Source organism: Anser cygnoides, chromosome 16 (assembly GCF_040182565.1).
Source record: "Anser cygnoides isolate HZ-2024a breed goose chromosome 16, Taihu_goose_T2T_genome, whole genome shotgun sequence".
Taxonomy (NCBI): Eukaryota; Metazoa; Chordata; class Aves; order Anseriformes; family Anatidae; genus Anser; species Anser cygnoides.
In genome coordinates, this window is record NC_089888.1 from 2,162,800 (window position 1) to 2,284,695 (window position 121,896).

The following is a 121,896-nucleotide window of genomic DNA, read 5'->3' on the forward strand; positions in this document are numbered from 1 at the left end:
GCCTTCCTTGTGAACATCCACAGGTCCTCTTGTTCAAAAATTAGTAATGGTTTCCATCCAAAGGAAAGAGAAAAAAAGAAAAAAAAAAAGAAAAAAAAAGAAAAAAAGAAAAAAAAAGAAAAAAAAAAGAAAAAAAAGAAAAAAGAAAAAAGAAAAAAAAAGAGCTTATTACTTGCAGCCAGCTGGGCAGAAGACCAATGAGGGGTGCACCCCAGTAACTGCAGAAAGAGTGGATACACATGCTGGATGTGTAAGTATGATTGGAAATATCACTGCGTAGCCATTCTTCAGGAAAAGGCCAGGGCAACAGCAAGTGCTCTCCTTTTTCATCTGCTCGGAATAGAATAGCTCAAGGTGCCAACCCTTATTTCTCAGAAACAATTTAACTTCTTTTTTCTTCGCTGGACATAAATGCGCCTGTTTTCTTTTGTTCTTTAGAAAAAAATGAGGAAACAAACCTTCACTTATTCCCACAGTTCAACTTTGATAAAACTATAGCTTAGAAAACTCTACATATTAATAGTGTGAATCACTTAAGTGAGGTACATTATGTTTTCAATTTCCATGATGCTTTTAGTGTAGGCAACTTATCAAGGACTACCGTTTAATCTGTTGTAGCAATCTTGAACAATAAAGCCAGGTTATTGCACAAAGGGATGTATTCCTTTCACTGGGGAGGTTAATATCACCCATCATTATATTTGACATTTGGGCCTGGCATATTATTTTTCATGCCGGGTCTGAACGCAGCTACCCACTCCTCACAGGAGCAGTGTTTGAAGTGGGTACATTTCAACTAGCTGCACACATCCACAAGTGTCATCCTAACAGCCTCATCACTGTAAATAAGAAAAGACAATTTAATGAACAAAATGGGGAGGGTGAATTCAGGAAATGAAATTTTCTCTAGTGGGTAAGCAAGCAAAGGGAAAAAAAAAAAAATCATTGCTGTGCATGCCTGCAAAAGAAACACCGAGAGGGGAGTGGGTGCCACGCTGCTCGCAGGAGCATCTCCAGAACAGCATGAAGGAGAGCATCCCTGAACTAATGCTACAAAAACGCAGCTGATGTGCCTCCCCCCATTGCCTGCAGGGGTTAATTGCATAGTATGGTTGCCAAAAGGGCTCAGAGGTTGCCCTCGCTGAGAAGCGGGGCCGGGGCCAGCAGCTGATGTCTGACACCGAGCAGCGCTTCACGTCCTTCAAAGCCAATGGGCTCCAGCTGGCTGTCACTGGAGAGCTGCTTGAACCTGAGCCTAAAAGGACTCTTCAGAGCTGAAGATGGGAAAATCCACTTTGAATCTCGGTGCTGGCCTGGTGAAGATACTAATTCTCATTTAGGCAAAGTGTCCTTCATTCAACAGCCAAGGGACCCTGTGTCACGGACGTCAGTGACTCACCCGTGTCTACACGAACAGTTCTCTTTGGCTGTTGAGTCCCTTTTTGAATCCTTCTTGCTCCCTTTTGGCTTTGGCAAGTGCAGACTACTGAAGGCGAAGCTCTAGAGGCTGTTCTTGAGCACAAACAACTCGGGGACCTTGCTGCCACAAGATGTCAGCAAGATATAGAGCTGAGCGAGACCTTAGCAAAACCAGGGCCTTTCTGCTAAAAATATCAGCTCCTTGGTTCTGTCACTGGATTAGCTAACCAGTTGCGATGTGTGGAAGCAGGACCATGATGTAACCTTTGCATATTAAAGAAAAAAACAAACAAACAAAAAAAAACCACACCATAGTCCTATTTCTGGCTTTGTTTGTTCAGCCTTAGAGCCTTAGTTATGTCTTAATGAGCTATGAAAGCAGACCAGTGGACGGAAAAGGAAGAATAGGGCATGAGGAGACAGCAGTTCAGGAGAACGAAAGAGTAAGTGGAATTAAATTACCACCAATTTCTGAGGCACAACAATGTACTAGTGGATTTCATGGGGGATTCAAACAACTAATCTTGAAAAAATTCTCCTCCCCCGAAAGCCATGTCATCAAACACTATTTCCACAGTCCCTTCCTTTGATTTATTTTCAAAGCCAGACAATAATGCTCCCGTAATCTCTTCTGCTTTCATTTTTTATCTGTTCCTAACACTGAGACGACAGTGGAGGAAAGACCCCAAACAGCAACAGCAGCAGCTCTGTCCTTCATCTGGTGCAGTGCAAGCAATTTGAGACCAATGGGACCGGGCAGGACTGAAATATCAGATTGAAGCAGCCAGAGAGAGAACGAATACTTGGCTTCCAGACTCTGAGCACTGCCTGGGTAAGGAGACCAATACACAGGATCAAGGGCAACTGCCTTTTGCCGTCTGGCACAGCCCCGTGCTCCTCGGGGAAAGCACTGGGCAACAGAGGGACTCCTGCCAAGGGAGCTCCCCTTGCCTTGGGCTGATCTGAGCAGAGCTGACCAAAGTACCCCTACAGAAGCAGTTTGGAATGGTTGCAAAACTTGCTGAACTCAACAGGGCTGGGACTTCAGCACGAAATTCTCTTAGCGCTCTAAGGTATATTTTAATACAGTCATGGAGTCATAGAAAATGGGGTAGGGAGAAGGCACCAGGATGATAATCCACTCCTCCATCTACCCGTACCTGACCTCTCACTTCCGACCCTGTTTCCACAAATCTCATAAACTTGTGGACTCCGCTGTTCCCCGAGCAATCAGCTCCATTGCTTTGGTACCTGTCATACCGGGGGAGGTTTCTCCAGCACCCAATCTGAATTTCCCCTCCTGAAGCCTGAAGCTGCCGCTTCTTCCACTCACGGTGTTGGCTTTCATGCAGAAGTCTTAAGCTGGCTCCTGAGGTTTGAAGCTGCTGGATATTTTTGCCACACCAAGCTGCCAGGTGTTGCTGGCATGGCTCAGGGGAGCTCCAGGGGTGAGTTCAGAGCACAGATAACCCTGCCTGACATTTCAGTAGTAGTTGAGTGGATTATGTTTTATTTTATTTTATTTTATTTTATTTTATTTTATTTTATTTTATTTTATTTTATTTTATTTTATTTTATTTATTTTATTTTATATTTTTATTTTTTTTATTATTACTCTATTTTTTTCATAAAACACACCGTTGGGCTACCTGCCAGTTTTCTGTCCATCAGCCCAAATTTCTACATACCCATGCTCCGATTTGACCTGTGACACAGCAGTGCTCCAAAGGAGCTGCCGATGGAGGCGAGCAGCTCCAGCCAGTGCAAGCCCCTTGTGATACGCACCTCCGGGCCCCTGTCTCTCGTCCCCACATACACGTGCATCTGTGTTCTGACCCAACTCTCATGGGGATTGCTGTACTTATTTTTTTTTTAATGACTGCAATTTTGTTAAACATTGCCCCTGAAGAGCTCTGCACTGTTTTTTGGAGCTCTGAATACGAGTGCTCCTTGAATCTTTCCCCTAAGTGTTCCTATTGCTGTCAGGAAGGAATATTAGAAGAGTGTGTCCCTGACTTCCACTGCCTCATTTGGAGCCTGTGATTCATGTTTGATAGCATCCTGCTCCCATTACTGCCAGCTCTGCTTTCCCAGGGTTCACTCTGCAGCCTCGCACACGGCGTGCAGACTAACGAGTTCTTATGTCCCATGGGTTTTTATCCATTATCCCCTCTCTGCCCCCTTTTTTTTTCAGTGACTTGGATCCCCTTGCCCTGCCCCTCGCCACCCTGCTGACCTAGCAGAGCACGTGCTGGCTGGCCAGCAGGACGTTGCCAGCTGGGCATGCAATGGATGAAATTTTTTGTTTCGCTCCATTTGCTTCCCTTGGGCCATTGTTTTCACTGAACTTAAATGTGACACCCTTCCTTCTTTTCCTGTAGCTCTCCTTCCACACGTAACTGGATGATTTTGTAAAATGGTAGTGAAGGGAACATGGGGAGAAGGCAGACCAAGCAGCACATCTGCAGGAGCCTCATCTCCTTTGGAAACCACGATAAAAATCCGGTTGCGAGGATGTTGAAAGCGCAGGGAGAGGATTCATCCGCAACTGATGCCACAAATAGTTCCTATCGGGGGATGCTTGTGAATGTCATTTGATTAGAGCTTGTCAGCATTGTGAGGTGGAACAGCTGGGCTTGTTAATGAAAAAGCCTTTCCTAGCAATATGCAGCTATTTCGCAAGGCAGGATTATTTGAGACAAAATAATGATTTGCGAAAAAAAAATTAAAAGATCTCTCTAACATCGCAACATCCGATTGTGTTATTAGGGAGCGAAATGTCATTTTGAAGGGACTTTTCGGAAGGAAACCAGTTATTTATAGGCGTACTTTGTAAAAAGAGGTCAGAGCAACTGTCTGGACTGAAGAGAAGCTCATTAGTCCTTTCTCCCCCTTCCCTGTGCCGGGGCAAGCAGCTGCTCTCGGGCTGTGCTCAGCAGGGACCTGCAGGGCCCCTGCCCTGGCCGTGGACGAACACTGCCGTCAGTCTCCTTGTTAAGGCCTGTTCCCGCAAGGAGTGAGCCCTCCAGCCTCAGAGGCAAGACTACTTTCCTAATAGGTGCTAAAATCACCGGCTGGATGATGAACGGCTTCATGTCAAACTTACTGGGAGACTCTCAGATGCTCCTGGCTCATTATCGCCGTGAGCCCCTCCTGGCTGCTGCCCTCGGAGCAGGTTTTTTTTTAATTATTATTTTATTTTATTTTATTTTTATTTTCCAAGTGCTTTGGTGAGCTTTGACTCACAGGCCGAGCTCCTGAGCGGCTGCGCTCTGCTTGACTGCGCCTCCCGTATTCTGGGAAATGAGATAAACGCTGGCACAGGATTTGCATTGCTAATTAGCACGCAGTAAATGAGCTGGCATCCCGTGCAACAGGCGCCGATGACACACGCTAAGGACGCTGGCTGGTTTTGCGCGGTGCCTGCTGCAGCAGGGCAGGGATGTGTGGGACCAGTTTTATTGAGCATCTCCCCTGCACGAAGCCTGGTACTGCCCCAGCTGGCGCGGAGAGGGCACGTAATGCAGCAGGACATCAGCAGCAGGACAGCCAGGCCAAAAGGTCTGCTCGCACCACGAGGGAGGAGAGCAGCTCTGACAATTCAATTAACGCAAGGATTAGGAGATAAAAACCTAGCAAGGAAAAGTTTGACAGATGGTTCTTACTAGGTAGGAGAGTAGCACAACGATTTCTTGTTCTTGGAAAATTAACACGAGCCCGTTTAATTGCCCTGGGAGAGCTGAGGGTGAACGTGTGCCTGGGTGCTTGGATCTTCACATCGCCTTTGCTTTATTTTCAGCTGTTCAAACCAGTATCACTTTGAACTGTTTCTTGTACAAACAAGAGGGAAATCAACAATAAGTCCTTCACCATGAAGTAGAGAAACATTATTCTTCTCTCAGGCTTGTTTATAAGTCACCATATATTATGTCTGCAAAAGCAAACACTGGTCCACCTGTGTGATCACTAAATAATATTAAGCTCATATAAAATACAAGGCTTTCTCCATGGACTCAAAGTACTTGCTGAGAAGCCCAAGGATACTGTGAATTAACCGAAGAAGTGAAGGACTGAACTTTTTTTTTTTCTTTCAATGTTTCTTTTTGGAAATCCCCCAGATTGAAGCCCTGTCACTCATTATTCAAGCCATCTGCTTCCCAGAGCTGATAACGAAGGGCAGGCTCTCTAGCTCCAGCCTACAGTTCCACTGGTTAGCATTTGCTGGCTAATCAGAGCTGCTTTGCTTAGGAAAATACGTGTAGCCACATGCAAGGCTGGCCACAATGTGCTTTGCTCTAGCTGCTTTGGTCCAATACCTGCATTTTTGCCCATAAGTGTGTGTGTGTGTTGTTGCATACGTGTGCCGAGCTGCCGGCCAGCTGCAAGCAGCTGTGAAACCTGCACTGCAAACCTTCAGGCACCTTTCCCCGGGGCCTTCCCTTCCCTAACCCTGAAGGTTTAGGTGTTTGCTCCTCTGCCACGTGAGATGTTCCCTGTGCCAGGAAGGCAGGAGGAACAGCGGGGTGAGGTGAGAAAAAGAAACCAAAGATGTTTGTGTGGATGGTTTTGTTTTAAATCCCATCTTACATCTCCTCTTTTCCTCTGAGGCCCCGTACAGTCTGTAAGGAAACGAGGGCAGCTACGTCCCAACATCTTTCTGGGTGATGATGCCTGCAGGCTCAAGCCCCGGGCTGTGCAATGCTCCATCCCCAGCTTTCCCACCCTAAACTGCCTAGGAAATTTGGAGCCCCAAAATCTGCAGAGGGAGGAAGCACAGGGCTCGTTTGGGATTACAGGGTCAGAGGAGCTTTGGAGCAGTGCAACCCTTTAAGGACGCTGAAGCACCGTGCTTCTAGAAGCCAGGAGATATTTCAGTCTCATCACGCTGGTTCAAGAACGTTATTTGTTGGCGATGACAGCTTTGTTTTACACGAGGGAGCATTATTGAATGCATCTGACAAATTCAGGCAGGAGAGCCCTCCGAGGCATTACACCCAGGAAGAAGGGCTGATGGGGCTTTTTTCCTCTTGTGCTGTTCCTAATCCCGCCAAGACCTGGGAAAGACAGACAACAAAACATTGGCTGTCTACAGTGAAGTGACATGATTAGAGGAAGCTGGAAGTGGAACCTCCTCGTGTGTCGATATTTGACTCCAGGTACTGCAGGGGCGGCATCGATCGCGCGGCGTTTCGGCTGTGATGCATCGGCGCTTCAAAGCGCCAGGCTCCCTCCATAGCTCAGGCTCCAAGCAGATGCTGGCAGGTGATTATAAATCCACGCTGAGACGGGAAAAACAATCTTCGGGGACAGCTTCAGAGCTGACGCTGAGAATGTCGCAAACGTTACGAAATAATTCAAAGTCTGTCAAAGTGGGGCTGTGCTCTCAGATCAAGTTAAGGAACACGTGGGCTGAGTTTGTGAGACTCTCTAGTACTTCTTGCGGATCGTGGATTCACAGTTAATCTTTACGTAGCTGCACTTTCCTTTAGTTTTCAGTAAAAAAGAAGAACAACAGACTTTAAGAAACTTGACAAAAACAAGCGTTTCACCATACGTTTAATCTATAGGTGTGGGAGTTCTTGGATGACCACATTGAGTGAATTAGATGGAGCTTTTGATTACCTAACAAAAATGGGCAGAGAGATCTAACGAGGGATTCCCGCAGCAGATCCTGCATCTCTCCTTGCACAGGGAAGGAGCTGGGACGTGGAGGTGGCTGCAGGGACACTGCAGCCTGTTTGTTCCTGCCCTGCTCTATGTCCTCATGGTTTGCTTGTCTTCGTTGGCAGCTTTGTGTCCTCCCAGGCAGGAGGGGGATGCTCCTGCAGGAACGCTGTGCCCACGCGGGATCGCAGGAGACAGAGCCAGTCACGGGTAGAAAGGAGCAGAGCATGTTTGCAGTTTTGGAGAAGTAATTATTCTTTAAAAATAAATGCACGTGTAGGATCTTGGTTCTTGCAGAACCTCAAACCCCTGTTTGCACGATCATAGTCCCAGGATAGTTTTGGATGAGGTTTCTGAACCAGGATGAGTTTGTCACAGGGAAATAGTCCTCAGCAGGGTGAGCTAATTGGCTTAAGCAGCTCAGAGGGGCAAAATATTCCTGGTCCTGGGAAAGAGGAAAAAAAAAATAAAAAAAGAAGCTGCTTTTAACCTACTGTTGCTTTCAGGATCCTCTTCTGAGACATTTACCTTCCAAAAAAAGAAACCGGTTTATCTAAGTTCGTTTTGCAGCTTGTTTTCAGTACGTGAATGTTTTCATGATGGGCAGAGGTAGTTCAGCAACAGTTCATGTCAAACTGTTCTTTTCCTTAGAAAGGAAATAAAGAAGTGAGAAATCCTTGCTAAGGTACAAGCCAACTTCAACTTGTTGTTCTGAGACTTTTGGAAAATATTCTGTCAATTATAATAAACATTTTAAGCAGAATTTTCTCCATTTTTTAAAGTATTTTCAAATTAAGAAAAATTCTTTTTAAAGAACAGCAGCAGTTTTGAATGGGGAGAAAACAGCAGTCAGTGTACTCCCTGCTTCCTATGCTGCCTTCAGTGAGGAGGGGAAGCGATGACGCGCCAGTAACACCTTTCTTCTTGCTACTTGGAAAATTGCATTTTGCCAGACGTGCCACAGTGTGCATTGCATTGCAATGAGGGGGGCAGGCAGCTAGCCAGCTCTGCAGCTGGCTCAATAGCAACACGCAATAAATCTTATAGTAGTAAAGGGATCAACATTTTCCACCTGTGCTTCTTATTTATTTATTTTTGTGTTCATTTTATTAGGGAAACGAATTATTTGATTACATAGTTTTGTAGAGATAGCCTTCTTTGGAGAATTTGAGAATTTTATTAGAAATTTAGGGTTTATTTCTCTTGGTATGATCCCCCCTTCCTGCCATACGTGTACCAGTTCTCCCCGGGGCCTCACCATCAGCTCTTGTCAGGTAGAGGAGCTAGGATATCGTGTGAATATATATATATATTTTTTTCTTACTCCAGTGTAAATCTGGACATATCCTTTAGGAATAATGCCCTTCCTTCATGTACACACATTGCTTCTGCCGTTTCACATGCCTGTTTGCAGCACCACTAACAAGTGCTGAGATTTAGTTGAGGATTAGTTGAGTACTTCAGCCCAAGAGGCTGGAGCACGGCAGCCTTTGCGCTGTCTGTGGCTGGAGTTTTGTTGGTTAGAGCTCATCAGGAACTGCTGTCCTCCTCCTCATTCATTCTCTCTTGCTCATCATGAAAAAGAGCAGTGTGTTCATCTCTAATGTTAATCTGTGGATACAACCCCCCCGCCCGGCTCAGCACAGGGAGCCGCAATCAACGTTGCGGGTAATGAGGACGTCTCGCCAAAAGGAAGAAGTGTCAGCTGCCTGAACTGCCTGACTCGGGCAGGGAGGAGAAACCAAAGGCAGTCATTAAAAGGAAAAGGAACCTCATCTTGGCACCGCTAGCACAGGGATGGCTGATCCACCCCTTGTGTCCAGCTGAGCCTGGGGGCATGCAGAGGGGCTGCTGAGCTGAGGGATTGCAAGGGGTGAGCTATGGCAAACTCGATTCAGATGAGAGAAACCATGGACCCTGCTTCCATGGGTGCTCTGATCCACCTGAAAAGAATCCCTCCTGAGCATACGGCCTCGGTGAGAGCCCCCAGCTGGGTGATGCCAGAGAGCCAGGACCTGGACCAGGGCCTGGCAGCCAGCAGCAGAAGTGGTTCGAAGATGCCAAAAATAGTTTGCAGAAGCTAAAAATAAACGTAGCTTGTATTTTCCGGTTCAGTTCCTCCTTTGTTCGGAAGATGTCAGGAATATGTTAACATCACTTGGGCACCCAGACACAAATACAGCGCTTTGTTATTAATAATAGACTGGCAGACAGACTCGAACAATCCTCAGGTGTCTTTTTACCAACCCCAGACTGCTGGTCTGTACATGATACTGCTAAGCCCTTCAGGTAAAGGAACATAAACGAGTTGGGTTTTAAATTTGAGTTTCTTTCCGTACTCGGCCTGCTGGAAGAACATCACCCCTGGGACTGCTGCTGGGTGAATAGCACCTGGGATCTGCTGCGGCAACAGGGGATGCTGAGGGATGGGGCAGGTCCCTGGGAAGGTGAGGGGCTGCTGCCTGGGTGCTCTGGTCTCACGTAGGGGGGGAAATCGGCTTCTGTGCTCACCGTGACACCAAGTTTATTCCTCCACATGTCCCCTCTTTCCTGTCCTTGCTCAACATGCGCTCGGCAGCCCCACAGGAGCAGCGCAGACCTCGGAGAGGACCCGGACCACCCTGAGCAATGCATCTCCAGCAGAGCCCCTCCGTGCTCCAGCTGTGAGCCCCCCACCTCCCGACCATACCCACCTGCACCAAAAGACATTCCAAGAGGCGTCTTTCTTGGGTGAATCACCCCCCGTCAGCATTGCCTTTTTTAACCGCCTCGGTCCTCCAGCCAGGGACGGCACCCGCCTAATTTTAGCCCCGTGAGTCACAGCACAGCTTCTGAGAGGGAAATATTTATCGTCTTGGAGCGGTGTAAGCGCCTGCTCCACACACTCCGAGCACCGGCGCGTCTGCTTCTGCTCCAGCTTCGTTGGTGGTGTCAGTGTAAACACATGGACAGCTTTGGACTTGTGAGGAAAGGCTTTTAGCAGCACGCATGGCCACGGCCAGCGGCTGCTAATTAAAACGCACAGAAGGACCGGCTGCTAAGGGAGTGCCAAGTGAAACACTTCTGTAGCAGGTTTTCCCCTTTTTCTTTCTAAATACAGAAAAAAATAAGAGGGGGGTTCTTGAACCTCTTCATTTTAAGCTTGCGTTATTTGCTTAAAAGCCTGTCAAAATCAAGGGGAACAAATAATAATTTTTATGTTCAGCTATATGATTTTTCCCTTTAAATTGAAGCATTGTTTTAAATGGTTTCAACCATCAAAGCTTATCTAGCAGAGATTTAAATTCAAAACAAGTTTAAGAAAGATAAAGAACCATTTAGCTTGTTTACATCTCAGTTGTCTTTGTGAGAGTCAGTGTGAATGAAGGGGAGCGATACATTTGGGTATCAGTGGTGGTAGAGAACAGAAGACAAGAATTTGAGACTAAAAATCAACAAGTGTTTGCATAGGTCTGATATTTTGTTTGGTAGGAATCTTCTGTTCAAAATACTCGAGGAGGCCAAGACATTACAAAAATAATGAAAAAGAGGAGTCCTGCACAAACCTAATCTTGTAGGTACCTTCTGCATGAGTAGGCACCTAAAGGTCACAAGCAAGGGTCGCTGTGCCAGAGCGAATGAAAAAGCTCATTTGGGATTTCAATTTGCAACAGTGGCTGGATTTCTTCTCAGTTAGAAGAAAGCATTTTACACAGCAATGAACCTTGCTCTTTCCTCGGGTTTCCAAAATGAGTTCATGAGTCTTCAATAAGGAAAACAGTGTGAGTCACTAACACATAATATTTGCTGATGAGTCTCCATCGTGGACTGAGCGAACAGGGAGGTGATAAGGCTCAGTCTTAGCGCTCCTCCTGCCCGCTGCTTGAGGAGGTGGCAACAAGGACCTTGGAAAAAGCCTCTTAAATCTGATTCGCGACCAACAGGTTGATAAGATCTGCTACAGGGTGTTTTGTGCTGGTTGCTGAAATGCCATTTCCTCGGCCCCAGAGGAGGAATTTGCTCCGTGGGGAGCTGCGTTGTCAACCCAGCAGCATTGCGAGGTTTCTCCCAAAAGCTCCCTGAGGAGGTTTTACAGCTTGTCCCTAGGGATTTCCAACCATAGGGGATGTTCCCCATGTCGTTCTAGCCAGAAGCAGCATGATGCTCATATTTCTATTTGAATTTCCTTGTGGCTGTGTGGTCAAGAAAGTCTTTTGGGAACACACCACAGCTCCTGTCCCCAAACACCCCTGGGTGGGATCTGGGGAGGGAGCTGGGAGCAGCTGCAGAAACCCAGTTATGAGACTCCGCGTTTGTGCAGTTTATTACTAAGTTTATAACCAAGATGCAACATCCACACACATTCAGATGTCGAGATGCACAGGACTGGCTGCAATATTTACAGCGTAAGCAAAATATGCAACAGGACTGGTGTTTATGCAAGTACGCTAACAAAGATAAGCAGAATACAACTCGCAGTGAGCGATATCACCAACATGTGTTTATGCTGCAGTGAAACCCCAGCGAACATCTCCTGCCACTCTAAAGTGAAAGCTTTAAATGGGGCAGAGGAGATTATTCCCTGCAGATGGTTGTGCTTTATCACAAGGAAGCTGAACAGGAGGATGGTGCTCAGCCACAGCAGCCTGCAATGAGCAGAGGAATCTGCAGCACAGAGCTGGGGAAAGAAAATAAGCCTGGTTCAGTTGCAGGTGATTAATGAATTAACACCCCTCGCCCTCCTCCTCCCCAGCCTACAAATAGCAAAGGCCAGGGAAGGAGCAAAGCTGCTTCTGGAAGAGCTGGAGGGGGTGAAGGTAAAGGTAATTATTTAGCAAATTTTTTGGCCAGGCCTTGTTTAAGTGAGTAAAAGCTGGGTTCTGAAGGAATGGAGTTTTTTTTGTTATTATTTTTCTATTTAGAAGTATTTAAGCCATCAGTAAGCTTGCAAAAAGCCTGGGAGAGCAGGGAAGGTGCAGCCTTTTGCTCTTGTATGTGGTGGCAGGGTGTTATTGTGCAATCAGGTAACGTTTTAAAGGGTTACTTGGTGTTAAAAGCCCAGAATCTGTGGGTTGTCTTTTTTGCTGGGTGAAGAAATGCTTTCTGAGCTGCAGCCCTGGACTGGTATAGACAAAGCCATGTGCTTGCATCTCGAGTTGGGTTGGGGAAGTTTACCTCCTCTTGCCTGATCCATCTTCCTACATAAAGAAAGCTCAATGGGGCCCATTCATCCTGGTGGAGAGAAGTGTGAGAGTGCCCCCTTTTCCTTAGGGTTTCTCTGGAATTCAGTGTCTGATCAGCTAACCAAAGTGCCCTTGAAGTGAGCAGGGATTTGCAGGGATTTGGGTCTCCGCGGCCTGTTTGCACAACACTTGTTACAGGGCAGCGTGTTCAAATATGCTCTTGGCCTTGGTTCTGTTGATGCTGGCTAATGCTTGGTATCTTCCCAGGGGTTGTCCAGATGCAAGGGAAGTAAGCTGGAAAAGTTTTTCACACAGAAGTTCATAGAAAATTATTCACTATTTTTTTTTCCTCAGTATAAAAGTCTTTGATTCCTAAACTTTAATTTGATGGATGTGTGCATTGTTCCAGCAGTGAAAATGCTTAATTCTCTTAAATTCTCTCATTTCTCTAAACAATCCTCCTGTGTCTTATGCGTTTTCTAAAAGCCTCCACTTCAGCAGCCTTTCCAAACAGCTCAGTGAATGTGTCAGAACTCCTTACAAGCTGTAAAGCAGGTGATGGAGATTACAAGGACAATTTCACCCATCACTGAAACATGCTTGGTTTGGGGATGGAAAGCAGCATCCCTCTAGCTGTGCACCACCAGGGCACCTCCAGCTGCATGGGATGCAGAGCATTAATACAAATACAATTTGGGGGCTGAGAGAGATGTGAGCAAGGTAGGAGGGGAGGCAAGTAAGTGGACTGGAAGCTGGCTACCAATGCTACATGGAGCCCCTAGGGAAGCAGGACAACCCCATTTACTTGCTATGGAAACCAGCAGCTGGATTTTGGGGATGAGCAGGGCAGCTACACCCGAAAACGCGACACCAGGTGATGTGTGGCCAGCCAGGAAGCCCAGAGATACAGTTCCAAGGCTCCTTGCATTCAGACAGCAGATTTCAGCTCCCTCTGAGCTGAGCAGGGACCTGGAGGACCATCCTGCACAGGAGAAACTAATTAATCCACCAGGCTGAAATCCCTGTTGTAAAACACTTCTCCACCTGGGCATATTTCTTGTAGAGCCTTTGAGCAGCCTAAGGATGATGGAAACTGGGGAGCAAAATGAGGGGGTAGGGAAAAGAACAGTGTTTTCGTGGTAAAACTCAATGCAGATGCTGCATAGGAGTCAAGAGAGATAAAACAAGCAAACATTAGGTGCCATGGGAGGGAAGGGAGAAGTGAGCATTTTTCTAATCCCTGAATTTGACAGCTAGTTTATATGAAATAAGCTCCGAAGGCTCCTGCCTTCCCCAAGGTATTTTCTTTCTAAATAGATCTATAGATACACTAATTAGCCAAAGGAGAAGTACAGGAGTTAATCCCTAATCATGTAAATGTGTTGTTTCAATTAATTAATGCACGTGGCACTTGTGCTCTAGTGATAGGCACCCTAAGGAAAGGCAGACATGAATGAGAATAATCATATTTAACAGTCTGCTCCCATTTATTCCTCCAAACATGAACGATGTCAGACCTTCCCATAATCTTTCTCCATAATTCATTGTTGCTCGGCAGTGCCGGGTTGTAAATTAGCCGGAATCACAGGCTGGAAATGATAGTTTTGCAAAACAACAACAACAAGAAGTGTTTACTTGATGGATTGGCGAAGGGACCCAAACAAGGGAGAAGGGAAGCACTGGATCTGTGTTGGCTCTCACCCCTTGCCTGGGGGTCTGTCTCCCCTTGGATGGGGACCAGCACCATGCGGCTGGGTGCAGGCAGGGGCTGGGTGCCTGCTCTTTGGGCACTGTGCAGGGCGATGGCTTGAGCAAGCAGGGAGACTGGGAAGAGGAAAACAAGTCACCGAAGTGTATTTGCAGCCATTAAAAAACTCTTCCCTTAATAAGGGCATCACTGACCTCCTTAACAGCTGCCCAAACTGTGTTTGCAGCCTCATGCAAGCACAGTAAAAGAAAGATTCAATTTCTCTTTTTTTTTTTTAAACTAAATGCTAGCATTTTAGCTCAGACAGTCGCTGTGAAAGATAATAAACAGGCTCTGTTTACATAAACCTGAGGGGACTGCAATGTCCTTTCCATGCCATTTCTCAGAACTGGAAGCACCAGAGCACAATTAAAAGCTACTTTGTTAAGGAAAAGCACAAGAGGGGCTTGGACCCAAGCAGGAGAGGCTGCTCGTGGTGTGGGGAGAGGTGCGTGGATGAGCCCTGCCCTGTCGAAAGGGGCTCGTGGGCAACTTCTGCATCCTCAGCTCAAGCTGTGTTTCCTATCAGCAAGATAAAAATACCTACAAATGGTACAACGGAGCATCTGTGCAGCAAGTAATTACCTCTTGGACCGGGCTAAGGCTGCTTTTATTAAAAGGCAGTGCGCTGCCAGGTTTGTCTGAGGACTCTTTGGAGGGCTGGGATGTTTGCAGAGATGTTCCTGCATGTTTTCGGAGACCAGCAGCAAACACGCCTTTATTGCTGCCTGTCTCGTTGGCCTTCAGAGCCCTGAGGTGGGGGATGATGCTCAGGACGGAGGATGCACGTGTGGCACCGAGGTACAGGAGCCAAAGCCCTTGAGGTGATGCCTGAGCAGCTGAGGTTTGTGGGCTTTTGAGGTACATTTGGTTTTTGGCTGCTGTACATCTGGCTGCAGCCTTGGCATTGCACTGCTAGAAAGATGATAAATGTATCTGTTAAATACCATTTTTGGGAAACTTTGGAAATACACTGCTGGGGTGTTATCCTGGCTGGGAGCAAGCACACTTGGAGCTCTTTGGCCCTGTGAACCACATCCCTCTATCATAAATCACAATTTGATTTTTGAACCTCTTTTCCCTATCTTTCCCGGGGCACTTGCACTGTGTTTTCCCCCAGGGCCGTCTCCTTCTCTTAAAAAGCAGCTAAACCAATCTCTTCACAAGTCGACCAGGGTTTCTCAGCATTTCTGCGGCTGATGAAGGGGAAGGGTTGGCAAATCGAGACAAGCACCACAGAAAGCTCTGCTGTCCCGCGAGCTCTGCCCGCAGCATCGTGGTGCAAATCCCTGCAGCCCACGTTGGCTCCGCCGCTGTGGCCACCTCGCTGCCGACACTGCAGCGATGCTCGCTGCAATTAGAAGTTGATTTTCTCTATTCAACAGGGAAAAAAAAAAATAATCCGAGTTTATTTTCTTCCCTCTGGTTGCTACGGTAACTATTTTGTCAGGCTGTTGGTTTGGGTGTTTGAATGAGGGAAGGTTTAATTTTGCTTCAGCAAATTAGCCCATTCCTTTGAGTGCGATTTCCTCCAGTGGAAAATTCCTGCTGCAGCTTCCCATCACTTCAGAGAGCATCCGTTCTGAAGATTGCATCTCTCTGGTTTCCACTCGGAGCGTGAAATGTTTCCTTTGTCCCTTTACTTGACGGGCTGCAAAGCATCTTTTTTTTTATTCTGAAGACTTCTCTCCAGGCTTGTACCCTGATGCTTATTTAAAACCACAGTCACTTCTGAAATGAGTCTTAATGATTTAAAAAAAAAAAAAGACAGCACATGCTGAAAGTGAGTGGATTGCATGGAGGCCTGCTCTGAAGTCTGAGGATATCAGTGAAAAATGGTGTCTGCAGGAATTTGCTGCTTCACCCAAACCAAACTTGCCTCTGCTCAGCGTCGGGTGATGGTTAACCTCGCTGGCAGCATAGGACTGCAAAGGGTTTCTAGGTGCAATTACTTTGCTATAGCAGCTCTTACTAAACTGATCAAGAACTATGTCAAAGTAGTAGTTTTCTTTCTTTCCTTATTTTTCATCTTGCTTGTGGGTCCTCTTTTCAGACTCTCCTTGGAATTTAATTGTTCTGAAGCTCAGAAGCAGTGTTAGTCTCCTGCTGAAGTGAGTTCACAGCCGGTTCGTGTCCATTTGTTTAACTGGGCTGTAGTGGGGCAGCCCCACTCCAGAGAGGAAGAAATTGCCTGTTTCTGAACAGCTCAGGAAAGAATCTGAAAGCCCGATGTTTAAAAAGAAAAAAAAATTGATGTGAAAACCCGGCAAAATCCCCCCTTCAGTTCTGGAAGTGTCTATGCTTTATCACAACTATTCTTGCTCACTTAAGTGCTTGCATTTTCTTTCCCAGTTTAAATCTCCCTTAGGTTTTAGACCGGGAAACCTCAGCAAAGACACAAACCCAGCCCTCCTGCCCCTCTCCCCTCTCTCCCCCCGGTTGCAGAGCCCCAGCATCGCTTGGTGCAGCCGATGAGCGGGAGCGCCCTGCCACCTTGTGGGGTGCCACCGCCACGTCCCGGCCTTACTGCTGCGGAGAAATCCTACAGAAAGTTCCAAAAAAAATAAAAAAGAAAAAGTGAGCGAATAGAAATCATTGCTAAAAGTCCTTACACGGCCGCTCTAGGATGATGGGGAATATGCCCGATGCTGAAAAGCTGCAATTTTAGTGCAACTTTTGGGGAGAAATACGTTCTTAATGCCTGCAGTGCTCTTCCTTGATGGTTTTTTAGTATGTGCAGGTCTATGGGGATGTGAGAGGGATCGGTGCTTGATGTCTTGGGGTGCTCACTGTTTTTGGGAGGCAGCTGTTGGTACGGGGGGGTACCTGTGTGCTGGCCTGGGGCTCACGCTGCCCGTGGGCAGGTCTGGCAGCTCTCCGCCTCCCGCTGCTCCTGCTCCAACGGCAGAGGCAAAAATCAGTGAGAGGTCCTGCTGTGAAATGGGACGAGGGTGGCAGCGGGTGCCGCTGCGTCCCAGCGTGATCCTGCCCTGGGAATGCTGAACCCCAACTGGGAGAAGATGGGGGACGTGGTCCTGTGCGTAAATCTGGATGTAAGGGTGGAAAGAGAGGATGGGGAGTCCCACACTTGGGTCTTTCACTGGGGGAAAGGAGAAGGTGGGGAAGGATGCTCACACGAGCAGCAGGTGGCTGCTGGGGGCGGGGGCTGGAAGCCAGGTTTTACCCCCCCTCCTGCAGCATGGCAGGGGCTGCTTTCAACGAGTGAGGTTTTGGTGGTGGGCTCTGCCACCGCGTGGCCCCGGGGCTGCCACCGAGGAGCTCCTGCTGCAGCGCCGCCTGCGAGCACCAATTAGCATTAATGCTCAGATTGCCTTTTTGAGCCTTGAAAAGACGACTAAAGGGGAACGAGCTAGCAGGGCTGCTGAGATCCGCTAATTGGCACTTCCTTCCCTCGCCCATATGCTCGCTTCCAGAGCGACAGCGCTTTGGACACCGATATAATTGAATTGTCAAGCGGCAGGAGCTACGTGGCCGTGCACGGCTCAGCCCTTTGGTCGGTGATTTGCTGCGTTTCCTTGCGCCGGTGTGCTTCTGGCTCCAGGCTGCACAGATGCGGTGGGCTCTCCATCGCTGCTCGCCCCGAGCGTCAGTGCTGTGGTCCTGTGAAGGACAGGTGGATGCCCAGCCACCAGGAGGAGCTGGGACAGGCATGCGTGGCATGCAGTGTTGGTGCAAGGAAGTTTTATTTCGAGGCTGAGGTCACCATTGTGCGTTCTGATCCTGTGCTTAATCACTGGGTCTGCTCTTCCCTTTGAAACTCTGACATCTCATGCTGCTGCAAGACGGGGGGACCCTGGCTAGGGGGGGTGGAGGTGCAGAGCAGGGACGACTGGTAGCTCAGCGTGGTTTGCCTTCTGGCTTTGTGTACAAATACTCTTCTCCCAAGTTGTTTTACTCTAAACATCTGCTCAAACAGTTGTATTTAAGGTGTGTGTCTCTGAGAACATTAAAGATAGTTTTGCCTCATAAATGTCACATTCAGGAAAGCAGGAGAGTTCTTCCCTGAAGCCGCCCCCAGCCCTGTAAACAAATTCTTAAAATCACACGTGCACCACCTAAATCAGGGCCTGAAAGACTTTCATTTTCAGTGAGTGTGCAGAATGTGTCCCTTGGCAGGCTGATGGGGAGGGGTGAGCTGGAGCTCCCTGTGTGCATAGCACTGTCACAGGGGCATCGTCAGAGATGTCAAATTCCAGCAACCCCCGTGCAGTCCCTCAGGCCTTGAAGATTTCTTTATCCAACACGGATTCTTCTTTTTTTTTTTTTTGAGGGTCTGTCACGGAGATTTATGAATCTGATCTATTGGGCAGCAGCCAAGTACTCTGTGGTAATTATTCTGAGATAAAACTTTACATTAGCTGCAGCCTGTCTGCTCTGGGTGTGACAGAGCTATTCTCCCATTTCTTCAAGTTTGCCACCTGGGAAGCTTTTTTCAGCAATAAATAGTCATGAGCTGCTATTCTGGATGCATGTGGTTGGTTTCAGAGCTGTGTGACAGGTTAAAAACAAATAAAAATAACCTTTCGTCTCAACATGTTTCTGATCTCTGCTACCTTGCACGCCTACGGGACTTGTTGGAGAATAAACTCCTACAGGCTTGATTTTCCTTAAAAGAATACAGCTGCTAGCTTGGGAAGAAAGAAAGCTGCTCTGATTTTTTTGTTTAGGTGGTTGCTATTGTTTGCTCCTTTGGAAAGGGATGAGTCACCACCTGAAATCGCTGTGTTCTCAGAAAATGTTCCAATTGACTAAAAAGTCAACAAAATTAATTTCCAACCAACTACAGACAATTTGTGGTATCAAATCTAATTTCTGACAGCACAGAATAAAATAACATTTTTTTTTCCCCCCATCTAACCAGAAAATTCCTTGTAATTCATGAAGGAAATAAAGCAAACAAGAGAGCTTGAGCTAACACCACCAAACTGTAGGATAAGCTGCAGGATTATCCTCTAGGTATTGATCTCGGGAAAAAGAGGAGCAGCTGCAGAATCCTCCCAGGGCAAAATAATTGTGTCTGAAAGCTTGTTTGCCAACTGATCTGTATCCAGAGCAAAGGAATTATTTTGCCCTTTTTTTTTGGGGGGGGGGGGGGGATGTCAAACATGATAATTTAGTTTGCAGCACTTTGCGATGCTGGGAAAGCCTTGCAGCACGCTAAGCTCTGCCTACCTGCGCGTGGGTGAAAGATAGCTGGTTTCACCCCGAAACAAAGTGTTTTTATAGCCCTTGGAAAAGCCGCGCTGTCCTGTTCCTCGCTTAGATTTTTCTTGGAGGGAAATGGGTTTGCTCAGCAGGATCTTTCTGGCGCTGGTGGATATGGCAGTGTGCAACCCCTCTGCTCTCCTCTTGTGCTGGTGCAGAGGGGAAGGTCCTGTCCCCATGGCGGGGACAGCAGCGTGGTGCTGGGCTGGCAGCCTGGAGGATGCTCAGGGGTCTGGTTCTGGGCTCGGAGGAGCTGGGGCAGAGCAGGGGTGGGTGACGCTGGGTGCTGTTGTGCTGAGTTTTGGGCTGGAGCTGGGAACCTGGCGCTTTACGTTGCGGAATCAAAGCGAGGAGATGAGGAGGGGGGCTGCGAGCGGGGGCGGCCGAGGAAGGCCGTGCATCTGGGGGAGATGTTGTGTGCTCCCTTTGTGCCTTCCAACAAACCTGGCTCTGTTACGGCCCCGGGGCTGGAGGAAGACGGGGCAGGAAGGAATATTGCCTGTCCTCGATGTGTGGGTGCCACAAAGCCTGCATTGAGGGAGGGGGCGGACTGAGATGGTCCTTTCTGTCCTTGGAAACCTTCCCGAGCAAGTCCGAGGTGCTTTGGAGCTGTCTTTGCTTGCTGAGGGATTCGTTTATGGAGCCTGACCTCATTTCCCCCTGCACACACCAGTGTGTGTTCTCTCCGCTTTATTAATCTGAAGGCGTTATCGCTCGCATTTGTTTGAACAAGTTCCCCACAGATCTTCCCCAGGCGGGTCTGTGCTACTCTCCTTCCTCGTGTGCTCCAAAAATAAACCAGCTCAAAATTAACTTTGGGGTCGGTCGTTACCGTTCCCCCCAGATGTCCCTCGGACCCTCTCTGAGCACCGTGCCTCCAGCCCTGTGGCACTAATCCTGTTGCCTGCAGCTGGGCTTGTCGCAGTTCTTACCCAGGAGTAAAAGCTACGAGCCCTTAGGGGAGGGTGAATGTGCAACTTAACCATGCAGAGGAAGCCAAGGACGGGCAAAACAGAGTTTCCTGAGAGCACACCATGAAGCAAACCATCTTCTATCCTCCCCTGCAGTGAAAGCTGTGTGCGGTGCCCGAGGAGGTGCAGGCTCGGGGATTCTCCCATTGTCCACCAGAGGATTTGTGCGGGACACAGCAGAGCTCCCTTCTCCCAGGCTTGTGGGGAAATCTTCTGCTGGGGACGTGGGAGATCACGCTGGGGTGTTGGGTCCAGGCCAAGCTGAATGTCAGCGTGAGCTTTGCACCTGCAGGACGGAGCCTGGCACAGCTCGGGGTCAGGCAGCAAGGAGCTGAGTTCTGCCGATAAGCGTGGGCATCACCAGTAAGGGAAGAGAGAAAAACTGCTGCAAGGGCAGGGGGAAGACCCTTTGAAAGCTGATGCAACACAGAAATGGGAGTAAAACATCATTGCAGGCGCAGTCAGGTATTTGGAAACTGTTTCGGAGACCATACGCGGTGAAGTTATTCCCACCCTTTCTGCATCCCCTCGCATCAGTAGATGGCAGCAGCTTCCCGGCTGCTGCCGGAGGAGCCTTTGCTCGGAAGAGCCGGAGCAGTTCTCTGCAGCTCTGCCTTTCTCTTGCCTGCTTCTCTCCCTTTTCTTCTCGGCCCAGCCTCCCGGCACGACCCGAGCTGTAGGTGGCAGCAGGAAAAAGATTTTCCTATTTCTTTGTGACTCCTGCTCTGGCTAGTATTTTTCTGCTAATGGCCGCTGTCTGGTGGAGCCCGTTGGCTCCGATGCTTCTGGTCGGTGCAAAGCCTTGCCTTGGCTTCAGGCCAGCCCGCGGCCTGTGCCGAAACCTGCACAGGATTTTCCGTGTGTGCTCCAGCTCCGAGCGAGGAGGCTCTAAGCCTCCGCGGGGAGCGGAGAGGGGATGCCGCCACCGAACTTCCCGTCGGAGCAGTCCCAAAGTTTGGTCCCAGGCTGCTGCATCACGGCCAGGGGAAAAACGTGGCTGCTGCCTCCCGTGAAACAGAGGAGTCGAAGCAGTGATCGGGCTGGCTGGGAGCTCGTGGCACCTCCATCCCTGAAGGATCCCAGAACTCGGCTGGGCAGGGCTCGGCCACCCTGCGTTAGCTTTGAGCTCAGCCCTGCTCAGACCAGGGCTTGGACCAGGGACCTCCAGAGTTTGCTGTGTTTGCCAGCCTGGTCTTTGACTTTCTGGTCTGCAAGTGCTAATTGTACCCCTCCGGGTCAATGTAATGAGGTTTTAGGTGCCTTTAGCCAATTACACAGTCTGTTAACACTCCGAGCAGGGATGGGTGAGCCTTCAGAAGCACTGTCCTGGCCCTTTGCCACCTTGCAAATAACCATCAGGGTGTCCCAGGTGTGTTAGCAGGACCCTGGGGCCATGTGTATCTCCCAGATCAAGCCACACTGAGGCTTTCTAAAGTGTTTTCTGAGGCTCTGTTTGGTGATTTGGTTTAAAGCTTCCCTCTTAGTTGATTTGTCAGTTGTTTAGGGAGCTGATGTCCTAAGGAACATGTAATTTTAAGTATATATTACTCAGTGGAGGAGGAAATTTTGATGTAATACCTCCTGGCTATGAAGAAAAATCAAGATTAAGGAAAATCATAGAAAAAGATTGCTCAAAATAAGAGCCACTAACTCCCAGAGTAACTCGCGAGGACAGAATATTCAGGCTACTTCACGTGCCATAAATCGTGTGGGGAATTCTTACGCTTTAACTCAGTAGCCTCTTGATTTAAACCCGCTTCTCTCTCCAGCTTCCCATAATTACAGCGGAGCTCTCAGCGCGTCCTGAGCCACCTGCAGTGCCTGTTCCCAGTAAAAGGGCCCCCAGATGCTGGGCACCTCTGGGCATGGGGCCCTGCAGCTCCAGGGCCGCTGTTGCAGGGCTGCTGCTCCCCGCTCTCGCCCCCTGCTTTCGCACCGCGGCTCCCTTTGTGGCGCCGGGAAGGGATCCAGAGCAGCTGTGCTGGGGCCCGTCAATCTCAAACTGCAAAGTCATAAGGAGGGAAAATAATCATCGTAGTAATAATAATAATAAAGTCATCAACTTGTCTTAGCCTCCAACAGGAAAAAAAAAAAAGGGGGTTTGGTTGGAGGTTTGCATCGGTTATAATTTTCTCCGAGCTGATTTCTCCCTGCGATGCCACCATACAGCCCGTAAGCGATACTCGAGCAAAATCTCCTCTGACATTCATCTCTGTTTACAGAGCTCATCCAAAAACAAGAGGCCTTTTCTTCACTTGATTCAGCATCACCACCGCTCGGTTGCCAAGGCACCAGCCTTTGATTCCTGCACTCTGGCTCTAACCACGGTGCCTGAGTGCTCCTGCCCGTGTCCCGGCGCTGCCCTGCGGCCGAGCCGTGTGGTGTCCCCATGGTGCAGAGCCATCTCCACCACCAAGCCGTGGTGGGCTCCTTCCAGGGCCCGACACCAAGACCTGCCTTCCAGCTTGGTTCACCAAGGGCAAAAAAGGGAAAAGTGTGGGGCAAAATAATGTTTTGCAGCTCTGCGTATGGGGCTGCTCAACTCGAATCTCTGCTGGTCTCCTTGCTGAACTGAAAGCAGTGGTCAAGAAGCCCCTGAAGCGATGGTGATGCCACCTTAGACCAGCTGGGAGCAAAGCTGAGGTTGTTGCTCACTCTCTCCTGCCTGCTCACTGCCTCTTCCACATCTCCACTGCCTTCACCAGCTGATGCGCATCTGCCTCAAATACCCCAAAATGCCTCAAATAAAAACAAAGTCATTTCTAGCTGCCGAAGCCACTGCCCCGAGTCAACCATCTTCCCTCCCGAGACACCTGTCCATACATTGCTGCTAAAGCTTCCGACATAAATACCTTCAAATTCAAACTTCATTGGTGGAAAAAGATGTTTCTGCTTTTTGGTTTTACCATCGGAAAAGAAACACCTCCTAAACTGAGGGAACAGAGCGGAGAGAAGCGAGCCGCGAAGGCAATGGGCAGTGCATCCTGATGCCTTTAAGTCACTAGATGAAGTTCATTTCTCCTTGTCTGAACAAGGCTGGACTCTTTGCATTTTCATGGTAAATTTGTTTACCGAGCCGTTGTTGAAATTCTGGAAGCAGAGAAAATGCATTTGCTCCATAACCTTTCCGGATCTGACAAGTCCTATAAAATCTATTAAAGCCTTTAATGAAATCCCCGCTCAGAGCCAGCTCCCATGAATGAATGTGGAATCGGAATTTAAATTAAAATGTTGTTTTTGTAGTCTGTGGGCTTTAGCCTTGACAGAAATTAAAGGGACAGTTCACGTTTGGGGGTGTGCAGCCTTCTCCCTTTAGTTTTGAGCCTCCACGAGCCGCCTCTCCGTGCCGAGGGTGGGTGTTTGGATCTCCTCTCGCTCAGAGTGACTCAGCTGCAAGATCCAAACCCCGTACGCTGCGTAATTACAATTAGAAAAGACTGAGTTGGTTAAGAGGCAGAACTGGCCTTTAAATGGGACGTGGATCTCTCGTTAGCAAACAGAGGGGTGCTGCGAGCACCCTGCCTCGTCCCTGTCCCTGCCGCCGGCCTGCGGGGACACTTGCAAGGCTGCAAGGAGCCTGGTGTAAGTCCATGGGATGTGCTTGGCTTTGCACACCCACGGCTTTAATTTCCCTATGTAAATACGGAGCTGCGCGTGCAGGGGGTGTGCAAGCAATTAGGTGTTTTGATCGTTTCTGCACAGAGCAAAGCGACAAATCCCCAGCGAAATGTGGGTGTCTGAGACTAAAACAAGGGGTGTCCTCTGCCTTGCACGCCACTGCTGTGCCCCTGGGGGCCCCAACTCCTTGCAAATTTGCTGGACTTCCTGGTTTTGGCTTCCCGTGGACAGATGCCACTGTCTGTCCCCACTGCCTCTTTGGGTGCCCGTGTATCTGGATGTGTGTTTTCCAACAAAGAAAGTGACAAAGTCTACGTGTCTTTCCCTACACAGGTTTGCCTCTTTCTGGCACATTTTGGTTTTACTTTTTTGCTCACAATTGCATCTTTCCTAAGCACCAAAGGGCTTTTCAGCTGCTTGTTCCCTTCCTTTTCATCACCTTGCTTCTGTTTGCCCTCGGGTTTCCTTGCAGAACTCACGCTGCAAAGCAAAGCTTTGGGGTCTGCCCCTTCATTTCCCAGTCTAGGCACAGAGCGGGCTCGAGCAGCCCTTCTGGAGAGGGTTCGGGGACGCTGCCTTACTCCACGTTACCCCCGTGAAATATTAAATTCCTGCCTAGCCCAAAGGCAAATAAAAGCCACCGATAGCAGGGAATGGGTGGCTGCTTCCAGCACTGCGTCCACCCCCAAACCCCACTGTGTTCGATATCAGGCTGCACGGGCTCAGCACAGGATATGAACTATTATGAACTGTGCATTACAAGAAGGGCTGCAGATCACAAATAACTGCATAATAAACACATGTAAACAGCCGTTTGGTTCATGGCTGATAAACTTTCATAGTTCGTTTTATCTCCGTGTGTGCAGAGGAAGGAGGGCTGGGGAATCAGGGTGCTGCCGGCCAGCCGTGGACCAGTGCTTGCCCCTCTGCCCTGCCAGAGATTTGGGTGCGATCCTGACCCTTGCACCCATTGTTTCCATGCACCAGCTCCTCCTCTGCCTCCAAAGCAGGGCAGGAGACCGAGGGCAAGGGATGCTTCTGGTACACTTAATACTGCAGAAGCTTAATTTCTCCGCAAGCAACAGAGCAGCAGCTCCTCTCCCAAGGACGGCAAGCAACTGCTGCTTGAAATAAAATCTCTCTGGGGCAGGAGGAAGGTGAGAACACCCATGGGCAAGGGGATTTTCCTCGGCTTCATCGGCAGCCCCACTCCTGCAGCAGGGCCGGGGTGGGAGGAGCAGCTCCAGACGGGAGCATCCTGGAAGGCAGGTGAAAGCACGAGGCTGTTCTCAGTGCAGGAAAGCAGGGAAACTCATTAATGTAACACGAAGGGAAACGGAAAATGCTCCAATTTGTTGGCAAAATGGCAGGAGGAGGGAAGGAAATGCTCTTTCCATGTCAACACGTTGCTGGAAGGATGACGAAAAGTTTGTTTTGTCTTGGTGGCTGTCGAGCCTCTGCATTTTTCTCCTCTTTCCTTTTTCCTTTAGCTCAGGTTATTACAAAGCGATCCATGCTGTTCCTAAGAAAAATATCATTAAGTTTCATTTTGAAAATGTCAAAACAAAATGTTTTGGCATTTCTGAAGTGAAACATTTCATTAAAAATGCTGCATCTGAGTGTTTTGACATTTTTTAAATTCACTCTCCTCCTCCTCCCATTTTTTTTTTCAACCTAAATTTGTTAATATTTTTAGTCCTTCTGAAACTTAATTTCCCAGCAAACATATTAGTAGCTAAAAAATAAATAAATTCCTGCCTTGTGTATTTTAAAAGCTGCGAGCAGTGGGAAACCTGGGCAGCTGGGGTTGCCACTGGTTTGCAACCCCCATTGCCATTTCCACGGTGCAAAGGTGTGTGCGACGTGTTGCGTCGTAGCAAGAACTTTATTCAATCGCTGTTCACTTAGGGTCGTATTGCCAAGAATTTCCCAAATGTGATGGTGAAGCAGAGCGGGGCTGGGAGCAGGGCGACTCGCTGCTGGCATCTCAAACCCTCCTGGCGTGCCCTGGGCATGGCGAGCTCCAGCAGCAGCGCGCCGCCGATGCTCGCAGGCTGCTCAGATCCTGGCCGGCTCAGAGACGATCAAAAGCTGCCTTTGAAGGGTTTGGTTGCTTTTTGTGCGGCCGAGGGAATAGCTCGCAGGGCACGTTGCTTGTGGCGGAGCGCGATAGTCGCCTACAAAGGCTCGAGGTGTTTGTCAAAGGGGCTGGGGAAGCCTCTGAAGCTGAGAGATGCTTTCAGGAGGAGAGCGGCTGCAGACGGGGGTGACAATAAGGAAGTTTTGCTGCTGCAAAGCGAGGTCTGAGCCCAGATCCAGGCTGGATCCTGCCTGCCCTGAGCGTGCCGGGGCTCAGGCTCCATTTTTGCCGGTCCCTGCTTAGCTTGTTGCAGTTTCAAAGGTTTAGATGAAGTACGTGAGGCGAACAGATTAAATCCGTGAGCATTCATTTCCAAGAAAAGATATCCCATAGACTTCTAAATGTTTGTTTGGAGGCTGTTCCAGGACTTCAGGAAGCCCTCTAGGCTGCCTCAGCAGTATGAAATATCAGCAATAATCCTAATCTGCTAATGAAAGATCCAGTTGGTTTTAATCCAGCTAAGCCGGTTATCTCCAGGCCTGTGGCTGCCGGGGAAGCTGCGGGCGCTGTGGCTGGCGTGAGACCTGCGGTCCCAGTGCTCCGCTGTCGGCATCCCGGGCGGGCAGAGCACTGGCCCAGGACCTCCTCTAAAGTCTGCCTGCTTGCAACTCCACCTAGACAAATGGCAAACCTCTTCTTGGGTTGGAAAAGAACTATTTTTCCTCTCTTTTTCTGCAGCTGTATGTTTAATTTCCGCATGGCGGGATTGGATCTGGGTCTAGACGCTGCAGAGATTTCTGATTGTGCCCCACTTTGCTCCTTCAGGGGATGCTGACACGTTCGATGCTGAATTCTCCCAGCAAGCAGAAGCTTATATTTGCAGTGAGATAACCAGTTTACAGTAGTGGTCTCCAGCTGAAACCCTCCCAGACATGAGATGCTGGTGGGATTTAGAGGGGCAAGCTCAGGAGTGGGGACAGATCCAGGCTTGGACAACCTGAAAGGTGGGTTCAGCCAAAGGAAAAGGCAGAAAACTGCCCCTTTTCTCCTCATCCTTCAAGTGGATGCACTTCTTGAACAACTACGGTCATTTTCCAGCCTCTTTGGTGCCTACCTGTGTTCTCGGGGCCGTGACGCCCTCGTCCTGCATCGCCCTGCCCCGACCTCCAGCTCGCCGCTGCTCCTCGGGGCCCTCCGCTTCTCCCCTCCAAACAAACATCAGGAAAAAAGGCCGGAAAGGAGGCGGTGGTTCAGGAACATAAAGTCCCACAAAGAAAATTGTCTGCCTTTCACTTTTTTTTTTTTTTTTTGAAAGCTGCTGGGTTGCAAAGGAGGTTTCTGTTGATTGCAGTTTCAGCCTCTGATTATGCAGTAATGGAAGCATCAGAACTCACCGAGCTTCCTTCCTCAATTTGACTTTGCCCTTCATCCCGTGGTTTTAGGCTAAGGAGAAAATGGTCATTTGGAAGAGGAAGGGGGAAAAAAAAACATTGTCTCGTTCATCTCCCTTAAAGTCACAGCTCTTTATTTGCCATTCCTGTTTTCCAGCCTGGCCCTTTTAAGAATCAATTAGCTGCTGCCTTATACACGAAGAAGAAAACCTTTTACAGAGAAACTTTTCCCCAGGCTGAAAAGTACTTTTTTGTCTCTGCTAAAGGAAGAGTAAAGGCCAGGTTGTTCCTCAAAGCAGGAATTCCCAGGTAAAAAGCTGCCAAATGCAGGAAGGAGATGGAAAGTAACAGGGAAGTCCAGCAGGCTGCCGGGCTGGGGCCGTACTGGACTTTCTCCCATCAGAAACCACTGGGAAAAGGAAAACACCTCTTACAGAGGGAGGTTTGGGGGTTGAGATGATCTTTTCCATCCTCTCCCTTTCACCATGTCCATCTTTTAATAGTTGGGATTGCCCAAGAGAGGACCAAATAGCTGAAACCACTGCTTTATGCTTATTCTGTTCGGGGCAAAAGTGCGGTCTTTATTTCCAAGCTTTATAATACATACCCAGATGCACGAGGGCTTACAGACATTTGCGTAAATAAGGCTGATCAAAAATTCACAAACCAGGGACAAAATAACCACAAAATCCAATTTCAGGGCATGGTGGCTAGGCAAAGCCTGGCACGTCAGGGTGCTGGAGCTGCCGAGGGTGCCCACTCCCGGGGGCAAGTCAAAGCCTTGCCCATCCTCACACCACTGGGACATGGTCCCCGCTCTGCCCAGGGCTCAGCATCATGGCCAGCGGTGAAACCCCACGCCTGCCCCTCTCACAGGGCTCAGCTCTTCTCTTTTCACTCTTTTTTTTTTTTTTAACTCCAATCTGTTTGCACTTCTCCCCCCTCCCCGCTGCCATCCCTTAGGCCTTCTGGGGAAAGAAAGAAACAGCCTTTCTGTTTTTAATCAACCTAATTAGTGTATCTTTAATACAATTAGAGGGAAATTTTACCGCTCCCCCCCCCCGCCTCCCCGTGTATCAATTAAAGGCCCACAGTTGCGGGGTAAATTTCTAATCCATTTAGGACCGTCTCCCCCCACCCCCCCCCTGCCCTCCTCCCGCCTGGCAGAGTGTTGCTTCCTCCTCCGTTTTCTTTAGGAGCCTGTTCAAACAGCACATTGTAAGGAGTAAATAAATTACTCTCTGCCCCCGTGCCCTCTCCTGCGCGGCAGCCGGCCCCGTTCCAGGCAGCTGCCCCGATTGTACACCCGGGCGCTGGGGGAAGGGGCGCGCACAAAGCCAGGGCTGCGGGGCTGCACGCTCCGGGTCGGGGGGGTCGCGCTGTTCATCCCTCCTTTCTTCTATTCTTCGCCGCCGTCCTCCCTTCTTCCGCAGCTTTTAAGAAAAATCTAGCAGTCTCTGAGGGGTTTCGGGACGGTTCGCTTCGGTTTCGGGGGGTTCGGGGGTTGTTTTTTGCGGTATGCGGGGTTTTATTCCTGCAGAGGTCCCAGGTGGGTTTTTCTCCCTTACGGGGTCTCGGTGGGGTGGTGGTGGTTAGGGCCCTACTGCTGTGCTCACGGCTTTTGCCCTGGGATGCTGCGTGGTGAGCTGGCACCCCATTGCGACCCCGTGCACCCCGTTGCCTCCCTATACACCCCACTGCCTCCCTATACACCCCACTGCCTCCCCATACACCCCACTGTCTCCCCATGCACCGTGGTGGTACCCCTGCAAAATCACCCTGGGCTTACCCAAAGCAGGAGGCAGCTGTCTGGCCCCAGTCTAGGCCCTACGGGCAGCCTGGGCTCAGCACCAGCAGGCCCAATCCTGCCTGATGCTCCGTGAGAGCAGCTTGGGCGGCACAAGGTACCAGCTGGAGGGGCAGCACCCAAGTATCAACACTGTTTTCTCAGGCTTCGGGGTTGTTTTGTGTTTTTTCTTGACATGCAGTAAAGACAGACGGCTTCAGGGCCCGCACAACCTGGCGGAGTTTTCCTGCTGGGTGCTGGGGGCAGACGGGCGATGCTTCCCTGTGCTGCCTTCCTCCCCGCCTGGCCCACAACTACACGGGCCTGCCTTTATGGATCACCGAGTCCCCGCGCTTTTTAATGAACCTGCGTTTAATGCTTGACTTCTCTGTGTCACGTTTAATTACAGCCGCTGTAACTTCCTCATTGGTGGGCTTGAAATAATATCTAAGTGCTTCTGAGCTTCAGAGCCTTGTTATTCTTCTATAATTAGAGTTTTAAAGCTGGTGAGGGCCATCTCTATAAAATAGGCAGCTGTATTTCCTATGCACTCCTCAGCTTTCCCAAAGAAGGGAAGGAGATGCTGTTGTCCTAACTCTTGTAGGATTAGATGGAAGGGGAGGTGGGCCCGGGCTGCAAGAGGCGCCAGCTGTGCTCTGTGGCTTGATATCAGCGGAGCATCTTGCCGAGCGCTTCAAAATCAGATATCACAAAGGATTAGATATAAAAAAGTTCCTGGGTTTGTCTGAAAGGGGAATGTGGGATTTCTTTTGCTTCAGGTTGAGTTTGCTTTGTTTCATCCCTGAATATTCCCTGTTTCCCCAAGAAGGGCTGAGATCGGGAGGATTTGGGGTCCTTGCTTCACGTGCCCTCTGTTTGGTGACCCCCTGGGAAAGGCAGACAAAACCGAGATGGAGACGGGGTGAGGACAGGCCAGGGCGACTGCTCTTTGAAGCCTGAGGTGAAGACGGCAGCCAACTCACCAACAAGTGGCCTTTTAGGATCTGCCAAGTCGGGAGAGAAGGGGGCTTTGAGAGGGCAGAGAGCAGCCCATTGACAGCACATCTGCACGCCCAGTGGAGCAGCAGCGAGTGTTCCCTCCTCTCAATCTCCCTCTCTATACTTGCTGCCTTTTCAGGAAAGGTTTTTTTATTCTGGTGAAAGCCAAGGGATTGATGTCTCTTCCTCAGCTGGTGCCCGGCTACCTGTGCCGCAGGGCAGCTGCAGCGGGAGAGCGGGCACGCAGCACCCAGCTGCTGGGTTTGTGCCTTTGTGGGGACCCTGTCCTGGCTCTGCGGGGGCACTCGGGGACTTCCCAGCTGGGGGACGGCTCCTGCAGTGTGTGGGGGGTGTTTTTCTGTGGGTGGTTTGCAGGGGGCTGCATGCCAATGCTGTGCCCCAAGCAGCGGCACTGCAGGAGCCGGTGCCACCATCAGAGGCAAGGTGAGAAGAGCAGTAACATTTCTAGTTTGTATTAAATTTGTGCACTGCTAAATTCCCTAAATCTGCAAGGTCTTACTGCCCCAAACTGGGGATAAAAAGCTGCAACATGTGGCAGGTACTGAGCCAGTGATGGGGAATGGTCCTGCCTGGCTCGGCTCTGGGCACACACGAGGCTCCAGCCCCATGACAGCCCAGATGGGACAAAAACCTGGGACAGAACTGAGCTGGAGGCATGAGTCTGGGCTCACAGGGGGCTGGGGAAGGAGGAGAGAGGACCCAAATACAGCATTCCCCCAGGTGCTTAGGACCGTTCCCTCATTCTCTGGAGATACAGTCCTTGGAGGAAAGCAGCGTCCCTAAATCGGGATGAGTTGGAACACGCAGGGATGAAGCACCTGGTTTACACTGTAAGTAGGTGTACTGGGATTCGGGATGTTTGGAGACAACACCCCTGCTCTGGCAGAGCCCAGGCTGAGCCCACGGAGGGGAGCTCAGCCGCTCAGTGCCAAAGCCTGGGCAGCCCGCTTGTGCCGAGCATTAGGAGGGCTTTTTCCGGAGAGGAGGGGATGGCGGGGAGTGACAGTCTCTGAATTGCAATTTGAAACGTTTACAGCCCAGTCAATCCTAATTCATTATTAGCTGTAATTGTCTCAAAGAAAGTGTCCACTGTTATGTAAAATGCAGTCCCAGATGCTCCTAATGGTTCAGGCTCTCTGATTGCTGTAATTTGCAAAGCTTTTGCCTTTTTTTTTTTTTTTTTTTCCCTCCCTCTGTAGTTATGATGTGCCTTTTATGAGCCAGCGAGGAAGAAAGAGAAAAGCACGCCATTAGAGGAAAATAATAATGTTGTACCTGAAAGGCCATTAGTGAGGCTCGTATGAAAGTATGCATCTGGTCTGTGCCAAGCCTGGCCTGGGATGAGGGACCTCGCAGGGACACGCAGGGATGGGGACACACGAGGAGAGGGGACGCAGCCCAGGCGTGCAGCCCAAAGCTGATCTGGGCATCAGGACACATAAATAGCCAGCGTGCTTCACAATTAATTTTCACAATTAGATGCGGGCTCTGTGTGGATGAGAAATTTAGCTGGCAAATGTAACGGGTTTGATCTTGCTGGTGATGGGTTTTGTCTTTTTTTTTTTTTTTTTGGACATGAAGGAAATATCTCCTTCCCAATTCCATCTTCTGATGTTGCTCTGTATGAAGGCAAATCTGCAGGGATAACAAAGCTGTGCAGTCCAGGGCATTTCCAAGCCCTAATTGCTTGCTGTCTCCCACCTCCACCTCTGTTTTCAAGTCCTGTGTCTGTTTTACCCTGTCTGTGTCAATCCTGTCACCAGGAGCTTCTTAAGTCCATAATATCAACCTAATTCAAGGCAGGCGTTACGTGATGAGGCAGGTCTCAGCCCCCGCTGTGTGCAGAGGAGAGAAAGGAAGGTTGGTTCAGTACTGCCGTCACACCTCGGCCACGGCTGAGGTCCCGTGGGACGAGGCAGTCTTCGCGCCGAGTTTCTCAGTGCTTGGAGGAGCCGCTCCAGACCCAAGACTGGGAATGGACGAAGAGGTCCTTTTAGTGCTTTTGGGGGCTCTTTTAAGCAAAAAAAAAAAAAAAAAAACCAACACCCTCCACTCAAACTCATTGTGAAAGGGACTGGAGGACGTGAAAGCTGAGATTAAATACAGTGCCTGGCAGATGCTGCGTCCGTAAATTATCCGGGAGTGAAATACTCCATGAACCGTGCTGGGGTTTCCCCGTTTCCAGGGCCAGGCTCGGAGGAGCAGCACGAAGGAGGAGCAAAGGCCAAGGGGAAGGAGCCCCGTGGAGGCTGAGGGGTCGGGGGGGATCTGCCCCTTTCCGCAGCCCTGCTCTGCAGCCCTGCTCCCCCTCCGCATCCGCCCTCTGCCTGTGACCCTGGGGTGCTGCTTCCCACCAGCCAGCCCTGCCCCGGCCCCCCAGGACCCGCTGCCCCCCGACAGCCTTTGTCCGGGGAAGATTGAGAGGGCTGATTTAGTGGGGCGGCCACCTTACCCTTCACCTCCGAGGAGGGTGGTCCTCCGGGGTCATTGCCGGGGGCACGCGGGGCGGCGAGTGACGTTATTGTCCGCCCAGGAGCCTCTGGATGGGTTTTTAGCAGGGCGGAAAGGCCGGCAGCATCCGTCGCTGTCCCCTGCGTCTCGCAGCACCCATCCCCATCCCCTGCATCTCACAGCCCCTTGGATCCTGCAACACCCGGCCCAGCCCTGTGCCCGTCTGCTCCTGTCCCAGTGCTGGAGGTTGGAAATAGAGGAGGGAATTCTTATTTACAGGAAGGATTTCACGTGTTAACTCAGGAGCCCTGGGCTGTGGGTCCAGCTCTGGCAATTGGCAATAGGCGTGGGCTTGGAAGCATCAATTAGGCTCTTGAGCCAGGGTTTCCTCATTAGCACAAGGTCTTTCATTACCCCGACCTGATGCTGTGGGGGTGCTGAGGTTGGCTAACCAAACACATACAGCTTTTGAAGGGAAGCTGGGCTCTGTGTTGAGTGAAAACCCCTTTCCACAGCCAAACTGATGCTGTTTGGGGATTTAGGGGAGCACTGTGCTGCCCGTCCCTGTGAGGGGTCGGGGTGGAGGTGCTGAGCAGCCAGCCCAGCCCAGGTGCCCCACACAGTGCTGGAGCAGGGAATGGGGTCGAGCTGCCCCAGTTGCCTCCAGCAGCCGTGGCTCCTGCGGCCGTGCTGGTGCCGGCCGTGGTGCGGCTGCAGTCGCCAGCCCCGGCAGGAGCGGGGAGGAAGCGGTGGCAGCAGACAGACAGACAGACAGACAGAGTGCCGGCATCAGGCAGGGCTGCTTGGTGGCCGGGGGGGCAATCCGGACAGACAGCACTGCTTTGTGAGCCTCCCAAATGCTGCTTTTGGGTGAGGAGAAACACCCCAAACTCCCCAAATCAGAGCTGCAAAACGGGCACCGCAGTGGTGAGCACCGTGGTCACCGAACCCAAAGCAGCCTTTCTTGTTTGATTTTCTTTTTTCCTTCTTCCATCTCAATTAACTCTCTTTATTATTTCATCACGGAAATTGTTTGTGCCTTTAACGAACGGGAGGAACATTTGCAAATGCCTTTTTGTCTGAAGGCAAAGCTGCTTGGTGTTACTGAACTTCAAGGGATCGTTCCCTGTTTCCGCTCCTCTCCCTTTCTCTGCTGAGGCAGAACGTAGCGTAACTTAAAAGTCAGTGATTCAGACTGCAATTATAACCTAAAAGCACAAATAAAAGATAAGCTGGCATCCTACTGTTCCCCATTTGCATCTGTGTCACATGGGATGAAGGGAAAAATAAAATCTGCTTTTATAAAACGTTGAGCCAGAGAATCTCATCCAGCAGAAAGGAGAAAATAAACAGATCCCCCGAGGCAGCGGCCGTTTGAGTTGCAAATGACAACTCCGTTGGAAAACGGGACCCCCCCCTTGCTCCCCGAGAGCAGTTTGTGCCCAGGGCAGATGCTGGCCGGGCACCGAGCCCTGCCAGGAGCCCACTGCTGTGTCCTGCTCATCCCGCCAGCCCTGCACGCCCTGTGCTGGGGGCTCCCATCGTGTCCCAAAACCCGCGGCGAGGCAGGGGGGGTCTCAGCCTGCCAGCCCCTGTCTGATGGCTCCTTGGGGCCAGTGCCTCCGACGCCACTCTCTTTTTTGGGGATCAATGCCTCATTTCAGCGTCAGCAGGGATTTCTGCTGCTCTGGACTTGGTAGATTGAAAAATCATCTCCCATGGCGTTGCGGGTTCCTCTATTTGCAGAGGGGGCTGGCTAATCACTTGGGCCCTGTAAGCACTTTGTGATGAAAATAAATAGGTTTTGGAGACAATAGGATTTTTTTTGGAATATGATGTGTTTCTAACAGGAAAAAAAGTTCAAGAAGAAGGCTGAGAGAGTGAAGAAAACCCAAGCTATCTTACCCAGGAGGCTGCACTTTGTGTCTCCTGGCAGGTCTCCTCCCAGACAGCGCTGCCCGGCTGGACACAAGGAGCCACATTGGTCCAGAAAGCATTCGAGCCTGGTTTCCCAACCTCAGCTCTGTCCTGTGCCATCTCCTGTTCCCCAGAGACCTTCCCTGGTGCTTTATAAAAGCAGGTTGCATTTTTTTTCTGGCCCTATCCAAGACCCCTCAGTGAATGGGGACACACTGGGGGCTCACGGCAGACGGTGGCTGTGGGATGGGCAATCTTGGGCTCATTCTCTGGAATCCTGCAGTGCCCTCGCTGACATTTCCCCATGCCCAAACCCTGCAGTGTGGGCAATGTTGGGGCCGCTTCCAGCCCGGCCGGCCCCGGGAAGCATCGCAGCTGTGCCGGAGCTGCTCCGAACAAAGTGTTCCCCCCTGGTGCCGGCGGCCCACGATTTGCATACAGATGCGTGGGGAATCCTGGCGGGCCTTGGCGTCGAGGGGGATGGAGGCAATGGCATGGGCAAAGAGGCGAGGCTGGCCAGCCTGCAGCCCCCAAAATCTCCAGGCTAGGGGGGGCCCAGGTGGCCAGACAAAGGCCATCAGCCAGGCTGTCCCCACAGTCCCTGCAGTGGGGTGCGGGATGTTCCCCGCCATGCAGCACCATCCTGCCCTGTCTGTCTGTCTGCCTCTTCTCCCTTTTCTGATGCTTCTCTCGTTCCTCCTCTCACCCTCTTTATCAGCCTGTTCTCCTGCTTTTCCCTACCTGCAGGTGTTCTTGAAGAGCGGGGGTAATGCTTTAAAATGATGCTTTGATGCTGCTCACCTGCTGCCCGGCAGCTTCGTGTGCTCCCTAGTATCTTGCCTGGAGCACAAACCATCCAACCATGCTAAGGGCATGAAACCCTCAAACCTCAAGTTTTCAAAAAGCAGCAGATTTTGCAGGCTAAGGAGGGATGAGAAAACCATCAGCAAGGGGGAAAAGCATCAACCTGTGATGCACGCATCAAAGGAACCCAAACAGCAGCCTGGTGTGGCCCATAAACAGTCCATTCGCTTTATTTTAGAGAAAAGTTATCCATCAAACACGCTTGAAGAGCAAATAAACGGGGAAGCTGCGAGTGGCCGTGGAGGGTCCTTGGGCAGAGGAGAGGATAAATTTGTCAAACCTGGAGGCTGTGCACGTAGCGAGCTGAGGCTGCACGTGGAGGAAACACTGAAACCATCGCCCACTTTCTGCTGCTGGGGCTCATTGCAACCCATCAACAGCCCAAATTTTGAAGGCTGTCCTTTACCAGGGAGGCAAAGCATAGACCCACAGCACCATGCCTTGGCTGGGAGCTCAGCGCCCCCCTCTCCTACCCCCACGGCATTAACGAGAACAAAACACCCACGACACGGAGGTGCTGGAAGTGGCGCGGCTCCCTCGCCGTCCTTGTCGCTCCCGGTAGCAAAAATCACCCCCAGCATCCCAAATGCGTGGCCTCGGCGAGCGGCGAACGGGGTCCGTTCATCACGTGGCTCCTCGAGAGGTGCTCGCCTGGTGAATGGCCTTGGCATACATTAAGCGAATCAACCGCGGCATTGTTCGCATCCTTCAGCCGCTCTGCTCAGCTGACCCGTTCAATAACTGTTTGTTTGCACAGATTTCCCCGCACAAGTGCAACAAGCTGATCCCTGGATCTGAGCAGATGTGTTTGGAGTAGGCTCTCTCTCCTCGCTTCCTTCCCATCAAGGTGTATTGTTGCGGCTTTTGAGAGCTCCAGCTCTCGCCCGCGTGACTCATTCAGGCAAAATTTCCGTGCTGTTTACAGGGACCCTCGAGGGCTTCCAGGAGTGCTTTACCTCTTCCGTGGCTGTATTTTGAGCCTCAGACTAACCCCAAACTTCCCCTTGAGAGGTCTCTCTCTCAGTTTTATCACAGCATTTCCGCACCTGAGAGGACAGAGGATGCAGCAGGGCACCGGAAAGCTGCGCAGCCGCTGCCTGGAGCTGCAGTTGTATCAGGGCATTGCATTAATGCGGTTAGACCCCATTTAAACCCATATGCAAGGGCAGACCCTTGCAAGTACCTTCGTTTCAGGAACCCCATTTTTTTTTTTTCAGACACAGATCTGGAGGATTTGCACAAAGATAGCACTTTCCCGTTTGAAAAACTGAGAGGGTTTGGCTTGTAAATTGTCTGATTTGCAGCTCGCGCTGTTTGCACCTCATGTCCTCTGCCCAGAAGTAGCAAAGCGCTGTGTAAATGTCATGAATTCAGGCTGAGCAGGCACAATCTCTCCTTGACGTGGAGACCAAGTGGCTCAAAGGGGCACAGAAAAACAGTCTTCGGCAGTAAAAGTGAAAGGATGTCCCCAGGTATTTTAAGAATGTGGGAAATCGGGCATGGAGTAGGGGCACGTTCTGCGAAACAAAGAAACGTTGGCAAGCTCTGGAGCGTGTGATGCTGCTGCCTGGAATCAAAGTCAGCTCGAGGTTAGCTAAATATACAGCAGGCACATTCTGGGGGACTGTGGGTGCCAAGACCCAGTAAGCTATTAAAAGTTCTGGAGATTTAAAATCCTTTTTCCCATTGATGTATCACATGAATCACAAATACCCTCAAACGAGCCATTTGTGCGTCTCCCTCCAGACGGAGCTGACAGGGGGATAAAGCAAACGCATGCAAATATTATTTCAGGGCAGGCTGAGATTGGATGGGGTGACAGAGAGAAAAGTTAAACATAGCAGCATATTTATTTCTGCATATTTTCGTCAGCTTTCTGCTGGCAGCGAGAGACTAAACTTCGGAGGAGCCTGACCTCCGGCTTATCCGCGGGAAGACGTGTGCTCGCCTTCTCGGAGTCACCATCTGTGAGCGAGATTTTGGGGAGCGAGGATGCTCGGCAGGGAGGCGGCTGCATCAGCCCGGCACGGAGAGGGACCGCTCGGACCCTCAATTCCTCAGCATCCTCCCAGCCCTGCCCCTGCATTTAGCACCGCGACGAGTTTCTGCTTGACAGGGGGGCTCCCAGTTTTCCTTTCTCTTCCCCACCAACCCTCCGGCCCAGCTCGAGGGTCTTACACCCCCTGCGATCAGCCCGCCGGGTCCATTTGCTTTTGTCTCCCATTAATTGCTCACTACTTTTCCCTGCCCGCTCCTCCCCCTTTTAAAGATAAATTTTAAAGCCGGAGCGGGGTGGAGAATGGCTGGGCCCGCTGTTAGTTTTGACATTCGCCCCGGTGACAGCTGGACCTTGCAAGGCTGGGGCCGTTCGCACACAAAGCCTATTAGCTGTGCCCACTCACTTAATGAGCCCTGAAGTCTGGAAGGAAAATTTCCTCCCAGAAGTGTGGCAGAGCCCTTTGTCATTGTAAGCAGGGGCTGCTCGCTGGGCGCTGCCGTGCCTTTCTCCTTCCTGCCACCGTGGCTTTTCTATTTACTCAGCAAACAAAAGCGAGGCCGTGTCAGCGTGCGAGGAGGAAAATGCACCCAGCGCCTGGGGCTCGCACGCATGCACGCACACGCGCGCCCGCCCACAGACCTCGGCCGGGCCCCCCCCGCGCACACGCGCAAGCTGTAGGACGGGAGGGGAGCCATATAGGAGCCATAGGATCCGCTCCTATAGGAACGTGCTGTATGGACACCTGCACCAGGTCAGGGCAGAGATGGGAAGCAGAGCAGGATGCCTCCCCCTGTGCCCGTTACCTGGCCACAGGGATCCGGGGCTGCAGAGATTCCTGCATTAGCCACAAAGTCTCGTCTGATGGATTTTTTTTTTTTCCCTCCATGAAATTCTCCGGTTGTTTTTTGAATTTAGCTTTTTTTTTTTTTTTTTTCTTGTGCAAGGAGATTCCTTCCTGCAAATCATCCTGCAAAGGAATATCTCCTTTTGCCTCTTCCGAACTTGCAGCCTGCCCAGGTTTGATGCCCAGCAAGGCCCCAGCATGCCCCAGTTTATTCCCATTTACAACAGGAGTCACTTCCCAACAGAATAACACCAGAAGTGCCCATAAACCATTTTACAAATGGAAACCCTTGTTCATGGGGTCTATTAGCAATATACAAGCAAAGAACAAGGAAAGAAGACAAACGTTTCCCTGGGCATGGCCCAGGGCTTGCAGACCGCCCCCCCACGGGGCTCGGGTGGCTGCCCACTGGACACGGACACCGAGGGCAGACAAAGCAACCAGGATGCAAGCTTCCAAATACAAGTCATTATTTAAATGGGAAGATGAAACCCCGAGGTCTAGTGATTTGTGACTCAACCTTCGGTGCCGGCCAGGTTTAAATAGGGTGAAGACTGCCCACGCTTCATCCAGGCTGGGAAAGAGCCGGGGGGTGCGCTTTGTCCCTTCTGTGCCATGGGGCTGCCGAAGCCTAAGGAGCACTGAAATGTGCTGCTTCGAGAGAGTGCAGGGACAGGCTGAGGTTGCTGCAGACATCCCAGCCTGCGCAGCAGCAATTTGCTTTTGTGGTCCGAGTGGCAGAGGCTGACGTGAGAGCTGGACCTCCGAGGACAGCCTCGTGCCATGGCTTTCCCAGGCTGTCCCCAGCTAAAACTTCCAAGAGGCTTTAGAAAGGCAGCTCCCAGCCTGCGGCATCTCTTATCTCCCGGCACCCCTTCCCCCCGCTTCTTTTTGTTCCTTCTTCTCCAGGGATTTGCTCGCGAGTTTTTAAATATTTGCATATTTCAGTGCTTGCTTTCTGTTGGTAACCAAGGCTGTTTGGTAAAAGCTGAGACATTTTCTAAATGTAAGTCAGGCAAAAAATTGCCTTTTTTGTGTGCTTTGCAATTATCACAGCAAAATGATTCCTTTCTTCCTTCCACAGTCAGTAATTTATTTTTTAACAGAAAAAAAACTAAAACGTTACTTGAAGAATGCCGGGTTAATGCCGTTCTTGTTTTCCCTGTGAAGTTAAGCTGGCTTCGTGACTGAAGTGTTTGTCTTCAATTTGCAAAATTGCTTGTGGGTATGTCCCACTTTGGGCAGACACAAGAAGCATTCACAGGCAGGAAAAATCTCGGGTTCCAAATGGGTTCTTTAGGAACAAAGGGAGGGAAAGGACCAATTTTTACCCTGTGTTTTTAACTTGCCTTTACCAGTGTGTCTAATGTGCCTTTTCCTTGTTTGCTTCATAAATCCTGGGGCAGAAAAGTGACTGTCTCAGGAAGCACACGGGGGTTTTGGTCTCCAATCTCAGGAAACCCTTCTTGCTCCTGCAGGTCCTGGTGCTGACAGCAGCCCTTGAGTGAGGAGTCCGGCACCCGCCGGGGTGTTTGCACCTCCTGGGCTCTGCTCTGCTTGTGCAGAGGACGAGGGATGGAAAAGAGAGGAACATAATGAATGACGGTGATGAGAAGTCACTATGTCCCTCTGTCCCCACAAGCTGCGACTGCCCTTTTTGTCCATTTGAGGTCCAGATGTCCAGCCCGTTCCAGGGATCAGGGAAGGAGATTTTCAGCTCTCATCTGGCTTTGTTCAAACTCCCCAGACCGGCAGCTTTGGTGGAGCTCCTTCCTGGCCATCCCAGCCCCTGCCAGCTCTGGCCAGGAGCCCCAGCTTTGCAGCACCTTAGCTGTCTGATGGGGCATCAGCTCTTGAGAGACAACGATGATTCAGAAATCCAACTCTTCCCATTTAACAAGTCTCCACTTCAGGGAAATGTGCGTAAATGCTGATTTCAGGGTAGGAATGTGAAGGCCTGGGCTGCACGAGGGACGCTAATGTTACAGCAGTCGTACAGGGTTACGTGGCTTTACCCCCTGCTCCAGCCAGGTTTCCAGGTACCGTTTGACAGCTCCTGTGTGTCCACCACACATGAAAGCCTCTCAGCCACAGTTCTCCATAAATCCTTGAAAAATCTCCCCTGCTGGACGTGGAGAACCTTCCTGTTGCACATGGTCGCCTGGCATGGGGCTGCTCTGAAGAGCAAGGCCCTGCTACGGTCCCCTTTTCCTCCTGTGGTTCTGCACAATTTGGGGGCTGGGTTTTGGTGGGTTGAAGTCTGCAGAAGCCCCTCGACCCTCCGGGGTCAGGCTCTGTGCAAGGGGATTAGGACACAGCCAAGGAGCCACGGGGACAAGGGAGGAAGCTGTTCTCATGATATGACCCAAGGTGAGGGCCAGGAGGCCAAGGGACCTTTCTCCATCTCTGATGCCTCTTTTTTCAACGTCCTTCTAATATCTGCTAATTGTCTTTTCATTTGTAGGCTCCGTTTTGATTCTCCAGTGGCCGTACCTGCAACAAGAAGTTGCCAAGCTTGATCCTGGGTGCAGGCTGTAAGTTAGGACCGGGCAAACTGCTCCAGGAGCGCCTGGGAGCTTGGCGTGTGTCGAGGGGATTTGCATTGTGCAGACGGAGCTAATCCCTTTTCTACGGCTCGCGCTCGCAAGCAGCTGCCCCAGGAGCGTTCTGCCCGTCCGCTGCCTGTCCCCTGCCTGTCCCCCTATTGAGGGGGTCTCAGACCACAGGGGACATGGGGCAGGGTGGGGGCACCAACCTGGCGTGCAGGAGACCTGGTTGTGGCACTCTGCTCTCACGCAGCCTCCCAAGGTGACCCTGGATATGTGTCACAGATGCTATCCGTGCGGGTGCCAGAGGAGGCTTAGCAGCCCTCGTGCCTCCTACCCACGTGGCTGGCCTCCAGCCTGGGCAAAAGAGCTGCTGGGGGATAAGGCCGGACCTGAGAAAGCGGGTAAAAACCTTCCCGGGGCTCCCAACCAGCTTTTTGAAATTGGAATTGCCGCCGTTCGATATTGCTGGGGCTGTATTTTGAGAGCTCTGTCAAAATCTGGGCACATGTTTCTGCTGCTCTGGTCTGCAGAGCCCTCTAAAGAGCTGGTATCGAGCGAGGGTGGGATTTCATTTCGGCTCAGCTTAGAGCCGAGCAAACTGCAGAAGCTGCTGTGCGTCCAGCAGCTGACGGGGGAGATGTTCGGAGTCCCTGGACGAGACCAGGATTTTCAAAGCCAACTGCAGGATGTAGCCTCTCAGCACTCACCGAAATGAATAGGAACGTTAAATCTAAAGATCCAGCCGGCTTTGCCAAGTGAACAAAATCCTTGTGAACCTCCCTCTGCCATTAGGTGTATTAACCTCCAGGTCTCCCCTGAAGTTGGGGGAATCAGATGCCAAGAAATTTGGCTGGATTAGACTTCTCTGCTTCATTTGCAGAGGCAGGGATGGTCTTCCCACGCTGGGTGATTATTTGCACCAACCCCATGCAATGACTTACTTTTAGGCAAGTATGAGGGGCTTGGAAAACAAGGAGGGTGTTTTAGATCATTTCCAGACCCATTTCTGGCCTATGGATGCTTCCTTTTCCAACAAATCAACATTTTCTAATGATGGGGGAAGAATATTTCCCTTGGAAAATATCTCACCTACTTTACTACCGTGGACCCAACCAAGTCCATCACTGGGTTCCTGTACACTTGCAGGCGTTTGGTCTCTGACTTCTCTTGGCACGGGAAGACTTGCACCAAAGCAAGTGGTCTGCACCTCTGTGTTGGTCCCAGAGAAAAAGTGTCCAGTGCTGGCAGCCTTTGGCATGCTTCTTGCAAATCCTGAGGTTTCTGGGCAGGGAGGTGCCACCAGCTCTGCCGGGGCAGGCACAGGACGCGACCCAGCATGGCCAGGTGGCCGGTGGTGGCCATGCAGGAGCCCAGATTCCCCCCAAGCAGGGGAGAAAATAGAGTTGGGCTGCATGTGAAATAAGGCTCGTGCAAAAATCTGCATAATAACATGTAAAAAAATGTGATGTGAAACTAAATATAGTGCAGTGCTGTTTTACCAACCTCTGGTTAATCAAAGTTAACTGCATTATAATGTAACATGCGTTGTCTCACTGCATATCAAATTTCCATTCTTCTAAACCACGGCTGTGTTTGTCAAACATGGCTCTACAGAGAAGAATAGCAGAAATTAAAATCCCAGCAATGCTACACCTCAACTCGTCAGTAAACTTGATTTTATACTGATTTAAAAAAAAAGTTCTGGTTCTTTACTTGAAGTTTCACCCCATCTTTTGAAGCAAACCTGGGTGGGAGGGCTGGTTGGAAGGGGGAGCATCAGGAAACACCCATTTCCAGTGCTCTGGAAAAACAAAAGAAACAGATTTGTCTGTCTTGTCTGGAGCAGATATACAAATATTTAATTGAAGCACAGATCCAATTTCTGCAGAAAGAAACTTCTCAGGTAAAGCTTTTCAACCAGCTCTATTTAATCAGCAATATTTTGTGTCTGTGCGAGGAGTGTTACCGCTGTGTGAGCATTAGCTGGTCCTACAGGAAAATCAGAAGGGAAAGGAGCACCAATCTTTTCTTTGATTTTTTTTTTTTTTATATTTGTCCCCTAAATCTCAAATATTCCCCTTTTATCCTCCTGCAGCTTCTATCAAGAGCCATGATCTGTGGCCTACCGAGTTCTCCCCATGGCTCCAGTGCAGAATTAAACTCATTTCCATGTAATCTTGCTGTGAAACACGGAGGTCATGCCGCCTGTAGGACACAGGTCCTGGCACCCCACACAAACCCCGCTGCCCTCCGTGGATCCCAAACCCCTCTCAGTACCCGCAGCAGGGCCGCGGGCACCCAGCAGCAGCGAGGCTTTGTTGTGTTAGGCCCTACACAAACACACGGGACGTGTAGCTGCCCACCAGCCCGGCGCATCGACCGCCTCGCTGGGCTCTCACGGCACGAGCAGCGCCGGCGCTGGGCACGCTGCTGGGAGCATCCCGTGCCCAGACCCCCGCGGGATGAACTCCTCCACGGCTGCTGTTAATAGGTTAATGAGCCCCTCGTCTGGCGGAGCTGGAGTGCCTGGCTTTCCAAGATAAAACTATCCAGCGCCGTTAGGAGGCTGGGCCTCTTTATGACTGAACGCCATTCATCCTGAGTACACAAGAGCTCGCAAATTTAATAAGCAGAATCCATTTCAGCCCCGTGGCCTGCCATGGCAACAGGAGAGAGGGGCTCCAGCCTCCGCTGCTCAGGCATCATTATCTCCAGGGCCATCTGCTCCCGAGAAGCACAATCCCAAACTCATTTAAATAGAGCCAGCCTGAAATATGTGACGATTTTTCCCAGTCTCCCCCCTCCCCGCGTGGCTACACCTCCGTGCACAAGCAGGAGATGTAATATTCAAAGGGTGAGGAGAGGGTACGGGAGATAAGATTATAGCGATAATGAACTGAGGGAGGGCAGCCGGGGGAGGGAGGAACTTTCCTCCTTTGGCTGCCGTTCCCAGGGAAAGCAAGAGGTTGCAATAAATTATAAATGTATTTTTTTCAAATCATCTTCTTGGAAGAAATATTTCATAAACAATGATTCATCACCCACCCCAGAACTCAGCCTTGCTGGAACAATTAAGCGGCGGAGAAAACTCACCCGGCTAATTCCTTTCTCCCCCTGCTTTCTGAAGGGGCACCGTCCTTGTATAAACGGAAACAATAAATTGTCGTGTCCCCACGTGTGCTCATCCCCACAACCGGGGATGTTTTGGGAAGGGAGCAGGAGGGGTTAGGGGGAGGAGGGGGGGTTCAGTCCCTGCTTTTTGGGGCTCTGGTTCGTGTAGGACGAGGACCCGCAAGGGCTCGCTGTGAGATGAGTGGCTTCAAGTGCACCTACAAAAGGGACAGGAGAGGACACGGGCTTTGACAGCGGGACAGAAACACGAGCGTGCAAAGTTGTGCTTCTGGTCAAAGTCATTTCTAATGCGTGCGTTTTATTTCAGATGTAAGTCACCGCCAGCAAGGAGCTGTTAGGAGGGCACAAGCCATGCAGGGGCAGCGGGGGATGCTGATGGGGGCTTTACAGGCTGTTGTCCCACAGCGTGTAGAGCTGGAGGAGCACCTGCTCTGTAGCTGGGATGACGTGGAGACCCCCAGGGAAGGCGTCCCAGCAGCACCCAGGTTGTGGGAGCATCTCTGTGCCTGGCCCCTCTGCTGCAAAGGGAGAGGTGCAGCAGCTGGTGGTGGTGGTGGGGGAACACGTTTCCACAGGAATTTCTGAAAAATGCCTTTTCTCACTGGTTTTCTGCCAGGGTCTCCTGACCTCTGCCCGCTGGGTCACGGGAGTAAATCCATCACGGGGTGAAGGATGAGTTTCCTCCGCTGAGGTGGAGTCGGCACCCATCCGCTGAGCATCCCTGTCCCTCCTGAGCACCCCTGTCCCTCCCGAGAGCCAGAAACACCTCTGCAAACACCTGCTCTGCCTGTTCATGTGCCTGCACCCATGGGGTACGCAGCTGTCACCAGCATGAGCGCGCGTGTATGTGCACAGGGGTGTCGAGGCTGCGGATGGGCTGGCTTGGGATGGGAAGGCGCAGCCCCTCTAGCTGTCAGGGCAGGCACACAGCGTGATGTACGACACGGCCAGCTCCCCCCTCATGCATACGCAGCACCGGGGTCTCTTTTGCCTTGAGCTCCTACCTGCCAGAACCCCGGCTCTGCTCCACGACATGGAGCGTTCGCGTGGCTTACAGGCGGCGAGGCTGCGGCACGTCGACCGGATCAAACGGCAGCGTAGAGATGCGGCCGGGGGGGGGGGGGGGGGGAAATGAAATCATATATATTCATTACATTTATTTAGCCGTGTTAAGCCGCCCAGTGCCCATAACACTCTGGACGTGCCGTCATCATTCACCTAGAGCGGAGGCAGCCACCTCTGGAGGCAGCGTGGCAGATGGCCAGAGTCGAGGCGGGGACGTGACGAATGCCTGCGCAGGGCGCACGGCTCCGTCGCAGCCCTGGGGAGATCGGAAGGAGGCAGAACGGAATGAGGTCTCCCGGGAATTGGGAGTTTTCCAGCATCGGCTGAGTCCTGGGGTATGCCAGCAGCTGCTTCTGCGGCTTTTTTGCAAGGTGTTTGGGGTTACCCCAGCGCAGGTCCCTGGGCAGGGCAGCCACACGTGCACAAGGTGGCCTTGGTGGAAAAGGTGCCCAGTGTCCTCTCCTTGGTCACACACCTTGCTTTGCAGGGTTGTGGTCTTTAAGTGTTCACGAAGCCACGTTGTCAAGTCATTGGTTAGGAATGCAGACTCAGCAAAGCCCAGGTAACAAGCAGGGTAACTTACATTAACTTACAGAGAAAGTCTCTGTTGCTTTAAAATTTTTATTTTTTTTTTGTTGATAAATTGGAGGAATTACCACAAAATCCATAATAACGTGTGTTGCTTTTTTTTCTGTATCTCCAGTAGAAATGAGAAGGTACCAAGTTTTACCAGAGGTGAATAAGTTTCAGGGTATTTGTAGAAGTATTTATATCTATTAAATCTGCAGAAGAGAAACATTTCATAAGAACTGTTTTGATGCAAGTTTCTCAGCTTTTTCTCTTTCCAGCTAACACCACACAGAGACCTGAACTGAAAGAGGAATTTGAGTTCTTGTCCCTGTCAGAGATTTGGCCAATAAATAAGCAAAAAAAAAAATTTTTTTAAATAAATAATAATAATAAAAAAAGAGAAACCACGTTTCTGAAGACATGAATTCAGCTCCTGTTTTCTCCTTTGATGGAAAAATGATTTTCTCTAAAGAAATTTTGGCTCTCTTTATCTCCTCGTGTCATGAAATCTTCCTTCCGATCTTCCTTGTCAGAAACGTCTCGGGAACAGAGATGCATCTTAATGGGCGCTGTCCACTCCAGATGGAAGGAAAGCCAGATGTCCTCGCCAGACAGACTGATGCCACACGCTAAATCTGATCCTCTGTGAAACCTCAGCCTGGCGTTTCAGGGACCTCCTTTCACCAGCCAGCCCAGGCTCTTGCCTTAAGCGCATGCATTCAATTATTTAGCAAGGAAAATGGGCTCCTGTAACTAATAAAATATCCGACTCAACCCCTTTAATCCCATCCTAACATCTTTAAACCAGTGCCAACACAGGTGAGACCTCTGGGATAGGAAAGCTAAATATTGCTCTCTGCTTTGTGGCTTGCTTTCAAACGTACATTTCATTCCATCTCCGTCGTCCAGAATTAATGTTGCAAGGAGAGCTGCGGAGAGCTTTTCTAGGAAAGCATGGCAAGTGCCCAGCTCCGGCAGAAAGGAGCCTACCGCTGTGCAGATATGTTGCAACACGGCAATTCGTCCCGGACGGCGGTGGCTGGGCTTGTTTTTGAAATGCTCGGCTGTTAGCAACATGAGAAAACCAACTCATGGGTCAGAGCTCTCGGAGCAAATCATTCTGCCTTAGTTTTCAGGTTTTAAGAGAGAAAGCCCAGCAGGTGGGAAGGAAGAGATTGAACAGGGCAGTTTTTCATTCTTCCATAAGCAAATTCTTGGCTGCAATCTCGCCAGCTCCTCATGCGGTGGCCTGACGTAAATAGGCAGCACAGACCGAAAGCTTTCCTGCATAATTGTGTGCTTCACTGGCCTGACACCGGGAATGAATTGAGCTCACCCGAGGCTCAGCTGGAGATGGGGTGGCTTTCGTGGCGCTTACTCTCCGTCCCGGCGCATCGCCCAGCCCTGATTGATCGCCTTTTCTGCAGCCTCTGACAAGAGGTATGAAATTATCATTAAGGAAGCCCCTCAGAAAGGCTCGAAGCCATTTTCTCATCGGATTTACCGGGAGGAGTGGGGCAACAAGCGTTTCCCTCTTCATCTGCTTGTCCAGTTGTGCAGCTGATGGAGCTGGTGGGGCTAAAGGGGCGGCAGGGAGGAGAACCAGCTGTGTGAGCCAGGCACAGACAAGCCCTGGGAGGTCAGTGGACAGGGGGAACCATCTCAGCTCTCAATTTTGTTCACATTAGTGCGAGTTAAAACATTAAAGAATGTCAGAAAATTGACAAAACCAAAAAAAAACAACACATGGGGATTGCTTGTGGTGAGGAAGTGCCCACTTAAAAGTCCAGCGCCACGTGGGGCTGACTATAGTTACAAGCAGACCTAACGTACCTCCTGGTATCCGTCACACGCAGCTTCGTTTCCTTGCGTGCTTTCTATTTTTAATTCTTTGCTGGCTTTCTGCAGAGACACTTTTCTGCCTGTTTTTTTCTGCAAGATCCACGCACAGCAGCTGCCCCGGGCACGGGTGATGTGCGGAGTTGGTGCTGGGACCACATCGGGCAATGAGGCGCTGATGGCAGCCGGGCAGCAGCACCGAAGGGATGCTGAGCCTCCTCCTAGAGGGCTCAGCTACCCGCACGCTCAGGTCTGTAGTCTTTAATGTGACAATTTACCGCCCGAACAGCTGAACTCGCTCCAAATTAGCTGGAAAAGCGAGCGGGACGATTTGTAACGCAGCGCCAGTGGAGCAGCTCGCTCGTGCTAATCAAAAGGGAGCGATCAGCTTGAAAATGTCCCCTCTTAATTTAATTCAGGGACTTCAAAACTAAGTTCCTTCAGATGCAGGTGCCTTGAGAACAGCCGTTTTTAGCTCATTTGAAGTAGCGAATTCCTCTCGCTGGACTTAATTAGGGACAGGTATTAAAACAAATCGAGGAAGAAGATCTTAGAAGAAAAGTGGTTTTATTAGGAAAGAAATGTAGAGCTTTTTAATTAACGCCAGAACAGCTGTCCTTAAACTGTTTCTCTCATACGAGCAGATTATCCCAGCGAAGGCTGAGGCCGTGCAAAGCGAGGAGCAGGCTCTGCTCCCAGCTCCTGGTGCCTGTCTGCGCTGCTGCCTTCAGAAACCACCCGGCATTTCCCAGGCCTCCCTCGGATCGCAGCATATTTCTGTTTTCTTCCCGTGCAGCCTCATCCCAGTTTGTTTCTGAGCGAATTGCTTTTTTGTTCATGTTGCATATTCCCTAAACAGTCATATTAGTGGTGACAGCATGTCATTTTGATGGTGTTATGACAGTATGACGCCAAACTAGTATTAACATAACATTTCCTTCTAAATCCTGTCTGAAAACATATTGTTCTCCCTTGCCAGCACTTCGCTGTTTCTCTCACCCTTTACCACGGGTGCCGGGTTGCTGTCTTTTGGGTTTTAACTCCGCTGGTGCAAGGGGAGACATAATACAACCAGTGCATGTGGAGGCCTTTTGCTGGTCATTCAGGTGATGGACCGAGGCAGAGAAACACAAACCCATTTGCCCGTGGTTGTCCAAAAATCTCTGCTAGGAGAGAGCCCCAAGCCCGCCTTTCCCTGGCTGCCTTCCTCCTTCCTCTTCTGCTCGGCCGTGCTCAGATTTATGGAGTTTCGATTTATGAACTTTAGGTTTAAAGATCCACGTTGCTCCCACGGAATTATTTATATTTCTTCTACATTTCCTTTTACAACCTCATTTAAAAGGTGGACGCTGATGTCCCCCGAACGGCGAAGCCAGTCTTAAATTCAGGAAGCTTGCGAAGAGGGAGAGCTGTGACTTGGGGACATGGAGGCTCTGGGAGGGAGACGAGGAGATATTCCTGCTTCTTTGACCATACTGCTGGTCTGATGTCAGGTCTGCAGGATGCTCGCTTACAGATTGAGCTAGTGTGGCCTGAAAATCATTTTTTTTTGCTAAATAACAGACTTATCTCCTCCCCAGCAGGCAGGTGTGCCCCTGCCCAGGTGGCTGAGGTGGTGGCCACGGGGTTTTCCTGGCAAATCTGTCAGTTTTAAGTTTTCCCTGTTTGCTTTCCCCTCCCTCCTCCTGCTCCCTGACCTGACAAGCGCTCCTTTTAGCAGAGTATTAATTAACATCGCGGTGCTGGGGCTGGTAATTATCCCTCCCTGGTGCTTTATGGGCTTCCCAGCACGGCTCGCAACGAGGACAGGGTGAAGTGGCTCAGCTGGCACGGGGCTCGTGGTGGGTGTCTGGGGCTGTGGTAATCGTCCTGTGCCAGAAAGAGGGGAAGAAGAAGGAAAAGGAGAAAATTATCCCTCTGGAGTAGCCAAGGACTTGGAGAACACGGCTTGTAGCCTTTAACCAAGGTGTTTTCTTCCCAGTTGCTCCCACAGTTTGTAAGGGAGAAGAGAAATGGAAGCGACCTTAGGACATCCGCCAGGAGGTGGGGAAGTCCAGGAGGGCTGCGGGGTGATGATGGCATTAGCCAGTGTTAAAAACTCCTCTGTAGCAAGGTGTATGAGAAAAATCCCAATAGAGACCCACAGAGGGGGTGTGAAGGGAAGCTTTCAAGGCCATGGGTGCACCTGCGTGTTCCTCTGTGTGCTTCTATGGGGCGGCAGCAGCAGATTTTGCTTTTCTAAGGGGCCACAAACATTTCTTTGCAGGGCTCGTGTGGGCTCACCGGGCACGGCCAGCAGCAGCAGCCCCCATTTACTTCTCCCACGGAGATTTGCTGCCACGTTTGGACCCAATTTACAGGTCTGTCCAAGGTCATACTCATTTAGTGCACTGCACCCTACCCAAACCCAGGGCAGAGGCACCAGGGGATGGCAGAGCCAAGCACGGCGCTGCCACTGCTGCCAGAGAGCCAACAGCTTTTGGTCATGGATAGGGTAAAAAAACCAACACACCAGTCTCTGGCCAAAACTGGGAATTTTTCTTAGGAAAAATGGCAACACTCTGCTAGTGAAAATTGCCTTTCATTACAGCAGGGAGGGGAAAGGGATATAAAAATGAAATAAGCCGTGCTTTTCTTCCCTTTATGTTCTTTTTGCAAACCTATAAGTACTTTCTCTGTCTTTTTCCCCCCAGTTTCCTCCAGCAGTGAGAAGTTTTATTACAATTTATTGTGTATTTGACTAGGAATTTAGAGATCTCAAGCAAATCACAGCCCAGCCTGGCGAGCACTGCTGATAGACGTGGTGAGAGGCAGGGAACGCTGTGAGCACATTTAACTCTAAATAGAGAAGGCAAGTGTCAGAAGGAAAATGGATGAGGAGACTTGACCGTGGCCACCCTCAAAAATCAGTGGAAAAAAAGGAAATGAAATGCAGATCTCTGCCTCCTAGGCCCTCGTGCAGCTGTCCGCCTGGGGATTTTTTCCAGTATCAAGGAGTAGATGTAGTGATGCAGCTGTCGTGATGAAGTCCTAAGCCAGAAGCCAGCCCCTGCTCTTCCTGCTGCTCTGCCCTGTGCCCGGAGCTGTGACAAATGGCACGTGTTGGAACCGAGGCCATGTGGGTGGGGGGCACTTATTCCCCTGGGTGCGCCGTGCAAGCGAATGCCCCCAGCCCGGGCTGGAGACCTGGCCCCTGGGGAATTAGGCGGAGCTCATTTGCCCATCACTCACGGGAACAGACCAAAATGTGCCCACCAAGGTGGTGATCATCCCTCTCCTAAAAAAAAAAACAAAAACATACAAGCATTGCATCTCTGCCTGTGCAACAAGGGAGCTTTGGGCATTTGCTCTGCTACTGTGGAGCCACCTGGGTTTGGGGGACTCTGGGGTAAGGAACACGGCGCTTGGCTCTCAGCTCTGCCAGCAGCAAGGTGTAGCGTTGGTCAAATCACTTGCCACTTTGGGGAGGGTGGAAGGAGACCCAGCTCAGCAGCTCCTGGGCGTGGGCAGCCCCAGCTTGTCCCAAAACTCCGCGTGCCTCAGTTTCCCTAATCACCCCTCTCACTTTTGTGCTGTCAGTGTTGCATTCCCATGCCAAAACCTGAGAGAAACGGGTTTCTCTGTGGGGGTGAGCAGCACCCTGGAGCTGAGCAGCCCCTCTGGTTGGGCACCCCCCCATCCCCGGTGCCTCTGCTCACCGCAGGCACCCGCACATCCCTCACACGCGCTGCAGTTGGATAGCGAACTGGCTCTGGAAACCGCATCCATCCTCCGCCTCGTCTGAAGGCAGATTGCTCACGGGCGCGGGAAATCTCCTGGAGAGTGAACCTTGTCAGCAAAAATGCAAATATTTGGAGACAAAGTGTTCATTACAGCAGAACTTGATTTCAGGGTCAACCCTTTTTGCAGCAAATTGTTAGCCAGCTAAAATGTTTATTGTCACCACACTCTGGCAGTTTTGACAGTACCTATCAAGTTGAGCTTGACAATATCTGCATACGGCTTCTCCGTCTCTCCCTCGCACTGTGATCTGCGAGGTGGTGGAGGAAGTGATTTAAGGCAGAAGCAAACACTCAACAGATAACTGGAACTGTCCCCGTCTTCCTGACAAAGCCGGGGCTGCTGGGGACCGGGGTAACTGTGTCGGGTGAGGAAGGTTTGACACAGGCTGCGGTAACGTGGCGGTGGGGTGCGTGGTGAAACGTTTTGGTGAATTTTGTTTTTTCAGATGCAAAATTGCACGCATGGAACAATAAACTCCCCCCGTCTGGCAGTGCATCAGCAGCAACTGGGCTACAAAAGGACAGAATTTCCTTCGGTCTTCTTCCATGGGAGCCATGTGGCTTCCACGGACACGTGCCAGGGAATTTTTCAGATACCAGTGGAGTTTCTGTGATTTTTCTCTCTTCCCATTCGTGCTCTCTTTGGCTCCAGGGTTGGATTCTGCTCCCATTCAGGCTGCAGCGGGGAGGAGGAGAACACCACAAGGGGGTCCAGAACCCGAACAAGCCAGCCCCCATAGCTTTGCACTGAGCTCTGAGGCTGAAGGATGGAGGGAGACAGGACCAGCCCTGCCTCGCTGGTAGAGGGGAGCAAAGGGGAGGCAGCAGCAGGAAAAACAAGGATGAGGTGCCTGAGAAAATCACCAAAAAGGAGTGAAAAAGGCAGATGCAGTCATAAGACGTGCTTATAACATTGTGGGGCTCCCTGTGCCAGACAAAAGCCAGCATCTCCCAGCTCCCGGATGAACTAATTTCACTCTGCTTTTGTCTCCTCGGAGTCTTCACCTTTTTCCCCAGCTAATGCCTGGGGAAGGTGGGCCGTTCCAGAGCCACTGTGAATTGGTTTCCTTTCCTTGCTTGCCGGAGCTGCGTAAGGGCTGTTTCATCTCAACAGGCTTCTCCCAACACACCTTAATTTGAGATCTCCTGCATGCAGGCAGCAATGAAGTTAAGTGACCTTGCTGAATCCCGGCCGTTGCAGCTGCGTGAGAAGAGGGGAGGAAAAGAAAAGAGGGGAGGAGGAAGAGGCACTTTGCAGTCTCCCATTAAAGCCCCAAGAGGCTGCAGATGAGAGAGTGAAAGTTTCAAATTGCCAGAATATAATTCTGAAAGTCATTTTCCAAGCGCAGAGCTCTCCTCAATGTCACCTCTCATCTTCCAAGGTGGGGACTGAAGGAACGGTAAAGTGCAGAATATTCTGAAGAGACAGAGCTGCTAATGCAAAGACCGAAGAGGTGCTGGTCCCCAAAGAGGCAGCCTCGCACCCCCTTCTTCTGGGAGATCTGTGCAGCTCAGATGTACCTGTACTGGGGGACCATTCCCAGCTCCCTTCCCAAGCTGGGCAGGTGAGCTGGATGTGCTGAGCGTGGCTTTTTCCAGTCTTTCTAAGAGCAAGAATCACAAAAAAGCTCACCAATTCAGCAGTTACACTTTTAATTTGAACCAAACTCCTGACTTCTAATTCAATCCAGTGCTTATGATAATGATTATTATTATTAATAATTTCTTAGCCCTCCCTGAGATTAGTAGAAGATGATGATGGATGTGCAGGAGAAAGGTGCACTTTGAAATTCACCTCCATGCCCCGATCCAGCCAAGCTGTTCCTCCCGGCTCCCCCTTCCAGCCTTCTGCCTTCAAAGAAATCTGAATTAAGGAGTTTGATGCATTCAGCAAAGAGTTCAGCCCGGGATCTTGCACCAAGGAGTGAATTAGCCTCTTGTTCTACATTCTTTGCTGACCTTTATTCCAACTGCACCCCCCTATGTTTATAAAATAAAAAAATACCCAAATATACAGGCATACCCTGCTGAGATAAATTGCATTCGGCTCTCCTTCAGCTAATATCAGCTTTGTCCAGCACTCCTTGTTACTGGTGCCACCTGCCCCTCCAAGCCCAGGCTTTTCCCCTTTCCCTCTCCCAAATTGCCCGAGCTGAGGCCTGGGATGGCTTGCCCTCTGTCTGCAAGCGCACTTATTTACCCACCCAGGTCAGAGCGCTGAGTTTTCATACTGACAATCGGGCTTTTTGCCAGGCAATCCCTCCCCTCTCACACTTTCAGGAAAGGCACTTTGCCCTCTCCGCAGGTCAGAGCTGACCCTAAGAAGGAGCTGGTTATGTTTTTGTCAAGGGTGATGCAGAGAGTGCAGTGGGCCACACAACCTGCAGAAGGCACTTTGCCCTTGGAGCCAACAAGGTAGCAAAGTTCGGCGTTACCATACATTGTAATTACAATCCTGGTTAATTTTGCTGGTTAATTTTTATTATCATTATTATTATTATTATTTCCTGGTAACTATTTCCCTGCTTTTCCATCTGGGAGGCCAGCAAGAGCGTTCCTCGCTGGCCCGTAGCCAGTTTTCTCCAGCTGGGATCGGTTGAGTCCAATGTTGCCATCTGTCCTTGGAGACAGAGGGACGTCCTTTTCCATTTCGGATCTCTCCCAGAAGCAATTCCCCTTCCCCCACACGCCCTGGACTGGACCAAAGCATCCCGTGAGCTGCGTGTGGCCACGATGGGACTCGTGCACAACCAGACTCAAACATGCAAGAGGTCCGCTCACCCAGCCACCGAGCTCCCCAGGGGCTGCCAGGTCCCTGGGGTGCCATCGGGTTGAACTGGGGGGGGGGGGGGCGGGGATGACACTGTCACTCCACAATCAGCCATGGGCTCTCTTGGGGTCGAGAGGAGGTGGATGGGGCTCCGGGGATGCTCAGCCTGGAGGGGGGGGCGGTGATTATAGGATTATAACCCCGGACTGGGACGTGCACGTTATCGCTTCGGCTCTCTTCTAATTAAAGACACGGAGATGCTTGGCCTTTGGGGGGGGGGTCGGGGGTGGGGGGGGGGGGGGCAGAGCCATTGTGCCGGGCCCCGGCCCGCCCCCGCCCATTGGCCGCCGAGTGCGCTGCAGTGATTTGGCGGCGAGGTGCCATTGGCCGGCGGCGGGGATAAGTTTTTGCTCCGGCCGGGAACTTTTCCCAGGGAGGGAGGAACCCCGCGGAGCCTCCGCTCCCTCCCTGCCGCCGGCCCCCTCGTTCCCTTCCCCGGCGAAGGCAGCCACCGCTCGCCGGCAAGGATGAAGCTCTGCGGGACTTTCCTCGGTTCGTAGCCGGCGGATGGGGCGGCGGCGGAGGAGGAGGAGGAGGAGGAGGAGGAGGAGGAGGAGGGGGGGGGGGGGGGGAGGGCGTGCTGGGTGCCCCCACTCTCCCTCTGTTTCTGAAGCTCTCGAGCGGCTTAACTCTGCCCAAGCCCCTCCTCGCAAAGGGGCTCGCTGGGCTGGGGGGAAGGCGGTCCCACAAATGCTCTCCTTGTTCTGGGCTGATTTTTGGCTTTTTTTTTTTTTTTTTTTTTTTTCCCTAATGTCATAGCGGAAAGGGTGTTTCAGAGCGCAGGTTTCCCGAGTTTGCGTTTAGCGGGAGAGATCCCGGGCTCGTTCCCCCCCCCCCCCCTCCGCCTTGCTCCGGGCGCGGCCCCGCGGGGCTACAGGTGCGCGGGGACGCGCGCGGCCCCGGGGGCGGCTGCTGCTGCTGCGCGCCTCCGCCGGGCTTTGTCCCCGCTGCCCAGGCTCCCAGCTGCTTACAAAGGGCAGGGGGCGAGGGGAGCAAATCCCGTTTTCTGCCACTTCTGGCACAGTTCTGCTAAGTTCGGTTTGGTTTTTGCTCTCGTGCGAGGGTGGCATGCAACCAAAGTCGCTTCGCGCCCGGTGAGCCGGGGGGGGGGGTTCGGTGCCTGCGTTAACCGAGGTACAAAGGGAAAGTACCGGGCTAACGCAAGGTGCCTCTTGCAAAAGCTGCCGGTTGCTTCAACTGTCGCTTTTTAGGGAGAAAAGAGCTCTAGATGGGGGTGAGACAAAGGCATCGCCTCTTCGGGAAGGAACCGCCCAAATCGGGGAGAAGGGGCGCGCCAGAGAGCGAGCAGAGGGTTATTAAAAGTTTTTTTTTGTGCCTGTGCATGTTGTTCCATCTGCCAGGGGCCTGTAGTGGGCAGGTTTCTTCGCAACCCTTCAGCTGTTCCATATACAATATTAATGCTGGCCATTTCTATTCGGCATACAACGGCACTAATTGTAGTCTGAGGCATTAAGGCAGCCAGCCCATCTGCATAGAAGCTTTCAGAAAGAAACAAGGAAAAAATCTTTCACCCCCAGCTGGTAACCGGAGAAGCTGGTGCCAATTACAAATGCATAAAGTTTGAGATCTAAATTACTTCGGAACAGTCTCAGTGAAGCAAGCGAACTGCAGCACGGCGTTTTTTATGTCTGTATTTACACAAGCAATTGCAGTTTTATTTTAAATAACCTGAAACTTGAAATGCTTGATCAGAAAAGATGAGCATAGGAAGACGTTAAAATAAATAAATAAGAACGCTGCATGGGGACAGAAGTGAAGGCAATCCACTTAAAAAAAAACCAAACCCTTCTGGCATTCATTTCTATAGGCGACGTGAAGTCAGTATCCTCAGCGTACCCGTCTCAAACAATGCTCCAAAGGCGAAAATATTTGAATATTTTTATTTTATACCTTTCGGCTGCACGGCTCCCTTCGGGGATGCGGCAGCTCTTTCAGACCCGGGAGCGCACGATAATTACCTGCTGCCTGAAATCGTCTGTGAAGTGACTGTAGAGCTTAAAAATAATAATAAAAAAATAAATAAAAAGTGCAAAAATGCCTTAAAAGCCGGACGGGGGCGGCCGGAGCTGTCCGCTGCCGTGGTGCTGAGCCGCTGCTGGCACGGCTCGGCACTGCTCGGCCCGGGCTGCTGCCCCCGGAGCCTGGGGGGTGCGGAGGGATGTGCGGGGGGGTCTGGGGAGTCCTGCTGCTTGCTGGAGCTCTTGGTGGTCACTGGAAGCTGGGGGTAAGGGGCCGGTTGGTTGCACCGTTTTGGGGAGGTTTTGAGAGAAGGGGAAGGTGAAGTTGGCGAGTTGGGGAACAAAGGGGAGCCGAACAGCCTCCGGTATCCCCGAGCTTAGCAAACGGTGTCAAAGCCGCGAGCTCGACCTGCCTCAGGGCTCCCTGGGCGCACCGCCTGCTAATAAATGCAAGAGCAGCGATAATAAAACACCTCCGTGCCGATACTCGGAGGCACAGGTACGTTTTGCACATCGTGCGCATTTGTACACGAGCGGCGGTGCACGCACGGATTTATGCGGGAGCACAAGGGAAAGCACCTCCCTCCTGCCTCCCGTCCTGGCTATCGTGCTTTTGTTTCTCAAGTTTTAGCGTTGCGTGTCTAAATGAAATAGGGCCGGGGAGCACCAGGCAGCGCTGTGGGGAGAGGCGCTGAGCCCTCCCGGCCCTGCCTTTGATCCTATCGCGGGCGCAGAACAATGGGGCTGCGGTGTAGCACCAGGCCTGCTGCCTGCAGATAAGAGTTTAATAGAATTTCTGAATGCCAAAGGTTTAGGATGTAAAATATCCCCGTCTCCGTGGTGTGTCCAAAGGAGATAGAAAACGGCTTTTCAGGAGCACTCTCTGCTGAATACCTCCTTTATGCTCGCGGGTTAGGAGCACACCAGGCTTGCGAGCCGTGGAAATGAGCATCGCAAGAATTTCCAAGACTACCTCAACAGTTAAAAATTAGTGTTTTTTTATTTGTATTTTTTTATATATATTTTTTTGTCACCCTCTTCTCAACAAAACGCCCTAAATGGTGAATTTTCTCAGTGTCCCCCTGCCATGGCCCCGTAACAGTCCGTGGGCAGGACGGGGCTGCATCCTGCACTCCTTCCAGCCCACGGTGCCTGGAAAGGTCCCGGCGGAGATGCTGGGGCTGAGCCCCCGAGCAGTGCCCAGGGCTTTTCCCAGGGTTTTTCCCCTCCTGTTCCCCCAGGAGCTGCTCCGGTGCGGGGCTGGGGCTTCCAGGGGAGAGGACAGGACCCCGGCAGGACCCGGCTTTCCCTGCCTCGGCTCCTGGGGCTCCCTCCCGCATCTTTTCGGAAATCTTCAGTACGATGACAGCGAAGTCTGAATCAGTGCCGGGGGAGGCGTGAGGGTGCAGGGAAAAGAGCCGGGTAGGAAGGCGAGCCCCAGCTCCCCTTGCCCCCCTTTCCAAAAAGTTGCCAGCAAAGTGTTAATGCGCCCCTCTGCGGGGGGGGGCTCCTCCGGGGGCCTCCGCAAGGAAAAGTGCGGCTCTGCCCGGGAGGAAAGCAGGCGGCCGGGCAGAACACGGGGCTTTGCTCACTTAAAACACCCCCCGAACTCTTTCAGCCACCGTTTTCTTTTAGGACTTATCCTCGCGGTCTTCTCCTCCCCGTCCCAAAGCCCTGAACGAGTCGGGATCCGTCCCTCGTGGGGTGAGGCGACGTCTGCCGGGAACACCTTGTGCCATTTATTTTCTTTAAGGGGAGGAAAAAAAATATATATATATATATTTATACACCTTTTAAGCGCTCGCTTTTGAATATGTATATCAGCTAATATGCAATACTTCCAGGTTCATGGAGGCGATAAATTTCCCAGTCTGTTCTTTATGGTGATAGGTCATCTTCCTAACCACCAATAAATATTGTAAAGTACTTTCGCTGGAGCTGTGCTAACCCAGGGCATCTGTCACTCGCTGCTTGCTGCTATTAGGAATTATTGGGCTGTACCACGCGGAGGGATGCGCAGGGGGGACGGCGCGGTGCTCGTCGCGCTCGCCGTCCTTTTGTGTTGCTGCCATCAAAGGAGCCCCGAGCCTCGTGCATATTAATTATGAATCAGCTCGGGCAAAAATCCCTCACCTTCTGCTGGCTCTCGGCGAGGGGGAGCGGGAGCGAGAGGGGCCGGCGGGGCTGGGAGAGCCCCAACTCTCCGTGCGCTCAAGTCAGCAGCTCCATCTCTCTCTCTCTCTCTCTCTCTTTTTGATGCTATACTGTAAATTTATTTCACCTCGGAGAGTAAACAGATATATTGCAACCCCAAGGGTTCATGGGTAGTGTATTTACAAAGGGAAGGCGCAGCAAGCCCCCTCTGTGCCATTTCCATTAATGAGAGCGGTCATTAAGTAAATGAGACATTGCCTTTAGCAGGCTTAAGAGTTCACACACTAAGGAGTATCAGATATTTAATTGAAACCAACAACCCGTCTTACACGCGTGTTACTGGTGTAGGGAAGTGGGCTGCCCTCCAAGAACTCTCCCCCCACAACCTCCCCCATGCAAATTTCATGATTGGTTTCCGTGATGTCATTTTGCAAAGGGGCAGACAATAGCTGTGGGGAAAGGTAAGTCAATATTATGTTCTTTCGCTGACAAAGGCAGATAATGCTGGCTTTTTTCTTTTTTTTTTTTTTTCCTTTTCCTCTTTTTTTTTTTTCCTCCCTTGGATTGAGACAGAGGGGAAAGGCTTTCGGAGCACACAGTTGATGTAAACAGACGCAGGCGTTTCGCTTTTAGAGCACGAAGGCTGGGTTGTTGTTTTGAAAATTGCACTGGAGAACCGAGGGGATTTTTATGATGATCATCATGCTCCTAGGTCCATCTTTGCTCGCTCGCTCTCTCGCTGGCTGCGAGACGCTAGTGGACATATTCTGCTTCTGACTGAAAAGAGCTTGAATAAGACGAGGAAGGAGGAGATTTAAAAAATATATATATATATATAAACACGACATCGCTTTCAGCCGGGAAACTTTCTGAATATTTCTGGAAGAGGATGCTTGCCGGGTTTGCGGACCGGGGGATCGGTGGATGTTTACCCGGAGGGCAGCGAGCGCGGTGTTAGCAGAAGACGCCGGGGGCGCCGGGACGCGGAGCTCTCGGAGGTGCTGATCGCGGTGCGCGGCCGGGCTCGGCTCGTCCCTCTCCGGGCTCCCCCCGAGCCCTCGGTGCCCCGCAGGGCCCCCAGCCCACCTCGGGGACCCCTCGGGGACCCAGCGGGGCTCCGCGTGCGGGGCTTGCGCTTGCACGCCCCAGCCTCTGCCCCGCTTCTTGCCACGAGCGCACTTTTGCGTTTTGTTTCTTTCTATATTTCCCCCCCCCCACTCCTTCCCTCTCCCCCAGCGTTGACTCCTTGAGACTTCTCTATTTATAGCAGCGAGGACCAAGGGAAGCGTGCCATGTTTGTGGATTTCTCCCCGCGCGTTGACCGCGGCAGAAAAATCTGCGGGTTCTTATTTTTAGCTAGCTCGGAAGAGGCTTTGCTCGCCTAATCTCTTTATCAATTTCAGCAAAGTTTGGTGGCGGTGGTGTTCTGTGGATGGTTCGGGGGAAGGGGCTCGGTGCCCCGGGGAAATGCTGCCGCTGCGATGGACCCCGGCGAGTTAGGCTGAGTTTGGGGCGCAGCTCCCCGGCGGGCAGGACCGACCCCCCCCCCCAGGGGACGTGTCCCCAAGAGGGTCCCGACACCCCCCGAGGCTCCCCCGCATGCCAGGGGCAAGTCGTGGGCATTAACCCGCGGTACCAGGAGGCTCGGGGGGATGCCTAATGCCAGCCCCCCCGGAGCCGGGATGCCGGGGCGGGGTGGGGGGCAACTGCTCTTTGCTCCCCAGACCTGGCCGGGCCGACCCTGGCAGAGCACCCACGACCCCCAAAACGGTGGGGGGCAACCTCAAGCCCCCTCCGCTCCGCCCTCCCCCCCCCCCCCCCCGCTATTGTTGAACCCCCTCGCTCCGAGCAGCCTCTGCAAACAAGTGCAAAAAGCCCCGGGTAAATCCCTCGCCCTGCCGCTACTTTTAGCTATTTCTCTTTTCTTTCCCTTTCCCCCTTCTCGTCGGCTCATCTGCTGTTATTATCAGCCTTTTCCATATGGCCACTCTAATTAATGGCAGACAAAAGGGGGGGGGGGGGGCGGCTTGCGGGGGGGGGGAGGAATCTAGGAATTAGAGTTTATAGTTGGGTTGTCTCCGATGCTGTCATAGAAACCAGAAGCAAAGATGCCGCCTTTCCACTTCTTTGTATGATCCTGTTTATTGTTCCCGAGCGGCGCAGGCTGGAGCAGCCGCGTGTTGCAAAGCTCAGCCCCGCGCCTGCTGCTCGGAGCCCCCCCGGGCTCGCCCCGCGCAACTTCTTCCCTCCGGCTCCCCTGCTCCCTGCCCGTCCTCCCTCTCCCCCATCCTTCCCCTCTTTCTGCCACCTCGGGAAGGCCGAGGATCTCCTCCCACCCTTTTATTATTATTATTATTATTATTATTATTATTATTATTAAAAGTGGTTTAGCGATCTGTGGCATCCCGACCGCACGGAGGCGAGGAGTAGGAAAACTCCCCAAAAGTTGGATTTGTCCCGTTCCCAAAAGCAGGCGGGGACCCCCCCCCCCTCGTGTCCCGGCGGAATTTGGGGCCGGGGACCCCCGAAGCCGTGGGTCCGGCTCAGTCCCAGGCCGGTGGCACTGCGGGGAGGGGGGCTCCGTGCCCCGGGGGTGGGCAGCAGCTCGGGGCCGGCCGGGGGTCCCGTCCCGGGGGGGTCTGTCCGGGCTGGGCCGTCTGTCCCCCGAGCAGCCCGGAGCCCCCAGCCCTGCTGCAGGGGGGTCCCGCTGCGGGAGGGGGGCTCCAGGCAGCGCTCAGTGTCCCTGCGGAGCCTCACCTCGGTAGCTTTGGGGTGAGGGGGTGGCGGTGACCCCCACCCTCCAGCCAAGCCCTGGGGGCTGGAGGCGGGGGGGGACACCTCTCCCCTTCCCCTCCCCTGTCCCTACTGTTGTGGGGCGGGGGAGGCGACAGCGGTGCCGCCACTCTCCCTTTGCCACCCTGGGCTCATCCTTGTCCCCAAAGCCTCCCACGGAGCCGGGGAGGGGGGCAAACAGCCCGAGGACCCCCCCCCCCCCACCCCCCCCCCCAGGCTTCTGTTTTGTGGAGCTGGGCTGGCAAATCGCCCCGGGCTGGGCTTGGGGGCGCAGGGAGCCCAGGTGGCACCCAGCCGGGGGGAGTCATCAGGCCGCTGAATAACCCAGCCGGGCCGGGACTTCTGCGAGGAACCGGGGTCCGGGAGGGGGGGGGGGGGGGGGGTCCGGGTGGGGGGCGCAGCTCTGGTTCTGCCCCCGGCCCGGGGGGGGGGGGCGGCGCCGGGAGCGGGCCGGCCCCGGTTCCTGGCAGTCAGATGATGGGGAGGGCAGGGCTGACTTTGCAAGACGTAGCGCGGCGTCAGAGCAGCTGCCATTTTAGCAGACGTTGTTAAACTGCCCCCCCCCCCCCCCGCACACCCCCAGAACTTGGCCTTAGGGTGCCGCATCAAATCGGGCCCCTTGCCGGGGATGGGGCGTGCTCCACTTCGGGTGCACAACGACCACGAAGTCATCGATGCACCCTGAGCAAGCTGAATAACGCAGGTTTAGGGGCTCAGGAGTATCAGTTTGTCTTGCTCCCCCAAACCCCAGCTTGCTTCTGCGTTGGGGTTTGCGGGGTGGCAGGTGACTTTTATTCCCTGAGCCCCAGAAATAAATCAGTATGATGCAAAATGGTCCCTAGGTCCCCACCTGGTGAGGTTGTTTTTCTCCTTTTGCATCCTGGGGGGTGCTGGTTTTGCCGGGGGTGCTTGCATCTGCCCCCCTCGGAAGTTTGGGGACCCTCTGCCCCCAGAGCTGAGGGACGAGGGGGAAGCAGCAGGCTTACAGTAAAGGCCGGAGCGTGCGGGGGAAATCGCCTCGGCTGGGCTGGGCTTCCCAGAAGATGTGAAATCAGCCCTGGGAAGGGGTGGGGGGAGGCCGGGGGAGGCATCGCCTTACCGCTGGGAAGTCAGATGTGAGAGCTGATGGCAAAGTGGGGGGCAAGACCCGCTCCCCCCTTCGCTTTGTGTCCGTGTGGCAGTCTGTGAATGGCAAGGGCTTATTTTTACAGCTGTGAACTGTACGGCTTAGTTGCTTGAGCTCTTTCCTGAACGACAAAGGACGTCTCCTGTCACTTTGTAGCTGCTGCCCTTTCTCGTGCGTGGGAGCTGAGGGTGGAGGATCCACGCTGCAAACTTACGGAGCTGGAGGTACCCCACCACCTTCACTCACCTCCCCCATCAGCTCCGTGCTGTGCAGATGCTGGTTTACCCCCAGCTGAGCAGGCACGGATGCTGATATCCAGGAGGGCTGAAAAGGTGGCCGCGGACCCCAGGTTTATTTGTCATTTGGGGAAGCAGCCCTACAGCGGCAGTCTGAAGGATGCTAGCCCCGACTAACTCCTGCCCATGCCCTCGGTTCCCAGATACTTCTAGAGTTTTGACAGGGTGGAAGTTGCTGTCAGGAAGCCTCACTCTTTGCACTTTTTTTTCCACCTTTTTTCCTGATTTTTGCTGGTTTCTGCAAATAACTCCTGCAGATCTGTACTGGTGTCCCTGGGCACGTGCTGCAGGGTCCCCTGGTGCACGCTGGCTGGCACCGCTGGCAGCCTTAGGGCTGCGTGAAGCCTCCCACAACCTAAAACACTCTGTGGTGCTGCTGAGGCTGCTTACCTCTGCGAAATAAACTCGATCCAGCAGCTAGTCCTTAGGAGACGGTGGTGTGGATAAAGAAGCGTGGCAATAAGCATGTGCTGTGAAGTTCTGGGGGTAGGTGAGATGCCCCAAACCACCTTGCTTCTAGTGAAATGAATTTACACGAGACTCCTGATTTGGGAACCGGGTCATGAGTAATACTGAAGAGCAGGGCTGTGGCATCCCTCCGGCTTCAAACAGAGGTGGGAGGAAACCTGTCACCCCCTCCATCCCCCCGGTTCTTTTAGCCAAGGAGAGAAGAGCTTTGTGCGTGTGTACGCTTGGAGGAAACAAGCTTCCCTTCTCGGTAGGCTGCTCTGATAATTTCTGAAAGTGCAAGGTTTGCTCTTGCAGAGCTCGCGAGCTGCTCGCTGGGAGCTGCTGCGCAGTGGCTTGGCCCTTGGGGACAGGACTGGGACACTAAATATGAAGGGCAGTTTCTGGAGGTGTCCTCCCCATGCAGGTCTGCTGGGCTTTCCCTGCCTGAGGGCAGCAGCGCCCGGTGTCCCGCAGGAGGGGATCCCTGAGCTGCTCTGACAGGGTCCTGTGCTGGAGGGGGGCTGCTCCTGCCCCACCACCAGCTGGGGGGACACACACCTTGATGGCATGAACACGTGCTAAATATTCATGTGCAAAGACTGGAAGCATCAAAAATCACCCAAACAGGGCCATTCTTTGGAAATCTGAAACTCTCTGTGGATTTTTTTGTTGGTGCTTATGGATGGCACAAGCTGGAGTTGTAAGGAAAAATGACTGAATACACAACACAAGCCTAGCGTGGAGGTTACTCCTCCCTGCAGTGCTTCTGTGAGGTCTTGCTGTGGTTTTGCAGTGGGGATGTTGAGGCAGGAGAGGATTCGGGGCCAGGAAGGCCCAGGCCAACTGCCTGGGATCTGAGAGTGAAATCTGGGCTCCTCTAAGCCGGACATCCTGCAGTTTACCCCTTACAAGTCTGTGTTTCAGATATCAAATTTAGACATGCCCCTGTCCATGCTACAGGCGTGTGGTGAGGTCAGGAAATTGGGCAGACCCCTGGCACACACAGCTCCATCAAGGCCATGGGGGAGAGGAGAGGCTGGGAACGTGACGGGGCTCAGCCCCCTGCCAGCCCCTCGGTTGGGCTGCCCGGTGCGTTTTATAGCAGCGAGGAAATGCAGGTAGCTGTGAAAGAGTCTGGAAGCTGGTCTGGTGCAAAAAGATGTCAGGAAAGGACGCAGGGAATTTCCAGCACAATTTTGTTGAGGAAAGGGTGGCAGGGATCGCTTCTTCTGACCGGCCGTAATGCAGTGACACGCTCTGCAGTATCCGCTTTTCATTTTGGCTTAGTTTAAAAAAAAAAATAAAATACAATTTTCACCTGATCTAAAATACTTTTGATCTGTCTTTCATTGAACTTTTTGCTTCAGAAAGAATAGATTAATAAACACTTTCAAATGGAAAAAACATAGTTTGGAAAGGTCCCCCTTTCATCTTTAACGCAGAGCTTTAATGTTAACCTGGGTGCGGGCTGTCTGCCCCTCAGTTCCTTTTGTCTCGCTTTTTTATCTCGACAACAATAAACTTGCTTTTATTGTGATCATGCTGGCCTTTACTGGTCACTTTTTTATTCTTTTTATTCTTCCCTTTTTTTATTTTGAAGTCAGCACATTAAAAAAATTGCAGTGTTATTTTAATCAGACCAAATGAAAGAGCAAATCAGAGCGAGAACTTTAATCTGCCCCAAGCAAAACTGCCTTGTACATCTGTCATGTTGGGATTAGTGGAACTCTTTAAAGAAGCTGAAGACTTTTTAAACAAAGTATTAAACATTTGTGACCTCATTTCCATTCTTACAATATTCTCGTTAATAAGAGTGCAGGCTGAAAGACATCTGTTGGGTCCTATTTGTTTTAAGAATATTAAAGAATAATAAGAATATTTGGGGGGGATGGGGGATCTAAATGCTGTTTTTAGAGCCAAATGTCTAAGCCGCAGCCTTGCAGAGTGGTTCCGTGCCCAACTTGGGGCAGGGTGGAGGGAAAAGCAGCTACTGGTGAAGGCTGCCAGGTCGGACACGGTGTTGCTGGCTTTGCCTGGTGGTTCAGCACGCTGGTGTTTGGGGCAGCTCTTCCTGAGGGCTGCCAGCTTTGCCTGGCTGATGGATATGTGCCTGGTGCTCCGGCATCCCCCTGCTGCGTTTGTGGGGTGGGCAGGACGGACCCCGGTGAAGCCCTGCAGCAGCAGCCAGCTCCCCGCGCCTCGCCTTGTGGGGTTGGATTGTGGGGTGGTGTCAGCACGGGGCCGGGCTGGCCCGTAAATTGGTTTGCACATCCCTCATGAAACACTGCAGTGGTGGATAAGGGACGATTCCACAGCCCCAGGATAAATTCCAGCTGGGAATGCAAAACCCACGGAGCTGCAGCCTTACGAGTTGCACTCAAATACCACTTGTGTGCAGCACCCGCCCGCGTCCACTGCTGCCTTTGACCTGCCAGGAAACTGAGTAGGAAGGGAGTGAAAATGTCCTCCTTGGGTGTTCTGCTTGTGTTCTGTTTGATGCTAATGCGGTTAAAGTAAATGGACCCCTAAAGGAGGGGAAAAAAAGCCAGGCATGTGTTCGGTAAACTACTTGCTGAAAGAATCCTTCGCTATTAATGCGGGTATATGGTTTAAGAGGAGGTTGCTGTCGACTGCAATCTTTGCATCTTGTTTATGCTTGCTGGGTAAAATATTAACTAAAGCATCTGAACATAAAGTTCTGGTGTGAAAGAATATCAGCAGGGGAGAGCCATATGGTGCCAGCATGCTAACAAAATACCAAACGTTGGAGATTCCTTTTTGCAGAAGACTGAAAACTCTCGTTCCCATCCATAATACATGAGTTCACGCCTTTGATTACTCTAAACATTAGTCCAAGTGGTACGGGAGTCTCTTTGGAGCTAACACAACTTAGGGCACACAGTTCTCTTTCCTCTCTTCCTTCACATAAAAGAAATCGATGTCGAGCTGTTAAGATACAAATACCCAATATGCTGTAAGACAATATGTTTCCGAAACTGCTGCATAAGCTGCCTCTGCTCTAATTAAATATAAACTGCAGCGGGGACTCGGGTTTCTTCTGCTTCGTGCCTTCGCTTGAGACCATTTGGCACGCGTGCGGCTTTCCCTAGGCCAGCATCTGCAAGTCAAGCCTCTTCTGAGGAAGCCTCTTCCTCCTCGGTGGCACACTCAGACCTTTTTGCTCAGCGTGGAGGACGGGACCGAGGGCTGTAATTGTCTCCTTGAGCCGCAACTCACGGGCATGTTTACCTGAATGCTCTCTGCAAGCGCAGGAGTCAGGTGTATTCAACAGCAATGAATTAAACCCTGCATTAGGAGGATCCCCTGGTGAATATTATTATAAGGTACAAGAGATGGCTCTGGGGGAGCTTTCATGCACACGGTATCTAAAAACTGAGGCAAAGCCTGTAGGTGACACTCCAAACACTTTTGAATTTATTTTTTTAAACAATCCCACAAACCTGACAATTTGGTGCTCAGTAATTCTGCCTTGTGCTTGTCCCTGGGATCCCCAAGCATGGCTGGTTGAGTTTGGTGCTGAGTACTGAGTTACCTGCATGTAGAAATGGCTACGGGGTGTGGATTAAACCCCCAGCAGCTGGCTGGGGTTAACCCACCTGGCGTTGGTGTTTCGGGGCTGAAGCCTTCCCACCCAGGGGAAGGCAGCACAGGGGGTGGAGGACAATGTCTGTTTGGCAGTCAGGTGTTTGGGGTCAAACCTGGCCTTTTTTTTTTTTTAGTCCCCTTTTTCAGTGCTTGTGCCTCCAAAGTTAGCCCAGCTCAAGCAGCAAGGATGAAAAGTTTGTGTCTCTGCAAGGAGCTGTGGCCGTGAGCCCCAGCTGCTCCTGCTGATGCACACATTTCTCCTCTGTAATCCTGAAGCTCTGCGTCTAGCAAGCTCCTGGCAAGTGGAGTTAAAGGTTTGTTTGTTGCCCTCAATATTTTGATGTAATTAGTCAGCGAGCAAGTAGCTGCTTTTGCCCAGAGAAATGCTCTCTGCAAGTACACAAGTGACAGGAGAGGATGAATGGCCTTCTGGAGGGAGCTGCTGGTTCAAAAAAAAAAAAAAAAAAGGTGCCTGGGAGCCATGTTGTTGCTTCAGAAGAGAAAAAGACAGTCAAAACAGTTAACTTTGCCTGCAGCATCGCAGCAGAGCACGGGGTTGTCATCTCCTCTCGCACATCCCCTGGAAACTTGTGGCTTCCCTCTGCGGAGGAGAGGCCCCCGGCCGCAGGGGGGGTGCTGCGGTGCCACGGGGGTGCAGGGTGACAGCAGGAGCGAGGGGAGGGCAGGGGGGACAAGGAGGCTTGCCAGGGTGTGAGCTAAACTCTGGCTGTGTCTGGGGCTTGGGCTGCGGGGCTGTACCCCCGTCCTGCAACGTTTTCCCTATGGTAGGCTCAGCTCTCGGGCTGGGGCTCAGCATCGGGGCCAAGCGGTGCAGCGCGGGGGCTCAGCACGTGCCAGAGGCTGGATGCAGGGATGGAAGATGTGCAGAGAGGCACCCAGCCGCTGCCCCAACCTCCTCCCCAGGCGTGCCGTTGTCCCCGCTTCCTATTCACAAGGCAGCCCTGGCTCCCATGGGCAATGCAGAGAGGTGCCACTCGCCTCTATTTAATCCCAATTACACGGGGCCGCAGGATCGCTAAGAGCGCTGCCAGCAGGGCTGTAAACTCAGCATATTTGATGATTCCCCGCGAGCAAGTGGAGCTCAGCAGGCGACTGTCCTGGCAGGCCATGGCACGGTACCGGCAGAGGGTCCCGGCTCGTGGTGGGCAGCGTGGGGACGGCCCCGGTGCGAGCGCGGCGCTGCCGCTTCCCCAGGGGAGCTGCAGGCGCACGATGAGCTCACCTCCGCTCCTGCCTTATTGCTGCTGTCTGTTGGACTCCGCCTGACACACGCTTACGTGTCAAGTTTTCACTTCTTATAAGACAGCGGAGAGGAAAGGCTTAATATCGCAAAGACAAGCTGGCAGCTGGGAAGTAGCCCACTTAGTCATCTAGCCGTGCGTCACAGCGCTGCCAGCATCTTCCCCGGCTCCTCCAGGCAGCCTCTCCTCCGGTGCCTGACCTGCTGCTGCCTGCTGCAGACCCCCCCAGTGCAAAAAGGGGGCTGCTCCAGCAAACACCAGCAGTAAGACCAGGTCCTGTGCTGGGGACAGAAGGGCTCTGTCCCTCGGACACCTCTGTGCCTGGCTTGGCCACCAGCAATGAGCCAAATTCAGGCAGCAGCAATTTTTTTTTTTCTTCCAGTTTTGTGTTTTTGCTCAGAACCCCAGGGGCCCAAGGGTAAGGTCTCCAGGCAGATTCAGATTCACGTGGGCTGTGACAAATTCGCTGGGGTATTTCTGGAAGTTTGGAGCCCAGAAGGAACAAGAGTCATTGACAGACAAATCTATAGCTGGCAGATGATGGAGGAAAGATCAGTTCATACCCCAGCAGTTTCTTCAGCTCTTTCCCTACATGCTGGGGAAATCCATGTTTGCTATTCAAAAAAAAAAAAAAAAAAAGTGCAGATCTAAATGACGCTTCGACCTGTTCCAGGAAGGCTGTCTGGAGCTAGTTTTGACTCGCTTGCTATTTCTTCATGCAAAGACCCCCATTTGTTACCTTTGATTTAAGCATTTGGCTTCCACCACCATGCAAAGACAGAGCTCAGGCTTTCTTCTCCCTTGAATATCCAAACTGATGATGGAGCAGCTTGGACGTGAGGTGCTGTGAATACCTGAGCTGTCTCAGTGCACCCAGCTCGATCTGTTTGCCATCCACCCACACTGGGACAACCTCCCCGTGCAGGCACAGCGCTGCTCTGAGAGAGGGGAAGATCTGGCTGCAGCAATCACTGATGCCCCCCTTTAACCCTTTAGGGGCAAACCAGGGGGGTCTTGGGGCTGAACCCCCCCCCCCATCTGGTTTGCTCCTCTCCATCACCTCGTTCTGGCTGTTCCCCACCACCCCTTTCCTCAGCCACCCCTCTCTCTACCCGTCCTCATCCCCAGCCGTCCTAGTGCCACACCTCTCTTCCACGTGCACAAGGTTTTACGACACAGAAAACACTTTTGTGGCTTCACCCCGAGCCATTAGTTCATTTGTTTCAGCAGCAGCTCGACTCCGAGCTGCTTCCTTTCCCCTGACCCAAGACACAGTTATCCAAAATCATCTCTAAAAATCCGTCCGTGGTGAATTCTCCTGCTGGTGTTTCGACACATCGGCTCCATGGAAGCTTTCGATTTGGTATGAAAAGTAATTATTACCGGGGTGCAGTTTAGCAGTTATTTTTCACAGCACTGGTAAGGTTAAAAGAAATAATAATAATAATATAAGAAAGACTCAGCCAGAGTAACTGTCTGCAACATGCTATTTGCATTTTTAAGGAAATACTTCTTTGAGACAGCTTGGGTGAAAGGTCGACATTTGCATATAAATGGAAAAGAAAGTGTGTGGTGCTGGAAGTTACATCTATATTATTTTCTCAGCAGTGAGCTGCTGTTTCGGCGATTAAGGGACGCAGTTTGCATTTGGCTTTTATTGAATAGAGAAGGCACCGGGAAAGCCAAATTAGAACAAAATAATGAGGAAAATGCGCAAGAAGAAAGAAGCAGCATCCTGTGCCTTGCTTCTCGGAGATGCACTCTGCGTGCCCGACGTGTTACACGCCTGTTTGCACATGCATTGGGCACGAGTGCGTGTCTGAGCGGGGCTGCCTCTGTGCACAAAGGGATGCTGGAGCCGAAGCCCAAAGCAGGAGTGGTCCTGTTGTGGAAGAGCAAGGCAGAGGAGGGCCCCTGGCACTCCCAGTTTGGAAAGGATAAGCCAGGGCTTGCTTGGTTTTTGTCCAGGCTCAGGTACGGTCCGGGAGGAATATACGGCTCCTGAGACAGCAGTAGGAAAATTTGCTCTTTGGGCAACCTGTAGAGGTTTTTAGGGCGAGGGCAGGAGGGAGATGCCCATCCTTCAGACCTAGCTCTCATCTTGGTGGGGTCAGCATCTGCTTTTCCAGGCCCTGCTGTTGCCCTGGCCCTTGGAAATCCCAAAGGGGTCCTCTCGTGGAGGACCTCACCACTTTGCTTTTGCTGTTGTGGGTGGCCTTGCTCGCCACGCTCAGGGTGCCTCGTATTAACAGCGACAAGCCAAGGAGCTGGGGACTGATGGGATGTTGAGGAATGTTCACTCTTTCTATTCTTTTTGATCAATATATTTAAGGAACAATGCACAAACAGCAGTATTACTGTGGGCATGCAGCATTCCTTCTCCTGAAGAGTACACGAGTGATACAAGGGTGGAAGGCAAAAAGCCCCTACACCTTCTGCAGCACCGTGCGCTGCACTTCTGCCAGCCAGCAGGAAAAGGAAAATAAAAAAGGCTCCAACAAAAAGCCTTATTAACTGGCCGTGAACACTGAAGCATGAATATTGCTCTTAATGAGGAGAGGCTGTAGCCTCATTTGCTTTCTTTGCATCGGAGGTGTGCTGAGCGCTTCAGCCCCTGCAGCTGAGGGTGAGGCAAAAGGTGGGTCCTGGTGCTCGCTGTGCAGAGCTGCTGGGTCTGGGGGCGGTGAGATGGCAGCAGGAGGGGGGGGTGAATGGACAGGAGCCACCTGGGCTTTGTGTGGAGCTGGAGGAGGGATCCCAGGCAGGGTGCTGCCGGGTGACCCCGGCCACTGCAGCAGGCAGAGCTGGAGGGAGGGCGGCAGCACCAGGCACGTCTGAGCCCCACTGGTGCTGAGCTGGTTCATCACACGTGCTGTGCTGCAAGCATCCGTCCAGCAGCGAAAGCACCAGAAAGACTTGATCCTACCAAAATCCCAACCTTTCCTTTACTTTGTGTAAAGGGAAAGGAAAAGGTCAGCGTGCATCACGGATTTTGTAACCCTTGATGCTACAACGTGTGGTTTGGTAGCAGAGCGCGTTAAGCTGATGCTGCCTGTCTGCTGGGGCAGAAGGATCAAAAATTCATGCACCCGGTGAGCTGCTGGGGCTCTGCATGGCTGGGGTGAGCAGTGAGGCATCGCCCGGCCCGGTGTGGCTGAGCAGGAGACCAAGATGTGGGTGAACTGCCCTGGAGACCAGCCCAGGGTGTAGGAGCCGTTCGCGTCCCTCATCAAAGGCGCTAATGTTCGCCTGCTTGCTTTAAATAAGAGTCACAATCAGAAGCATGGGGCTGCTGTGGTTCTGGCACGCAGCAGCCTCCAGGTGCTGGGGAGGACGAGCATCTCTTGGCATTTGCTCCCTGCTCACCAGTTCCCCACTTTCCTGCTGGTGTAGTCGTGGGGCCAGTTCCCTGCAGCTTTATAAGAAGGAACTGTCTGTGGATCCTACATCTGTCCTTTTGCAGAGATAATAAACTCTTTGGGGTTTGTCCAGGGAAGCTCCCCAGCTCAGAGCATCCAAGCTCAACATCTGCTTGGCAATTGCTGAGCTCCTTTCCCAACTTGCTAAATAAAAGTGTCCTTAGGTCAACTACGGAGCAACACAGAACAACCTGCAGTCTGGCTGGCCCTGCTCCGTCTCCCATCCATACATTCGGTCTAATTGATTATTAAATCATATTTGCTGATAAGTGTGAGATGTAATATCTATTATACAGCTGTTAAACCTCAATTAATATGTTTTAATGATCAGTCATTTACTGTGCAATATACAATTAACATCCGGTATTAAATCTTGAATTAAATGCATGTTTGGGAAGCTAAATTTGGAGCGCTGAACGTAGATGTGCTGCGGTAAACAGTGATCATTGCATTGAGTAGGTAGTATTTCTGTGCTGTGAGAGGGCATGCATCACTTCTCTTAAAGATCCTGAGGAGCACAATTAGTAACTCAAGGGTTTTCTCGAGGCAAATGCAGCTCCGCACCGGGCTGTTTGCCCCGAGAGCTATCAAAGGCGCTGCTGAGAACTCCTTGCCTTTATTTTGTGCTGTCGGGTGCAAGCGTCGGTGTGCGGGTGTGTAATGGCAGCAAAAGCAGCAGTGTGTGTTCAGCCACCTCCACAGTTATTCCACCCCGTGCCATCGCTGTTCCTCAGCGCAGCTGCAGAGGAACCTGCGGAGGCATTCAAGGACCTAATGACGAAGCGGAAAATTCCCGTATTTCCTTGTAAACCTGGCAAAGGAGCCAGCGTCTTTCAGCATGTGGCTGAAACCGCACGTTTCCCTTCCACAATGGCACGTGCAAGCTGCAGCTCGGTGCAGGGGTTTGCTCCCCCTCTGGCTGGCGGGGAAAGGCTCCCGTTGCCTTGTGGAGTTTGGGTGCAGAGGGCGGTGAGCGCGGGCGACGCGCTGCAAAATGCACCCCTGTGAGCCACCAAGAGGTGTGGCGGCACAGAAATGATGCAAAATTTGGCCTTGGGATTATTTTTATTCGTGTGAAAGGCAGGGTCCAAAATACACCCTCGGTGCTGCTGTTGTATTTGTCCTCAGGAGCGAGCCCATGTCATCTAGCGGGATGCTGAGCACCTGGGCTGAAGGACCCAGCGCAGGGTCCCTTGTCAACACAGCGCTCACCTTTCCCTGAAAAATGTGCCTGAACAAAGATGAAGAAAATTCTCACCCTCTTCCTCTTTCTTTCCTCGCACTTGGGGGAGCAAATGAAGATTGATATGTTTTTCTTCTGGTCTTTCGGTTAAAATATGCGGCGATGCATCTATGAGGAAACGAAGCCTTTCCCCCATCTGTTCTCCGAGAGCCCTGTCTCTCACCCCGTCGCTTTGCTGGAGCAGATGCAAGCCCCGTGCAGGGGCAGCTCTGGAGGCAGGGCCGTGCTGCTCTGCCTGCAAGCGGGGCTGCCCCACGCCGGAGCTGGCTGCCTCCCAGCAGCCTCCCTCCACGGCCGCCTTGCTTTCTGCTCACCTTCTGCACTCCCGAGTTTCATATGGGCTTATTTTTGAGGGAAATATCTGCTGTTCTTTGGAGTTTTTTTTTTTTTTCTTTTCTGGAAAATCGATGCTTTCGCTCCTTGGAAAGTGAAATACTCCAAAGTCTGATCCACCTTCTGACTTGCGTGTGGTCTCCCTCCAGACTTCCCAGATTTTCCTTTTTGGAGTTGATGACGGTGACCAGAGATTTCAGAGAACTTGCTCTTTCGTGTCACGGTTTTGCACATTTTGCAGTGCTTCGGTTCACAACTGCCCTGCCTCAGTGGCTATCTATCTCTGAAGGAGAGGAGGGGACAAACAGATTCAAGGCTTGGGAAAAATCTATTTCAGAAGAGGATATCGTGATGTTTTGGTGGTAGACTGACATAAATGTCGATGGGGAAACACGACCTTTTTAACGAGTGACCCAGACAGCGGGCACAGAGGATGGGTGCGGTGGAGGAAGGCCGGTTACCTCCTTGGGATGCGAACATCAGGCTGTGACCTCCTGGCCAGGCTGAGCATCCAGGGCTGCTTTTCAAGGGGAAGTGTTTGTACGTCCTCCTCCTGGCCGCGAGCTCTGGCCGTCCCAGCTCAGTGCCGGGAGGGGAGCTCAGAATGGCTGGTTCCCTCAGGGATCCGCTTCCCGTGCACAAAATCTGTCATTTAAGGCAATATCCCGCATCTCTGCTTGGGTGGTCCTGGTTAACAGGAGTGTCCTTCCCATAAGCGTGCTGCGTTTCTGCTGAATCCGGGTCCGGAGGCGAGGGGAAAGGGCACAGCCAGCACGTGCAAGCTGATCCCCTCTGGAGACCGGAGAGATGCATTTAAGCAGCACGGAGCAGAGGAAATCTGATTCGGGTGTTGACGGCTCAGATGGCCACGGCAGCTCCGGGCTGGGCAGAGGGCTGGGAGCAGCGGCTGGAGGGTGCTGAGCTGGCGGGGAGAGCCTGGCCCCGTCCCCTTCTCTGCACCCCGGGACCAAAGGCACGGGAAGTGATGCGAAACGTAGCTGGCACCTTGGTCTACATTTACCCTGACAGCTCCAGGGCTCGTTCTTAGCCTTCTACTTAGGGAAATGTTTCCCTTCAGATAAGCAGTCAGGCCATAATGTCCCATGTAAGTGCTATAGAAACATCTTTTATTATTATTACTTGATGTCCTCACCCCCGTTCTCCTTTCCTCTGTCCCTTTTTTAGTTTCTTTCCCACATTATGTTTCATTTTTTATCATCTGCCTGGCCATCTGTGCCTCCCCGTTTCCTTTCCTTGGAGCTTCTCTGAAGGAAAATAATATTTGGCAGCTCTTGGATTTTGTGTCCAAGCCCTGTACCTTTCCTGCGGATCCAGGCTGGACACAGTGTTTCAGGCAGGATTTTGAGCAGAGTCTCCAACACAGATGTTTTGCCCGTGAAATCTAGAAAAGCCCCCTAAACATCTCTGCTGGCCTCAGAACAATTTTATAACAAATGCATGAAGGTGACTTTCACAGTCGTCGGTGCCGGGCGCTACCTTGGGCAGTGTGTCACGGCGGGATCGAATTATCCCAGCCTTTCAACACGCTCATCCTTGCAAGAGCACTGTGGGATGTGGTTGTTTCTTAATATCTTGTGGATAAAGAACAGACACAGGCTAGGGGTAGGTATTTCCCTTGGTATTTGTTGTGCGTTCTCCTAAAAGCTGCTTGGTGGCAGAGCAGCTCTGAAGTCGCTCAGCTGGTGTCCTGCACGCTCAGCAAGTTATCCGTGATCCTTATCTGTTTCTGAAAGCCCGTCTCAGGTTTCCTTCAGTGCCTGTTAGCCTTCTGCCTGCTTTCGCTTAGAGATCACCCAAATAACAGGCACATCGAGGAAGCATGGGAGCCTGTTGTGGCAGCGCTCAGGGAGCCCGGAGCTGCCCTGGGCTCTTCTGCAGGCTGTTAGCACCCGCGATGGATGCGGATCCTCAGCTCCCTCCTGCTGGGGGATGCGCTCCTTCCCCTCGCCTTGCTGCTGGAAGATGAATGGAGCGAGGCTTGGAGAACAGGCAGTAAATTATTCACTGCTCAATGCCACGGGGAGCCGCAATTAAGGATTGAAGGGGAAGGCTGGTGGCGGCGGCACCCAAAGCAACCCTGGCTTGCCAAGGTGAGCTGTTACCATGGGGAGCTGGAGTCTGGGGGGCGAGCATTTTTCATCTCATTACCACAAACAGGAGGGGAAGACCCCCAACACAGCTCCTCGCTGCTGCAGCAGGGCTGGCGCCTGCCCCTTGGATGTGTTTGAAGTTGTGTAAGAGGAAGGGAGAGTGCCAAGCGTCAGCTTGTATAGTGCGTGCTTCCCAGGGCTTTCCCCTGCTCTCCAGCTGTACCTCGGGTATCCTCATTTTGCATCTTCGCTGCAAATTGCTGCAGTGACCCACTCCCAAAAGCTGGTGGTGCCTGGATTTGTCATGGAAAATTGCACCAGGAACAGGGACCTGCTCGGCTCCCAGCAATGCCCAACGCGGGTCCTGTCCACTGCCTTGGATGTGGAAAATTTCTAGGAAAGAATAAAAAATTAACTTTATCTCTGGAAAGAGAAGAAAAGAAGGTGTGAGGGTAGAGCATGTGGTGAGGCTTTGTCAGCTGCCACAGGAACCGCAAGGCTCCTGGGCTGCTGCTGGTGGCCCCCATGGGCAACCTGGGGGCTGCAGTCACTGCTGCTGTTGGGTTTTCCATTGAAGGACCAAGCTGAGCAGCATTGTGCAGAGCCTGCAGCAGCCTGAGGGCACCCATGGGTGCTCCTGCAGCTTGGCTGCTGCAAGGGAGCCTGTTGAGTCTTTGAACCATCTTTTACCCCAACTGCAAAGTCTTCATGGTCAGGTCTCGTGGCCCTGGAGTGCCACCAAGGGGTCCTGCTCAGGGCATGGAGACCCCCAGCAGGGTTTAAGTGCCCATTTAAATAAAGCAGGAAATAAAAATGTCATTTTCACCTCTGGCTGATGCTGCCAAAGGAGTGCCGGGCTGGCTTTGTCTCCTGACCCCGTGTTCCTCTTCCCCTCCCTAGAAAATGAGTTTCGGGGCGAGCTGCTGAACCAGAGGTGGACCTGCGGAGAGAAGATCAGCAGCTGCGAGGGAGCCGCCAGCCTGCACGGCACACGCATCAAGGTGAGCGGAGAGCCCTTCCTCCTCCACGAGCATCCTCTTCCTCGGTGCGGCGACAGCAGGACAGGGCCCCACGGTGCCACAGCCCTCGGGGACCAGCTGGGCCAGGGGGACGGAGCCTTTCCGGCACCCAAACCGCGGGCAGGAACTGGGCGGCTCTGTCTCCTTGTTAAAACCGAGCCTCCTGCATGGTGCGTGCAGGCAGAGAGGCTTCCAGCTGGCAAGATTTGGCTTCGGGGCCAGATATTTCAATCCTTCCCTTCCTCTCTGGTCCCATCCTTCAAGGACAGCTCAGGATATTTAGCTCGGTCCCAGGCCTGTTAAAAGAGACCCTTTCTGTGAGGGGCCGGCTGGTCGGAAGAAGCCCCTCGCGGGCCAGGTGAAGCCGTGGCGCACGCGGCGGGGACAAGCGAGGCATTCATCCTGCCCATCCACAGAGCTGCCCATTTACTGCTGCAGCTGGGGCTGCTGAAAGGGGTCCAGCCCGCGCCGTCAGAGCCTCTGCCAGCAGATGAGGAAGCTTTAATTAAGCACAGAACGGGGCTGCTCGTTACACAAGTGATGATGCTTCCTGCCTGGTTTTGGACTCTTGGTAACAAGGCACGGGCTGGGACAGACGGACGGACCCCCAGGGCAGTGGAGGGAGCCCTCCTTGGGTGACTGATGTTAGGCACACATCCTCGGTCCCCAAATAAATGGGGCCCCAGGAAAAGTCCAAATCAGCAAATATCCACCCTTAGAAGCATCCTTCTTGGCTAACAAGCTGTCAGCTGCGTGCAGGTGTCGCCAGGAAAGCTCACACCTTCTTAGAAAGCAGCGTAAGCAGTTGTTGCTATATTTAAAAGCGGCTCAATTAAGGCTTTTCTATTGAACCTGCCAAATAAGCACTTAGATTAGATTTAATAAGATTGTTGTATGTTAATAAAGCGATGATTACAAAAGGTAACGTGCCTAGTACCTGGTGCTCATCTAGTGCTCTGCCTCTGCCAAGCACGTTGTTAGTATTAACCATTTCTCTCCACCCTCTCCTCTGCCCAGCTGTGCTTTAACACAGGGAACCTGGTCTGGGGCCAGGAGGAGCTAGGAGGGAGCATCCAAAGTGGGAGCAGGATTTGGGGTGGTCCTGCAAAGCCAGGTCGTGCTGAGAGCACCAAATAAACATGGACTACGTTTATATGTAGCTTTCCATGGTAGTTACGGCTTGTAACCTACAGGATGCACAGCTTGAAAGGACGATGGGGTGTGGGGCATGCTTACTTATTTATTTTTGTCCCTAAAGGAGTCTGGGTGCAGGATAAAATTTCCCTTGACAGGTCTGAAATGAGATCTCTGAGGAGCAGCAGGGAGAGGTGCTCCCTGCATGCATCCAGCTGCATCCGTCTGCCCGGACGCTCCTGCCTGTGCTTGTCCTGGCCCCAGCAGCTGGCAGAGAAATGAGCCTTTTTCTCCCAAATCTCCATTCCCCTGTGCCTTGGAGAGGTCCGTGGCCCAGCGAAGGCTGGCAGCTGCTAGGACAGGTAGGGCTGGTGGTGACGGGGCCACCAGAGCCCCTCTTCGGAGATGTGCTCTCATAGTCTCGCTTCAGCAACTGCCTCAGCTCGTGCCACTTGAGGATAATCTTATGAAAATGGCAGCTTATTACCGAGCCTGAAAACAATGGGATTGAGGAGCTGCAATTTTTTTTCCTCCCCCACCCCTCCTCTTTTGGCATGAGAGCTGTTTGCACATACCGAGCCACTTAGGTCTCTGTGCGCGTGAAATGGCGTTTGGATTGCACGTTGTAGCACTTCCAAACAGTCAAGGGGAAAGTAGATGTCAACTGAAACTGCTGCACGTGAAATCACCCCAGCCTTGAATGCTGGTGCTGCAGAGGCACACGGTGCAGCTGTGGCTGTGCCAGACGTGATGCTCAGAGCATCTTTTCTGGTCTGCTTCACTCGTGCGGAGGATGCCTCTGCTACAGAGCATTAGTGCTCTGTAAATGTTTAATTTTCTGTGTTGTTGTTGGTTTTTTTTTTTTTTTTTGGGAGGGGTGGGGATAGGACCCCTTGTTGCAAATGAAAACTGACAGCGCAGCTGAAGGAGGCTGGTTGTGACAAAGCTACAGGTTTTAATTTGGGGGAGAGGGCGGCGGTACAAGCTGTGGTTTTGCAATTAAAGATGTCAAGGCGAAATCCTCCCCCGACTCGGGGCACAGGGTGTCCTTTCTCAGCAGCAGCGAGAGAGCAAAAGGCAGCTGGTAGCTTGTACAGCTGAGGACGGGGCTCTCCATAGGTGGAACGTCAGGAGGATTTAAATCGAGCAGCAGGAGAGACCCTAAAGGAGGAGCGGGGAAAAACAAACAGCCCCAGAGTGTGGTTATAAAATAGTGCCTGGGAGCTACGGGGCTGGCGCGGAGGCTTTCAGCCACTTTCAGCCCTTTTTAAAAGAAGAGCGAGAGTCTTGAGCAAAGAGTACTTCTTCCTCCATCCCCTCTTTATTTATTCTTTAAAAACTAGTAGCTAGAGGAGGTGCAGCGTGACGGAGCCCTCCGCATTTCCCGCAGTGAGCGGTGGTGCCCTGGCACTTGGCAGAGGGGGATGTGGAGACCCAGAGCCAGGTCTGCCACCCACACGCAGCCTGCAGCAGCCAAGGCGGGGCTACCTTGTGGGGTAAGAAATAAAACTTTAAAAAATCAGGCCAGGCCATTCAACCCCATTTTTGCTGCCTGGCTTGGGTTGGCTCCATAGCCCTCCACACCGGCATCCAGCTGGACCCTGGGGCTAGCTAGGGCTGGTGAGGCAGCCCCTAGGTCCAGAGGGAGCTGGGGGACCACAGTGTAAATTAATCAGAATGTTAATTGTCCCTGGTGAGAGCCTGAAGGAGTCTGACTGCTGGGATAAGGTTGTTGGTGGTGGAGTTTCCCACATGCCATCCTTCTCCCTTCCCTTAACTCATCCCGGCTTTGAACCCAGCCCCGAAACGGGGCAGTGAGAACTGGGCTGTCCTCCCACCCTGCATGGCCCGAGAGGAAAAAACCAAGAACAAAACCACCGTTCAACCGTTCTGTAAAACATCATTTCTTCTGGCATTTTCCTCCTCCTCCCCTACCTGCTGAGCAAGCCTCGGTTTTGTTTTTTAATTGAGCAGAAGCTGTCCGCGTGTCCCTCGGATGCAGCTTCGTGCAAAACGTTTTTTGCAACATCCGCAGATAGGCGCTGATGGAAGTTCTGCTGCTTCCAGAGCAAAATAAATATTCCTGCTGAATCCTCACCTCTCTTTGGCCAGCTGAAGGCTTTTTCAGCGTGTTTATTTTCTCTGAGCTCCGCGCTGCTCTTGAATACATATAAAGTATTACTGCTGACCGCGGGGAATTTCAGCTTTGCCCTTAATGGGGGATTTGCATAGAGCTGTCGAAGCCCCGGCGCACCTGGGTGTCTGGGCGCGGGAGGCTCCAGTGGTTTTATGTTAACGCCTCGGTCTGCCTTCAGAAAATAAATGTGTATTAAGATAAGAAAGGGGATGAAAATATCAACCGTGTAGGTACTCTGCGAACTTAAACTTCAGATCCATTCCATCGCTGTAGTTTTGGCGGCAGAGCAAGACAGCTACTGCACGAGGAGGCTTTTAAAATTCACCTGGTGCTCAGGTTAAACTGTCTTTCAAGCTTCTCTCTCTGAACCTCATTGATTTAGGTGTGCAGCATCAGGACACCATCGGTACTGTTTGTATTATGTCGGGAAGTTCCTTAGTGCAGGGCAAACATGGTAAGAAATTGTCCTTGCATCGAAACACCTTCAGAGAGAAAAGGGCAGGAGGGAAAAGAAGCCCCAGAGAGGAAGGGATGCTCTCCAGGTCACCCCACCTGGCAGTGACAGACCACAAAGCTGAATCCTGATGCGAGCATCCTGACCCGGTGCAGGGTCCGGTGTCTGCCTGGTTCCGTGCTGTTGGCTTGGGAAATCCTCTTGGTGTGCGAGAGAGCATCCAGCCACGAGGCGAGGAGGGGCTGCACAAACTCTGCCTTGTTCTAGCTGCACTAGCGTGCACTGGGGCCAGCACCCGGTAGCAATAATTTATTTTCAGGTTTCCTTACCAACTGTGTGCTTGTGTATGCAGGGTTTTTGTCATGAGCTGGATTTAGGGAGGAAGTTTGTACAGTGAAGAGGAAATCAGATTTTGCTGCTGTTGATTTAAGCTGAGAAAAGGTGACCGATGGTAGAAAACAGAGTCTGGCTGGGGAGCCCACGCCATCTCTCTGGTGTAATGGGACCTTCTCTGCAGGGGAAAAAAACAATATATATATATATTTATAATTTTTTATAAAATTTTTTATTTTTATATATATATTTTTTTTTAAGCAGGCCATGTCATGCAGTAGTGCAGGCCAGGCAGCCTACCTGGCTTTTCCAGCCTGGGTGAGGCTGGTGCCCAGCTCAGGACCCTCCTGCTCCTTTTCCCGTGCTGTCACCATGGACCCTGTGCTCTCGTTGCCCAGGGGAGACAATTCTGCCCTGAAAGAGGTGTTGAAGGCAACGGGAGGAATTGCTCCGTTGAGGTGTCACAGCGTAGAGAGGAGCTTGGTGTTAGCTCAGGAGTGATACCTAATTTTTTGAAGGCAAATGTTGCATGCGGCGGGATCTCTCCCATTTATAAGCAAACAGCTCCAGCCTGTCATCCAAGGGCAGGTTTAAGAAAACCGAACTTTTGCTCTGTGTTTCCCTCAGTCCCAGCCCTCCCTCTGGGCTGTTTTGAAGGCAGGCTGTGAAACCAGAGCCACGTCCATCAGCTCCGCTGGCCGGAGCCAGCACGTCGCAGGCACTGCCCGCAGCCCACCCTGCTCTCGCTTTGAATAATTTATCCGCAGGAAACCCGTATTGCCAAGGCACCAGCCGAAAGCGTGCCAGTTCCCTGGGAAAACTGTCAAAGGAAAAAAAAAAGAAAAAAAAGCCCTCTCTGAAATTCATTTTGGTAAAACGCAGGCTCCCAGCAATCAAACGTATCAGGCGCTTTGTCGGCGCGCGACGTTAGCTCGCTCGCTCAGCGCACGCCGGCTTTGAAAGGCTCATAAATGTAATGAAGTCCCTTTGACACCTGCTCCTCTCCACACTTTAAACGTAAGCCATTGGTCCGCAGGGAACCGGGGCTTTAAAAATAGGAATTATAGTAATTGTCTGCTGTGTTATTGGGAAGATTGTAATAAACGTGGAGCACAACACCGCGGTGCCACGAGCTGAATGCTGACAGGGTGCATAAATTGCTCCAGGTTTTGATATATTTTTTTTTCCTTTTCTTGAGTCTCCCTATCCAGCAAATCACAGAAATGAAGGTGTGTTAGTGCTTTGCTGCCGGAGGGAGGCAGTGGGAGGGAGAGATGTGCTGGGGAAACTTCAGCCCTTGCTTTGAAGGGTTTCCAGCTGTGGTGCCCCATCAGCTGGGACCTCCATCCCTGCTCCCTGCCTGCCAAGGATCCATCCAGAAAGAGTTTTGAGGTGCACGTGGGGGTCTGGAGGCACCCACTGTGTGTGCATTGTCCCCACCAGAAGCGGAGCAGCTCCCATGTGTGTCCTGTCCCATCCCACCTCCCTTGGGGTACCACAGCGTTTTCTTTTGTCTCCTCATCTGGGGGTGGCACAGGAGCTGGTCTCATCCATATGGGACCTGTAGAGGATGCTCCAAAGAGTACACGTCAAAGAGAATTTGTTTTTATTGCATCAAATTGCACTCAGAAATCCTTTTTCCCCCTTTTCTCTCTTTCCCAGCGGGAAATGTCCTGGAGCGTAATGCTCTACAATAAAACCTAAATCATCTTCCCAGTCTACTCCGATCCCATTCACCTCCCTGTTCACTCCCTGTTCCTCCATACCCCATTGGTATTTGCTGCCGAACGCACCCGGTGACTCAGATTCTGTGACATTGGGATTTTCATCCCTGCTGTGGGGCTGCAAGAAGAGATTTGGGCTGTCCACATCAGAGCAGCTACAATCGCCTTAGGGCAGGACAAGGGCAGGAGAAGAAATCGGCTCTCGGGCCCCTTCAGCAGCTTCCCTGACAAGCTCAATGCAGTACCACTTCTGTTATCCTTCTCCCCTCACCTGGGCATCCCCTGCTTTCGCTGCCACTTCAGGCAGGGCTGATCTCAAAGCTCCCACCTACGCCACGGCACGGGCACGGAGACTGCGCTGCAGCCACGCGCTGCTGCATTCAGCCCTCCGCTACCTTGTGGCACGCTGTGATGTTTAATTAATAGCGAGTGCTTTGAAGTCCATGGCATTACTTATTCATGCCCATATTCCCCGCAGACCCTCCCGTTTGATGTCCATGTTGCAGAGGTTATTTAGATGCACCCTCTGTGTCAAATCTGAGCACAGCGGAGAGGTTGCTCTTTAGAGCACTACATGAGAAGTTGCCCTTCCCGGGCACAAGATCAGCTTGACCGAATATTCAGAGATTTCCGAAGGCTGAAATGTGCTGGCTGCTCCCTGAGTTGCTCCCAGTAGTTCTGAATCACCTGGTTTGGTGTAAATACAGGGAAATTTGGTCTGGCCTTAGCAAGGGACGCTGTCTGCCTCCATCAGTGCGGTTCCACCTGCGTGTTTGGCCCTCCGTGGCACCCCCAGCAGGGAGTCCATGCTGTGGCCTGGGATGGGGAAATTAACACAAGGTTGCTAAATCTGGGAATCTAAAAGAAGATTGTGCCTTCTGCCTTTCAAATGAATAACTTCGGGTTGAATGATAAAAGCAATGCAAGAATTGTCTGTCTCAGGTGTTTACCCAGAGCAACAGCCGTGTGTGAGAATTGCCTTTAATGATAGTTTTCACGTTGTCTTTTAACCAATACCTTCTCTTTCCATCCCAGATGAGTTTAGAAAATGACGATAAGAGAGCACGCACGCGATCGAAGTCTATCAGAGGTGAGCAGCTGATCATCCTGCTGCGTGCGGAGGTGGTACCCGAGCTCCCTGCACTTCGCTTGTTCCAAAAGGGCTTTGCTTTGTCAGGTCCAGGCTGGTGGCTCTTTAAATTACACTCACCGCCTCCCCTCCAGCCCCACTGAGATTTGTCCACGAGCCTGGAAAACTCCCAACTACAAATCTTTACAGTGCCTCGTAATATTTAACCCTCCCTCCCTGCTTCCCTCATCCCTGATGCCCAAGGAAAAAAAAAAAAAAAAGAAAAAAAAAAAGAAAAAGCCCTTTGCATGCTTTGCTTGATGGGGATCGCAATCGCTGTAGCTTCAGATCAGCTCCCGGGGCTTTCATCATGCACACTCTGCTAGTGGCTTTGAAGTTGTACATCTGAGAGCGCCTGGCAGAAGTGGTGCATGCTGCAGAAGCAAACAGGGCTGTCTCCCGGCAGGGACACGAGGACAAGTGACTTGTTAATGCAAAGCTTGATTGATATTTATTTTTCACCTTTAAAAAATCGCTCAGTTCGCTCTTCACGTGCTTTCTCTCCGGGAGGAGGAGAGGCAGTCTGGTGCAGAGCATGGTGCATCACCTCGTGTGATGGGTGCAGGGCATCCTCGCAGTATTTATTCCTTCTTGTGGACGTGGATTTGATTAATTGCGAAGGTGGCTGGCAGCGATGGATGAATGGGGCTTGCTGACATGAATAGCAAGGGCTATAGGGGTTGCAGATTCCCGCATGCGGTTGTGCTGGCCCACCTCACTTTGTGCTGGCCTGCCTTCCTCCTTGCATTTTTCAGCATCATTTTTAAAACCAAAGGAAAAACCAGATGCTGCCAATTGTGCTGAATCAAGCTGGATTATGTGGGTTTTATTATCTTGCTGCACGTCCGTAAAAGTGCTCGCTCAGGTTGCTAATGAGAGCAGCCCGATTCTATTTATTTTCTCACACCCTGCCTTCGCCACACTTGAATCTGGGTTTCTAGATGTGAAAAGGTAATTTATCGAATACACCGTGGGATTTGCCACTGCCTCCAGTTTGTTGAAGCTTGTGAGTCATCCCACGGGGAGCTGGATCCCAGGAAACCCAATTAGCTCAAACAAATTGAGCAAATGTGTTATGGTTTTTAGCTTGGACGAATTTAGCTTGTGTTGTATTTTTTTTTCCCTTCCGATTATTTGGATTCCTTGCTGAATGGGAGGTTTTCAGCAATGATGCGATGTTGGTGTGTGTTGTTACTGTAAGCAGTGGGATGCCCTCTTAATCACGAGTGGGGAATAATCCCCGTCCCCCCACAAACTATTGTTCACCCTAAAAGTGTCTGAGCATAGGCAGGGCTCTTACATAGTCCAGTGTGACAAAGGAAGGAGAAAAAAATGTGCCTGTTGATGTTACAGAGGTAAACATGGCCATTGCGGCAAACCAGTAGCGAACTGTGCAATAAGTAATTAGGGGACATGTTTTAAAGGCAAACACAGAGAGGAAGGCATAAGAAAGCTCAGTCCTTACTTATAAGTGTTTGAATCCTATGCATATAAATCAGTATAGCTCTGCTGACTCTAAAGTTGTCATTTTGAGATGGAGGTACTCCCTGATGCTGCGAACGTGCATTTACGGGCTTAAGGCTAAGAACACACATGAGGATTTCCAAGGCAGGTGTATGATGGCATGCAGCAAACATTGACAAAGTGGGTTGTCCTTTCTTTCCCAAGTGGAATGCCTCTGGGGGCAGTAGGAATGGAGCAGCTGTAGGAGAGCATCGCCCAGGGAGGGGAGGTGCCCCGTGGGGGCTCAGCCCCTTAATGTGTTTTTGACCATGTCTTTGTTTCCATCGCTGCCTCCTGCCCCTTCGGCCAGTGCCCACGGAGCTCATCGGCCAGGAGGTGAGGTAAGGACCCTGCTCCTCTTCCTCGGTGGTGCTGGGAGGGATGGAGACCCCAGGCTGGGGCTGGCTTGGGTGAAACCTCACTGCTGCTGGCCCGTCTGGGGATGGGGGAGCAAATGTGTGGGACTTACAGGGTGGAGATCTTGCTGGTTGGCTTATATTGGACCAAAGAACCTCTGTCCTGCCCAGTGTAAACCCCAGCAACGCCTGATGCCCCTGTTTTATGGAGGTTGTTGTCTTTGATGATCTTGCAACAGAGCAGGATTTCTTTTCCGCGTAGGTCACATCCTCCCCTTGCCCCCAAACAAAGCCATGTCACATCACTCCTCGTGCCAGATGCTCCTCCTCTAGCCCTGCGTCCCCTGTCAAGCCACCGAGGCCTCGTTGTCACTCATTTAGCAGCGCTGGCATGCGAGCAGCAGCCGCCCAAAGAGCCGGAGCGAGCCTTCGCAGCCCTACAGAGCTTCTCATTATAAATAACAGCCTCCCCCACCTCTAAGCTGCCTTTAAACCTTGCGCGAGGGCTTATGCAAGAGGTAGGAGTCTTTAACCTGGACAGGCACTAATAGCAGGGGCTGCCTCTCCGATAGAAAGCCGTGCGTGTCAAAGAGTAATTGGACCTTAACCAACCCAATCTCAGCGCATTTCTGCTCCTCCGCTCCCCGATGGCTCTGGAGAGATGGAGGAGCGAGCGGCAGGCACGCCACTTCTCCAACTTTTATTGCTGAACACTTGAGTGGAGGTGGTAATTGGAGCAGGTGACATATATAAGGGGCAGGACGGAGCGCTCCACAAAGCCATCTCTGCAGCTGTCACCTAATTGCCTGATTAACTGGACGATTAATCGACTAATTGGAAGCAGGGCAACGTCTGCATGACAATAAGCGGCCCTTTTGTCAAGCAGATGAAGGCTTCGGGGAGAGGGGAGCAGGTCCGGCAGTGGCTGTGGCAGGGAAGGAGCGCGGCTTTCGCAGGCCCCAGAGGCCCTTTCTGCTTCTGGGACCCCAGCCAAAATGCGTGAAACCCCCTGGAGGAGAGCGGGGACAGAGGTGTGGGGATGGCAAAGCCTGGCCCGGAGCGTGGTGAGCATCACCTCTGCTTTGGGGGCTTTTTAAGGGATTAAATCCACGCACCGGAGACATCCCAAATCGCCACCTGCTTTGGGAAACCCCGATGCTGAGCCGCTTGGCTTGTTCTCTTTTATTATTTACTGCAGGCTTCATTTCACCACATTAAAAATGAGGTGGGGGCAACGAGCTTTAATTGATTCAGGAAAGCTTATAAAAGCCTGTAACATCTTCATCAGAGCTGCTTTTGTTTCCTGCTGAATGAAGCCTTTTTCAGGCGAGTCACTGGCACCATAAACACCGCTCTGTCTTCTGCCTGCGCTCACTTAACGTGTGTCTGGGGCTGCTCGGCACAGAGCAGCCTCAGTCGTGACTGAGGACAATTAAAATTAAGTAGACTTGAAGATCAGCAGCAGAGGGAGCAGCGAAGGGGACAGCCCCTGATCATGCACGTTAGCGGGATGAGATGCTTTTATAGATGGTCCTGAGCGCTTTGCTAGGGATGGGTGTGTTGGTGGCAGGACCCCAGGGGTGGTGGGGCTGTTTCCAAATCCTCCAGAAAGGGTTCCTACCCAAACGAAGCAATCCTACCGCCCTGACAATTCAGCAACCCATTCCTGTCCTGTTTTGGGGTTTAATTCTTTTATCTGAATGCAGCAGTCCAGCTTGTGCATGGTGTTGTGGGGAGCTAAGCCATTAAGAGCCCACCGGTGTGCTCCCATTCACCTTCTCCCGAGCTTTTTGCAGGGGCTGGGCTCTCTGCTGAGAGCAGAAACTCTGCATCCCTAAAGCCTGACTTGGCACTTGCTGCTATTTAATATCATCCCGTGTTTTTACTCCAAGACTAAAAGGCTGGCCGGATCCCCTCTGGGCTGGCGATGCCTTCTCCCTTTGCACTGTCATCAGGAGATTTCATTAGTGCTTCCAACTTCCCGGGCCGAGGGTGATACGGTGCTAAATGAGGTTATTAATCCTACACGACTCCAGAATCCCTCAGACGTCAGGCGAGTCACTTGGGCATCCTATAATCAATGCCGTAATCTGGTTTTGCCAGAAAATGTTTGCTTTAATGCTTTTTATCTGGAGCCCTTCTTGCTCTCGGAGCTGGGATTAATTACCCCTGCAGGGGAAGCGTGCGGCCCCGTGCCGAGGGATGCAGCATGCAGACGGTGTGGCTGCAGCCCCTGGCAAGGGCAGCAGCATCTGTGAGTGCTGCCCAGAGCTCCTGGGAAGTCTTTAATGAGTCCTCTTCTGCAGGGCAGCAGGAACAAGTGCAGGGATTTGGGATTTTTGTCACCTAAATGCCTTCCGTTCCCCCAAAAGCAAGCCTCCGAGGTGCTCTGGATGATTCGCCTCCAGGTGACTTTCACCCACTGTGCTCTGGCTAAAAGCTGGACATCCTTACCCCGTTCCCTGCCTGCTCTTTTCATCAGGGCTCCCATTTCTTGGTGCCAGGAGCCCCAGTTCCCCAATACGCCATCACGTAAGTGGAAACCCATGTTTTCCTCCAGCACCAGCGAAAAAGAAAGCTGAAGAGTGGGGATGGGGGGAGGCAGAGTGTAGTAGTTGTCTGGTTTTTAAAAGCTTGCTCTTACACATGCAAATCTTTAATTAAACATACTCATAAAACTATAATGAACCGTTCATCTAATTAAATGGGGTGAGTCATTTCATTAATTTTTAGCAAACTGCAAAGCTGCTCTCCTGCCCTCCTCACTTGGAATTCAAAGGGACAAGCTGAAGCATTTGAGGGAAATTATCTTCCATTTTGCGGTTATTTTGTTCTTTGTGCACCGAACCTGTTTAACTGACCATAGTTTACACTCTTCTAATTAAAAAAGAATTCTCCGGGCCCTATTGCTGTTCTTGATGGTTGCTTGTTTCCTTCTCCAGCTGTCCTACCCCAGGCTGTAACGGCTCAGGACACATCCGTGGGAAGTATGCGAGGCACAGAAGGTAAGGCTGGGCCGGAGGTAATGGGGATGGAAACACGCAAGCAGGAAACCCAGAGACAGATGTTCCCTGGAGAAGCTGGTTCCTTGGAGGATGGTTCAGAGCAGGAGCCAAACACCCCAAATCCATCTCTTGCTCTCTCTCCATCGGTCCGTGGGGTCTTTCACCAGGCTGACAGCTGCCTTCACACCGACCCCAAACCAAGACAGCAGTGCCTGGCTCGGGTGCCTGGTGTCAGTGGGAGCTGTCAGCAGGAACAGATTGTGGTCTGCTCCGTGCCTTTATGGACATGGAGAGGAACGAGAGCCCGCTGGCTGCCTTGGGAGCCATGCCAGCAGTAACCAGTGGTTTTCAGATAAATTTAGTTACAGCGGTTGGTGGATGAGCTCCAGAGGCTGGTTCTGTGTCCCCTGCCTGGTTTCATGGTGGCACTGGTGGCCAGCACCAGCAGTGGTGCTGGGAACCATTGGTCCTGCTGCTCCCTGGACACCAACTGTCTATGGGCAGACCGGTAGCATGAGTCTGGCAAGCTTGTGCTGACTTCTGCATAAAGCCAATATCAGGAGATGCACAAAGTCAAGATCTGAGAGCAGATCTGGCCAAAAAAAAAATCAAAAAATGCTGAAAAGCTGGGGTACTATATGTGTTATTTTTTAGTATTTGTGTATTTATCCCACTTGCCTTTGCCTGCCTGGGTGAGATGCCGTAGACGTGCCTTCTCACCGGGCAATGCCTCCTTGCTCCCACCCGCAGCCTACAGAGCTGCCCTCTAGCAAAGAAGAGGAAACTTCAGGATGCGGAGGCCGAACACCTGGTGTCGAAGCGAAAATCCCACCCGCTCAAGCTGGCCTTGGACGAAGGCTACAACGTCGACAGCGACGGCAGCGAGGAGGCCGAGGCGAAGGAGTCTGGCTCCGATGAGTCGGAGGGGACGCTGGAGGAGGACGAGGCGGAGGCGGTGGAGCAGGAGGAGACCCGCAGCCCCGAGCCAGCAGAAGGTGCTTTGTCATTATTGATTGCCGAGCTGCGTTGTGGAGATGAATAAAGGGCAGTGAGTGTTAATAACCAGGAGTTATAGCTCCTCTGAATCGCGCGTTCTGCAATTATTGTGTTTGGTGGAAGCAGGGCAGCAGAGCTCTGGTTAAGCAGTGATGGGTTACAAGCAGATTGTCTCTGGAGTCTTCAAAGTGAGAGCTGCTCCATCAGGGATGCTCCCTGGGGAAAGACCCCTGGGAAGCACAAAGGAGCTGTGCGTGGTGGCGAGGGTGGCAGCCCGGGCTCCTCCATCGCCTCCCTGGTGCAGGATCTGGCCATCCGTCCTCTTTCCAAGGTGACAGGTGGATGGGCTGGGTGTCTGTCCAGGGTCCTGGCACCGCCTGGTGCAGAGCCCCTGGTTTTGGGAGCAGGGGGAGCACGGGGCCAGCTGGCTGCTGATGGTAGGGGGCCAGGGAGCAGTGTGCATCTGAGCACCGCGAAAGCTTTCGTGAGGAAATCCCCTTTCTATCTGCCGTCCCCGAGTGCAATAAATTAGGCTGCTCCAGGGGTATAACAGCAAGGCTCTGGTTTCAATTAAGCTTAAGGAAGACAAAGAGATGTTTACAAGCTTATATCATTACTTTATTTTCCTTTTTTCCTCCCTTTTTTTCTCTCCTTTTTTCTTCCTCTCCTTTTTTTCCTCTCCTATTTTTCCTTCTTTTTTCTCCTTCCCCCCCTTTTTTTTCCATCTTCTTTTTCTTCTTTTTTTTCCCTCTCTTTTTTCCTCTTCCTTTCCCTTTTTTCCTTCCCCTTTTCCTTTTCCCAATCCCCTCCCCCCCCCCCCCCCCCCCCCCCTTCTCAGAGAGAAGCCCAGCAAAATCAACCCATTACGGACAAAAACCAGCAACAAGCACATCTGGGCCCAGCAAGGCCAACTATAGCAGCTATCAAGAAATAATCGCCAACTCTCTCCTAAACCTAGGCCAAATAGCGGAGGAAACCCTCGCCATCGAAGGGCAGCTGCCCGAAGCAGAGCTGCAGGTCTCCAAGCCGCCGTCCAACGTTGTGCACCTGGTCCACGAGGACGCGGGAGAGGAGATGGTGGAGGAGTGCGACAAGGAGATCATCATCCAGACGGAGGACGCGGAGGAAGTCATCGAGGTCACCAGCGAACGCAGCAGCAGCGAGTTGGGTCCAGAGCACCGGGACGACACCAGCTGCGAGGAGGCCTGCAAACTGCCCAAGGCCATGCAGGCTGAAGGAGAGGAGGAGGAGGAAGATGAGGAGGAGGAGGATGAAGATGAGGAGGAGGAGGAGGAGGAGGAAGAAGAGGAAGAGGAGGAGGAGGAGGAAGAGGAGGAGGAGGAGGAGGAAGAGATGGCTCCCGAAGTGATCTGTGAAGAAGCTCCTCACACTTCTCAGGACGCCCAGAAAAGCCACTGTGAAGGGCAGTTCAGCCCGAAGCCCGAATACTCGGTCATCGTGGAGGTCCGCTCGGACGACGACAAGGACGATGACGCCCGCTCCCAGAAGTCAGCCGTGACCGACGAGTCGGAGATGTACGACATGATGACGAGGGGGAACCTGGGGCTGCTGGAGCAAGCCATCGCGCTGAAGGCCGAGCAGGTGAAAATCGTGAGGGAACCCAGCCGGCTGCCGGGAGAGCACGTAAAGCACTTCCAGGTGGACGAGAAACAGAGCAAACCACTGGACAGCATCCGAAAGAGCTACTATGGCAAAGGTGGGGTATGGGGGTTAGCCTCCGTGGGTCTCCTCCCTTCCCACCCCCAGGGACAGAGCTTCTCCGCTCCAGGAAAAGTGGGCTGCTGGGGTGGGTTCATGTCCCGCAGTGGGAATTTAGCTACAAATCCATGCCCAGAGAAATGGGGACATCCTAGAGTTAAGCAGTGAATGCATAAAATGATGGTGGTCTCCGGGTCTCAGCAGGGGAGTTACTGGGTTAAAGAGCTCTGTTGGCCTTGCAAATCTCAGCCTGGGCTGGAGGGCCGGTTTCAAAGCCAGATGGGTTTTGGAGCAAGGGCAGGCGTTGGGCATGGCCAGGCAAGGGGTGTTCAGTGTGCACTGCGAGCACTGCTGCTGGGCCGCCTGCTCGGCCTAGAGAGCAGCTCTGTGCTGCCAATTTGTTTCCAGTGCTACAGCACCACTTTCATAAAAAAATCTCCAAACCCAAAGGTTTCTCCCTCATTAACTGGAAGAGTGGCGGGAGGCATCCGGGGCAATTTTGCAATGAAATGTTCCACACCTTTACACCTCTTCCCCTCCAAATCCGCTAACCTGCCTCCCACAACCCCTAGATCCCTCGAGACCCGAGAAGAGAGAAATCAAATGTCCGACGCCTGGCTGCGATGGGACTGGCCACGTCACGGGACTCTACCCTCACCATCGCAGCCTCTCTGGTTGTCCGCACAAAGACAGGATCCCCCCTGAGAGTGAGTACATGCTCGGGTGCCCAGCAGGATAGCACGGGTTGCTTAAATTAGTCCGGAGCCGCATTTCCTAGAGGGACTTTTACATCTGATGGGTAGAGTCATCTCAAGGGTAATGGGCACTCCAAGGAGTCCCAAATGGTGTGAATTTTGTGACTGAGTCCCTAGCAGAAGTCTGATGTTAACCCCTGAGGTATGACGGTGTCTCTGGTGTGGTGTGGTGCTTTTCCAACTCAATCCAGGACGCTTCTGTCCACCAAGGTGGTACTGCTCTTCATGGGAAATGCTAAGGAGATTACAAGAAAGTCAGACCCTTCTTAAAGATTTTAGCACCATCCTGTGGAGGACGAGGTCCCTTCTCTGAAAATCAAAGGTGCTTTGAAAATGACTGCCCACCTCCAGAGACGTGTTGAGCAGTTCCCACCTTTACACCGAATTTCTTGTATTTTTCTCTATTTGGGATATCATATTTGGAAGGAAGAGAAAGTGTTCTCTCCTGATGTCCAGCTGTGATGACGGGGTTGCCATCCGGCAAAGGAGAGGAGGTGCTCAGGATGTATAAGGCAGCTGAGTATCCTCCTATGCTCTCGTCGCTGTAAAATTCATGAAGCACTACACTGAGATTCATCTCTTCTCCAGGAAATATTTATCAGCATCATAACAGATTTTTATACACATATACATAGAGAGAGTTTATTTCTACCTCTCTACCAGCATCCTAAATAGTTTTCCTTGTGCATATACATAAAAATCAATGTTGTATGTTTACGATAATGGCATAATAGACCAAAAAATAAAACCACCACACTTCTTTATCAGTAATTTCAAAGGTTTCAGACCTGCTATAAAGACAGACTTGCAGGAAACAAGGAGGAAGTACAGCTATCTCCGCACAAGTTCAAATGCAAGGAGAAATATTAATAAATAAATAACACAAGCTGTGTGCTTCAGAAAGGCTTGCAAATCAAATTATTTTCTTTACTTTTAAGGTCAGCACTGCAGGAAGCAATAATCCTGAAGATTAAAACTTAAAAAAAAAAAATCAAACAAAGACTAGTCCTCAGGATAAAAGCAGAGATACAACTTCAATCACTTAAAACTACCTGAAATGGGGAGGCCTGGCTCCAAAATGATGGAAGGCAGGAGGGGCTGGTTGGGGAAACTGGACTGCAATCAGTAAACAGGGACAAAGCCCAGGCTGTGCGCAGGGATGCTCTGACCTGAGCAGTTCTGCTTTGAAAATCTTTTTTTTTTTTTTTTCTCCATGCAGAAAAATTCTAATTACAACATTTCACATTCCTTGATTTCTAGGAAGCCAGTGTACAAGTCTTGATGATTTTGTCTTTTTTTTTTTCTCTGATTTTTATCGAGTTGTTTTTGCCTCCCTTCCCTTCTCCCCTTCCCCTTCTCACTCCGAAGTCTTGGCGATGCACGAGAACGTGTTGAAATGCCCCACGCCAGGCTGCACAGGACAGGGTCACGTCAACAGCAACCGCAACACGCACAGGAGGTACTGCTTTCCACTTCTTCTGCCCTGCAGCCAGCCCCAGGGGCACAGGTTTTGTCCTGGAGCTACAGCCCTCGTGCTGGGAGATGCTCCTAGCAGGATGGGCAAGGAAGGGTTGACCCTAAGACGAAGAATAATACGGGAAAGCACGGATGGGGCAGGGATTTCTGGCTGGGCAGTAGGGCAGAGCAATGCTTCCAGGCTCAAAGGTGGATGTCCCGGGATGGGGGCTCAAGGAGGAGACACATGGAGCCAGGGGAGCAGAGGGTGCCTGGTGATGTTTGCTTGTGTGGCACTTTGCAGGATTTTTAGGAATTGACACAATACTCGGGCTGAAATTAGTCCACAGCACAGGTGAGCTGGGAGTTTAGGCCCCGCTGCTCTATGCCCTCAGCCCAGGTGTAGCCAGGAGGGGACAGGCCGGTGCTTTGGGATCAGTAATTTTACCCCGTGCTCTGGCTTCAGTCAAACCCCAGAACTTTTACAAATGGGAAGGCTGCAAACAGAGGGGATGGTGCTGTTCAAGCTAGAAACCATCCCAAAAGCCAGACTAGCCGGTGCTACAGGGATCTGCTCACCAGTTTGTGATTTATTCACTGTGCCCACGCTTCATTAGCACTGAGTGCCGGCTCTGTGAGCATAACCATGCTGCTGGCGTGAGGTGAGTATGTGCTGTCACCCATCCAGACGTGGCTGGGGACCACGGGGGCAGCCACCCTGGTGATGCCTCCCTGCAGCTGTAATTGCTAGAGGAAAATTAGGGAAATCTCCTGGGTTAATTGAGAAACATGGTTTGCTGCAAGCAGCGAGATCGCAGGGAGATTGAGGTGAGGGGCTGCTCCCAGGGGGTTATGGAGAGGGCTTCCAGCGGGGTGCTTTGCTCTGCCAGCCCCAGCCCTGAGCCTGGCGGGGGTCCCTTGGTGGTGGATTCTCCGGGGATGGGGGCACCTGAGATGGTTTGGGGCTGTTAACCCCTTACACTGCTTGTAAGGCGTTTCTACCTTCCCTGAGCAATCGCTGCTAGAGCCAAGCTGGTCCCGAAGAGGCACAGCCAAGCTCATGCAAAGGGTGAGCGCAAGCAAAAGCCCTCGTAGCCCCCGACCGACCCCAGGCACCGTGTGCTGGCAGCTGTGCACATCAGAAGTGCAAATGTTTCCCAGCCAGCACCCCTCAGAAGGCTCCCTTCAAACAGCCTCAAAAGAGACAAATAAACACAAATCAAAAATACCATTTAACTGCTAAAACTCCCCGAAGAAACCAGCCTGGCCTCTGCTGTGCTCAGCCCTGGGCAGCTGCCTCCCTCCTCCATCCCCGGCACTGGCGATGCTCCGGGGCTTGCCCCAGAGAGATCTGGCAGCTCTGCTGCTTGGCAAGACTAGCAGTACACTGGGATAATGCTAACCAGAAAAACCTTAAATGCAAACATTTTTCTCAAGGGCTCAGTGCAGCTCTGGGTCTCTGAAATGAGAGAGGATTTCCGTGTGCATCCCTCATGCTCTGTTTCCTTCCCTCTCCCTTTTTTCTTTTTAACTCACACAGTTTATCTGGGTGCCCCATTGCTGCTGCTGAAAAATTAGCCAAATCACATGAAAAGCAACAAACCCAGTCTGGTGACCCTTCGAAGACCAGCTCCAATTCTGACCGGATACTCAGGTACGTGGCGTGGGAAGCCAGCACCGGGGACCCGCGCCCACAGCGGGAGCCGGCTCGCTCCAGCTGTATCCTGATACTGCTGAGTCCTGTTATTATGATCATAGGTCTCGCCAAGGTGGGGAGATATTTAATTGATGATCCCAGGGAGGGCATTGAGGACAATGAATTGCTTCTGTAGCATCAATTAATGCTGAGGCTACAGGCCAAAGGGTTTTAGCAGCGCAGCAGAAGGCATTTGTGCCGATAGCGCTGCAATGCAAACTGCCAGAGAATTATGGCTATTATATTAGCATTATAAGTAGGGTGGGCCCAGGGAGGGGGAGGAGGAGATTTCGGCTACATATAAATCACTCGATCACAGTTTCACACAAGTCCTCCCACTTTTCTTCCTTAGCCCGCACGGGTCAGAGGAGAGGAACCTGCCACTCATTGCCAAACCGCCCGCATTTATTTTGTAATTTCACCCATCTCTGTCTTCCCGGGAGAAAGGGCTGTCTCACAGCAAGGATGTCCCTGATAGATGCTGGCTTCCGTAGCCGACGTGATTCATGAGGCTACAGATGGATTGTAATATGGTTAGTTATTTCACAATGAGAGCAGGAGGATAGGAACTGCAGCACGAGCCCTTTCCATGCTGCGCTGAGCAGCGCTCCCACCAAGGCATCGAAGTCGGATTAATTTATTTATTTGCTCCCCAGGACTGCTGAGCACCCCGGTGCACCGGCGCTGAGAGCTCGGTGCTTTGCAAAGGAAGGCCATTCGGGGCGATTACTTATTTATTTGCAGCGGAGCCTGCGATGGGCGCAGCGTGCTCTGAGCACATCACGAGGACGCTCCATGCTCCAAGGAGCTCCCGCTCCGAGGACTCACTGGTGGAAAGAGGTCACGGGAAGGAGAATAACAATGGGCCATTTATATACAATTTATATGCAAGACAAATTGATTCATGATAGGCAGCCCGGCAGAAGCGGGGCTTTAGGAGGGACTCTGCAGGCAGGGGAGAGGCGCGCTCGGCTCGGCTCTGCGTCAAGCTCCCCTTTGCGGCCAGGCTGCAGAGGGGCTGAGAGCTGGATTGGGGTCCTGATGCCTTCATGTGCTGTCCTTTGGCACAGCTCCCACGGGCGAGTGGCACCTGGGTGTTTACTCACTGCTATTGGAAACATGCTGCCATGTCAGAGCAGCCTGCGGGGGTATTTTGGATGACTCCTCAGCTTTTGGTTTAAAAAGAAATTAAAAATGAAAAACAAAAACAAAAAAAAGAAAGAAAAAAAAAAAAAAAGAAAAATGAATTTAATGGACCCAAACCAGGTGCAGACTTGCTGAGGGACAGAAAAGGGCTGTCACTGCCAACTCTTCCCCTGCAGCCCCTGGGGATGTCCCCACCACGTCGGTCCCCCCGCACTACCCCAGCCGCTGGTGCCACCTCGGTCGCACCGAGGAAAAGAGAAATCACCGGTGCTCGTTGTTTCGTCCTCAGGCCTATGTGCTTTGTGAAGCAACTGGAGATCCCTCAGTACGGAAGCTACCGGCCCAACATGGTCCCAGCCACCCCCCGGGCCAACCTGGCCAAGGAGCTGGAGAAGTACTCCAAGGTCACCTTCGATTATGCAAGTTTTGATGCTCAGGTTTTTGGCAAACGCATGCTTGCCCCAAAGATTCAGACTAGCGAAACCTCACCTAAAGCCTTTAAATGTAAGTTGGGCGCAGGGAAGGGCTGGGTTTTGCATTCTCTGCCTGTCTCAGCACCTCGCGTGCCGTGAGGCCCTGGGGAGCATCGCTTCGGGGTGCGGGGAGCGTCCCGGGGCTGAGCCTTGCGGGGTGGGAGGAGAAACGGGGACGGGATGGGGAGGCTGAGCTGGGTCCTGCAGCACATCCCCGCCGTGGGGAAAGGGACACGGGGCCCGTGGCTGCCGTGAGAGCTCGGCCTGGGGGAGAGGCCCTCGGGCTTCGGGTTTGGGAAGAATTGCCTGGAGCGGTGGGAGCATTAATCTGAGCGATGGCTCCAGGTGGGATAAGTTACACAGTTGTCCTCAGTTGGTCCCCACTGCTTTGCAGTTCATATCTATTGATCTGTCTTTTCTCATCTAGCTAAATGGATTATAGTTCTCCTCTCTTCCATCTTACGTATGACCCACTCCACCCATTTGTCTTCTCGGCTGCGCTGGGCTCTCCAGCGCTGCTCCTATCGATCACCCCCTCCCATCCTCCGCTCCCTGTCGCAGCCACCCACCTCTGCTCCGCACCGAGGCTCTTGCACTGGTTACAACACTGCGATGACAGCGTGGGTGAAAATGAAAGGGTGAAAACGAAATTAAAGCCTCTGGGATGGGTTCTCAGGAGCTGTGCAGGGAGCCAGCCTGCCCCAGCCCTGTGCCGGGGGACCAACGTTTAACGTCCCCCCTCTCTTTGACACCAAACATGCTCCTGAAGACATCTTCCTGAAAAAAAAATAGTAAAGATTTAGGAGACCAGTTTGCAGAAGTCAGCAGCCTCAAGAGGGCTTTCTGTCTGGCTAATCCCACTTCCACAATCCTGTTTAATCCTGATGCAGCTGCTCTCTAAAAAGTGCTCGTACTTGAAAGCATCCCGGTTGTTGCACTACAATGGAAGCTGCCTTTATTACAGTACTAAATCTGTAAAGGATCAGACAATGAAATTGGATGGAGGCCAGAGAGCACAACTGCCACTGTCATCCTGGGTTAGGGCTGATGGAAAAGTAATTTGTTTCCCAGCACAAGTGATTCTCTTGCTGAATAGATTGTGTTATTTGCAATATTAGCAAAGAATTTTCAGGGTAATTGTACTGACAAAAATAATTCCAGCAAACCCGCTAGGATAATCCTTTCTATTTTTTCTCATCACTTATTTTACTAATTTGCTGATTGCGAGTCTATTAGTGGTAGAAATACTTATGAAATGGAAAAGCATCGCTGAGTCTACGGTGTGAAATTGAAATTGGCATCTCACGATCCTGGATGTTGTCAGGTTGGGCTGGCAAACACCCGCACTCCGCAGCGAAGATGTGGATTAAACCGGACTCAAAAATAAGCAGCCATACACAAGAATAACCATTTGGGCAAGCTTCCAATGAGTTAATCAAAGCGACAAGATGAATATGATTGCCAATCATAGCAGGGAAATCTGTTCCTTTCACTGAGAACTTATTTTAAAGAGATCTTCATCCAGAGGGATTTATACTCCCCTGCATGTGTGTGCATCCCTCCCATTAATGTCAACGTGCATTATATACGCACACAGCCTGGAAGAAAGCAGTCCTCGGGAACATTAGCATTTTATAGTGCCTTATATTTCCAGTTTGTGATGGCAATCGTGAAGTCGCTCTGCTCTGCGGCCACAGCCGCCCAGGTTGTCCTGCTGCTCCGTCACCAGCAGGACAAACCTCACGGGTCTTCCCTGGGCGAGGCTCCTGAGTTTTCCCTCAAAACGTGAAGAGGGAAATGAAATGAGAATGGGAAAATTTTGCTAATTAATTCCGAACACGATCCTGTGGTGGTTCAAAATCAGATGATCCCGTCTGCACCCACTGAAACTGCTGACCTCAGAGCCCTCCTAAGTGGGTCCAGTTTTTAAACTGGGGCCAGTTTAATTGTGGGTTAACCTTGGGAGCTCCTGACTTTGATTTCATAGGGTGTGAAGAGAGCATAGCACCTCCAGGATTGCACTGCTATGTGCTGTGATATACAGTACCAGTGCGGAGTAGTGACCATGTGTGGCTGTGCAATAAATCTGGTTACTCAGACGTATTTAAATTATATGTCAGCTGTCGGAAAATCCATATTTCACCAGTGTCATCCTCAGAAGCTCATATTTCATGGCCGTGGGTTTGCTACAAATGTAATTTTTTAACTTATAAGTGTTCAAACGTGCTGCAAGAAATCTCCCTGCAAGTCAGCTCCGTGGCTAAGTTAGGAACAGAGAGAGAAAAAAAATAAAAGAGCCGGGAAGCTCCTCTGGGCTTTCTCCTTCGGCACCTTCCACCGAGGGTTAGCTTTAATGAAGAAAAGTGGGTTCTGGGAGGCTTGACGGCAGAGCCAGCTAATGAATTGACTTTTCCCACCAAGAAACCATCGCACAAGATCCCAGCAGCAGCCAGCATTGCTCCTATTGCACCTCCCTGGCAATCCAGGGCTGGAAATAGCAGCGGGCTGGCGCTGCCGATGCGCTGCATCGGGCTGACTTGCCCGTGCCAGTCATACCTTAGCCTTGTGTTGTTCCTTCTCTTTTTGTTCCAGCCAAACCTTTTCCAAAGGCCTCCTCCCCCAGCCACAGCCCCTCCAGCAGTTACGTGAAGAGCACTTCATCTTCCTCCACAGGCTTCGACTACTCCCACGACGCCGAGGCCGCGCACATGGCCGCCACCGCCATCCTCAACCTCTCCACCCGCTGCTGGGAAATGCCCGAGAACCTCAGCACCAAGCAGCAGGAGGCCCCCGGCAAGGTGAGCTTCCAGCTGCAAGTGTTGGAAGGCAAAAAGACCTTTTTTTTTTTTTTTTTTTTTAATCCTTCCCTTTCGTTTTGAGCTTTAAATAGACAGAAATGGCAGGCTTATCGCTTGCCGCCCTCTCCCTCCCGACGTGCTTTGGGCGATGTAGCATTTAGAGGACGTAATCTTGGCTTTTTGTGTGTTCTGGAGCTGCATTGTAGTTCAGATTTACCTATTGGAGGTGAGACTCTCCCAGGGAGATGCCCAGGGCTGGTTCCAGTTGCTCGCTGCCCAGTGTCTGGTGCCATTCGAGGTTTCCCAGTTGCATCCAGGCTGACCTCCAGCTGCTTTTCAGAGGAGCGTGGGTTTTCCAGAGGTCCTGTGCCACACTCCCAGCTTTGGGCAGATGTCTTGGATGCCACAAGACATCTTAAATGGCACTGGGTGTCTGTGTTCAGGCAATCGATGCAAGATGCCATGCTGCTTTTAGTGGAGGGGTGCATTTGCACCGCACGTTTCTGAAAACCTTTAGAACCTTCTCGGGTCATGCCCATGGCAGGGGCAGGAGCTGTGTGGGCTTTAAGGGCCCTGCCAGCCCAAACTGATCGGTGGCTCTGTGATGACTGACTGCAGAGAGGACAGGCCACGAATAACCTGTTCCCTAACCTCCCCCATGACAAACGGGGAGAAGATCCCCTTAGGGAATTTCTGGCAGATGCTGACGTTGGGCTTATTTCCCCCTTTTCAGTCCATGGACATTGAGGTGGATGAAAATGGGACTCTGGACTTGAGTATGAACAAGCACCGCAAGCGGGAGAGCACCTTTCCCAGCAGCAGCAGCTGCAGCAGCAGTCCCAGCGTGAAGTCCCCAGACGTGTCCCAGCGCCAAAACAGCACCAGTGCCACGAGCAGCACCATGACCTCCCCCCAGTCCAGCCAGACCTCCCGCCAGGATGAATGGGATGGGCCCATCGACTACACCAAACCAAACCGCCAGCGGGAAGAGGAGCCAGAAGAGGTGAGCTCTGGACCTTAGGTAACACCTCACGGCGGCTTGAAGGCCAGATTTTCTTGCACAGTTCTCCTGTTTATCCCCAGCACTCCTAGTTAGCTCTCTGGGCCTAGGAGAGAAGTATTACCGCTTTTGTTGGTGTTACCAGACATCAACTGCAGACTGTGGGGCAGGAGGCAGAGCTGTCCTGGGGTGAACGTGTGCTCTTGGCTCCATTGAGGAGCTCTTGCAAAGGAAAAGCCCGCTGTGTGCTCTGTTCTGGGTCTGCTGTGCTTGCTTTGCTGTAAATCCTTCCTTCATTTGCACAAGAAATGCTCCTGGTGATGTTCCCCAAGATATGATTTCTATGTGCCGTTAGCACGGGTCCCTACATTTCTCCTGCAAAAAGGGGAAATTGCAGACTGCTTGGTTTGGGGACCGAGGTGCTTACAGGGCTCAGCAGTGTTGCCAAAGCTGCAGGAGCTCTGAGCTGGGATGAACCATTACATCCACTTCTCCTGGCACCATTACAACCACTGCATCCCCTTCTCCCGGCTGTTCTCTTGCAGTCAGAGCCAGCAGCCCACTCGTTTGCCTCCTCGGAAGCTGATGAGCAAGAAGTGTCGGAGGAAAACTTTGAAGAACGAAAATACCCAGGGGAAGTTACTTTAACCAACTTCAAGCTTAAATTCCTCTCCAAGGACATCAAGAAAGAGCTGCTCACGTGAGTCCTGCCTTCTTGCCTCTTTCTCCGATGCATATAAAACATGTGCTCAGGGCAGCCAGGCTGGCAGCAGACAAAAATTGTAGGAAATACCTTTTAAAATGTACCTTCTCATGGAGGTTTTGAGCTTCAAGGTGTCTCATTGAGAAGGCAGGACTTCTGCTTAATGCAGAGCAAGGAGCTCCATCACCGTGAAGCTGCAGGGCCACCAAACGTGAGCCCTGGCTGCAGCAGCACTGCTGCCATGCTGCATTTTGCATTGCGGAGGGGTCTTAACTAAGCTCTCGTCTGTGTATTCACTGTGTTGGACGGGGAGCAAAATAGACCCAGATCTGTTCTATCCATGCTGACCCCCCAAAGGTTAAGGTTTAGAGCTGGACCCAGGCGCTGCAGCCTGGACCTGCCTCTGCCCCAATGCCCCTCGGGATCCGTTTGGAGGTCGTGGTGCTGAGGTCTCCCCTCCCAGACCACCCTGCGGATCTTTTTCCCGCACGTCTGACCTTCCCGTATGCTAAAGAGGGAAGTGTGGCGAGCCTCTTTTTGCTGACCCTATACAAGCTGCTTTTTAATCGGCTGCGCCGGCAGGAACCTGAGGGAGCCATGTGGACAGGCGGGGAAGAGGTCTGGGGGGGGGCAGAGCAGCAGCAGCAGCTTCCTAAATGAGCAAAGCACACACCAACTGCCCTGTGCAAAGCTCTCAGGGCTTTTTCAAAACCCAGCAGTGATGTGAATAGCAGTTTTTGAGGTGGAACCCTTTAGTTGTATTATGAAGGTAGACAAATTTCCTCAATGCAAACAGCCCCGGAATAAATAACCGGTGCCACAGCCAGCCTGCAGCCACCTCTCCCCATTTAGCATCCTCCCTCCTTCCCGGCCCCAGGCCTGTAAGAAATTAGCTGCAGTTAATCCAGGAGCTGGCTGCGTCTGTTCGAAGCTCCGTGTCTGGGTGCAGACCTTGGGCCATCTCCCGGCACCGATGGAGGTGTGGAGGTGCTGCTCACCTCCGCCTGCCCGCAGCCCCCCTGCTGGCACACGGCAACACATCGCTTTCTTCACATTGGCCACGTTTTTTTTTTTTCAAAATTGTGGAGGGTCCTTGTGATCTTTTGGAAATAAAAGAGGCGTGAAAAGAAGGTGGAAGGGGAAGAGCCGGGGTATTTGCCCGCGAGCAGGGCCGATGGCAGGGACAGAACCCGAGGAGGGTTTTACTGACTGTGTGCGTGCGTTTTCGGGTGAATTCATTCCCTTCCAGCACTTACGCTTGTGGTGTTGTTGTTGCCCAGTTGCCCTACCCCAGGCTGTGACGGCAGCGGACACATCACGGGAAACTATGCCTCTCACCGCAGGTGGGTTCGCCTCTTTTCCATGGCTCAGACTCTAAATACAACTTTATTTTTTAGTATATTTTTTCACCGTGTGGACGAATTTGGTTCTGTTTCCTCCCCACCTTCTGTTGCCCCTCTCCCTCCCCACGCCCCAGCCCTTTTTCTTTTTCCTTTTTTTTCCTTTTTTTTTTTTTTTTTTTTTTGCTTATCCAGATATTCCATCTCTTCTCTTTCAGCCTTTCTGGTTGTCCTCTTGCTGACAAGAGCCTCAGAAACCTCATGGCTGCCCACTCTGCTGACCTCAAGTATGTTTGCGCTCAACTTGGATCTCCTTTTTTTTTTTCTTTTTTCCCCCTTTTTTCTGTCTTTTCCCTCCCTGCCCCCCCTTTGTGCTCTGCTTTTGCTTTTTTTATCCCTTCCCTTCTCCTTCCAAAAGCCGATAAGAGTCCGCCTGCGAGGTGCTCTGTTGGACCCCAGCCTCTCGCTGTCATTTTGGGATGGCAACAAAATGAGGGAAGACATATTTTGGGGAGAGGGGGATCACGGAGCTGTTCAGAAATAACTCAGACCCCTGGCAGGTTTCCTTTGGACACCTTAGAAATAAGCTGATTTCTTTTTAATTTGTTCCCTTTTAATTCATCATTTTTGTGCGGCTCTCAAAGAATCCAAAGCCAGGATAAAGGCACACCCTTTAGGACTGGGTAGAGGCACAGCTGGGAAAATACTGCCAGGACATTGCAAAAAAGAAGACATTTCTTTTGGAGAAGCCGGTGTGCTGATTTTATTGCTAAATATAAGGGGCTGTTGGGGATAAAGTGACAGAGATTTGGGTGTCTGATTGGTGGGGCAATGATGGCAGGGCTGAGCAAATGGTGCTGGGCAAGGTCGGATCCTGAGCAGCTGCGAAGGGGCAGATCCGAGTGTGCATCTGCTAACTGGGGGCAAAGGGCTCGTGGGCACCTGGATGTCCGCATGCCCAATTCTGATCCCAAAGGGAGGAATCTAGCCACGGTATTTCCATTCAAATGTGTTCCTCCAAATCCCGTTTTCAGCTTTGCTCCTCTCTTCCCAGTACTCCTCGTTTTCAGGAGGAGCTGCTGCTTCACAGGGGAGTTTCCCAACTGCTCCTCAGTTTGCATCCCCTATAGAAAGATTCATTAGAAATTGTATCAGCGGAGACCATGGGGGGACCCGAGCCCTTCCCCACCCAGTGCATCCCCTTACAGTGAGGGTCTGGGACTGCTGCAGGTGCTGGTGCCAGGAAACCATTTGTTAACCTCCCGTTCTGCACCAGAGAGGTGGAAAAAGTAGCTGGATTAGGTGACATTAATAGAATGTGCCAGTGGATGGCAAGGACTCTCCTGATTAGTGTAAGCACACTTAATCGTGCATTATAGATGATGTACATTTTGGAAGAAGCACTTAAGAGAGCTTTGCTGAACTGGTGTTTCTCCAACAGCCTTAAAGAACAGCCTGGCGATTAGGCAATTAGTGGTAAGATATTAAAAGCTCTCAGGAACAGCGCCCATGCCCAGTATGGACGTGGTGAAAAATGGACCAGAGTCACCACTCAGCGTCCAGAATGATGCACTGCCCCGTGCCCCTCGGGCATCTGAAGTTGGTGCTTTTTTAACAAAATACTACATAAAACAGGTAACTCCTGGCCCAAACAAAGCCTTTCAATGTTATTTTCCAAGTGTTGTCCTGTTTGTATATCCTGGTGAGGACGGAGGCAGGGAGTGGAGGAAGGAGGAGGATTCGGAGATGTCACAGATCCCGCAGCCACAGCTCTTTCACAACTTCAGATAAGGCCGTGTCAGCATTTCCATTATAAATTCTATTTCAGGGGGTTAATATCCCTGATATAAAAAAATAGCTCCAGGCTGGAACATGCAATAAAAGGTCTCTGTCGGAATGATTTGTCTCCAGATAATTAAAAATAAAAATCAAATCACTTCTTTCACCTCTTTAACAGTCCTGAAAGGCAAGAGGAGTTGGGTGTTGGTGTTTTCATAATTTCATCCCACCCTGCAGCTAGAACAACAAAGAAATAGTTTTGCTTCCTACCCTACCAGGCTCTAATAGGGAAATGTCATGAACATGTAGTCATCTCCTAAGCCTCTAATGTTTGAGTTGGAGGATTTGCACCCTCACCAGGTCCTGCTGGCCCTGTCCCTTCTGCACTGGACCCGGTGCTTTGCTGGGTCTGCAGGCAGAGCTGTGCCCTTACACCATCCCCATGTCACCCTTCTGGGACCAGGACAGGTCCCTGCTCTCCACACAGCCAATATTTTCCTTCAGCAGAGACTTTCAGTGACCTTTAAACCCCAAACCCTCAGAGCTGAGACAAGAGGAGCGTTTTGATATTTTCTGATTTTAAAACCAAACCAAACCGGGGTCGAGAGAGTGGGATATTTTCTGATTTTAAAACCAAACTAAATGGGGATAGAGAAACTGGGGGCACAAAACCATCCCCCCGAGAGCAGGGGCCCTTTGCAGACAGGGAGCAGCTCAGCACCCCCCCAAGGACCCCCCTCAGCCCCATTCACTTGACTGGAGCAGCGCTGGCTCATTGGCAGGCCAGCACACGCGTCCTTGGTGAGGACTCCTCACCTCTCTTGCTGGTCCCCATGACAACTTTTGTGGCTCACCTGCGGCGTTCGGAGCGGGTCTTTGTGCTGGCGGCACTTCAGAGCCCCTCACCTCCCTCGCTTCGGCGGCCTTAATGACGCCGTGCTCGACTCGCACCGTTATCTGTGCTGCCGCTCGCAGCCTTTGTGCAGCTCTGTGTGATCACAGGCGTGTTCTGCCAGGCTCGGCTCTCATTCACGTGCCTGAGTGCTGGCTGCTTACCTTCAGACCCGTGATTGTGGATGGGGTCTTCAAAGAGCCCTCTGCAACAGGCAGAGGTGGGGAGGGGGCACCTGAGGGTGCTGGTGACCCCACCTGAGGTCCCCTGCGGGACTCCTGTCCCTACCCGTGGTGTAACAGAGGGAGGAGGCCGAAGGTTAAGCTCACCTTTTTCCTCGTTCCTTCTTCGTTATTCTCCATCAGAGGCATTTGTCGGTTTTGGAGTCTGTTTTTGGGTCTGCCCCCAGTGAGCTTAGCCCCCCATTGTCACCCAGACCTGAGCTAAAACCTCCCGATGGGCTTCCTCTTGGCATCAGCCAAGGTGGCCTGGGAGGAGAAACCTCAACAGCCGAGTTGTCCATGGCTGAAAACATTTTTCTGGTTTCTTGGCTGCACTCACATCCAGCCCAATGGTCCAGGAGGGTACCAGTGTCTCCTTGTATCTTCCCCAAGAGGATGGGCACTGTTCTGGAGTGTTTTACTCGCCTCTTTTGTTACCATCACCTAAGCTGTCCCCATCATTCTGGGCACCACAGTACAAGAAGGACATTAAACTGTTGGAGAGTGTCCAGAGGAGGGCGACGAAGATGGTGAAGGGCCTAGAGGGGAAGACATATGAGGGGCGGCTGAGGGCACTGGGCCTGTTCAGCCTGGAGAAGAGGAGGCTGAGGAGGGGGCCTCATCGCGGCCTACAACTTCCTCGCGAGAGGGAGTGGAGAGGCAGGTGACCTATTCACTGTAATCACCAGTGACAGGACCCACGGGAATGGTGTTAAGCTGAGGCAGGGGAAGTTTAGGCTGGACATCAGGAAGAGGTTCTTCACCGAGGGGGTGGTCGCACACTGGAACAGGCTCCCCAGGGACGCAGTCACTGCACCAAGCCTGTCTGAATTTCAAAAGCGATTGACTGTGCACTCAGTCACAGGGTCTAAACTTTGGGCAGACCTGTGCGGTGCCAAGAGTTGGACTAGATGGTCCTTATGGGTCCCTTCCAGCTCGGGAGATTCTATGATTCTGTGGTTCTATGACTCAACAAGAAGGCGGGGATGAGGCCAGGACCCGTGTCCCTCCCAGTGTCCCCATCCCTTCCCACCAACCACCCCCCCAGTGCCCACACCGGGCATGGGGGTTTCAGCGCGATGGATGCCATGGACCCGACGTTGTTCCCGTGGAGGGAGAAGGGGCCGGGAGAAAATCCTGCTTCGGTGCTGCCCAGATTTCTCTGGCACAAGCGGTGCAAATCCTCCAGCCCTGTGCGTGTCCCCTGGCTAATGGGAGCCTCCCTTTCTTCTGCAGGTGCCCTACTCCTGGCTGTGACGGCTCTGGTCACATAACAGGAAATTATGCATCGCATAGAAGGTAAGATCTTCCCTTAAATTATTTTATCCTTAGTCTCTTACTGTTTTTTTTTTTTCTCTTCTTTTTTTTCCTTTTTTTTTTTTTTTTTTATTTTCTTTTTTCTTATTTTTTTTTCCCTGCAATGGGCAGAGTTGTAAAGTTCTGAATAAAACATTAATGTTACTGACAACTGAAGCCTATTTTCATCTCTTTAATCTGACTATTTTTTTTCTTTTTTTTGATGTTTCCAGCATCTGATTAGAAGCTCCCTTCAATAGAATAAAAGACAAAGGGTCAGATTTTAGCTGATGCAATGTTCCTGTTAATAATGCTACCTATTTATGACTTCTATTATCACTTTAGAGCATTAATAGTGGAGATCTGAGCCTTCTGTTTCAACAATTCCATTAAACATCGCAGGCTGCTAGCAGATATCTTCTTATCTAGACACCGTTAATTACTGTCCATCTCCCTCAAATATATAGATATATTTTTTTTCCTTCTGACTTCTGGTGATGTGAAGCTGCAAATCGAGAGAGATCAAAACAGTGTGCGAAGTGCAGGGGGAAGCTGACTGGAGCGGGGGAATTGCGTGCGCGGGGCCCTGCCTCTCAGACAGGCCTTTCTTCTCTTTTCAAACACAGTCTGTCAGGCTGCCCTCGTGCCAAGAAAAGCGGGATCAAGATAACCCCGACAAAGGATGATAAAGAAGACCCGGAGCTGATGAAGTAAGTCTGGATAAAACCACCCTGCATCCCCACCGCTCAGAGCATCGCCTGCCTGGGGCCAGGCTCCGGCACCGTCAAAGCTTTTCCACATTATTCCCCTGATTTTTTCCCTGATGCCAAAAATGTTGCTGCAATTCTGAAATTGGATGGGAAAATTGGGAGGTAGGGGGGTAACGGTGTTTTGTTTATTTATCTCGTTGTTTGCAGATGTGAAAGGTAGGTTGGCAGGGCACTGACGGTTCCTCTCCTTCCTGTGCTTTATATAATTCCTGAGGAAATCGCTGGTGTTGGGAATGAGGGTAAAAACACGCAGCCAGGTGAAATGTTGGGGGTTTTCAGGGTGGAAATGGGCAGGTGAGGGGTGCTGGTGGGCTCGCTTAGCTTCCCAGCACCATGTTGGGTCAGGACCTGGTAGCAGTGAATAAGATGTGTTTTGTTGGGTCTTCGCCACTGCTGAGTGTTCAGAGCGAACTGAAAAAGCCTTTCTCTGCTGCCATGGGCTGAATTTTTCAGAACCACCCAGGGGAATATTCCTCCTGGGAACAGGGATTTGAAATCCCTTAGCCCACTTCAAACCCTCTTGTCCTGGCTCTCAGCACACCGCAGCACCATGGGCTGGGTGTCCGGGGGCTGCACCGCGACCCCTTGCACAGCTCCAGGATGTCAAAACCTTTATGGCAGGATGGGGCCAGCCCCAACTCCAGGATCCTATTTTTGGTTAACCCAGCACATCCCCAGCCTTGCCAGAACCTACCCAGTAACCCAGTGGGTGCAGGAGGAGCAGGGTGAAAAGAAGCATGGGAGGCCAGAGCAAACCTTTTAGTGAGTTTCTGGATGCTGCTGGGGCAGCCAGGAGTGCTGGCACTTCTGGCCAAACCCCTTTGGCTCAGCAAACTCTCCCCAGACATTTTTCTCCCTATTTTAGCCCTTCCCTTGCCAGGGCAGCTCTCACCCTCGCCGAATTTCGGAGGGCCAGGAGCAGAGGCTGAGCTGGCTGCTGCTGGCCCCTGCGCTCTGCCAGGGCTGCGGGGAGCCGGGGCGCACGAGCCGGGGAAAGGAGCTGTACGAAGCAGATGATATTTGAGCCATCTGCTCTGTTCTCACTCCTCTGTCTCCAGGAAGGAAAGCCTCTGAGTTAAATGAACTGTGTGCCTAATTAGCAGGAGTTAGCAGAGTTTATTAAAAATTAAGCAAACTGCTCAATAATCTGCAGGAAAACAACAACAACAACAACAACAAAAACCCTTTTGGACTCAAATATCCTAAATTGCTGGTGGCATTGCAATGCTGCTCCATTAACTGGTGTCATGGCTAAGGACAGGAAAAGCAGCAAGTGTGGTCGCAGGGCTGCTGGGCTTTTGCACTGCTGGATGCACCCAGCGGCTTCCCCAGCACAGCTTCTTGGCAGGAGCTCTCTTCCCAGGGCAAAGGGAAACGGGGCTCCTGTAGGGCTGGTTTGTTATGGTGCAGCTGGCGCTTGCACAGGGATGCGGGAGGAGCTGTCGGGGCAGCTTCTGCAGAATCGAAACTCCTTCCTGGTGGCTGGGGCTGTCCCGTACCCCAGGGGTACAAATGCTGGAAGCTAATGGGGAAAAGTAACGTGCTGGAGCATCAGTAGGGATGGGATTTTCTGGATCGCAGAGAACTGATGCTGTCCATCACCAAACTGGCCTGAGACCTGGCTGTGGCTCCGCTCCCCTGTTTGCAGCAGGATGGTGGGGTGCAGGGGGGCGTGAAAGCATCCCCTGATGTGTTGCAGTACAAGCAGCAACCCCCGGTCCTCCAATATTCCCAGGATGAGCATCATCTCCTTGACATGTGCAAAACAGCACGGTGCAATGGTCTCTTCACTGCTGGCTTCCTCCAGTCCTTGGAAGCTGGAGTTTTGTCTCCGGCACAAGGTGCACCCGGTGCACATCCCCACGGGGATGCGTTAAGGAGCTTTGCCTCCAAATCCTTTCCTCTGCCTGCACCGAGTGCCTCTTGGAACCCGGCCGAGTTTTGCGCATCGCCACCAAGGAGAATGTCATTTAGTCCCTGTTGTTTTGCTGCTCAGCCTTCAAGCAATTTGCTACAGATGTGGTAGAACAGATCACCTCAACCTTCAGCCCAGCCCTGGCATAAAGCGGAAGCATCCGTGGCTGCCTAATTGATCGAGCACTGCCGTTACTTCCGTTAAATAATAATAATAAAATAAAATATCCAAGCCAGCTGTTTTGCACAATAAGGCTCTGGTTTATTTTTAAAAAAATGGAAGTGTAATGAAAGTTAAATTAACAGTGTAAAATATGTAACGGTTGGGCCATAACAGCTGCATGCTAAATGCTGGGGTTTGTTTCTCTCTCTCTCTCTCTCTCTCTCTCTCTTTTTTTTCCTCTCCTTTTCCTCCTGAGGATTCAGTAATTTGCTCGTGATCATATAAAAGCAATGATGTTATGAATTTACTGAGGATCCTGCTGGCAGGGATATTATAAGTGAATTGTGCTGCATTTGCAGCTGATTAAAATTGAGATCAGCATTTTTCAAATTATCTTGGGAAAATAATGGGTGTGCGGCTCCCCCTTCTGCTGTCAGCTCCCTTTCGTACGAAACATAAACAATAAGGGGAATCATTTCTGTGGCGAAACTGCTGCGATTTTCAGGAGCAGCTCAGTGGTTATTTTGCTGGGGAAACCTGAAGCCCCTAATTGCTTTCCAACCGAGGACAAGAGGTTATTTTCACCATTTCTTGCCTACTTTTTTTTTTTTTTTTCCTTCCCTTTTATAGGGCAACCTCCCTCAAGTAATAAACTTTTAACTGTATTTATAATTGACTAGCATCTTTAAGCAAGTGCAAGGCACAGCAGAAACCTTAATGGACACTCAGGGCTGTGCTGAGCGGCTGCGTGTAGTTGGTGTGCCGTTGGGCTGGCGAGCAGGGGGACAGTGGCTCCTTTCACAGCACTTTTTGCTAATTAACACTGGCCATGTCAGCACTGCCACCGCACCTCCAGCACGCTTTAACCGGCCCTAGTCAGTGCTGGAGGCACGGGGACGGAGGGTTTGTGCTGGGACGGACAGCAATTCCTGCTTCCAAAGGTGTTTGGTGCGAGCGTGTCCTCCTTGGGGGGGTGTCAGGACCCAAAGTCAGGACCCAGGTGGCCACCTGGCACCCGAGGCGCCCACCCAGCAGGGTTTTTGACCTTCTGTGTGATGGGTTGGGACTCCCCGGCAGCTGCTGTTCAGCTGTTTTGCTGCAAGTGTGGCGCTGATGTGGTCTGCTGGCTGGCTTTGGGTCTTTTTGGGGGGACAGCCATCTGCCTCCCGTATCCATTGCTGTAAAAACAGAGCTTATTTTCCCTGAAGTGGGGTTTCCATTACATATTCGGTAGAAGTAACTACATGTTTGTGTCCCTGTCCCCTGGTTTTGGACTTAGAAAGCACCTCTCCTCCCGTGCCGTGCAGCTTCTACCCTGCAGCACCAGCGGGCTGGGGGGGGAAGGTTCCCTCTGGCACTGTCCTGCTCTGCTGCCCTCCATCCCCTGCTCAGCTCAGGGATGAGCCCTTGCAGTGACAAAGGGTCTCAGCCTGGTTTCGTTGTCATCTCTAGCCATGGAAATAGCATGTAGAGCTCAGTGAGTCCCCCAGATTCTTAAAACCCATGGGAAGAGACATCCCAGCAGATGCAAAGCAGTGTGATCTTCTCCATCATTAAAGCACCGACCAAATAAAATCCAGATGAGGTCCCCAGGCATGAACGCTCACTTCCCACACTTTCCCTTTCCTGCTCATCCCTATTTCCCTTCCATCCATCTTCATTCCTGTGCTGTATTTTTTTTTTCCCTGTGCCCAGGTGTCCGGTTCCTGGCTGCGTTGGGCTTGGACACATCAGTGGCAAATACGCCTCGCACCGGAGCGCGTCGGGGTGCCCCCTCGCAGCCCGCAGGCAGAAGGAAGGATCCCTCAACGGCTCCTCGTTTTCCTGGAAATCGTTAAAAAACGAAGGCCCGACCTGCCCTACCCCTGGCTGCGACGGCTCCGGCCACGCCAATGGGAGCTTCCTCACTCACAGGAGGTAAAGGATGGACTTGAGGTCACCCCGAAGGTGGCAGCAGTGCCGTGACAGTGTGACAGTTTGGGGACCAACCTGCCTGCCTGTGAACGCTGCCCGAGCATCGTTCAGCTCTTGCGGAAAGGCCCCGTAACTGCTGCCTCTGGTGCTGGCCTCTGCCAGGTTGCTTCAAGGGTTGTGTTATCTGCACGGGATAAAAATGCTTGGAAATGCTTTGTTCTTGTAACTTTTCAACGGCGAGGTGTGAATTGACCAAAGTCATGAAAAGCAGTGATAGAATGTCATTTAGCACGCCAGCTCAGGAATTTGGCAACCAAAAGGGGGGCTTGATGCCCAATCCATCCAGACTAGTTTCACCTTCCTTGCCTGTCATGCCCTCTCTTTTAGGAAACAACACGTTTTTTTAAAAATCTTTGCTCAGAGAAAATTGCTCTTGCTTTATAAATGAGGACCTTAGTGGCATTATTCATAAAGCAATTTCCTCTGCACCATAAAAAGCTTTTAGAAGGGCTGTCTCACAGCATGAGCTCCACCAAATGGTACGCACTCTTGTTGGGAACATAGCACCTATAAATACGGAGAGTTTATGAAACCCATTTTTACTTGCTTTTCAGTTTGTCAGGGTGCCCACGAGCTACTTTTGCTGGGAAGAAAGGAAAACTCTCAGGGGATGAAATTCTCAACACAAAGTTCAAGACCAGCGATGGTAAGGATTTTCACTCATTTTTTTCTGGCAGGTGTGTCAGGTACTGAACCTATATGCCTTGTTCTTTGCTGACTGAAACCTGAAAGCCTCAGTTTTACTAGCAAATCCTGTGCTACGAACACCCCTTTTGGGGTTGCCTCAGTGTTGGGGGTGGTGTGGCACTGATGCTGCTCCCTGATTGACGTAGGTGAAATGGCAAAGGAGATCCCATAGTGAAGTAGTGCTGAAATCAAGATGTTTTTTCAAGTATTTTCTGGCATTTTCACAAGTCCCTTTCAGTCATTTTGCTATTTTCACCTATTCAAGACTTCTAATCTCACAGCTATTTCTGGATCTGGAGTTTTGTTAGTGATGGCACTATCACTATTTCCGGTGAAGGGTTTTGGTATTGGGCAAGGTTTGGATGTTTTACTTGAATTCTTATACAGTTTGGAAGATTAATTTCTTCTAGAAAGGTTCCCTTATTTTACTAGCCTCGTAATTTCTAATTAAGACACGCGTTCGTTTTTCAAATTACATCTTCCTGACTTAGGACCAGACAGAGCGAACTGAGTTGTCAGGGCAGCCAACCTTGCAGGGTATGCAGATGCGCTGGGCTCCAACAGCTACGCTCTACTTTGCTTTTGCATTTACATATTGACCTGTAAAGCACTATTGAACCGCGCTGCTGAAAGCCTCGCTTAAAAAATAAATAAAAAAAATAGAGCAAGTGAGATGTGCATCCCGTGCTGAGGACATGAAAGCAAAGGGGAGGACATTGGGAGGTGGGATGCCTGCCCACGCGAAGGGACTGAACGCCTGCCGCTTTCCCTCCTGCAGTTCTGGAGAACGATGAAGAGATCAAGCAGCTGAACAAGGAGATCAGCGAGCTGAACGAGTCCAACTCGGAGATGGAAGCTGCCATGGTGAAGCTGCAGTCGCAGGTTTGTGAGCGTGGATGTGCAGAGGAGCTCCTGGCAGGTGGTGGTGGGTGCCCTCGAGGGAGGGCTGCTAACCCTGCCTGCTCCTTGCTCTGCAGATCTCCACCATGGAGAAGAACCTGAAGAACATTGAGGAGGAAAACAAAATCATAGAGGAGCAAAACGAAGCCCTGTTCCTGGAGCTCTCAGGGTTGAGCCAGGCTCTAATCCAAAGTCTTGCCAATATCCGCCTTCCGCACATGGTAAGAAACTTTGTCGGCGCCCGGCCCTAAGCGGGGTGATCGAGGGAGCAGAACGAGATCTGGCTCAGATAAGGCTTATGGACCATTAAAGAGGGGGAGAATTTCTCTATGTACACCTACCCGTCCTTTATAAGATCAGTGCTTTTGCCTTATCTCTGAAGCTTGCATTATATCTCCCTTTTGTTGTCATTTTCTGCTGATCTCCTTTTGTATCTATTGTTCTGTCTCATTACATCTGGGAGCATTATCACAAAATAGGAAACTTTATCAAGGGCACCCAGCGCCTTTTAGGCTAAGACAGCACAAGCAGAGATCAGGAGGGATTGGATTTCAACGTCAGAGAGATCTTACAGCTCCCATTATAATGCAGGTAGTTTCAATTCAGTTTTGAATAGCTGGCAGCCAAAGAATAGCATTCTTAAAGAGAGTGTATTTTGTTTAATTTAACAAGGTCTAACAGCCCACAGCATGTTACCATAGAGTTACTGCAAAATGAAAAGGCTGCATTAAAATAGTAAAACCACAAAAGGCTATTAATTACCTTCCCTCTATTCCCAGGAATGTAATTACTGTTGTCAAAAACAGGTGTGTGCAGGGGGGGCTGTGTGCTGGTGGGGAAGCTGTCCTCTTGCAAGCCATAACGACCATCACGATGATCAGAGGAATGAGCTTTTGATTTATTTTTTTTTCTGCCATCATTTTTTTGGGAATCCTTTTCATTGGGGGCCGTATTTAAATTCAGGCTGGTTGGAGACATGCCATCCTCCAGCAGAGCAGTTTTGGACAGTATTCACCCAGCTGCCTAACTGGCAGAAAACTGCTCACTGAGTGCTTTTTTTGTAAAGTATTTGACTCATAAAGGTCAAATAAACTGTTCAGCAAATATATTTTCAAGGTTTCAGGCAACTCCAATTAAATAAGGCCCAGGAGACTTGTATGCTTATTTTATTCCTGCTCTTTTTCTTCCTCCTCCTTGTTACGTTTTTCCCTGTTAACCCTGAGATAGGTGTTTGCAAGGTTTCCACGATGCCCCTCAAAAGCCAAAGCTGTCCAGCAGCAGCGGCATGCTGGCGTGGGCAGGCACGAGCCCAGGGTGACCTGCTCCTGTCCTAACTTTGCCTTTGATTCCCCCTGGGATGCTGAGCAGTGCCTGCCTCCTCTCGTCCCCCAACCTTTCATTTCCAATGCTTGATTCAGCCTCAAGCCTGTCAAACTGCCTGCACACACTTAACCTGGTGCTGTTAATTGTTCCTCATGGCCAATGCATGAAAAAATGAGCAACCAGTGAAGACTTTGTAGGATCAGGGCTTGCACAATGACTTTCCCGTACGCACAGCACCACGCACAAAGAGCCTCTGATGTCGAGACCGTTGGCTGTTGGTATGATTAATTGCAAAGAAAGATTTCAATCCTTTCCTGCTCTACTGCTAACACTTTTATTTGGCTTTTTTGGCTGCAGGAGCCCATTAGCGAGCAGAACTTCGATGCGTACGTGAACACGCTGACCGATATGTACACCAACCAGGAGTGCTACCAGAACCCGGAGAACAAGGACCTGCTGGAGAGCATCAAGCAAGCCGTCAAGGGCATCCAGGTTTAGTGCCGTGGGATGGAGACGGGCAAGCAAACAGACTGTAAGACGGAACTTTCCCTCCGAGTATTCAGGTTTACAAGTTGTAAAACTTGTTTAATGAATGAAAAAAAAAAAAAAAAAAAAAAACCACACAAAGGACCAAAACATAACCAAGAGGCCATTTCTGAGACGTGGAACTGATCGAACTCAATGTTCTCGTTTACTTAACTTTGGACCTTCTTAGGAAAAGTGGGATTTTTCTCCCTGGACCACGAGGTAGACCAGGATGGAAGGTTAAATTCTCCAGTAGGCTGTGGGGCTCGGCAGCTGGTGAAGAGCAGGCGTCTTTCATAAGCTGCCATGCTTTCACAGAGTTGATCCAAGGGTTAAAACGTTACAAGAACAGGGTTTTGTCTGATCCAAGACTAGCGTATGACTGGCTCAAACCCTCATGTTGTCTATGGTCGTATGTCCAGATCACCTACTCACCCATGAATTATGTTATATGTTGCTATAAGTGCTGGAGCTGCAAGCTACCTGTAAATCTGAACCTGTGCTGGGCCTCCCAACCCCAGGAGTTCAGATATCCACTGGGCATGGGAACTCTTAAGTATTATAAAGTAGCTTATTTTTATTTTCTGAAAGAAATCTGAAGAGCAGTTCTGGATCTCCAGTGGAAAGCGCAATGGAAAAAAGGTTCTCAGGGAAGCTTTTGGAGTTTGCAACTACAGTATTCCTTTGTCTGTCTTAAATATGAGAATAGCTATTATGAATAGGCCAATACCAGATATTTCATACAGAAGAATTCTTAATGTGTCATGGTCCGGTGTATATGATTTTTTGGAAGTCTGTTTGATGACAGTTCTGGTTCTTTTCATTATTGTGATCATCCTTACAGTGGCGCAGTACTGCCAGTCCAGAGATCATACATCAATGCCAGAGAACGTTTGAGATTGCGATGAACAAAAAACAAACAAACAAAGAAAAAAGCAACAAAAATAGAAATGTTAATTGATGGCCAGCAAAGTGCTTACTTAACGTGAATCAGCAATTTATTCCTTGCAGATATCCACAGGGCAATGGGTTTTTCTTGGTTTGGTGTTCTACACCTTGTGCAAAATCACAGCACAAGCGCCGTTCTGGAGGAAAAAAAAAAAAAAAAAGAGAGAAAAAGAAAAAAAAAAAGCATTCAGGTATTGGGTGTTGTTCCAAAGAAGCATTTTGTAAGCAGCTCGGTACGTGCAGCTCCGTGAATGTCGCCGCGATGCTCCAGCCTCCAGCTGAGCGTGGTGGGGCTCGGGGGCCATTTCGGCACCTTTCCAAGCAAAGGAGAGGTGGGAGCTCCTTTTCTTAGAAAAAGAAAAGGATCTCCCACCCAGGGCTCGCCGCCGCCCTGGTGTAAACGCCTTGGAAGCGGAAGGGGCGAAACCCCTCCGGGGTCCCAGCACGGGGGGCGTTCGCCCCCCGCACTGCTCCTGGTGGCGTTGGGGCAGAGCGGAGGTGGGGATGATTTTGGTGACCAATGCTAAAGGCGAGGCCGTGGCGGCGTTTCGAGCCCAATCCCGCAGTTATTTGGGGCGGAATCTGTGATTTGGAGAAGCCAGCGGGGAGCTCGGCCTGGGCTGGTCCCCCTGGGGAGCTCAGCGGGTGCACGGCCACGCCGAGGCCTCCGCGGGCTCAGACTCCGTGAGTTCGCTTATTTTAGAACCCATTCCAAGTGCAAAACTACAAAAGAAAGGGGAAAAAAAAAATAATAATAATAATAATTTGAGGTGTTAAAAACACAATGTTCTTAACATGTAAATAGAGTCCAAATTGATTGTGACTGCAATTCAGTTAGTATTTAAAAGTAGAGAAATTGCACTTCCTGGAAGAAAGAGAGGAAAAAAAAAAAGTAGTTAGTTTAATTATCCTGTAAATTATTTAATTTTGGCAAGATGTATGTAATTTATATTTACAACACCTTATGTTAACTTTTTCTATTTATTTAACTTTTTTATTTATTAATTTTATACTTACTTTAAACTGGACACCGCACCATAGAAAAGAAGATAAAAGAAGCAAAAAAAAAAAAGTTTAAAATTAAAACTTTTGACCATAAAAAGTGATATTCCAAAAAAAAAAAAAAAGAAAAATCCCTATCTACAACTCCTACTTGTAATTTTGATGCAACCAAGTTATTTTTTATATATTTTGTTATTTATTCTTTTAACGATGGGAATTTTTTTAAAGATATTTTATAACTGAGACATTTTGATAATTTTTTGGTTTGTTTTTTTGTGGGGGCAGGGGCACTGGGGGAAGAGAGACTTTTTCAGTTTTTCTTTTCTTTTTCATTCATATTGTTTCAGTCACTGATAACAGGAAATGAAAATTCTGTATTTATTATTTATTTAATATTTAAGTCGAAAAAAAAATGAACTGTGCTCTTGTTGTATATTTATTTTGTCGTTTGTGTGTCGGTTATGTGATGACTGAGTACTTGTTTATGTGAAGGAATACTGTTAATATTTAAATAATAAAGAGTCACATTGAAAGTTATAGCAGGCTACATGTTATTCTGTGAAAATGAATACTGTGATCTACTTTCCTCAGGAAATGTATTTTGCAGACAGAACTTCCTTATGTACTGGCAGGGTTATTTCGTAATAAAACCCAGTTCTGTTTGTGACTTTAGTTCCTATGGTCTTTCTTCGAGCTTCTGCCAATGTCCCCGACGTGTCCCCGAGCAGGGGTCGCATCCTGCCCCCCCCCCCAGCACTCAGCAGCCCTGTGTGAGCAAAGGAGGTGCCGGGGGAGGACGGGGCGCAGGATGGGTGCTTTCGCCCTCTGGATTTACTGAAAAATCACAAAATTGATCCTCGAGCTTTAGCTTAAAATGCTGGGAGGCGGTTGTTCTTCTCGACAGGATTTCCTCGCTTTTATTTGCCTGGCTCCCAGGCTGTCCTCGTCAAGGAGCGGAGCTGCTTCGCCAGAGAAAGAGTCTCGCTTTTGAAGCTGGGGCAATGAAGGGAATCCATCACCGTGCCCTTCGTCGGAGGAGGCATTTCTGAAGTGGCCGAAATTCACTTTAGCTCTGCTGGAGTCGCAGCTTCCGAGGTGAAATAAGGTAAATCACATTAAGGCCGCTTGGAGCTGAGCGAGTTGGGGCAAATGGGGAATTTCAGGCAGGTCTGTCATCGAGAAATTCATTTCTCTTATTAAGTGTGCTGAGCCTCCTGGCTGTCCCCACGCAGGGGCACGAGCGGCGCTGGGTCGTGCCGGAGGTTGTGGCAGCGCTGCAGCAGCACGGGCGTGAAAGGCAGAGTGAAATGGAGGCAGACGGGTAAGGACTGGAGCCAGAGAAAGTTGGAGCAAGGTTTTGGGATAGAAACAAGATTCCTTAAAGCCTTTCCTCAAAGATGCACGGCCGTAGTGTTCACCGGAAGCTTTTTGCTCCCTGTCAGGTGTCTGCGAGCTGCAGACTGGGCGAGCGGCAGAGTCTGGGACAGGTTTCACGGGGTTGGATCCTCCTGGGGCTGTGCTGGTGGCTCTTGCTTCATGTCTGTGGGTTCGGGGCTGGCAGGGCAGGCACCCGGCTGCCAGTTCTGCTGCCAGCTCTGCTCCCTCCCTTCGCAGGGCGTGGGCTAATTGCAAAGTGCAAGGCAGGGGGCAATTAGAGCCTTGTAGCCCCAAAACGTCTGAGCAAAAACACCCTTGGGAGCGAGGACTGCTGGACACCAAGCCCCAGGAGCTGGACGTGGATGCTTCTGGGGCTCCACGCCCGAGACACAAAGGTGTCCTGGGACCAGAGCTCCGCATACTTGGCCCCACGCAGCCCAGCATCGTCCCCGCCGTGCGACCAGCGTCACCAGCAGCTCTCCAGAAAAAAAAAAAATATATATATATATAAAATATATATAAATGTGGCTGCCAAGTTTCGGGGTGTGAAAGCCACTCCAAACACAAAACCAAAAAATTCGCATCTCAAAGACGTGAGGCTCACCTCCCTCAGGACAAGGTCTCCTTGAGGCTTTGCTGGAGACCTCGTGGAGCTCGTGGGGTCCTGCCCCCTCCGCAACGAGCTGCACATCTTAAATGGGAAAAGGGGGCAGACTCGTGTGATGGCACGCCTAAACTGGCTGGCATGGCTTTTTTTCTGAAGGGCACGTCATTTTTTTGAGGGGGTGTTGATGGGCTTTGCACCACGAAGCGGTTCATCGTGCCAATATTTGATGATGATGATCGAGCTAATAGGCACGCTCGCGTGTCCTCTCCTAACGAATTGGCCGTGCTGCATAATGGAGCGGTTGGATTTGTGTTAAATTGCAGCTTTGGGAGCCATCACTGTGAGATGTTATCTTCTCCGAACTGGCGTCCTTTATCGCAGGGAAGGGAATTGAATTGGTTTAAGATGGTACACTGTGCGTTTATAGGTGTGCTTAGGAGAGCTCTTAAGCCTCCTCCGACAAGCGGAGGGTGAGAGCTGCACAGCAGAGGAGAGCGGGGCTTTGCTTCAAGGATGAAGGGAAAAGCTCCTTGTCAGCATACGGTCGTTTCTAAACACGTCGATAAATCATTGACCAACGAGAGCGTCATTTGGCCTCGCTGATGCCACTGTTAATTGTTAAAAGCTGCTAATGACCCTTCCCTCCGTTCTTCTGTTTAAGCGGTACCTTCCACGTTGACCCAGCCTCTCCTGGAGAGCCACAGGCTCCGGCAAGGGCTTTGGGGGGGAGCAGAAAGGGGTTTCTTTCCCAGCCTTGTGCATTTTTTCTGATTTTCTTCCCCTAGAGCTCCTCTGGGTGATGTCTCAAGGCTCCCACATGATGCATGGCCTCCTTTCCATCTGCCTCCTTGCCACCAGGCTGCCCTGTAACACCCAAGCCCCTTGGCAAGCTGTGGTGGTCCTGGCACCACCTGCATCCTGCCCACCCCACCAAAAACCCTCAGCGGACAAGGGGTGATCGTGCACGGTGGCCCCCAGAAAGGCCAGCTACGGTCACATCAAGGGTCCGAAAAGACTGGTGTGGTCAGGATGGAGTGGCCTGCTCCTCCATCAGGTTCTCCACCAGGGAGAGAAGACAACTATGCTTTTTGGCAGGGAATTCACCTCCTTGGGCCCCAAGAAGATGGTGCTGAGGGTGCTGGGGTCACCACAGCCCCCCCCGACCAGCACTGAGCCCAGTGGGGCTGGCTGAAGGGCTCTGGCCTGCACTTGGCAATGCACTCACTTCTACGCTTGGATGAGGAGATATATCCTGAAACAACCTTCCGCTTCGTACTGCGGGGCTCGTGGGACTGGGGCTGTAGGAAAGCGCGCGGATGATGCATTCGTCAGACAAATAGCTCTTGTTATTCCAGATGCCTTCACACCCTTCTTTGTGCAGGACAAATACATCACCGACTGCTGTAAAAATGGTACTATCAGATTTAAAGTCATTTTCATCCCTGTCAGCTGGAAAGTATAGCAAGCATTAAAGCCTGCATTCATTTGTAGACCGGCAACGCTCTTTTGTTTGAATGTCAGTGATGATCTGGAGAACCATGAGCCATGAAGAGACAAAGCAAGGACATGCAAACTGCTCAAGCTCCAGGACTGGCACCAAGGGTCAGAGCACGCCAGGAGGAGCCTGGACACGCTCAGGTTTGGTGTCTGACCCCGCAGCATTGGGGGACGTATGGGGACAGACTCAGCCAGACCTGGCCATGGCTAACTCCAGCACGCCCTTATCGAAGCCATGACGTGCCAAAGCTTTTCCCTGCATCTTCCTACTCCCAGTGAGTCCCAGAGTCCCCCCAAAATGGCATGAGACCAACTAGCCTGGACCCAAAGGGGGCTACCCTGGACTTTGCACCTGTTTAATGGTGCTGGCCTCAGGGGATTTGGTTTTGGCCCAAAGCTCATCGAGCCCAAGATCGAGAACCAGCTCCTCAGGTTTTGCTGTTGCCAGAGAACTCCTCGGGCTTCAGCATTTAATAATCCAGCCCAACCATGCTGAGGCTGTTCAGCAATTAAATAACATAAATCCAGAAGCTAGATTAATAAACAGTCTAGTCCGTCTAGAGCAGTCTACAGGGTGGAGAGATAAAACTGTAAAATATTTATTACTGGCTCGGGGATGAAGTCATTAATTTAATAACTACCCGTTGCTTTCTTCTTGCAGTTGTTAGCAGTCTGGAGGTTACAGAAGATTAGGTGGGAAACTCGCTGCCTCCCCGCCGAGAGGAGCCTTTCCCATGAAAGCCGGAGCCCAGCTCCCATCTGTCACCCCATTACGTCGGAGGTGGTGAATGTATTACTGAAATACAACAAAACCCAAATTTCTGCTGGCCACATGGCAACCCTCCATGAAATTTAATGAGGATGCTGCCCTTTTTGCACGGGGCCATTTCCAACAGCTGTAGAGATGAAGGCAGAAGACCTTCGCCGGCGCTCGCTGGTTGCTGGTGCCTTTGAGCACCGACGCTCCGCTGCCTCTGGTCCTGCGGCGCTGGGAGTGTCGTCAGCTCCCTCCTCTGTGCTTTCTCAGTGGGTTTTCACGTTTCTGTGGGAGGGAACACGGGCATTATTTCGGTCCCTGCTGTGATCTGATATTGGGGAGCATCCAGGACTTAGATATCAGCATCCTCTTTAGAGTGATTATGGATGGAGCCTTCTGATGAGCAAGCTCCCCCGCTGACAACTCCAATCCGCGGCGATGCTGCGGCAAAAGTCGGGTGAGGGGGGTGAGGGAGGGTGCCTGTTTGTGTGTCCTTGGCAGATCTTGTCATCGTTTCACCCGGGGACAGTGAAGAGCTTTCATCCCAACGAAGTGCCGTGGGGAGGCTGCGTGTGATGCGGGGACACATGCTCCCGCCAGCTCTGGCTGGCGAGGGACCGAGACGCTGCTGATCTCCCTGCACTGACTGCGGAGGTAACCGAATCGCCTAAATAACTTAATTGAATCATTAGCCTCCTTCGGAAAATAAATAAAATACAAGCAGGCGTGTTCTGTGAGCGGGGGGTGCAGACCGACGGCTGTGCGCACACAGCGACGTGGGTGCAGGCACAGCCAGCCCTGCCAGGGCAGCCTCCAGCTGCAGCATCGTGGGGAGGAACGACTCCAGCGGCACTTGGCACCCGTCCCTGTCCCTGCCACATGGCACGGCAGGGTGCTGCAGGGCTCCTGGCCGGCTCTGTCCTGGGGGAGCTGCAGGGAGCACTGCCCACGCTCCTGGCTCAGCCGCCAGCCTTGGAGAAGCCCCTTTGCCCCGGGCATCCCTGCATCTCCTAAAGCCTTAGAGTGCAGCAGAGCCACACGGAGCCACCCTGAGCAAAGCAGAAACAGGTGGGAGCCCTGAGTGTCTCAAGGAAGGATGAGAGGTTGACTGGAGGGATGGCAGCAATGGGGAAAGGCACCCGTGTGCTCCAAAGCAACAAGGAGCATCTGCAGACCAGCAGTGACGAATGCTGATTTTCAACTCGCAGTTTTTTTTTGTGGCTGAGGAATGCAGCAAGCACCAAGTAGCCTTGTTTTCAGGTCACACACCAGGTAATCTGTTTGACTCAAATTATTCTCGATGACCGCCTGGGGCAGAAAGCAAAACAACGTCCCTGAAATAATGTTCTGGCTTCTCCGCAAAGGAGACGCTCGCGTGAGGTTTGCGGGCAGCTCGGAGCAGGCAGGTCTGAAACTGGGTCTCCAGGCACTGGAGATGAGAAGCTCTGGACAGGTGGATGCCTTGGCGAAGACATTATGCTATGGCTTAGAGACATCAGGCTGTGTTTTAGCATAGACAGAGTGAGATTTCAGTGGTACCTGAAGCAGGAGGGGAGGGGGAAGGAGAGAGCAAAAACGCTTGTGCACCAGCCAGGCTGCTTTAGTGCAGAACGGCACAGCAGACCTGCAAGACATTTCTGTCATCACCAAAAAAGTAACAGAGACACTTCTGCAGAGTGCTAACCTCAATT

General features: G+C 51.3%; 1 protein-coding gene across 6 annotated transcripts; it reads left to right on the top strand.

The window, feature by feature from the left end:
* The first annotated feature begins 54,268 nt into the window (after window positions 1-54,268).
* MYT1 (myelin transcription factor 1) lies at window positions 54,269-116,634 on the top strand. Of its 6 annotated transcripts, none has more exons than XM_066978300.1 (23): window positions 54,269-54,418; window positions 75,599-75,699; window positions 82,535-82,589; window positions 84,442-84,472; window positions 87,430-87,492; window positions 88,243-88,487; window positions 89,327-90,205; window positions 90,780-90,914; window positions 92,331-92,421; window positions 93,958-94,071; window positions 95,549-95,763; window positions 98,325-98,530; window positions 99,264-99,533; window positions 100,076-100,230; window positions 101,514-101,576; window positions 101,792-101,860; window positions 105,702-105,764; window positions 106,388-106,471; window positions 110,304-110,525; window positions 111,137-111,228; window positions 112,048-112,151; window positions 112,247-112,390; window positions 113,850-116,634. In XM_066978300.1, exons 1-23 carry the CDS (start codon window positions 54,394-54,396, stop codon window positions 113,988-113,990), a joined length of 3,567 nt encoding a protein of 1,188 aa, XP_066834401.1. In that variant the 5' UTR covers window positions 54,269-54,393; the 3' UTR covers window positions 113,991-116,634. The 6 variants fall into 6 exon arrangements, with proteins under 6 accessions (XP_066834401.1, XP_066834403.1, XP_066834404.1 ...); XM_066978302.1 differs by having other exon boundaries at window positions 98,406-98,530; XM_066978303.1 differs by having other exon boundaries at window positions 89,447-90,205.
* Window positions 116,635-121,896: the final 5,262 nt, after the last annotated feature.

Coding starts and splice junctions, on each gene's coding strand:
- MYT1 (XM_066978300.1), top strand. CDS start 54,394: ATGAAGCTCTGCGGGACTTTCCTCG. Junction 75,700..82,534: donor TGCACGGCACACGCATCAAG/GTGAGCGGAGAG, acceptor TTTCCATCCCAG/ATGAGTTTAGAAAATGACGA. Junction 99,534..100,075: donor GGGAAGAGGAGCCAGAAGAG/GTGAGCTCTGGA, acceptor GTTCTCTTGCAG/TCAGAGCCAGCAGCCCACTC.